Source organism: Pongo abelii, chromosome 1 (genome assembly GCF_028885655.2).
Source record: "Pongo abelii isolate AG06213 chromosome 1, NHGRI_mPonAbe1-v2.0_pri, whole genome shotgun sequence".
In the NCBI taxonomy this organism is placed as follows: Eukaryota; Metazoa; Chordata; class Mammalia; order Primates; family Hominidae; genus Pongo; species Pongo abelii.
In genome coordinates this window covers 215,696,808-215,818,703 of record NC_071985.2, presented here as the reverse complement: position 1 = coordinate 215,818,703, position 121,896 = coordinate 215,696,808, and the positions used below count along the sequence as shown (strand labels likewise).

At 48.8% G+C, this 121,896-nt stretch overlaps 1 protein-coding gene across 2 annotated transcripts; it reads left to right on the top strand.

Moving 5' to 3' along the window:
* Nucleotides 1-2,077: 2,077 nt before the first annotated feature.
* On the top strand, nucleotides 2,078-76,013 carry ACTL8 (actin like 8). 2 transcript variants are annotated; one of them, XM_009234426.4, is made up of 3 exons: nucleotides 2,078-2,271; nucleotides 71,918-72,289; nucleotides 74,717-76,013. In XM_009234426.4, exons 2-3 carry the CDS (start codon nucleotides 71,942-71,944, stop codon nucleotides 75,467-75,469), a joined length of 1,101 nt encoding a protein of 366 aa, XP_009232701.1. In that variant the 5' UTR covers nucleotides 2,078-2,271; nucleotides 71,918-71,941; the 3' UTR covers nucleotides 75,470-76,013. The 2 variants fall into 2 exon arrangements, with proteins under 2 accessions (XP_009232701.1, XP_054396838.1); XM_054540863.2 differs by lacking the exon at nucleotides 2,078-2,271 and adding an exon at nucleotides 7,341-7,715 and having other exon boundaries at nucleotides 74,717-76,011.
* Nucleotides 76,014-121,896: the final 45,883 nt, after the last annotated feature.

The following is a 121,896-nucleotide window of genomic DNA, read 5'->3' as shown; positions in this document are numbered from 1 at the left end:
GGAAGCCAAGAACCCTCATGGGCTAAGCTCTGTTTTGGGGCTTGCCTGCCCTGCATCAATCAGTTGTCCTGCCCAAGACTCATGGTTAGTAAGTGGAAGAGCTGAGATTTGAACCTAGGATGGTCTGACTTCCAAGACAAAGTGATAAAGAGTGTGGGCCCTAGGACAAACTATACTTCAGTTTCTTCATCTGTAAAATGGGGATGATAGGAGTAACTACCACATAGATTATTCTCCTATGAGAGTTCTGAAAAGAGTGTCAGGCACAGAGCACTCAAGACATGCCGGGTTCTCTGGTAGAACCAGAGATTTTTGCCTCTCTAAAGCTAACATTAGTGTAATAAAAGCTGCAACTGGACTAAGAGGAGAGGACTACAGGAGCCCAGAAAAGCAGGCCAATAGCTTAGTAATTTGGGGGAACCATCAGAAATTTGATGTGAGGAGAGCAAAAAGAATGTGTGATTCATGTGTGCACTTATTTATTCAACAATATTTGTTTACCCACTGCATTAGTCTGTTCTCATGCTGCTAATAAAGACATACTCAAAGCTGGGTAATTTATAAAGGAAAGAAGTTTAATGGACTCACAGTTCCACATGGCTGGGGAGGCCTCACAATCAAGGTGGAAGGCAAAGGAGGGGCAAAGTCACGTCTTACATGGCGGCAGGCAAAAAGCTTGTGCAGGGGAACTCCCATTTATAAAACCATCAGATCTCGTGAGACTTATTCACTATCATGAGAACAGTACAGGGCAAACAGCCCCCATGATTCAGTGATCTCCACCTGGCCCCACCCTTGACACGTGGGGATTATTAAAATACAAGCTGAGATTTGGGTGGGGACACAAAGCCAAACCATATCACCCACTGTGTACAGGTAGTACACAGTGATTGGATTTGAAACCAAGTTTGGGGGCTAAGTTTTAAAAATTGAGGTATAATTTATCTACAATGCAACACACAGATCTTAGTGTTCAGTATGATGAATTTTTACAAATGTATACAGCACCCCAATTGCAATAGAGAGTATTTCCATTGCCCTAGAAAATTCCACTGTTCCCCCTTCCAGCAGAATACACCCATCTCCACCTGTTTTTTTTTTTTTAAATTTTTGTCACTGTAGGTTGCTTTGCCTGTTCTTGAACTTCATATTGTGAACAAATGTGAAGCTGAAAGAGCCAGACCTTCAAGATGGATCCTGAGTGGCTAAGTGGGCTAGGATCCGCTGTTCTTGCCTGTAAACCCGTCACTTTGGTAGGCCAAGGTGGGTGGATCACTTGAGCCCTTGTGTTTAAGACCAGACTGGGCAACATACCAAGACCCTGTTCTCTACAAAATAAATAAATACTAACCCCCCCCAAATAAGAATGGCTAAGTGGGCCTAAATTTAAAATAGAGTGAAGCAGCCACTTGCTGACTATGGTTCACACAAGTACCCTGACTTCCCCGGAAAACCTGCACCTTTTTATCTTTGGTACTTTCTCAGCTCACCTGAACCAACCAATCAGGGCTCAAGCGTATAAACCAATCAGGGCTTGGCTGTATCAACCAATGAGAGCTCAGCTATATTGACCAATCAGAACTAAGCAAGTTTCAATCCTTTATTTGCACAACTTGATCTGATTGGGAACCTGGGCAGGAACTTTTGCTGCAAAACCTGATCCTTCCCTCATTCTTGGGAACTCCCCTTCATTTTCCAGTGGAGGGTGCATCTCCAAGTTTGCAAACTGTTTTCTGTACTAAAGTCTCTTTCCTCCAAATTTCTTTTCAGAGAACTTTTGTGCATAATATAAATGGAAACTTACAGATTGTGCTGCTTTGTGTCTGGTTTGTTTTACTCAGCATAATATGTATATGATTAATGCATGTTGTTTTATGTATCGGTAGTTATTTTCTTTTTCACTGCTGATATTTCATTGTTGCTGGTTGTCAAATTATTGCCTCTCTGCTCCACATTCACCCTTCTTGCCTGCTTGGTAAAAATGGATCTGGGCCCTTTAAATTTTCTCCCTGGCCAGCAGGCATGCTGGGCTTTGCCAGTAGAGGGCGCTGGGGAGCCCCAGCGGCGGGGAGGTTCCGCTTCCTGCTTGCCACGTGCTCACAGAGTAGGCTGCGGCACCACGTGCAGCCGCTCTCGTGCAGGCGCTTGCAGTGTGCAGCTGAGTTCGGCAGCTCGCACAGCACCCCTTTCAAGTTGTTTTGCAGTGGATGCCTCTTGTGAGACACTGCTTCTGAGAGCAGCTTTTGTGGCATCTTACAGGGCAGATTTCTGGTATGTTCTAAAAGTTGAATTTCTAACTTTGGCTGGTTGTGGCCCCTGACTGTTATTTTTTTTTTCCTTCCTGTGGCACAGCCATACCCTCTTAAGCAAGGCCTGGCTGTCAGCCCCCAAGGGTGTGTGTGTGGGGCACTTCTTTGTGGGGGTGGGGAGTGACAAGCTCTACCTCAGCCCAAGGGCTTTTCCTTAGGGACTTGATTTCAGCTTTCGGAGGAGACTCTTCCATAGCGGCTGTACCTCAGCCACATGTGTGGGGCTGGGGGCCCTTCCTTGGGGGCCCAAGCTTAGCCCCTTGTGGGGGCACCGCCTGGAGGGGGGCTATCTCAGCCTGGTGGGGGGTTATCTCAGCCTGGTGGAGGGTCCCTTCCCTGGGGTGAGGAGCTCTTTCTTGAGGTCTCTATCTCAGCCTGATGTGGGGGTCTCTTTTTGGGGCTCTATTTCAGTCCTGGGGTGGGGGGCTGTTTCTTGGGGGCTCCACCTCAGCCCTGGGAGGGCTCTTTTTTTGAGGACGTTTTCTCTGTCACAGGTGGCAGGAGGGTGTCTCTTCGGGACTCTACCACAGCCCTCAGGGGCTTTTTCTTTGTGGACTTTATTTCAGCCCTAGGAGGGGACTCTTCCTTGGGGGATCAATCACAGCCCTGGGTAGGGGGGCCCTTCCTTGGTAGCTCTGGGAGCTCTTCTTTGGGGCTGTATCTTATCCCTTGAATAGGGGCTCTTCCCAGGAGCTGTGCCTCAGCCCTGGGGGCCTCTTCTTGGGAACTTTTTTTTAAACCTCTGGTGGGGGACTTATCTTTGGGGATCCTATGAAAGCCCCCAGAGGCTCTTTCTTGGGGACTCTACCTTGGCCTTGAGGGGTTCTTCCTTGAGGGCTTTATCCAGTTCTGGTGTGGGGGATTCTTAGCGGGGGGTTGTTTATCACAGCTCTGGATGGGGTCTGGTCCTCGGAGGCTCCATCTCAGCTCTGTGGGTTGTGGTCGCTCCTTGCATCTGCTGTTTCTGTATTAATTATCATTCTCTTTACTCCTTATCAGTCAATTTCTTGTTAATTCGGTTCTCTATTATAAGTTAATAATTCTTCATATGAAACTTTCCCTGTAAAAATCACTGTATGGTTTCCTTTCCTTGACTGGACCCAAACTGATACAGAATTGGTGTCAGGAATAGGTATCAGGAGATGGAACCACAGAGGTACCATTTTGGGAGTGGTTTTCTGGTGATTTTGGGTTTGAGTGTAGTGTCAAGTTCCTTGCCAATGGGAAATGTGGTGCTAGTTACCCGAGACATGTGGTGACATTAAAATTAATCAGTCTATCATTTGTGGTTAAGACAAAATGCCACCTGAGGCACGTCTATTGGGAGCCAGAGTGGTGCTGCACTTGACTGTGTGGCCATAATGAGGACTTTGAGAACTGTGGGGTGGGATGGATCCTTTTGAGGGCTCCTGTCTTCAAGGAACCAGATACTATGCTCTATTTAAAACATATATAGGCAGGCCGGGCACAGGCATGGTGGCTCAGGCCTTTAATCCCAACACTTTGGGAGGCTGAGGCAGGCGGATTGCTTGAGCCCAGGGGTTTGAGGCTGTAGTAAGCTACGATTGCACTGCTGCACTCTAGCCAGGTGACAGAGCAAGACCCTAGCTCTAAAAAATAATAATATAATAAGAATTTGAAAAATGTGTAGATAATGACATAGAAAATGACAAGCCCAGGTCCACTAACTCTTCCTTCGAGCCACAGTCTGAGAATCAGACAGCTTCCATGGCCGCCCTTAAGGAAGTTCTTATTTCTTGCAGCCACAAGGCTGAGACTGCTGAAAATCAAACAAAAAATTTAATTGTGCTGGTTGCTGAATTATGACAACAGTTGGAATCACATCTGGACAAATTAGGGCATGAATCATGAAAGAATGGGGTGCTGAAACATGGAGTGGGGACAGTTGTTGGACTCCGATGAAACTGACAATTTAAACTGCAAGTCACTCTGAGCCCACCCCCTCTACCCCCCCTACAACTTATCAAGTGGAAATACCTTGCCCTCCGCAGTGCCGGAGGAGACTGCTCTTCCTCTGTTAAGAAACCCTGTGATAATCTCGGCTGGAGCAGATGCTGTTCTCAAGACTCATCACAGCCACCTGCTGTTGTCACTAGCCCCAGCTGTGGTCAGATCTCAGCATGTTCCACGGTGACGGGTATACACGGACCTAGGAGGAAACAGAAAAAGAACGACAATACTGGTGACGTGTATGGGAGTGGATTCTAAGGGTTTTAGATCCAGGAAGGCAGAATGTAACACTAGACTGGGCTGGATGCATTGATAGGGGCACACTCATTAGAGGTTCTGAATTTGGCTGTTAGCTTCTACAGCTGGAGGTGGCTCTAACAGCTTGGTTGGTTGACTGAAACTTGGACTTGACAGTAACCTGCAGTTAATGAGGGTTGTGATGTCATGATGTGGAAGAGGGAATCCAAAGGCTTGGGGAGACTGCAATGTTGGACTGCATGTATCATGTCTAATCTGCACTCCCCTGCTGCCACCACCTATGTTCCACAAGAAAGACCCAAAGACAGAGACATAGAGAGATCCATTAATGAGGGAGCCCCTTTGTCCTTGAAATGCATGGTGGTTGCTCTCTTTTGTAGGCCACTGTGAATATAGAGGCTGCCTCCATTGAGATGGGCTCCCTGATTTCAGTGGGGATAAGGGGGTCCTGGAGTAGCAGATACCTAGGGGCAGCACTTCACTGTCAAGGACAAGGTGGGCACACATTGGAAAGGGTAGCAGGAATGTATGGGCAGGCAGAATGCCTTTGCCCCTAGGGATTTCTAGTGGTGGTGAATTGATCAGAGTGTCTCTGGGAATGAAATAAGTGGGCAGCCTACTAGAGTATTATTTCATGTATTTTTATATGTGATAGAAAGTTCTAGGCCCGGTAGCCAAAACCTGGCAATTGATAGTCATGGCTTCTCATCCAGTTTCCAGACCGTAAGTCAATTCACAGACCCAGAATCCCTGGGTGGCTGGGTCCCCTTGAGAAAGGAGCCTGCATCATTGCCATAAATACTTATTGTAAATCTTCCTCCTAACCTTCCTCCAAAGGGACCTGTGACCATTTACCAAAATAATGGGGAAATGGACATACCCAGACAGTTCTGGAGTTACTTGGCACTCACTCTGAACTGATGCTGGTTCCTGGGGATGTAAAATGCCACTCTGGCTCATAAGTCAAAGTGGGGCTTATGATGGTCAGGGATAGAGTCTTAGCCATAGTCTGACTCACAGTAGATTTGCTTGGTCCATGACCACCCCGAAGTTATTTTCTGAGCTCCTGAATAAACAATTAGAGTAAGCACACTTGGTTATTATCCATTTTCTTCTCTCTTCTTCCCATTTTTGTTTTATATGCAAGTTTTTGGAAGTCGACTTTATAGTCTTTAGGTGACAGAATGTTCCATGGAACTGTGATCAGTATTTAAGTCGTAATACATATAGTCCACGATGACTCCTGAGCCTATTAGTCTCCTTGTTTTGGGGAGTGAGTGAGAACTTACAAGAATGATAGCTGCATCTTCTTAGATAGAAATACGCAGTTGCGTTGTTGTACAGGACTTCAGTGGTGTGCAGGAGGATTCATATGGAAGCTAAGTAGTCAAAGAGATGGGCTTTTCTGGTTATCAATTATTGCTTTTCTGTGTCCAATCACCCTTCTTGCCTGCCTGGTGAAAATGGATCTGGGCCCTTTAAATTTTCTGCCTGTCCAGGCAGCAACCTGGGCTTTGCCAGTAGAGGGCGCTGGGGAGCCTCTGCAGCAGGGACCTTCTGCTTCCTGGTTGCCACGTGCTCCCAGGGCCTGCTCCTGCAGCACGTGCAGCCGCTCAGTGCTGGCTGCTGCCGTGCTTAGCAGAGGCCAGCAGCACCTTATTTTAGGCAGTTTTGTAGTGGGTGCCTCTGGTGAGACACCTCCTGTAAGCAGCTTTTGTGGCACCCTGCAGGGCAGATTTCTGGTAAGTTTTACAGGTTGGCTTTCTTGCAAGTTCTGCTGGTGTGCACCAGACCAACTTCCCCCCGCCCTCCCCCATGTAGTGAGGCACAGCCATACCCTCTTCAGCAAGGCCTGGATATCAGCCCTCATGGGTGTTTGTGGGAGGATGCTTGTTTCTGGGTGGAGGCTCCTCCTTGGGCACTCTCTCAGCTCAGGTTGAAGAGCTGTTCTTTAGGGGCTCTGCCATAGCACTGGAGTAGAAGCCTTTTCCTTGAGGGCTGGATGTCAGCCCTAGAGAAGGTGTGTTTGCTTGATACTCTAACTCAGCACTGGGTGGGGTGGGGGACTCTTGCTTCTGAGGGTCTCTTTCAGCCCTGGGGGGCAGCAGCTGCTCCTTTTGTCTCCTAAACCTATATTCTTCAGAGTTCCCTTTCCTTCTTTCTAGCCAGTTTCTTGTTAATTCCACCTCCCATTATGGTTAATAATCCTTTATATGAAACTTACCTATTAAATGACTGCGCAGCTTCCCCCTCCTAATAGGATGCAGAGTGATGCCCATTGTGCCTACTGGCCACAGTATGCAATTTGGGGCTATTATGAATAATCTGTGACATGTATTCTTGAGTGGATGGGCTTTTGTGTGTGATACGTTTTCATATCTCTTGGATAAATACCTCGAAGGAGGTTCCTTTGGGAAGGCCAGGCCACAGGGCTTTCAATTTGTCTGGAGGGTGCTGAGGAGCTGCTGGAAGTTTTGTGGGTCTGTTTTAAGTAACACTGATGGATTCGATGTGGATCTTAGAAGGAGTGAATGGGAGGGGAGATGCCAGTCTTCAATTCCCCAGATGAGGGTGGCAGCTCAAACTGGTGACTTGGTGTGGGACTTTGCTCCATCGTCTTTTTCGTAATCTGTGAAATGGGTTTTTCACAGGTGTGCATAGGATCGTTGGCAGGACTGAGTGGGATGATGCATGAGGGGCACTTGGCATGGGGCTGGCATGGAGCAGATGCACAGTGGTGGCAGCCAACACGACTGCCATTTTTAGGTGTTTCAGGCAGGATGTCCTAGCTTCCCCCTGGTGCTAGCCATTATGTGTTCACAGTCCAAGAGCCCAGGGGGGTGGCAAAGGGTCTTGGTGCCCTGCTCAGAGACATCGCTGGACCCAGAAGGTGGGGCACAGCTGCCCGTTGCTGTGCAGTGCTGGGCACTTTCTGATGCGTTCTTGTGGCATCCCTCAGAGGAGTGGGTGGACAAGGTGGCCTTGGGTTCTGGGCACTTTGCCAAGCCCCCTGACAATCACCCCAGCTGGCATCTTGCCTGTCCAAGCCCCGAGCTGCTGTGCCCCAGCAAGTCAAGTGGCCATGATTAGTCAAATAAAATTTCCATCTGTTGAAGAATTTACGAGAGTTATTACTGGCTATAAAACTGATCTGAGGAGAAAGATGGATCCGAGGGGGTAAGTGCCTCTAATTATGTGCGGCAGTGATTTTAAATAAGGTAGCACAAGTCCTTATTGGAAGGAGCCAGGTCCCTATCCCTGTCTGGGCCCAGAATGTGGCCAGGCTGGTGGGGGTGGGTGCTTCACTGCAGAGGGAGGAAAGAGGAGCTACTGTATGTATGCGTACTCGGGGACAGGGGTCATTGTGGCTTAAATCTTTAATTTTTTTTTTTTTTTTTTTTTTGGTAGAGACAAGGTCTTGCTATGTACGTTGCCCAGGCTGGTCTCAAACTCCTGGGCTCAAGCAGCCCTGCCTGCCTCCCACAGTGCTGGGATTACAGGTGTGAGCCATTGTGCTTGGCCATTGTGGCATTTAGAAAGATCTTAGATGCAAAAGGGCCTAGCACAGTGCCTGGCATGCAGCAGTGACTTAATAAATGCATGTTTCTGCTTTACCTGCTTCCCTTCCTTCTACCTCCGGGGACTGAGCTGGGCCGCTTACTGGATGCAGGCAGTGGTCTCCCTGGGCCAGGCTCTTGTTGGCATAGACTCTGTGTGATCCGCCCAGGTAACCTTGCTGGGCCTCCATATCTTCGACTTTAAAGTGGGACAATTAATTACCAAAGGAACACGGAGAAGGCAGGCTTTTGGGTATGTGGGCCCAACCTTGTTCTGGTTTTTTTGGGACTGAGTCTCCTGTTTCACCTAGGCTGGAGTGCAGTGGTGCCATCTTAGCTCACTGTAACCTCTGCCTCTTGGGTTCAAGTGATTCTCCTGCCTCAGCCTCCCGAGTAGCTGGGGTTACAGGCACCCACCAGCATGTCCAGCTAATTTTTGTATTTTTAGTAGAGACGGGGTTTTGCCATGTTGGCCAGGCTTGTCTTGAACTCCTGACCTCAGGTGGTCCGCCCTCCTCGGCCTCCCAAAGTGCTGGGATTACAGGCGTGAGCTGCCACGCCCGGCCCTGTTTTTAACACATGACTTAGCTCTAATGCGTCCAGCATCTAGGGAGGGAGATCACATCGTGGGTTTCTTCTCATCTCAGGTGGGAAGGTCGTGGGAAGGTCTCGGGGGTCCATGCGCTCACCTGAGGTCACCTGGATCCCAGATGCTCCTGCTTTCTTGGAGGAATGTGGCTTTAAAAGGCCAACCCCTAACGTTCACCTTACTCAAGATACTGAGAACAAGACCCCTTGGGAGCAAATGTGGCCTCCTGGTGGCTGGGGAGAGGCGTGAGATGGTTGGTGCTGGAAATTCTGCCTGGAGTCCGGCATAACTGAGTTCCCGGGACCCGGGGTGGAGATGAATAACCCCATCCCAGAAAGTCCAAGCCTTCAAATGTAGGGCTCCGGGGCCTGAGACTCTGAGGTCCTGCAGCAAATTCGTGGCAGGTCCACTGACTGCTAGACCACGGGTCTTGTCGCTGGTCCACGCAGAAAGGAAGGATGGCTACTTTCTTTTCCTCCGCTGACCATCGCCTCATCAAGCACAGACCAGGCCCCACCCCCTGGGCCATTTAAAACTAGAGGCCCAGGTGCTGTGGCCACGCTTTCAGACTGTAGAGTCAGCTGTTAAAAGGCTCACACCTGGGCCGGGAGCCATCAGAACTCAGTCTTCCTGAGGCTCTGGCTCACCTCCGGGCAGGTAGGTCTCACCGTGGGTCCCTTTCTCTCGGCCAGGCAGCTTGAGTGTGACTGTTTGGCAGTGGTTGTGCACTGTGTCTGGAGCCCCTGGTCCCCGATATCGAACCTCAGGGGGTTGGGCTGCAGGCGGGAGCCTAGGGGCCGGCGTTTGTGGTGGGGCTGCAGGAAAAACCGAGCTTCTCTGGTCAGGTTGTGGCCTGTGTGGGTGGCCTTCTCCTTGGTGCCCCGCCCCCCCAGGCCTTGTTCCCCAGTGACTCCTGAGCTGTGGGCCCCAGGTGGCAGTGGAGGGGCTCCCAGCTCTGGCACTTTCTGCGTGGCCTCCCGGGGACTCAGTTTTCCTCTGCGTCAGTGGGGGTGGTAGGGCTGCCTGGGGGGGCCCAGGCAATAATGGAATGAGTGTGTGTGAGAGAGGGGGACCCCAGGCCTCTGATTCCTCATTCGCCTTTTGGGGCCAGGCTAGGAAAAGTGGTGGGGAAGCGTTTGCCTCACCATGACAAGTTGATGTCTCTTGTACTGAGACCTTTGGGCCATAGTGGCCTAGGTCTCTGGGAATTTTCATTTCATCCTGCAAAGAAAGAGCCTGGCCTGTGGGTCCCCAGACACTGTGGGCTCTGGGACAGCTATGGAATTTCTGTCTTTGGATGGCTTCTGTCTTGCTGAGGGATTCATTCTGTCTGGGTTTCATGTTGTTTAAAACCAGGTGGGCTGGGGTGTGGGAGTGTGTGGGGGCTGTGTTGATGCACCCCTGTGTTGGCCCCGAGCTGGCCCACCGCTCCTGTGACCTCGCTTTCAGACTGTAGAGTCAAGTGACGGGGTAGCGTGGAGGTGCTTTGGGGTGTGGCCTTTAGAAAGGCTCCCCGGAGGTGCTGGCATTCCTGGTTCCCTCTTAGTCATAATGTGTGAGCTCCATGGCTTTCCCATCTCAAACTCAGGGTGGAGTGGGTCCCTCAACCCCCTTCCCTACTTCTGCGGGGCCCTCGGCCCCTCCCTGTGTTCCCTGCCTCCAGCTTGGAAGGAGGTTTTGACGAATTGGAGGGTTGCAGATCCCCCTGCTGGCTCGAGAGCCTTTGTAAGCAGCTCATTACGTTTTCCCCATCCTATTCCTCATTAGCCGCAGGCCCTCTCCACGAGAGGGTTCCCAGGATTTCTGAGTTTTTGCTGGCACCTGGGGCAGGGGAAGGCTTATGGCAAAATGTTCCTTAGTCTTTTCTCCCCCATTCCCTCCCCCTGCAAAAAAGGATGAGCAGTTGGGAGCCTTGGGGCTGACAGGTTTTGTGAGTGTGCAGTGGGGGCTTCCGCCCTCGGGAAACGGGTTGGCCCTCTGGAAACAGGGGTTGTGATGGAGCTCCATGCTTTACCGGCTGATGACTCAGCAGGTCTGAGCCTCAGCTTCCCGTTTACTAAATGGGCTAACTGGGACAATGATTGATCTAGTGCCTTCTATCATGATAATCATTATTTTTGATAATATGTCCCAGACAAGAATAGCAAAGGTTGGAAAGCAGCTCTGTGTTGAGCTGAGCGGGGCTCGGGAAGCCCCGGTGGGGGCAGGGGGAGGGGGGCCTGTGGGGGTGCTGGTGCTTTCATGGAGGTGGAAGCCTCTGGCTGGTCCCTTCCCTTGGTGGGCAGCTATGGTCCAGTTCCCGGCTGACAGTGGGGCTGGCCTTAGGTGTGATGCAAGGGGTGGGTAGAGGCCAAGGAAGCTGCTCTGTATCCTACAGTGCACAGGCCGGCCCCTGCTGAAGACAGTCATCCTGCCTCAAATGTCAGCAGTGCTCAGGTTGAGACACCCTCAAGCTCCATGCCTGGCACATAGTTGGCTCTCCATAAAGCTTGGATGAATACCAGTGGGCAAGCCAGGGGGGACTGGTCATAAAGTCAGCCTGAAAACTGGGGGTTCACTTCCTTCCAGCCCAGTGTTTCTTCCTATTTCTCTGTTAGGTATGGTCAGGAATGCTACGAGGTTCTGACAGGCAGCTTCCAGTCCTGGGTACCCTTGGAGGTGGGGTTGGTGATGCTGTGACTTCAGCAGCCTAAGCTCCTTGGCCCACCCCCCCCACAGCATCTCTCATCCTGATGCCTATCGGGTTCAGCCTCGTCCTCCTTGTCTCGCCCCCACGCTGTTGATGATCTGCCAGCCCCACTTGGCATGCCTGATGTGGCCTGAGAGCCTGGGTTTTAATAGCTGAATATTTCTTTAAAAGAAATTCCACTTGTCTTGAGGCCCGCATTCCTCCAGCTTTGCCCGCCTGGCTTCCCAGGGAAGTTCATGCAGAAACTGCTGTGTTAACAGGCTGCAGTGTCTCCCTTTCCATCTCTCCATTTAGCCTCCCTTGGAGATGGCCTGGTCACTGGCTCTCTGTGCCCTTGCCCAGTGGCCCAAGATGGCACATGACTTGGGGCCCCGGATCTGGGTAGGGGGGCTGTATAGACACCAGATGTTGGAATCCACCCAGGTAAAGCCACCATGACGCACAAGTCCCAGGTGCCAACTGTGCAGCGGTTGGGAGCTCCAGCCAGAGCGGAGTTGGAAGGGATGCTGCTGGAATCCAGCTTGTGGGGAGATGGTACCAACTGGAGGTGCTGGATGCTTCCTTCTCTAAGATGAGCAGGCAGCGATCACCGGGTCTGGGGCTGTGTGGAGCAGGTTGGGGCTGGCCTTCTTCCTCTGGGTCCCTGAGTGTGGTGGGCCCGAAGGAAGAGAAACATGTCAACTTGGCTGTCCAGGCCAAGTGTACTAAAGAGTAACCTCCACGCGGGTAGGGATTTTTATCTGCCTTAGTTCACTGTGGTGTCCTGGTGCCTAGGAGAGTGCCTGGCACGGAGGCTGCACTGTCCCCCACTCCTTGCCTCCAAACCACCTCTGCTTGAGCTCTACTTACAGACAGGACCCTGTGCTTTTTACACATTAACTCATCAGACACTCGCAATAACCATATGGAGTTGGTGTGATAACATACCCATTTGACAGGTGAGGAAACTGAGGCCCAGGGAAGTGAGGTAACGTGCCCAAGCCCCTCTCCATGGCAGGCTATGTAGTATCTCTTAGATCTCAGCTCAGGGTTCCCCTCTTAAGAGGTCTGACCAGAGCCCTGGCTCCGTTCCACACACAGTGTCATTGTTGCTCCCTCGTAGCACATGTCACCCAGCTCTCTATAAATGTCTGATTCACTCACTTATTCACGAACTGTCTCCATTCCCCAGAATGTGAAGTCTCTCAGGACAATATCTGGCCCCTTGCGGGGCAGAGCTGACTGGTCTGACCTGACATCTGTGCTCTTACCCACCAGGCTTTCCTGCCTGCCTGGTTTGATGAGCCGTGGGTTCATTACATCTGGCATGGGCATCGTTTCCCGGGTCCTAGGATGCGAGGCAGAGGTTCCCTCGAGACCTCTCTCAACTCCCAGGGAGTTAAATCTCACCCCAGGTTTTAGAGCAGCCAACTTCCTGTGGCCTGCCCTCCTGCAGAGTAATTACTGTAATTTTCCCAGTGTCACCCTCAGCCTTTGGATGATATTGTGACCGAAATGTGAGAAGCAGTAACACCCCGTGACACTCCCAGCCCTTGTAATTGAGGCTTTGAAAGCACTGCTGACGTCTCCAAAGGCATCTGGGTGCTCTGCGGCTGTGATGGAGGTGGCACCGCTGAACCCTGGCTTTTTGACTTTGGCTGCTTTGCAAATGTAGTGACTAATAGATGTGATGTATTGATTCACTCTCCTGTCTTCCCAAAATTGCGTTCACATCCCCGATCCAATCTGGAGCCTTGTAGCAGCCTCATGAGGCGGGGACTGGTACTTTGGCCCTGACTTAGTCGGCAGAGAAGTTGTGCATTCCTTGAAATTGTACAGCGTATGAGTGGCAGAGCCTGGCTCAAACCTGGATCTTCTGCTCCCATGTCACACACACTCTGTCTGGGACCTCTTCTGTGCAAATATCCCATTCAAGAGGGCCTCCTGATTATTCTACCACTATCTAAAGTTGGTTGCAGAGTAGCAATAGCAAAAGCAAAAGTCATGACCTTGGGCGCTGACAGCCTGTCAGGCACCGTCCTAATTGACTTGCCGGGTGTTAATGCATTTATTCCTCCCTGAAGCCCACTGTGGAGGGGGCTGTGATTATCCCCACTTTGCAGATGAGGAAACTGATGCCCAGAGAGGGTATACTTAGCCCAGGACTGGGAGCCATAATGTGATGGAGCTGGGATTGGAACCCACGCAGTCTTCAGAGACCAAGCTTTAACCATCCTGCCGTATGAATCATCCAGAAAGCCATGATTCCTGGAACGCACTGCATTTTTTTCTCAGGGGTGTTCATTTGTTCATTCATTCCTAAGCTATGGTTGAATGAATGAGTGAATCTGTTATGTACTGACCATTGTTCTAGGTGCTGAGGATTCAGTCCTGGGCAAAACAGACAAAGTTCTGCCCCTGTGCAGTTCCATTCTAGTTGGGGGAGACACGATAAGCAGATGATGAATGTGGTTTCAGGTTGGGAGAACTATGGAGAACAATGAATGGAAAGGGAACAGAGAGTGATGAAGAAGGTGACTTTGGCCACAGTGGTCAGGGACGGGGGAGGCAGACACCTGAGGGGGAAGCAAGACGGGTGAGCATCATGAGGAAGGGGTTCCAGGCAGAGAGCAGCGTCTGCAAAGGCCCTGCGGTGGGACTGTCGAGGCCTGCTCTGGAAACAGTGAGGAGGGCATCAGGAGGGGAGGTCAGAACGGTAAGAGTGAGGAGATGCTGGGGTTGCATCGGATGATAGGATCCGACTTCGCTGCTGGGGACAGAGCCGGGGGATGAGGCGGAGGCAGGGGGTCCAGTGTGGGGGCTGTCCCTGTGGTACTGGGGAGAGACGATGCTGGCAGCTTAGCCTCAGGGTGCTTCTAAAGAGTCTCTTCTTAGATATCGCTCTCTTCCCTTTCCTCCCAGACTGACGTCTGCACATCCTCCTCTCCCGGCTAAGACCTTCCCTGCTCTCCTGGAGGTTGAGTTTGGCCTTGTCTAAGCGCGTGGCTGGGTGCATGGTTCCCGGGCACTGCTCTTTTGTGGTTACCTTGTTCAGTGGTTTCTTGGTGCGCAGTAAGCCCTTTGCTTTTTGGGTATTGACTGTAGATCAGCGCTCACCACGTTTATCCTCCATAGGTGCTTTGTTATAATTTTTGGCATCTGCAGAAATAACCTGCTTTATGTATTGCCTGCTCAGTTATGTCTCATTGTTGCCTTTATTTACTTATTTCAAACGAGACAACGCCCCTGCTTGGCTCCTCGGCTCCATCGGATGCCGTGACTGCTGACACAGGAGGAATGATGCTGCGTTACTCAAGCAAGTGGCAGTGTGGCTTTTCTCGAAAGTGTGAGGCCTCGGCCTCCCTGGGTATGCAGAACAGGTGCTCGTGAATCCTTCTGGTGGGACTGGGTGTCTGTGGGTTCAGTCCTGGGGGGCAGGGGTGAGCATATATGTGATGTGGGGTTTTAGAGAATCAGTCAGGGCTCCATGTGTGTAAGCAATAGAAATTGCCTCTGGCCAACTTCAGCAGAAAAGGAATCATCAGAAGGAAACTCTTGTATCTGAAGTTGGGCCAAAAGACTGGCTGGGAAAAGGTGGGAACCCAGCTAGCTCTGGTCGGGAATGGGGTGGCGGGCAGGTGGGGGTGGGTGGGTGGTGTTTCTAGCAAGATCTGCTCAAGGCTCTCTGGGGACCCCACCAGGATGGGTGGCCCCAACCAGCTTGAGAATTTTGCAAGACTGGAAATCCATGTACCCAGAGAGAGGGGACCTAGTTGGTGGGGATTTGACCCTGTGGCCCGGCCTGGCCTGGCAGTGTGCGGGGCTCATGTTCAGCAGTCTTGCCAAGACCACAGTTTGGGGAGAGGATCACTCCTGGAAAGGAATTTTGGGGTGCTGGTATCAGAAGAAGAGAGGCTGGGCACTTGGCTGCTACAAGTACCTCCTGTACCCTAAAAGAGCCACACATGTGAGCTCTGTTTTGGTCTTTTAAGATGCTAAGGACGGAGGATATCATCAAACGGAATGTTAAAGTACAGGACCGAGTTCCTCTGAGCCAGTGAAGGGGCTGGGCTCAGAGTGCAGAGAGGTTCCCAGGTCTGGGGAGGTTTTGGACACACTGATCCGGCTGGGCCTCTAGGGCTGGGCTGCCTGGAATAGGAGGGGCGTTTGGGGAATGGAGCTCTGAGTCAGGCTCACTGCAGGGGCAAAGGCCTGGAGGCTGGGTTTGGTGGAGGTGAGGCGCAAAGTTGCTGATTCACTACTAGGGAGTGGGGAGTGAGGCTGGAGCTGCAGGCTGAAGATGTCTTTGGACACCAGGCTGAGGAGTGTAGTCTTGGGAGGGTAACTGTGTTAGGAAGCAGAGCAGGAGGAGTAGCCCACTGCTTCGTGACATCCCTTCTATGTGCCTGACACTATACTAAGTGCTTTGTTGTAGCCTGTTTAACCTACCGATGCTGCTATTTCCCTTATTATACAGATGGAGACGGGGGTTCAGAGAGGTTAAGTGACTTGGACAAAGTCACATAGTGAGTCAGTCGCAAAGACTGCTTCTTGCTACATGGCCCAGGCCTGGCCAATATTCTCTGCTGGTCTGTGTTGCAGAATCGCCAGCTGTGAAGTCAGGCAGCCTGCTGATCTGTCCTGTTGAGCGCCTTGATTCTTTTCCTTCAGCCTTCCCTTCCCCAGTATCCCTAGAGCACATTGGGCATGGCTGTGGGCTGGCAGGGGTGGCAGAGTGTAGGGAGAGGGTCTGGGGAGACTTTCTCCTTGTCTCTGCAGAGCTGTTTCTCTTCTCTCCATTTCCTCTGTAAAGAGCTAGTACAAAGCTAGCAAAATCAGAGCCAGCAGAAAAATCTAATTTTCACCTTAGACACGTTTGTAGCTGGCAGATAGTAACCCACCTTTTAGACTTCCTTCTAGACAGGGCTGAGCTGAGTCTTGCCCTGGACATTGGGAGACCTGCTCTGTCACGAATTCCCTACCTCTTGTTAGGCAGGACGGTTCTCCTCTGTAAGCCTCAGTTTGTCCACCAGTAAAAAGGGGGTGGTGGTGATCGTGGCAGGGCGTTACAAGCCCACATGCCTGCAGGGGCCCTCCTGGAGAGACAGAGGCATGAAATAAACCAGGCACAGGGCAGAAGAGGGCATGGGAATACAGGGGCCTGGTGGGCACGTGCTCAGCTCATAGAGTCAACCCCAGCTCAGGGCCAACCAGCTGTTGCTGTGTAGGGCTTCTTGGGCCACATCTTTGGATTATTTTCAAGAAAATCCAGAAATCTGAGCTATGCTCCAAAATAATTGAAATTTTAAATGTTAGCAACTTATTTGAAATTTTTGAAAGATAGTATAGGCCAATAATAGTAGCTCCATGGGCTGAAACTGGCCTGTGGGGTCACCAGCTTGCAGTGTCTGGATTATTTGGGTCTCCTCCAGCCAGATGAGCTATGGCTACATTTAATAGGCATATAAATAAAAATCAAATATTTGCCTTCTAGATATGTTGATTTGTATTTATTGATGAGGTCTGTGGTTTATAATTGGCATCTGAACTCAGAGTTAATAATGGGGTAGAAGCCTCTTTGAGAAACTTTAATCAGAGATTTAGAATCGGTGTGCTTATTACCTCTCTCTCTCCGGATTACTTCCTCCTCCTAACGTCTATCTTTAATCCTTCCTGCTGCAGACTTAGCCTAGCCTAGTTTCTATGGCAACAGAGTATGCTACCTTTTCTCTCCTCATAGATTCAGAGAGAAGGAAGCAGGGAGGGTGGCCTTGAGATTTTCATAACTCAGACAGCAGTTCCAGGGACCTCTACTTTCTACACCTGCAAAATCAGGGGCAGGACAGGTTTATTTGAAGCCAGTGGGCAGCCCAAGAGCAAGATTTATTGTCTCTCATAAATTTTTAGAGACCTCTGGCTAAGAGCTACCAACTTTATCACATTAGCTGCTACCTTAGTCCCCAGTCTGGAGGGTGTTCGTGGATTAGTTTCTTTAGTATCCAGAGAGCAGTGAGTTTATAGGCCCTTTTAAGGGTGGGCTTGGGAAAGACCTATAGGAACCAAAGGCTTAAAAGAGGATCTAGGGGTCATACTGGCCAGTGTGCTGGTCATTTCTACCATGCATAGTGCAGAGCTTGGGAAAGACCTCAGACAGTAGTGGCAGAAGAGGATCTAGAAGTCATAGTGGCCAATAAGCTGGTCATTCTCGCCATGCACAGTGAAACCAAGATGGACTGTATAGTCAGGAAAGGGAAGTGGCTCCACTGGGGTTGTGGTGGTGATAGCAGTTGTCAGTCCCGGGCTCTGACCAGGAAGAATAGGGGAGTGGGTAGGATACAGACATTGGAGTCAAATGCCTGGGTTTGGATCCTGGCTTCACTGCTGTGAGGCTGGGGGTGCGAGCAATTTACTTAACATCTCTGAGCTTCTAAGAACTCATCTGTAATGGGAAGATGACAGCAGTTACCTCCTCACAGGTTATCGTGAGGATTGAGATGATACTTGTAAAGCATATAGAATAGGGGTGGCAAACTTTTTCTGTAAAGGACCAGATTGTAAACATTTTGAGCTTTGTGGGCCATATGGTCTCTGTCGGACGCTGCAACTCAGCTGTTGTAACTTGAAAGCAGCCATAGATAGATAATATGTAAATGATGGGCGTGGCTGTGTTCCAATAAAACTTTATTTATAGACACTGAAATTTGAATTTCAGATACTTTTCATGTGTCACAAAATAGTCTTCTTTTTCTGATTTTTTTTTTCAACATGTAAAAATACAAAAACCATTCTTGGCTCTCGGGCCATATAAAAACAGGCAGTGAGCTGGATTTGGCCCGTGGGCCATAGTTTGCTGACTCCTAGTATAGAATAATGCCTATTATGTGTTTATTAAATGTCAGTCACTGATATTACCTTGATCTTTATCATTATTCTTTTTATCTCAGGAGGGCGGGTTGAAGACAGTCAGATATTTGGCCCAGAAAGAGGTGACTTGGTTTGGGGGAAGGAGCATATAAACCGTTAAGGGAAGTTGGGATTTGTCCTGCACTGTCCCAGAGGTGTGGCCTCCAGGCCTGATTGGCAGAATTGACAGGGAGGTAGATTTTTGGCTTCGAGGCCCCTAGCAGCTAGAGGTGCTGAAGTTGCTATAGACTGCCTTGGGCGTAGTTGAGTGCCTGTCACTGGGGGTGTCAAGCAGAGGACAGATACTCCTGACATGCTGCAGTGGAGGGGGGCATGCTCACTGGCTGGACAAATGGACACTGAGGTGCTGGGGTCCCCACTGTTTCTTGCAGCACCATCAAGGCTAATGGAAGAGGGGGTGTTTTCCTATTCTTCCACGATCCTTTTCTTAATTCCTGAAGTATCTTGTCCTCTTCCTGCCTTCACCAATAATCCAGTGACGTGCACAGGCCACATTCTCTCCATTTGACAGGTGGGAGAGCCAAGGCCTGGGGATAGAGGATGAGTTGGATACTTGGCCAGACCTGCTGGCTTGGGCAGGGAGGTATGGCGTGGTGGAAACATGTGGGCTGTGGTCCGGGCCCTGGTTCAAATCCCTTCCCTGCTGCTTGCTACGTGTGTGTCTCTGGGTAGAAAAGTCACTTAACCTCGCTGCAGCCTCAGTTTTTGCATCTGTAAAGTGGAGGTATATTATCTCCTTGGCCAAACAGCTGTGGGGATGAAATGAGTTATTGCACACAGAATGCCTAGCCTGGTATCAGGCACACAGTAGGTGTCTAAGTAGTGCTCATTCACGTCCATTCTGGTCCTAGCCTTTGATCCCAGGGGCTGCTGACACGTCCTGGGAGGGTCAGGGAAGAGCTTGTCCTTTGGGATGTGGCCTGTCCACTAGTAGTTTGCTGTGGCATAGTCTTCCTCTGACCCTGTGGTGCCAGCATCACTGCGGGAGGGTTGGCTGTTGTAGAGCAGTAACCCCAGCCCAACCCAAACATCTCTGGGCCTAGTGGGGAGGGGAGGCAGAGTCTAGGCTGCACATAGGCCCAGTCCGTGGGTGGGGACCTTCTCTTCTGAGATACAGAGACGTGCACACCAGCCAGGGAAGTCTGTGGCCCTGATGGTGGCTTTTGGATGGGTCCAGCAAGCTAGAAGTGGACTCTCTTCCTGCAAATGCGGGCTCTGCCCTCTGATACCTCTGAGTACTATTGGGGAGAAGAACTGGGAGAGTGGGTGGGGTTCAGCAGACACAGTCCTGGGTTACACCCCTACTCCTCTGTTCTGCACTTCTATGCTGGGCCCTCTGCCCCAGTGACTTACACGGGGGATTCCATTCATCTTCGTGACCACCCCATGATGAGCATGCAATTTTTACCCCCACTTACGGGCGACCAAACTGAGGCTGAGAGCCCGTCACCTGTCCAGGACTGCAAAGGAGAAAGCAGGGGAGTTGAGATTTGAACCTGAGTCTGAAAACAAAAGACTCCATCCATCCCCTATCCCCAACCCAGTCCCCATCTCTAGTCACCTTTTGGCTGGCATCGGAGTCCACAACGGGTAGGGTAAGCCCTGATGATGCGGGTAGCCATCATTTTTGGGGCGATTATGGGGCACCAGTTACTGTTCTCAATAAGCCCTCTTACACTGGATAATTTTGTAATTCTCACAGCCTCTCTAAGAGCTATTCCCATTTTACAGATGAGAAAACCAAGGCACAGAGAGGTTGCATAACATGCTTGAGGTCATAAGGCTTAGCCATAAAGCTGGGATTTGAGCCCAGGAATTCTAACTCAGAAGCCTGTTCTCTTAACCACTCAGCTCTCTTCCTTTGAACTTGGCTATTAAGTGCTTAGCATAGCTCTGGGTACAGAATAGGCGAGCCGTGAACATCAAAATCCAAGACCAGAGGGCTGGTGCACGCATACTAGGATGTTGGTGAGTCTCGACCTGCTCTGGACTCACGTTCTTTTCTGTGTGTTGGGGACGGTGGTCCCCCACCCCACTACCCTTGCCTCGCAGTGTGGCTTGTGCACGTGAAGAATAGCCTGTTCTGCCATAACGCGGCACACGCATTCCTTAAAACCACTGCGCTATGCAGAATTGCACAATAAAAGCCACAGGGTTTATGGGAAAAATACTAAAACACTTTCTCAGTGACACAAAAAAGATGGGAATCTAATAAAGTGGTAGCAGAGTCTTATCCATGTTTCATGGTTAAGAAATACATAAATATAACCATAAATACCATCTATTATCTTGAAAAAGATCTGAAGTTTGCTTGTGGAAGTGTGTACTCACTCTAATTGCTGGCTGCCCGCTTGACTCCCACACCTGCCACCCTGTGTGCAAGGCGAAGAGAACAGGAGAGACAGAGAGAGAAAAGAAAGCAGGAGAACAGGGAGGTGGTGGGAGACAGGATGCAGAGCTGACCTTCGCTGTGGACCTTGTGCAGTGCATGCGCTTCGTGTATCCCCGTGAGGCTCAGCTCTTCTGGGTGTAGTTTTCCGTGTTCACCTAGTGTTTTTAGGGGAAAAGTCCTGCATCAACACATGAGAAGTTTGCATAATGCTCAGGTTATTCCCTAATATATCGATTGCATTGGAACAAATACGCATTTTCAAAATTAATATGTTATAGCAGCATGAACTGCACTTTGGATCAGGAGTTATGAGCGGTGGGAGGGTCTTTTCTAGATAGGGACTTCCTTGTAAGGCTGACCTCACCCCAGAAGGTGGGCTGTTACTCGGCACTTCAGGGCCTGTGAAGGTACCTGGGCTTTCAGTGAGGTTGATCCTCTCCTAAAGTTGGTTTCTCCCCCAGACCCCAGCAACTTGTCTTTTGGGATCTCAAGGCACCATACTGGATCCTCTCATAAATTCTGATCCCACCCATTATTTGGGGGAAAGCCGGCACCAGGGATGTTGGGGCAGCTCCACAACTCTGAGCACACAAACTCAGCAAAGATGTAGTTTATGCAGGATCATGCTGGACCGGAGAGAGGGAGCCCAACAGTGGTGGGAGGAGGTTGGGGGGCTCCCTTTTGAACGAGAGGGGAGCAATGACGTTTAGCAGGAATTGGCCATGCATCCCTAGCTCCCAGCTCCCTGGAGCCTCTGCCATTTGACCAGTAAGTCCCACGTGCTCTGGAGCTGCAGGGACCCAGAGGGATCTTTCTGAGGCCAGACCCAGGCAGTTTTAAGAATCGCTTTCTTTTGCATCAAAGCCCACCATGGGGCCTCTGTGTGGGTAATGAGGTCTTGTGAGTACCTCTTCCTTAGAGCAAAGAGGAAAGGAAAAAAAAAAAAGGATTGCCTGGAATTTATTAGTCTAATTACGTTTTCCTAATGTGGTTGACCCTCGCTCACAGCAGCGAGCTTATCAAAGCAGCAATCATACTAGCATTATTGGAGTTTTAATAAGAGTCAATTGGTTATTGTCCTCGCTGCGTCGGACACTGTCGACGTAATCCTCCAAAGCCCCTCGGGAAGACAGGGAGTTTGCTTTCTTTGCTGGAATATTATTTACATTAATAACAAGGATTAGAGGCTTGTTCTATGTGTTTAGGAGAAGCGGAGCTTTTCTTTGTTCGAGTAGCTCCTGGCTGCCGGCTGTGTGCCTACTGGTGGCCCCTCTGAAGTCTAGAGAGCACCAGGCTGAGAGTCTGGACCCTGGGGCCATAGCTGCAGCTCCTGGCTCACCGATAGCTGTGCCTTGCTCTGTGAGCTTAGCCAAGCTATCTCACCTCTCTGGTCCCTCCTATGTGAAACGAGAAGACACAAGTAATAACAATTAGCGAGAATGAAGGGGAAGCCTTTCCTAGCACACAGCAAGCACTGACAAATGCAGGCCATTCTAAAATAGCCAAATACAGCAGTAGATGCTGGCTTAGCTATACCCTTATGCGTATATTTGTGGTGCCATAGAGTGGAGCAGCTTTGTATCAGGATTGAGCATTTCCAGAGTGCCTGGTTGTCCTAGTTACTTGACACACGCTGGGGAGCAATTTAGCCTGATGAAGAAGAGGCAGGGCTGCAAGGCTCACGTTTCTGCTCTCCCTTTAGCTGTGTAACTTTGGGCGACATTCGTGACCTCTCTGTGCCCAAGCAAGGATAATCAAAGGGTCTCTCTCACAGGCCTAATGAGAGGATTAGGACAGGCAATTCACGCAGAGTCCATAGAACGGCACTTGGCCCATGCCAAACAGGTGCTGGTTATTGTGAAATTAACAGGATTTCTGAGCTTCCGTCTTCTACTTTGCGAGAGGAGAGAGAAGAGGCTGTCTGTGCAGGGCCACAGAGGGTGCACTAGAGTGACATTTATGCAATGCCTGGCACAAGAGGGTAGCCAGAGGCGGTGGGGTGGGCATACAGGTGGGTAGACTGAGGCCAGGTGGTGCAAGGGTTGGCCTGAGTTCACCTCAGCAAATTTGATGCCCACCCGTGGGCATCGCTGTCATGGCCTAGAGGTAGCGCCACCTTCCCTCTCACGCATGAGGACTGCAGAGTCGGAACTAAAGCCTGGGGTCCTCTGAGGCCAAAATCTGGGCTCGTTTAGTTCCAGCAGGGGCTTGGGGGGTGCTTTCTGTGACCGAGGACTCGGCAGCCTGATGAATAATCGCTTCCTGCCTTTCCCTCATTTTGCTAATGAGGAAAGCTCTTCCACCAGCTGAACAGCTAGGTGCCCTTGCCCACGCTGGGGGGTGGGGGCGGGTTGTAGGCTGCTGAGTCCCAGGGCCAGACCCAGCACCAGGCACATAGTAGGTGCTCCGTAAATATCAGCCCCACGTGGAGCTTACAGTATGTCAGAGTGGAATGGGGACAGGATACTGGGGGACTGGGGGTAGGGGGTGTTTAGGGAGCCTTGAAAATTCAACTCCCCAGGGGCCAGGGAAGGCCCACTGAGAAGGTGCCATCCGAGTAGAGAAATCCAAGGTTATGAAGGAGCAGGGTGTGCCACTGTCAAGGGGAAGGGTGTTCAGGCAGCAGGAAGAGCAGGTGCAAAGGTCCTGGGGTAGGCACATGCCTGGAGTGTTTGAAGAGCAGAAGGGAGCCAGGGAGGCTGGAGTGCGGTGCGCAAGGGGGCTTGTGGACAAGGCCACAGCCAACTCTGGGACCACAGCAGCTTGTCGGGCCAGGCTCTGAGCTGCAGTAGAAGTGTTGACAGAGGCACCTGACCCCTGGAGCGGCTGGAAGAGGGCTGAGGGCCGCCTCTTTTGAAGGTTTGACTCCAGCATCTTTGTCTACATCTCCCAGGAGATGATGCTCCTCTCTCAGCTGGGTGGATGCATCTGCCCTGCCAGGCTCCCCTTTCATCTCTCCAGTCCTCTTCATTTACCTGATTCCTAGACAGGAGGCATGGGCCCTGGAGTCTGGGTGAGGAGAGAGAGGCCTGGAGGTTCCTGGGAGGTGCTCCTTGCTCCTTCCCAAAAGTTCTAGGATGACACCCTTGCTGGCTCAGCCTTCTGCAGCTGCCCTGTCTGTACTCTGAGAGGACTCATTACATCAGAGCAAAATTTAGCCTGATGCTCTGGCTAATACAGGTGGGTAGACTGAGGCCAGATGGTGCAGGGGTTGGCCTGAGTTCACCCAGCAAATTAGAGACTGAGGGCTGATGTCAGGCAGTACGTTTGGAGCCCAGGGGTCCAGCTGGGCAGGGTCCCGGGAATAGTCTGCAGAGGCCACCCCCTCCCTCCCCACTCAGCTGATTGACACCTGGGGCCTGAGTCCTCACTACCTGGAACTGGAGAAGGAGGAGGGTTGGCTCTTAGGATGGGAATGGCCAGGAAGCTCATTAACCAAGCACTGGGCTGGGGAGGTGGAAGATTCTGGAGGGAAGTGAAGAGGGAGGTACCAGAGGCCAGGAGGTCCAGCCAGGGCTGTACTGTCAGCATTAGAAGCTCAGGCAGACCCAGAGGTGACATCGCAAGGAAACTATCACAGGCCTGGACCAGATATACCACCAAAAGGCTATCGTTTCCTGCCAAGGTCACCTGTGTCCCATGATAGCTAAATCTAACAGCCATGTCAGTCCTCATCCTGATCTCAGCAGAATTAAAGATACTCTTTCTTGAAACGCTCTTGAGCTTTTGGCTTGACTCCACTCCAGGCACCTGCTTAACTTTCAGAATGTCCCTTTTGGGGCTCCTTGAGGCCTCTCCTCTCCTCCCCCATCCTCCTTCCCTCCTAACACTCATGCGCCCTAGGTGCTCTCAGTCTACTAGAGTTGACAGACCAAGGCTAATGAACCTAGCATGAGGCGGGGGGTTCTTGGAGCTAGGACAGAAGATTCCTGGGACAATATAGGGAAGCATCTCTTCTACCTGAAGAGTCAGGGAGGGCTTCCTGGAGGAGGCCTCAGACCAGATCTGTCACTGTTCGTGCTATCAAGATGCTGAGGTTCAGGGAAGTGAAGTCTCTCACCCAGGTCACATAGCCTGTAAATGATGGGGACAGGATTTGTCCCCCTTAGCCTTCCCTCCCCAACCAAAACTTGTGACCTGCCTCTGAGGGCCACAGGGAGCCATGGGAAGCTTTAGAGCGGTGGTCAGAAAGCAGCTCAGGATGAAGGCAGCACGAAGGTCCTAGGCAGGATAGGACTCGCCCAAGGAGCCTTCACCCTGCCCCTTCCACCAGGCTTTGGTGACAGCTGCCCTCTGAGAGGACCTAGAAGACAGTCAGATCATGGGTTCAAACCAGATCCTGTGTACAGCCACTCCAGGGTCGACGAGTTTGGTTGCTCAGTGCCTGGAGCCAGTGGTGAGGACTGCTGGGTTGGTCCTGAACTTGCCTTCCTCCTGTTTTGGCTCTCCCACTGTGCCCCTCATGTACAGCTAGTTACAGGAGTTGCGGGGTGAGGCCCACTCGCTTCGGCTCCCCTGCAGCCTCCCAGGAGCTTGGACGGCTGCTTCCTTGCAGACCCCCTCTCTGTGGAGCTGAGTCTGCTTCCGTTCCACTCTGCCGTCGTCCCTTCATCCTGCCATATGTTCCTAATGGCCTCATTTTTCCTCCCAGGCAGAGTCAGTGGCCATCTGCAAACTTGGCAGTGTCACATACGTTCCTGTACCCAGCTTGCTCAGAAGGGTTTTAAATAAGGCTGATTCTAGCACAGGTCCCTAGGGTTACCCCGTTTTATGCGTTCCTTCCAGAGGACCTTATTTGATCCTATTGTTTGTTTCGTCTTTCCTTTTTCTTTGGACAGGGTCTTGCTCTAGCTCCCAGGCAGGAGTGCAGTGGTACGATCATGGCTTACTGCAGCCTCGACCTCCTGGGCTCAAGCAATCCTGCCACCTCAGCCTCCTGAGTAGCTGGGACTATAGGCATCCACCACCGTTCCTGGCTAACGATTTTTTTAGAGATGGGGGTCTTGCCATGTTGCCCAGGCTGGTCTTGAATCCTGGGCCTGGGCCCAAGTGATCCTCTTGCCTTAGCCTCCCAAAGTGCTGAGATTACAGGTGTGAGCCACAGAACCTGGCTACTTCCTCTTTCTAAGCCAATAACCTACCTGTGGCAGAACAAGCGCCTCTCTTTAAAAAAATGCCAATCATGTGCCTGTTGTCCTGGGTCAGAACTTTCAGAAAGTCCAAGGTCCCACGTCCTGATTCTCCAGGAACGTTTTAGCCTCCCCGGAGCGTCACCTGGTTGTTTACATCGTAGAAATGCTACTTCTTCTACCAGCAACTTCTCCTGGCCAGCAGTTCTTGTGTGGCACAGCACCCCCTGAAATCCTTCATCCCTCAGCCCCAGGCTCGTGCTGTTCCCACTTCTAAGTGTGTCCCCATTCTCACGCGCATTCCACCAGATAAACACGTGCCTGGTGGTGGAAGGTGTCTGAGATCCTTGGCCAGTGATAGCAGGTGTGAGACGTGGTGCTCCTCTCCTGCGCCAACTCTGATAGATTGGCCGTTGCTTACCGGAGTGTGGTGTGGAACCATTCCAGGCTGTGCTCGGGCTCGTGGGAAAGAATCCATCTGCTGATTGATTCGTGATGTCTGCCACCACTGTGATGGAAAAGACTGGTGCTATGTGTGCTAGAAAGTGCCATCTGAGGCCTGCTGCCTTTTGTTTTGAAACAGTCTCACTCTGTCACCCAGGCTGGAGTGCAGTGGTGCAATCTCAGCTCACTGCAACCTCCGCCTCCTGAGTTCAAGCGATTCTTCTGCCTCAGCCTCCTGAGTAGCTGGAACTACAGGTGTGTGCCGCCATGCCCGGCTAATTTTTGTGTTTTTAGTAGAAGTGAGGTTTCACCACGGTGGCCAGGCTTGTCTTGAACGCCTGATTTCTGGTGATCCGCTCGCTTCAGCCTCCCAAAGTGCTGGAATTACAGGCGTGAGCCACCATTCCTGGCCCCGCTGCCTTTTTCTCTTGGGTTCCTTGTCATGTCGTGTGCTGTGGAAGGTGACATTGCTGGATGGTGGCGCATGTTGGCTGCTTTGAGGGCTGAATGGGAGACAAGCTCTGCTGGTCTTAACCAGTTTGGGGAACAGTTGGGAATTGCTCTGTGCTTAGCAGCAAAAAGCTGTGGGTTGTCCCCTGCATTGGGGTAGGCTCGGGCAGCTTTGGTAAACAGAAAGGCTTTATCCAGGCATGGAGCCTTGGGATTCCTCCAGCCTTGGTGCAGGGCCTGCTCTTTTCCTGGTGGCATCTCACTGGCCCCGAGGGGCTGTAAGGCTGAAGCATTTCCTAAGCCATACCCCACGGTGTCTTTCAGGATCCTGGGTGGGAGGGTACGAAGGGGCCCAAGCTTAGCTGCTCCCACGGAGACCCTGAATCATCATTTCATTCCCTTCTGTCTCAAGACTGTAGAACTGATGTCTAGTCAGCTGAAAGCATGTTGTCGGGTGTGGCTCCTGATTCAGAGAAGGGCCACTTTTGGTGAAGCAGAAATCCCAAGGACCCTGGGATCCCAAGAAGCAGTAGTAAAAGAAAGAAGAGTATTCTCGGGGATGAATCTGCATTCTAGTCACACAGCTGTACCTTGGATTTGCTGAGTGGCTTTAGGGAAGTTAATTTCCTACTCTGGGCCTATCTTTCTTCTCTGTACAAGGAAGAGGACTGACTAGAGATCCAAGGGCCCTTTCTGCCCTAACTGATGAGATGGGCTATCTTGGGCACAATGTATCTGATTAGCTTTTGGTGGGGCTTGTTTGAGAATCTGAGCCCAGGGATGGTGAGTCCTGGAGGCTGCTCTCCCAGACATGGATTTGGTGCTCGTGTGATGGGTGATGAGTTGAAGAAGAGAGTTGAGTGGCCAGTGTGGGAATGATAGAGGGGCTGATGACACAGGCCTGACCTGGGTCATGAGAAGCCAGGCCCTGCCTGCCTCTCCCCAGGACTGTTTTTGCCTGGAGGTGAGATAGGCACCATTCTAGAAATGTCCCCTTCCCTGGCCTCCCCACTTACCTTGTACTCTTTCTCTGCCTCTCCAGCCCTGTTCCTCCTATACATACCCGAGATTCCAGATGTGCTAAACGACTCACAGGCTCACAGCTCGGTGTTTGATTTCTCCCCTGGACCCCTCTTCCCCCTGGACCCCTCTTCCCCCCCTGGACCCCTCTTCCCCCCCTGGACCCCTCTTCCCCCCCCGGACCCCTCTTCCCCCCCGGACCCCTCTTCCCCCCCCGGACCCCTCTTCCCCCCCCGGACCCCTCTTCCCCCCCCGGACCCCTCTTCCCCCCCCCGGACCCCTCTTCCCCCCCCCGGACCCCTCTTCCCCCCCCGGACCCCTCTTCCCCCCCCGGACCCCTCTTCCCCCCCCGGACCCCTCTTCCCCCCCCGGACCCCTCTTCCCCCCCCGGACCCCTCTTCCCCCCCCGGACCCCTCTTCCCCCCCCGGACCCCTCTTCCCCCCCCGGACCCCTCTTCCCCCCCCGGACCCCTCTTCCCCCCCCGGACCCCTCTTCCCCCCCCGGACCCCTCTTCCCCCCCCGGACCCCTCTTCCCCCCCCGGACCCCTCTTCCCCCCCCGGACCCCTCTTCCCCCCCGGACCCCTCTCCCTCCCACAGCCCCTTCTCACCTCCTTCAACATTCAGCTGGGGCGAGCCGCCACAGAAGCCTTCTCTGACCTCTGCCTTGTACCTTGCACCTGGCTTGAGTCAGAGGCCATCCAAGACTGCCTCCTTCCCCATTAAATTCCTTTGCCACCCTGTCTAGGTTTGATTGCTGCTTCCCCACATTATAGCTGTGTGAATTTGGGAAAATCCTTTTATCTTTCTGCCTAGATCCCTCATCATCAGATTCTCAAAAGGAGACAGTACTTGTGTTAGTCAGGATAGGCCAGGCTGTGTTGCACTAATAAATATGTCCTGAAATCTTGGTGGCTTAAAATATCCAAGTCTGGTTCCTCCCCCTGCAAAGCGCTAAGATGAGCTGGGTGGCTCTCTGGAGTGGCTCTCTTCCATGCAGTGACTCAGAGATCCAGGGTTGCTTTGATCTATGGCTCCATCCTGTCAACATGGGGCCTCCGCGTTTACCGCTAAGGGGGACAGAGCACAAGCACACAGACGGCCCGCTGCTTTTTAACAGTCTTAGCGTGGAGGTGATCACTTCTGCTCATACTTTATAGGCTAAAATGTCTCATGGCCTTACCTGGAGTGGGTCTTCCATGTTCCTGGGGAGGGAGACCTGGCTAGGGGTAAGCACTAGGGAATCTACTACAGTCCATGAATCCATAAAGCTTAAGAACCTTTTGGCTGGGTGCAGTGGCTCATACATGTAATCCCAGAGCTTTGGGAGGCTGAGGCGGGAGGATTGCTTGGGTCTAGGTGTTTGAGCCCAGCCTGGACAACATAGGGAGACCCTTTCTCTACAAAAAATAACAAAATTAGCTGGTTGTAATGGTGTGCACCTGCAGTCCCAGCCTCTTGGGAGGCTGAGGTGGGAGGATTGCTTGAGCCCAGGAGGTCGAAGCTGCAGTGAGCTGTGATTGTGCCACTGCACTCCAGCCTGGGTGACAGAGTTGAGACCCTGTCTTGAAAAAAAACCCAAAAAACAAAAAACCCTCTGGTTTAGTGACTGGCTTGTAGCAAAGAAGTGGCATTAGCCTGGGAAGACCTTAGGATGCTCTTGTCTAAAGAACAGGTGGGAGAACTGAAGCTCAGAGGGGGCTGGGGCCTTGCCTGAGATGGCACGTGGAGTCTGCGGAGGGGCTGTAGATCCTAGTTCTCCCACAGTCCAGGCCATATTCTTCCTTCCTTGTTCTGCTCACTGTAGCCTGGCCTCCTGCTGTGGGATGCAGGCAGGGATGGGGGCGTCATCTCTGGGGCTCTTGTGAAATTATTTTAAGACCATGGAAAACAAATTAGAATTTCAAACCATCCAGCCCTCTTGAAAGCAGACTGGGGGTGTGTTCAAAGTAATTTAATTTTTGCTTTGTTTTATTAATAGGATGTGGGAGGTGAGGGGAGGGTGTGAGCCGATGGTGACTGAGGATGCTGGCTTCAGTGCCTTGGTTGACAGTGCCAGTCCTGAATCGGGAACATTGGAGGAAGAGTAGGGGTGGGAGTGTGTTTTGGGGTGGGGGTGGGGAGGATAAACCCAATTTGGGACACACTGAGGCTGAAGGGCCTTGAGATAGTTCCGGGGAGTGTCCAGGGAGCCCTGGCCTGGACATACAGATTTGGCAACTGCTGGTCTGTATCCAGGAGGTTCTAAACTGGAGTCTGTGGTCTCTCTGGGACTGGGGGGCTGTGTTAATTTCCTTTGGTTGCCATAAAAAATGACCACAATCTGAATGACTTAAGAGAAATGTATTCTTTCGTAGTTCTGGAGGTCAGAAGTCTGAGATCGGTCAGCAGACTGAGATCAAGGTATCAGCAGATCCCCAGTAACCTCTGAAGGCTCTGGCAGAGGATCCTTCCTTCCTCTTCCAGCTTCTGGGGAATCCTGTTCCTGGCATGTGGCTGCATCACTGCCATCTCCGGCTCTGTCCTTACATGGCCTTCCTCTCTGTGTGTCTGTGTTTTTTCCCCTTCTTAGAAGGATATCAGGAACATTTTCTTTTGTTTGAGACAGAGTCTCACCCTGTCACCCAGGCTGGAGTACACTGGTGCGATCTCAGCTTGCTGCAACCTCTGCCTTCCAGGTTCAAGCGATTCTCCTTCCTCAGCCTCCCGAGTAGCTGGGATTATAGTGCCTGCCACCATGCCCGCTAATTTTTGTATTTTTAGTAGAGACGGGGTTTCGCCATGTTGGCCAGGCTGGTCTCGAACTCCTGACCTCAGGTGATCCGCCTGCCTCGACATCCCAAAGTGCTGGGATTACAGGTGTGAACCACTGCACCCAACCAGGATACCAGGAACTTCTAAGTCATTGGGCTTAGGGCCCAGCCTAAATCCAGGAGGATTTCATCTTGAGATCCCTAACTAGTTACACCTACAAAGATCCTTGTTTCCAGATAAGGTTACATTCTGAGGTCCTGGGGTAGACATGAATTTTGGGGGACATGATTCAACCCACTACAAGGGCCATTTATGGGTGGGCTTCGGGAGGGCTGCACACCACCTAGATCCATACGTAAAATCCCATGCATACATTTCCCCTGGAAAGACACACAGCTCTCTTTGATTTGTTAGAGCCCCCACAGATGTGGGGACCCATGCTCCTCCAGGACCCATCTCTGGCAGATAGGGCTATTGGGACAGAGGACAGGCCACAAACACAGAAAGAAGGGGAATGTGGAGAATGGGCCATCCATGAAGGAGCCAGATGGAGCCAAGAAGATATGGCAGAAAGATGTTTTGGAGGGTTTGGGAGACTGGCCATACCTCCTAGGTGTTACAGGCATCTTTAAGAACCTGATTTTTTTGGCTGTATTCCCACAAGAATGTGCATAATGAACACACACACCTTTGGTATACAGCTCTGGTACACGAGCCCCCCGCACCCCAAAGCCCATCCCTGGGCCTCTGGGGACCCTGATTCAGACTCCAGTGAGGACACCTTGCTAGAGGAGAAGAGTTTGAGGACAGGGGGAGGGAACAGCACTAAATGCTGCAGACGGCTTGAGGCAGATTGACAATTAGGAAGACAAGGGCCATTGCTTTCGCTTCTGGCATTGAGGATTACAAGAGAGAATACGGGCAAAAGTGCTCTGTGGTTTTGAAAGTTAAATGACTTATCTTGGCTTTTTTTTTTGTGTGTGTGTTAAATGCTGTAAAGCAATATCTGTCCATGGTAGGAAAAAATGAGGAAATATGCAGATAAGCCAAAGAAGGAAAATCCCTTTAATCGTATTATGCATAGATCGCCGCGGTGGCCGCCTGGGTATATGACCTTCTGAACCTTCTTCTCTGTATTTTATTTGACATGAATGGGACCATAACATACGTAACAGTGTAACTCGCATTTTCACGTGAAGAAGTGCTCATGAAATGTCTTTACCAGCCACATAGAGTTCTGTTGTCTGGTTGTACTGCACCTTAACCAGTCTTCTGCTTCTGAACAAATTGTTTTGCATCATTTCCTTCTTGGTAAACAATTCTGTAGTGAACATCCTTGGAGTTTCTTTTGTGCATCTGCTTCTATAGGGGAAAGTACGCCATAGACTCTAAACCATAAAGCACTTTACTGATGTACACATCTCAAACGCCTTTTATTTGATGCTGAATCTGTGTGAAGCTAGTCCTCAGCTATCCCATCCCACATCTGGGAACTGGCTTTAGGCAAGTTAATTCCCCACTCAATCAATGGCATGTTGCAGAATGGAACCTTTCCAGTCAACATGGCTCACCATGTGTTTGCCAGCACACACCCAGTATGCCAGGCCAGCTGCTGATTGGGCACATGGGGCCAGACACTGAAGTGGGCCCCATAGGCCCACCAAGAACAGGTGTTGCTTCCAGTCTGTGGATGAGGGAACAGAGATTTAAAGGTCATGCAACTAGTAAGTAGCCCAACAATCATTCAGACTGGCTCTTCTGGGTACCTGATATGGTTTGGCTGTGTCCCCACCCAAATCTCATCTTGAATTCCCACATGTTGTGGGAGGGACCCAGTGGGAGGTAATTGAATCATGGGGCAAATCTTTCCCATGCTGTTCCCTTGATAGTGAATAATTCTCACAAGATCTGATGGCTTTAGAAAGAGGAGGTTTTTTGTTTTTTGTTTTTTTTAACTCCAGGGCCTGTGACCCTAACTGGTCCCATGTATCAGATAATGCCTGGAGGCTGTCTGTGAAGGTGGTGGTCCGTATTTAAAGCATTCATCACTTGTGCTCGCTTTGGCAGCACCACATATACGAAAACATTGATTACTTAATACTTGTGTTCTGTGCTGAACTAGAATAGAGGAAAAGGAGTTCCATTCCTGCTGCCGTTTGGCTCTCTAGCTTCTGCAACTCTGGTCTCCTTGTGTGTCCCCGAGGTGCGTTTATTTCTCGTGATGTTAAAGGGATCTAGAACTGCATGGTCGTCAGGCTGGAGATGTCACCTTTCAGGCCTCTTCTGCCGACAAGCTGCTCCTATGTTCACTTTCATTCTAAGGAAAGGCTCCGTTTTCTGGGGAAAGCTTCTCTTAAGCTCCACTGGCCTACAATTCTGAAATGAGAAATAGCTCTTGCCTTGGGTTGGTGTAAAGGGGATATCTCAGGCCATTGGCTGAAAGCCTTTGAGTTGTTAGTAGCTTGGAGCTTAAGAGTCTCTAGGGTGGGTCTGGCATCATCACCCTCTAGATCTAAATGGATATCCACCTTCCATTCTGCCTCTCAAATTGCAGACTGGTCAAGCTGCTTAACCATTTCGAGCCTTAGTTGTCTAGTCTGTGATATGGGAGTTGTATTAGTCCATTTTCATACTGCTATAAAGAACTACCTGAGACTGGGTAATTTATGAAGAAAAGGGGTTTAATTGACTCACAGTTCTGGAGGCTGTACAGGTAGCATGGTTGGAGGCCCCAGGAAACTTACAATCATGGCAGAAGGTGAAGGGGAAGCAAGCACCTTCTTCACATGGTGGAGTGGAGGAGAGAGAAAGAGTGAAGGGGGAATTGCTACATGCTTTTAAACAACGAGATCTCATGAGAACTCACTATCTTGAGAACAGCAAGGGGGAAGTCCGCCCCCATGATCTGGTCACCTCCCACCAGGTCCCTCCTCCAACATTGGGGATTACAATTCAACAGGAGATTTGGGTGGGACACAGAGCCAAACCATATCAGGAATTGAACTTCCACCTTCCATGCCTCATAGGAACATTAGAAAGCGAGTTCCATTGTCCTCTGTGGGTGAAGAACAAGTACCATATGTTTGGAAGAATGATTTGTCATAACCCACTTTCCCAGAAGTTGTTACTGTTCTGAAATTGAACTTTTGTTCTTTTTGTCCTCATATTTTTTGAGAGCAGTATAGAATGTTAGGAAAGAGATTCAGCATCTTCCTATGCTGGGTACCATGAGGTGTTCTTCTCAATACAATGCTATACCCCATTTATTCCTCATGGGATAAGCACCACGCTTCTTCCCGTTTTACAGGTAGAGCAGACTGAGGCTCAAGAGACAGCATGGTGTGTTCAAAGCATAGGTTGTGGAGTCAGATGAGACACAACATGGGCTTAGGTACTGTATTAGTCCGTTTTCACACTGCTGATAAAGACATACCCGAGACTTGGCAAGTTACAAAAGAAAGAAGTTGAATTGGACTTACAGACTTAACAGTTCCATGTGGCTGGGGAAGCCTCACAATCATGGCAGAAGGCAAGGAGGAGCAAGTCCCATTTTACATGGATGGCAGCAGGCAAAGAGAGAATGAGCTTGTGCAGTAGAACTCCTCTTTCTAAAGCCGTCAGATCTCATGAGAATTATTCACTATCACGGGAACAGCATGGGAAAGATTTGCCCCTGTGATTCAATTACCTGCCACTGGGTCCCTCCCACAACATGTGGGAATTCAAGATGAGATTTGGGTGGGGACACAGCCAAACCATATCAGGTACCCAGAAGAGCCGGTCTGTATGATTGTTGGGCTACTTACTAGTTGCATGACCTTTAAATCTCTGTTCCCTCATCCATAGACTGGAAGCAACACCTGTTCTTGGTGGGCCTATGGGGCCCACTTCAGTGTCTGGCCCCATGTCCCCAATCAGCAGCTGGCCTGGCATACTGGGTGTGTGCTGGCAAACATGGTGAGCCATGTTGACTGGAAAGGTTCCATTCTGCAACGTGCCTCTGATTCTTGATAGGAACATTTGGACTATCCCCTTTTGTCCTGGGAGATGAGAGGACGCACCTAATAGGTTGTTGCGACAATGGAATGAGCAAATGCAGGTAAATTTCCTAGAGCAGTTGACAGCACAGATGTCCACCGCCTTGCTGGTCCTTCAGGGTCTTAGATTTCAACCCTCTCATCCCACTGTGACAGGGATGCTTGTAGGGTCCTTTGCCCTAACTCACTATGGCTCCAGATAGTTGTTAGCCAGTTTATATCTGCTATTCTTCATCCCAATCCTCACTTCTTACAGTTATTACTACCTTTTTTTCACTCTACTCTTTTATTTCTTAGTTTGTTGGGTGTGTTAGTTTTTTTCCTTGTTGCATAACAAATGACTATAGATTTAGAGGCTGAAAACAGCAGTAATTTGTTATCTCACCATTTCCTTGGGTCGGGAGCCCAGGCAAAGCTTAGCTGGGTCTCCTGCTTGGATCTCACAAGGCCACAGTCAAGGGGGTGACTGGGCTGTGTTCTCATCTAGAGGCTGGACTTGGGGGAGAAGTGCTTCCACACTTATCCAGATTGCTGGCAGGATTCACTCCCTGTGGCTGTATGACTGAGGGCTCCAGCTTATTTCTGGCTCTTGGCTGGGCCTGTCCTTGGGTGCTGCAGGTCACCCTGAGCCCCTAAGAGGCTCCCGCAGGCCTCTGCCACGTGGTCCTCTCCATAGGCAGAGCCCAGCATGGTACTTTGCTTCTTCAAGGCGGACAGGGTGTCTCTCTCCAGCCTGTTCAGACAGAGTCTAACAGGAACAGGAAATAGAATGAAACGCCATCACAGGAGAGACGATTTATCACTTTTGCCTTACCCTATTGATTAGAAGGAAGCTGCGGATCTCACTCACCCTCAAGGGGACGGAATTATACAAGTATGTGGATCACTGGGTTCGCCTTCAGGCATGTCTGCCTCGGTGAGTTTAGTAAGCTGACAGCTTATTGAAATACAAAATAAGAGTTATTAGTTTAAAGCAGATACAGTGCATTTTGACCATCAGATGTCTGTTTGCCTTGTGGTTCTAGGCTGTGTTCTGGAGAGTGAAGGGTGCCAGATAAATAAGTTATTTAGCCTGTTACTTAGCATCTGTTTGTTTTTTGTGTCTAAATGGCCTGAAGTGAGAGGAAGAGTGGAGAACAGGGGAGGAAAGTGAGCAGGACCTCAAAAGGGATAGAGGAGAGAGGGGACATATACATGGACCTTCTTTACATACATATGCAAATGCCTTTTGATAGACAATTTTATTTTTAATTATTAATTTTTTTAGAGATACGGTCTCACTCTGTTGCCCAGGCTGGAGTGCAGTGGCATGATCATAGCTCAGCACAGCCTCGAGCTCCTCAAGCAATCCTCCTCCCTCAGCCTCCCAAGTAACTGGGACTACAAGTGTGCACCACCATGCTGGCCTATTTTTTTAAATGTTTTTTTGTAGAGACGGGATCTTGCTTTGTTGTGCAGGCTGGTCTTGAACTCCTTGCCTCAGGCAATCCTCCCGCCTTGGCTTCCGAAAACCCTGGGATGACAGGTGTGAGCCATCACACCTGGCCCTGACAGTTTTAGATAAGTGCATAAATGTTACATTTATAAAGTTCAGTATATTTTTTCCCTTGTTTTGCTTATCTGCTAACCCTCCTTCAGTGACATCCCTCCTCACTCCCACCCTGGAACCCATGCTAATGATCTCATATGGATCTTTTTCATATTTTTCCATGCTCTTATAGTCAGTTACAAACATATATGAATGCTTTCCTGGATCTTTTCTCATTCAGCCATGTCCTGTGGAAATCCCCCCACCTCAATAGCTGTAGTTCTAGTGCATTCTTTTTTTTTTTTTTTTTTTTGAGACAGTCTCATTCTATCACTGGGGCTGGAGTGCAGTAGAGTTAACTTGGTTCGCTGAAGCCTCTTCCTACCAGGCTCAAGCAATTCTCATGCTCAGCCTCCCAAGTAGCTGAGATGACAGGTGTGTGCCACCACACCCAGCTAAATTTTTTTCTGTATTTTTAGTAGAGACAGGGTTTCACCATGTTGGCCAGGCTGGTCTCCAACTCCCGGCCTCAAGTGATCCTCCTGCCTTGGCCTCCCAAAGTGCTGGGATTACAGGTGTGAGCCACCACGCCAGGCCTCTAGTGCATTCTTTTAACAGCTACATAATATTCCAGTGCGTGGGTGTGCTGTAATTCAACTGACCATTCTCCTATTGATGGGTATTTGTTTCATTTATCATTTTTTTTTTGCAATAATAAATAGCACCAAGATAAACCTCCTTACATGCACATACATCCTACAGAACTAGTTTTATTTCTCTGGGGTATAATCCCAGGCATTGGATTGCTGGGTCAAAAGGTTTGTGTGCTGTTAATTTTAATAGCTGTTGCCAACTGGATTTCCCCAGAGGCTGTAATACTTCACATTTACCCCGGTAATTTGAGAGAGGTCGTTTTCCTGTATCTTGCCAGCAAGAGATGTTATTGGCCTTGTTAGTTTTGCGGGGGCTGAGAAGTATAAAGTGATATCTCATTGTTGCTTTCCATTTTCATTACCCTGACAAGCAGGGGGGCTGAGCAGCCTTTCATCTGTTTGGCCCTTTGGCCGTGCTCTTGTGTGTTGCATCTGTGGATCCTTTGCCCATTTCCCTGTTGGGTCCTCTGCCCCTTCTTGTCCACTGTCAGCCCTGTGTATAGCATAGATATTAACTCTCTTTTTGCCTTCTGTGTAGCAGTTATTTTGCCAGAGATGTTGTATGTTCATTTTGTTTATGATATCCTTTGCTATGCAGAAGTTCTTATTGTTAGTTAAAAAAATCTGTGTCTTCTTCTGCAGTCTCTGGGTCCCCAGGGTTGGTTAAGAAGCCTCCTTTCCACCTCCTGTTCCTGCCACATGCCTACCTTTCTTTCACATCCACAGCTCTGGACTGGGGCCGGGAGTCAAGGTGGGCTGCTGCCTCAGCTCAGAGCTTCCCAGTCAGGATACAAGTGTGCCCAGCTCTGATGCCCTCAGCCCTCAGAGCAGCCAGGCAGGGTCTGGGGTGGCCAAAGCCCCCAGGAAGATCACTGCCTGCCATGGACGGCCTCATCCCTTTACCCCGTACAAATATTTCCTGTTTTCCAAGTTTGCATGCTTCAAGGATGACGGCTGAGTCAGCCAGGTGCAGAGGAGGAGGGTGGTGTGAGAGAATTCCTGGAGGAAGAAACAGCAAGGGGAGTGGGGTGGGGGGTCTTGTCCTACCTGAGGAGTCCCACCCTGGGCCATAGGAAGAGGTGGGAACAGGGGAGCAGTGAGCATGTGGGGGAGGTGTACCACCAGGCTGCAGAAGGCCCAGTGCAAACCAGAAAGGGACCCAGAGTGGGTGCCCACCATAGCAGGGACGTTGGGGAGAGGAGAGTTGGACTTGGACACTTTGCCTCCTTTTTAGTACATCTGAGGTGGGAGGGGCAGGGCCCCTGTGTGCCAGCTGACCTCCTGGCGTGGCTCAGGTCATCTCTCCTGGCTGCTCTTGATCAATGGTCATCAAAGAGGTATACATGAATTTGCAGGAGAGTTTGAGAAGACCTGCAGAGTGCAGGAGACAGAATTAGAACTGCATTTCTATTTATGTTCTCATTTCTTCCTCTAAAGGTGTATTTTCGTGTGTGTTTAATGATGTACATAATATTAGGAAGGCAGTGCATGTTCTTAATTATAAACAAATATGTATCAGGACATATACATAATCAGAGTTTGGAGACAACTGCTCTTAGTGGCATGATGTATGGCAGCCCTTGGTCCTCTTACCTTCAGCGACCCCCAAGAGCGAGGGGATCCCCTACATAGAAGGGAGGGATGCTCGTGTGGGCAGGGGAGAACTGGGAAAGTGATTGCTGGGAAGGGAATAACTTCTCCCACGCTCCCAGGAGGGCCATCTCCTTCTCACATATCAACCCTTAGAGCAGCCCATCTCAGTGCCCCTTGCATGTTATTCTAGCCCCCTTTTTTCTTTCCAAGGTATCTTCTAATTTGTAGTGATTTTGCCTATTTACCTTTTTTTCTATTTCCCCACTAGACTGTAAGCTCTGTGAGAGCAGAGATGGGATGTTTCGGTCTTGGTGGTGTCCCCAGCACTTAGCACAGTGCCAGGCAACAAAATTGGCCCTCAATACAGAGTTGGTGTAATAAGTGGATGTTCCAAGCACATGTTAGTGTTTTCCATACCTTATTTATTTCCATGTCCTTGAAGGTAGACATCATCATCTCCATTTTGTAGGTAAGAAACTTGGGTTCAGAGGGGTTGAGTAATTTACTCTAGGTCACACAGCTGTTTGTGCCTAGAGGTGGGAGAAAGAGAGCTAACATTTTCCAAGTACCTGCTAAATGCCTGGCTCTGACCATACCGTTGTTATAGGACCTTTGGGGTGTCATTTTTCTGGCTGGAAACCTCTGTGGCTGGTGGCACCTTTGCCTGAGTTTTGCTTAGGCCTGCTGGGCTCATTTCACGCACTCAGCCTGGAAGACTGCACTTGGCTCATGCCACTGGCCTGGGTCCCACGCCTGCCAAGGGAGAGTCAAGTGTGGAATGGCAAGGGGTGTGTGAGCAAGCATGGCGTGTGGCCACTGCACACAGTCAGACATGCCAGCTGCTGCAGTGGGGCAGGCAGCTCCGGGTGCCGGCACAGGTGCTGGCTCTCTGTGGGGCTGCAGCTGGACCAGGTGTACCACAAGCAGCTTCCACAGCTGGCACCGGGGAACACAAAGGCACCCGGAAGCTTGGAAATGCCAGGAACCACAGGGCTGCAGTGAGGGAGTCACAGCCCTGGTGTGGGGAGCTCCCAGGTCTGGACTCCCTGAAGGGCCACAGCTCTTCTCTCCTTCTCTTCACCTGCAATGTGGCGAGCAAGGGGCATGTTTCAGCCCTGTTTGTGCTACAGCTCTTCTAGCCTCATTCAGCGGGTCCCAAGTTCTTGTCCCATGCTCTGGAAGAATGAGATAGGCAGACAAACGGAAGGTGAGCAAGACGAAGAGGAGCTTTATTGAGCAAATATAGCTCAGTGGAGGCCCTGGGGTGGGTAGCTCCTCTCTGCAGCTGGTTGTCTCGATGTCTGCAACTCTCAGCATAGAGGAGCCCTGGAAGGGGTAGCTCCTCTCTGCAGCCTGTCATCCCGATGTCTGCTCAGCTCTGGCTGATCCCAGGGCTTTTATGGGCCTCAGAAAGTACATGCCAGTTGGTCCATGGGCACCCATGGGCAGGCCCAGAAAAGGCACCACAAGTTCCCACTCTGTGAGACTGGCATCTGGCCCCCAGCCTTCAGGTCCTCTCTGGCCTGAAGGTGGGGCCTCACCAGGGACCTGCCCCTTCTACCCAGGAAACTGTCTGCCTCCTGCTGCTGTTCATGGTGCCCCAGGCTGTAGGTGCCAAGGGGCACCTGTAGGTCAGTGCCAAGTTGCCCTTAGCCCTCTCTTGGCTTCCCTCCTGTGCTCACCAGCACCCAAAATTGAGAGAGGGCTGAGGCAGCAGGAGGCTGGTGTGTCAGCACTGCCCTGAGCATGTGCACATCTGGCTGGGCTGTGACAGTGCCTGGGCTTGGCCTTGACTTTGCTCTGAGATTGGAGCAGATGACAACAGCAGGGAGAAGCCAGGCAGTGGGAGCAAGCTTTTCTGAGCCTATGAGGGTTGTGGGGAGGGGGCCTTCCTGGGCCTCTAAGAATGCAGAGATGACTGGGTGGCTGCAGCTATGCCTGGTGGGGGGTGGGGCAGGGCTCCTGCCTACTCCATGGAGCAGGAGGCCTGGGTCTGCTGCCGTGCTTTGGGCAGCTGCAGCGGCACCATGGAGCTCCTGCCCCACCTCAGAAGGAGCAGGCCGCCTCCTTGTCCCCAGCTCCTGCCAGCTCCAAGGAATGTACAGCCCTGGCCACGCCTCCCTGCTGCAGCAGGCGTGATGGAGCAGCTGCTCCAGATGGCTCGCTGCTGCCATCACCTTGATACCACCTCATCAGCTACGAAGAGGAAACCCTGTTCACAGAATAGTAAATTGAGACTCAGAGATGAGAAGCAACTTTACCAGGGCCACACAATTAGTGAGTTGGAAGAGCCGGGATTTGAACCCAGGTCTGTGTGAATCCTAGGCACATTCTCTTGCCACCACCCCAGCAGCAATTTCCTTTATTTTGAGTCAGCTCAAGTGCCTGGTGGTGGCTCTGAGGTCTGCATGGGGCACATTGGGGTGCAGAATGAATGTGGGTTCCCCTGGCACACGCCTCCCTGAGGGGCCGTCAGCGTGGTGAGGAGGCTGGCAAGATCAAGCTGCCCTGCGAGTGGGCACCGGGCCATGGGCACCAGGCCCCGGAGCCAGCCTGATTTGCCTGTGGAACGAGGAGGGTGATGTTTTATGCATGGTGCCTAATTTTGCCCCGGCAGTCTCTGGCTATATTTAACACCATTAATCATTATTGTTGGCTCCCAGGGGGATGGATCCCTGATTAGTGCAGAAACACATCTTATGAGGAAGAGAGAGAGAAAAAATAAGAGCTTTACCCCCAACTTGATTTCTTCCAACTGAAGCCGGGACTCCCATTCCTGCCACCATCTCTCTGCCATCTGCAGAGTTTGTGACTTGTGGCATCCTTGGCTTGGGATCCTGCTCCTCAGCAACCCCATCAGCAACCCCTATCATTGGGGCTGGAGCCAGGGCCTCTTGCCCCAATGGGCCCCTCTCAGTTCAAAGAAGAGGAGCCCTTCTTCTTTGCATCAAAGCACTGTGTGGCTCAGCCAGGTCAGGACAGCTGCCCCAGGTGGAGCTCAAGAAAGGTGGACCAGGTGCTTATTAGGCTCTTGCAGTAGGCAAGTCTCACTGCTCAGTACCTTACTTGCCTTATCCCAATTGTCCCGACTCTGACCTTCCTAGCGGATGTGTTTTTAACCCTTCTTGACAAATGGGGAAACTGAGGCTTGGAGTTAGCGTTAAATAGGCCCATGGCTGGTTTGATCAAATGTGTATAATCACTCCCTCTCCATTTATAAAGTACCATGTGAACATTGTGTAACCCTGTGGTTTTGCCTTCAAATATCTGGAAGGGTCTTCAGACCACATCCAATACAGGCAAGCACCCATCTTTCTGATAATCAAACATCACCATGCATATAGACCAGAGATTCGTGTACAGCATTCATGTTCTGCTGTCTTCGGGCCTCAGATAGGGAGCTTGAAGCCCCTTCTGCTCATCTTCATCCTCCTCCTAACTGCAGTTTGACCCCCACTCCCTTGGGGCCCTGCTCATCCTGCCATTACGTTTGTGTTGACATTGGGACAGAGGCTCCTTGTTTCCTTTTGGAGATCATGAGGCTCTTTCCTGAGCAGAGTGTCTGCCATCCTGCTCATCGTGATGGCTTTTCTTGACATGACTTTAGGGCTCACTAAGAACCTTCCCCAGCAGGGGTATATGTGGGAGATCAAAGAGAAGACAAGGACAGGAGACCCTGTTATCATCCAGGGAGATGGCAGACTGAAGATCCCAGAGAACTAGACAGAGGTCAGTGGAGAGTGGAGACAGGACGACACGGGCTCTCCCTCTGGGGTGTGGGAAGGGACAGGACCTGCATCAGGTTCACATCTGCATTTTTTGGGGACCAAAGGCTTCTTGCCCTGGGAGAGATAAAGCAGGGGCGGGACAGTTGGTCCCCTCCCATCCACCCTGCCCAAGCCTGTCCTGAGTGGCGTCTTCTGACTTTCTTGCACTGTCGAGGGGACGATAACCACACAAATGACAACAGAAGCTGGCCTGGGAATGGAACAGCATTTCCTAAGCAAGGGCTGGACTTCCCTCCCTTTTGTGCCAGATCTAGTGTCTCCAGGTTAGACTGCTCTTGGTCTGAAATGTTCAAATCCTGGGGCTCCCTGGAAGGGTCTGGAGTGGCCACCTGGGGCCCTCTCACTCTTGCATATGTGGAGCTGATGCACTGTGAGCATCTACTGTGCGCACAGCCTGTGCAAAGGGCTTTATCTGTGCAGCTAGTTAACTGAGGAGTCTTAATGCTTTATGGGTAAAAATGGGATATGGTTTTCATTTTTCCACTTGTTGCTTTTAATGGAATTCCTTCAAGTTCTCCTTTTTTTGAGCCTTAAGGTCCTCAGGCAGATTTCATTATTTTTTGGCCATTTCCAGTTAAATATAATCCGATTCATTTTAGAACCTGGGATCTCACATCTCATCTAAAGCACTCTAAACCCTTCCCCTACAGCTTTTCCAGGCTGTTCCAGGAGTGGGGAGAAGGAAGGACTCTCACTCTCTATTGGCCGGGCAGGTTGCAGAGGGTGAGTGGCCACCTACCCTGGTCTGGGTTAGCTCTGCCTACTCTGGTGGTCTTCTGCTGTGGTGGCACCTCCTGGCTCCTGTTCCCTGACAACCTCCACCTCCCGGCCTGTGTCACCTCTCATGGCCCATGCTGTGCTCTCTGCAAGGTTGGCATCCTTTGTGTGGAATATGTGTGGGGAGAATTGGTATTGGGGGTGATTCTGTTGGCTTGTGGTCAGTGCTGCCTGGCAGAGGATGGGAAGGGGGCAGGTCTGGCCCCAGTTGTGAGTAGCTTCTTGTCAGCTCTCTTTAGAATCTCGGGATACTTGGCCCTCCTTGTCCTTCATTTTGGCTTCAGCTGTCATTCCAGGGCACCAGGAAAAGTCCCTCTCACATTCTGTTACGTGGCAATCTCTCTTGCTGATGCCTCACAATCACTCTGTTTATGGGATTATTCCTGTTGACAGATGGGGAAATAGAAGCTCAGAGAGATGCAGTCGCTTGGCCAAGGCTGCTCAGCAGTGGAGAGTGGGTAATATCTGAACCTAGGTCTGGCTAACCTTAAAGCCCGTGGTTAAGAGCCTGGTGGAGTGGAATCACAGTACTGCCATTTCCTAGCTGTGTGACCTTGGACATAGTTACTTAACTTCCTTTTCCTCATCTATAAAATGAGGAGGATGACTAGCAACAATACCCTGGGTTTCTGGGAGGATTCAATACATTATATACCATAAGACTCATGATTGCATTTTCTACCAGGACTGTTGGTGGCACTGTCCCTCAGTTACACCATCCCCTCTAGGCTCCACAGGAGAAATGGCTTTCAGGCCATGATGTCTGGAAAACAGATGTTAAGCAAGCAATAGTTACCATAAATTGATTGTTTTCTCCTCTTTGCTTTGGCTACTAGGAAGCTCAGTGAAATTGCTCAAAGTATATAGGCCTCCCTGGTCTCATCTTATTTTTTACTACTTTTCTCTTTGCATAGTTTTTATTTGTGTCTTATTTCCTACTGTATGAAGTTGTATTAACATTTAAAATTTCTATATCAAGCTGTTGTTGTCATAAGCCAATGTTGCCATCAGAGAAGAAGTTGAGGACAATGTAGAGATCCCACAGAGAGTTGCTCTCCCAGATGGTGTCCAGTTCTTATTCCTTAAAGAAAAGCACCTTTAAACAGAATTGCCCTTGTGGGAGTGGGAGAGGGGGCTGGTTAGTGAGACTGGACTTTCCTTCTAACCCTTTGGATGCTGAGGTGTGTGGTAGGGGAATCTGCTGATGACATCTGCAGAAGGAGGAATGCTTAGCAGCTCACTGTATCAGTTTAAGATTGATGCAGAAAATCCCCAAATAAGAGGCGTAAACAATCCAATAGTTGATTTCACTTTCATGTTCAAATAGTTTAGAAGAGGTTCCATTCCTGGGGTGGCACGGGGCCCCAGAGTCCAGGTACGTTAATAGCATTCTCGCTCGCACTGCTGTGTAATAGCTTCCATTCTCAAAGTCACTCATGTTCCATGTCCAGAGTCACTGTCGTTTGCCCTCACACCCTGCATTTCAGAAGGGAGGGCAAAGCAAAGAAGAGCACTTCCTAGAAGTTGCAGAGACAGCCCCTCCCCACCCTACTTTGTCCTCATTGACTGGTTTCAGGACCAGCCTAGCTTCTGGGGAGGCCTGGGAAAGAAGTCCTCATTCTGTGCAAACTTGGGCTTCTTTGAGCCTATTTCCTCCACTATAAACAGTCTGACTGCCTTGCAGGGTTCTTGTGAGGATTAAATAAGAATGTAGTAAAATATAACAGGTGTTCTGCAAATGTAAATTTGCTTCTATTTTTAGTTTTCCCTTCCTTCCATTACTTGGGACTAAGAGAGAAGCTTTAGCTACACGAAGAAAGATTTAGGAGCAATAAAAAAAGAAAACTCTTTGAGAGGAAACGTTGCAGCACACACCAGGAAGCTGGGATAACAGATTCCCTTTGGCTCCAATCAGGGAGGCAGTAAAACTGAAATTAAACAGAAGGGTGGGGGTCCCACGTCAATCACTAGAGGTTAGGTGTGGAAATGGGATACAGACCCTCAGAAGGACCTCCCGTGCCGTTTGATTCCAAAATCTTGTTGTGATCACCTTCCCCGAGTTCAAGGTGCTGCGTGCAATACATGTGCAAGGTGGGTTGGGCTTGAATGTGCAGCTGTTTTCATCCTCAAGATGAGCTCAGGCAATTCCAAGAGTGTCTGCACACCAAGCACACTGGCATGGGGTACAGCATTGCTCAGCATCTCATTCCCCTGATGCCCCTTTCTGCCAGGGCTGAACCCTCAGGAAGTCCTCTGGGGCCTTTAAAAGCTGAGCTAGGGAGGGAGGGAGCCCAGCTGGTGGCTCGTTCTGCTCAGTGGGGGCTGCTGGGAAATGCTGCTCTTCCCTGGGTGTCTCACCAGGGTGGAGATGTTGAAGTCAGCAATGGGGCAGCAGCAGGTCCTGGGGACCCCAGCTGCTCTGGCTACTGAGCATGCTCAGACGGACTCTGCTGGGGATGGTTTGGTTCCCCGGAGGAGGAGGAGGAAGAGGTGGTTTTGGGTGGGGTGGGCTTTAACTTGATGGAGGGAGGAGGATGGCTCTGGGCATGTGTGCACGTGTGTGTGTGTGTGTGTGTGTGTGTGTGTGTGGAGGTAGGCACTCCCGCTGTTTTAAACGTTCTCTAGTGCTGCTGGAGTGATGGGCAGCTGGAGGTGAGTTAGCTCATACATGCAGGTGCCTTCAGTATCTCATTTAATCCTCACCATCCCAAGAGGTCGGCATCACATCCCCACTTACCAGAAGGGGAAACTGAGGCTCACATGGGAGAACAACTTGTCCAAGGTCAGTGGCAGCCAGCGGTATATTTGGAGAGATACAAATCCAGCTTTGTTAAGCACTCAGCTTTGCCCTCCACCCTCTTTGGGGTAAATGGGCATAATCCCTACAGGGGATGCTGGAACTCTCCAAACCCCCGGCTGTCACAGCTACCCTGTGGCTCACACCGGATTCAAACCCCAGGTCCACCCGGCTTCAAAAGCCAGCCGTGTGCTTCTTGATCTAGTCTTCCGACCTCTTCAAGCTTCTTCAGCAGCTGAGAGGATGCTCTAGACTTAGATTGCAACGAGTAGGGAGGTTTAGGTGGCTACTTGTTGGAGTGTTAACTTCTAAGCTGGGAATTTCTAGAATGATAGAGTTTGCACAGCACCAGCACTGCCGTGGCAAGTGGGCCAGCCCTGAGGGCCTCGGAAGGCAGCAGAAGTCTGCTCTCTGCTCTGGCCCGTTCTAGGGACACGCTGCTCAAGTATGGCTCGTGCAGGGCCTTCCCTAGGGGTGGTATCCACACTCCTAGCATGGTGCTTCCTGGGTTTCAGGCCAGTAGCTGAGATCTGGGACACCTGCTACTAAGAAGCTCTTGGTTAAGCAGAAAGAGCTCAGACTTCCAAACCTACCAGGGTTGGGACCCAAATCTCTTCTGCCTCTCTGTGGTCCCTGCTGCCTGAGAGCTTCAGTTTCTGCACCTCTCCAGGCAGGACAGCAGCTGCCACCTGCTAGGGCTACTGTGGCAGTTCGAGGTGATGCTGATGTTGTGCCCAAGCCCTGCCATGAGGGCACTTGATGCATGGTAGCTATTAGTCATAATTTAGGACCTCTCTGTCCCTCCTATGAGACCACATATGCTTTGGAGCTAAGGACCCCACCTCTTTGAAGTGCCTGGAGCTTACTTCATGCCATATCGGCACTTCCCAGGCTGTGTTCTGCAGACAAGAGTGTTCCCGAAAGGAGTGTTCTGTAACCACCGTGCATCGGAGGCATTGCGCTCAGTAGCCTTCTCGGGGTCTTTAATACAGCAGAAAGCATGGTGACTCTGCAGGCAGACAGGGCCAGGTATCCAGCATTTCTCAAGCTTGACCAATAATCAGACCTTCCTGTCCTTCTGCCTTCAGAACGCAGTGTAGTGTGCAGTCGAGAGAATATTCTGGAAGCCCGCAGGCCTGTGTGGCTCTGGCAGCTTTCTATACTTTCTGCCTGTTTCCTCCCTGAACCTCATTTCTTCCTCTGAGGAGTGGGGAGATGAATCCCCAGCCTTCCAGGTGGCTGATAGTTAACTTGTAGGATGGAAGTAAAGCGGTTTGCATAGGGCCTGGCCGTCAGTGGGCGTCCAGCAAATGGGAGCCCATGTTCCTGGCAGGGGCTGGGTACAGGGCAGGGGAGCAGGAAATCTGACTTGGCTACAGGCGGTCAGGAGGTGGGAGCAGGATCATTGAGAAACTGAAATGCTGTCGAATCCGAGTGGGGCAGAGGACGGAACTGAGTCTCCCTCCATAAAGGTGTTTTCTCCTGGAGTAAATTCACAGTCTGTGTTACCTTCACCACATCTTCACTCTGGGGGCACCTGGGTTCTCTCCTAGGATCTCAAGGAATTAGCTAATTAGGCTGGTCTGCCTAGAAGGCAGAGATCATATGGGTCTGCAAAGCCGTGAAATGTGCAGTGGAACTAAGCGCAGTCATCAGTCCCGGCTCTGCCTTCTCTTTTCCTGAAATATGCAGTGGAAGTGCTGCAGGGTGTGGCACATGTCGTCAATTCATGCCACAAATATCTACCCCAAGATATTCACCTGAGGTGCCCTAAGGAGCTCGTGGTCTAGGGGGGCGCTAGACCAGCAAATGAAGAATTAGAATAGGTGACTGGGGAGGGGCCAGGAGGGCAGAGGACCCACTGCTGCTGGGAGGGAGGACCCAGACGGGAGGAAGAGTAGGTGATGGCAGAGGTGCTGGCTTGCAAAGGAAGCCACTACAGCTCGCCTGGCAGATGCTGGGCTTGGAGAATGACATTTTGGGAGAGGGAGTTGGTGGAGGGGGCCATTCAAAAGAACCAAAGAGTTTTCTTGAGAGCTCTGTTTTAAGATTTTAGTCTGAGTCACATCCTAATTTCTACCAGGATGATTGAGATGCATGAGATTGACTTGCATTTGTTCCAAACATGCTTTTCAAAAGCAAAACTGCTTTTTAAAAAAATCTATTTTTGTTCCCCCAGGTAAAACAAGTTCATGTCATGCTACCATTTGTCTGGCCAAGGACCCTCTCTGGTTTTCACTTTTTAAAAGTCTTTCCTTCTCCATTCCAGCTCCTGGACCCTCCCGGTGGGAAGCCACGTGTGTGTTGTCCTCAGATATGTGTGCATCCGTGTAAAATAAGCAGGCGTTTGCCTTAACCGACATCACTAGTCTCATGCTATTTAAGTCCTCGTTTTACATCTTTACCATATCCACCCCACACGCCGTTTGAAAGCTCTGTCTGTGCTGCTGTGAAGTCCACTCACAAGCGAGCTCCCCATGGGTGCACTCCTGGCTCAGCCTCTCCCTGAGCGATGTCCACTTTGGTCCCCTCTCTGGTTTTCCACTTCACTAATGATGCTGTAGAGAAAGTCCTTGTAGAGTCCCATCACAAGCTTAGAGGAGGACGTGGTTTCTTTGGGGGGTGTGCCAAGGTTTGGGAAATGCCAAGTCAGCAGGACATGCACATCAAATTCACCGTGTTCCCAGATGCCTTTCCAGCCAGTCCCACTGGGCTCACTCGCACCAGCGGGGTTGGGAGCTTCCTTTTCCCCACATCTGCGCCAGCACCTGTTGGCGATCATCTAGTTTTGCTAATCTGATATGTGTAAAACATCACATCCCTTTACTGTGTGTGTTGCTGATCAATGTATGGTTGAACATCATCTCCTTATATGCTTGCTGTTTGGATTGCTGGTGTCTGAATGGATGCGTTTATACACTTTGTCCATTTCCTCATCTTTTTGTCTTTTTTTTTTCTTGTTGGTTTCTAAGTTCGTTCCGTGTCATTTTTAGATGTTGCTAGTATCATCTCCCATTTTGATATGTTTCTCTTAAAGGTGTCTGTGTTTTCTCTAAAGAGAAATCTGTTTCTTTGTTGCTTCCTCTCTCTTTTTCTCTGGCCTTAGAAATTGTGTGTGTGCCTTCTGTCTTGTTTTTAGAAGTCCTTCCCTTTACCAAGGCCAAAAAAATTCTCCCACAGTCTCTTCCCTTAGCTTTATAGTTTTACTTTTTAAATTTAGGTCTTTAATCCATCTGGGTTCTGTCCTGTGTTCTTTGTCTGATAAGCACACAACCTCGTTTTTCTCTGTACTGTAAATCAGCTCCGCCCCCGCCCCCACCACCCACATCCATCTTTTCTCCTCCGGTTAAAGGAACCACCTTTATGGTGCTGAATTCAGCTCTTCACACACAGGAGGTTCTATTTCTGAGCTCTCTCTGCTGTTCCATTGGTCTGTCTGTTTTTATACGACTGCCTTAGCCGTTTCTATTGCTGTACCTCCGGGACATCTCTTAATGCCTCGGAGGCCAGAAGTTTTGCTCTTCTTTTTCATGATTAAGCAATTGGCAGACCCTTTTCTTCTTCTAGACGATTTTAGAACTTATTGACCATATTCTCTAAAAACTCTTCTGTAATTATTATTGAAATTACATGAAAATGTCTACACTGCTTTGGGGAGTTAACATCTGACCGATGTTAACATGACAGTTGCCTTTTTGGGTCATTTTAATAATGTAAAACTTTTCTCCATACAAGTCTTGAGCATCTGAGTCAATTCTAAAATAGTTTATATGTTTTCATTGATAATATGAGTGGGGTGTCATTTTCTGTTGTGTTTTCTTCTAGTTGGTTATTGCTAGGGCAAAAGAATGCTATTAATTTTTAAGTTGGTCACTTTGAATGTGTTCAGATTCTGTTGGATTTTTTTCTATAAATGATATCATCTTAAATGTGAACAAGGGTGGTCTCTCTGTCTCTTCTTCTAGTTATTTTACGTTATGTTTCTCCTTTGCCCTACTGCCCTTGCCAGGACTTTGTTTGATGTTGAGTTGTTGCAGTAGCGGCAAACTTCCTTGCCTTGGTGTCAATCTTGCTTTTTTTTTTTTTTTTTTTTTTGAGATAGAGTCTTGCACTGTTGCCAGGGCTAGAGTGCAGTGGCACAATCTCAGCTCACCACACCCTTTGTCCCCTGGGTTCAGTCAGTTCTCCTGCTTCAGCCTCCCGAGTAGCTAGGACTAAAGGTACGCACCACCATGCCCGGCTAATTTTTGTATTTTTAGTAGAGACTGGGTTTCAATATGTTGGCCAGGCTGGTCTCAAACTCGTGATCCACCCGCCTCAACCTCCCAAAGTGCTGGGATTACAGGCATGAGCCACTGCGCCCGGCCACCTTGGTGTCAATCTTAAGATAAATAAGGTGAAAATTCCCAGCTAAGGGTGGCATTTGTTGTGGGTTTTACTATGTTGTGTTCATCGAGTCAGGGAAATTCTCTTCAATTCCTTGAGTTTTTAAAAGTAAATACATGTTAAATTTGGTCAAATGCTTTGCCAATCTATTAAAATAATTCTTGCACTTCTGTGCTAAACTCTGTTCTGCCTAAAAGTACTTATAAAGCTTTGTGTGCCAGACTGTGTTGTAGGTGCTTTGTAAATATTTACTTTCTTAATCCTTATGACAGCTCTATAGAGCTAGACACTATTTATTATCTCCTCCTTGCAGATGAGACAAGACACAGAGAGGTTAATTAATTTACTCAAAGTCACACAGCTGGTCAGGCCCATCTCTAGCATTTGCAGTACTGGGGAAGAGTATAAATGGACACACAGATACCATTTCTAGAAATTTAAAGCTGTAAAACAAGATAACAAACTGTTAAATAAAACATCTATCCTCTTATCTGAGAAATATATGTTGATAAAGATAAAATCTACAAGATACCAAGATGGCCAGTTTAAAGATTGTTGCACATTTTGGCATTCCATTGTAAGTCTGAGATAGTTGGATGAGTAATAGTCATACATAACGCATAAATTATGTATTCCATAAAATTTTTCTTGCCTTCAGTAAAATAAATTCTGATGTAATCAAGATTTTCATGTAGTTTGTGTTCTATTATAGTAGTGATATAAAAGATTAAAAATAAAACATAATTATGCTCAAAGCATACAAAATTAAACTTTTACCACCTAGAAGTGAAAGTAAATGTAAAAAAAAAATTCCTGAAGCTTTCAAAAAGTTTTTCATCTAAAATTGAGAATTATCTGTAAACATTAAGAAGCAAAATACAAATCAGTATGAATTTTAAAATTAAATGTATTTAAAACAGAAATTTATTCATGCTTTGAAAATACAATGTTAGCATTCGGTGTCCATCTAGTTGCCAGCATAAATCATTGGTCTCATGCTTTTACCCTTATAATATCTACAGATGGGTATATGAAGGGTCATATGAATTGTTCAGGGTTTCGAAATGTTCCCAAGCTGCAGCGTAGAGCTGTTGCGAACGCTGTTCTAATTTAGCTAATTCGTATACCTCTACTACCCCAATGTGGAGCATGAAGAGAGACAAGAAAATGGATGCCCTGCGTTTCTAGGAAATGATTCTTCATTTCATGGGAATCTATTGCAGGAGTGCTAACGGGAAGATTTGATAAGTTGGTTAATTTGTCTTTTCTCTTACTGAAGTGCTTTGCAGCTCAAATCCTCCCTGCACCTCAGAGCTGTGCCCTCCTTCGTCGGCAGCACTACATACAACCAGCTTCCATGGTGTGTGGATTCAGGTTGCTATTTGTTTCTATGAAGTTGAGCCGGGGCTGCTGGGGAGTGTTTCTCTGGGCCCTGAATGGTATTAGTCATGAGGGTGGATGTGGAGTCAGGAGTTGCATTTTGCCAGCGCGGAACAGCAGACCCCAGATGACTGTGCGTGCTTGCGTGTGTGTGTGTGTGTGTGTGTGTTGGAGGGCAGTGGTGCACATATTTATCAGATGATGGGCTTAGGGCAGGATCCCCTCTTACCTGGGCTGAAAGGATTTACCTACTGCGGGTAAGGAATGGAGCTGAGGTGTGACCTCAGGCTGCCTGATTCGAGTCATATCTCCGATCATAACATCATGTAACTTTCTCTACCATATTGTCTTTAATTAGCTCTTAGACTTAGCTAGCTGATACTTTATTTTGCAGAAAAGGTATCTTCAAACAGTTAGTGATGGCTGGGCATGGTGGCTCATACCTGTAATCCCAGCACTTTGGGAGGCCAAGGCAGGCAGATCACTTGAGGTCAGGAGTGTGAGACCAGCCTGGTCAACATGGCGAAACCCTATCTCTACTAAAAATACAGAAAAATTAGCAGGGTGTGATGGTGGGCACCTGTAATCCCAGCTACTCGGGAGGCTGAGGCAGGAGAATTGCTTGAATCTGGAAGGCAGAGGTTGCAGTGAGCCAAGATCGTGCCATTGCACTCCAGCCTGGGTGATAGAGTGAGATTGTTTCAAAAATAAAAATAAAAATAAAATAACAAACAGTGATATCCACTGTTATGGTTTGGCTGTGTGCCTATCCAAATCTCATCTTGAATTGTAGTTCCCATAATCCCCATATGTTGTAGGAGGGACTTGGTGGGAGGTAATTGAATCACGGTGGTGATTACCCCCATGCTATTCTCGTAATAGTGAGTGAGTTCTTACAAGATCTGATGGTTTTATAAGGGGCTTTCCCTGCTTTTGCTCGGCACTTCTCTTTGCTGCTGCCATGTGAAGAAGGAGGTGTTTGCTTCCCCTTCCACCATGATTGTAAGTTCCTGAGGCCTCCCCAGCCATACGGAAATGTGAGTCAATTAAACCTCTTTCCTTTATAAATTACCCAGTCTTGGGTATGTTGCCCAGGCTAGAGTACACTAGTGGTGCAGTCTCGGCTCACTGCAACCTCCACCTCCTGGGTTCAAGTGATTCTCCTGCCTGTTTCCCGAGTAGCTGAGATTACAGATGCCTGCCACCTTGCCTGGCTAATTTTTGTATTTTTAGTAGAGACGGGGTTTTGCCATGTTGGCCAGGCCTGTCTCGAACTCCTGACCTCAGGTGATCCATGTGCCTCGGCCTCTGAAAGTGCTAGGATTATAGGCATGAGCCGCCGTGCCTGGCCCTTGGGTATGTCCTTATTTAGCAGCATGAGAACGGACTAATACACCTGCCAAGGGTGTAAGTGGGGAGTGAGAGTGTGTGCTGCTTAGGTCATTCCTGACTTAAATCATCAAATTCAGCAGAAGGTCCCTATGACTGTAAAGGCAGACAGAGTGAGTGAGGGAGAGTGGTAGGGAGTCTAAGCACAGAGCAGGACTTTTGAGCCAGCAAGACTCAGTTCATATGTCAGCTTTGCCAATTTCCATCACTATGCCTCCGGACAGTTTATTTTTCTAATTCTCAGTTTTTGTATCTGTAAGCTGGAAAACTGGATGTACACTTACTTCCTAGGGTCCTCATATGGCCTAAGTGACATCACATACAAACCCTAAGAATTCTGTCAGGAATCTAACCTACCCAAACTGGCTCAAAGAAAACAAGGAAATTGATTGATTCAACGAATTTAAAGCCCCAAAGGTAGTTCATGCTTCAGGAGCAGTTTGATCCAGAAGTTCATGGTGATGTGCCCTGGCCGTATTTCTCTGTGACATTCTTGGCCCTGTCCTTCTCCACAGGCCTGCCTCTTCCTCAGGCTGTAGTGGGAAACACTAAAGGCTGTGGTGGTCTCAGAGCTGACACCCACCAGCTGAACACGAGCAAATGGGTCTTCGGGGGCCTTGTGTGATGAGGAATGAGAAAGCCTCTTTCCCAGAAGCCCTTAGTTAGTGTCTCCTCCTCTGATTGGCTTGAGTTAGGTCACATGGTCCTCCCTGAACCTTCACTTTGTCAAAAGGTTGGGCTGTACCCCTGAGCTGAGAGTGGGGTGAATACATCCCATCTAGGCCACAGGCTGAAATGGAGAAAGGGCAGGTCCAAAGCAAGACCTGGGTGCTGTTGACTGGGGAGGCAACGAGGACACAGGGACCCAGCAAATGGCTGCCTCTGACCATTGCAGCCACCTCCCAGCTGGTCGTCCTCCTTCCATCTTTGTCCCCATCTTTTTTTTTTTTTTTTCTTTTGAAATGAAGTTTTGCTTTTGTTGCCCAGGCTGGAGTGCAATGGTGCGATCTTGGCTCACTGCAACCTCTGCAACCTCTGCCTCCTGGGTTCAAGTAATTCTTCTGCCTCAGCCTCCTGAGTAGCTGGGATATAGGTACACATCACCAAGCCCAGATAATTTTTGTATTTTTAGTAGAAACAGGGTTTCACCATGTTGGCCAGGCTGGTCTCAAACCCCTGACTTCAGATGATCACCCACCTTGGGCTCCCAAAGTGCTGGGATTACAGGTGTGAGCCACTGCGCTCAGCAGTCCCCATCTTCTTTCCTCAACCCAGCAGCCAGTGTCATTCTCCTAACACTTGGGACAGACGGGACCCACCTCCTCTCTGCTCAGAAACCTTCAGTGGCTCTCCATCTCCCTAGGGACCAAAGCCATATTCTTTACAATTTCCTAACAAGGCCTTAGATGCCCTGTGCACCTCATGCCTTCAGGACCTCACTTCCTCTCCCTCCAGCTCCTTCCAGCCACACGGGGACGCTCCCACTTCAGGGCTTTTGCATTTGCCCAGACCTCTGCCTGGAATTCTCTTCCCCAGATGTCTGTGTGCTTCCTGCCCTCACTACTTTGGGGTCTTGGCCAATTGGGACCTCCTCAGTTGAAAACAGGAACTCTTTCATCTTCTGTCATCTTCTACCCCTCACAAGTCTTGGCTTTATTTTTCTTTATAGCCAGTGCTTTATAAAGTAGATATATTTTCTTTTTTCTTTTTCTTTTTTTTTTTTTTTGAGATTGAGTCTCCCTCTGTTGCCCAGGCTGGAGTGCAGTGGCGCGGTCTTGGGTCACTGCAACCTCTGCCGGGTTCAAGCAGTTCTTCTGCCTCAGCCTCCCAAGTAGCTGGGCTACAGGTGCACGCCACCACGCCCAGCTAATTTTTGTATTTTTAGTAGAGACAGGGTTTCACCATATTGGCCAGGCTGGTCTCGAACTCCTGACCTTGTGATCCACCGCCTCAGCCTCCCAAAGTGCTGGGATTACAGGCGTGAGCCACTGCGTCCGGCCAAAATAGATGTATTTTCTAACAGACATACAGACATGCATACACACCCTCCACTCCAATGTCAGCTTCTTTAGGGCAGCCACTGTTGTCTTGTTCATGGGTGTATCTGCAGAGCCCTGTGCAGTGTCTGGTACATAGAAGGTGCTCAGTAAGTATTTGTTGAGAGCTGTAACTCTAACCCCACTGCCTCTTCCTAACAGCCCACTGAGGGTTTCCTCTCTATCACCTACCTGTCCACTCTTGTCCTAGGGACAGGCTGGGAAGCCGTAGGGACAAGATGTCACCTCCCCTGATGATTTGTGATATGTGTCCTGGACGTTGGTGTATCTACTCCGGTCCTTGGGAGTGGCTGATTAAAGGCATCATCTTCCTGCTTCCTCCTTTTCCTCCTCTTTCTAGGCTGCCAGGATCTTATTAGCCCTGTTTACACGGCCGGGATGTCGAGCGATTAATTTTTAATGACTTGGTTTATTGCATGTTTGAATGGTTTATTGAGTAATTCTCACATTTAAGTGATTAATTCTCCAGAGTTCAGAACAACTGGTTAGTTTTACATTAATGGGGGTTTCTGAATGCCAAGAGACAATCAATCAATCCTTCCTGCCAGAGAGAGTAATGTTAAGATACCTCAAGGTACAATGAGGTTAAGAAAAGGCATAATTAAAACCCTGTCCTCCCCTCATACAAATTTGATGTCTTTCTCTGTTTCTCCTTCTCTTTCTTCTGGTACTCTCCCCTGTTTCTCAGTATAGCCCTCCCTGAACCCGGTTGCTCTTTAAGAGGCGCAAATCTCCCTCTGTCCCTGGAGGCTCTAACTTCCCTGGTAATGAGGCCCAGTCCAGTTGCTGCTGGGAGTGGGACTTGCTTAGCGCTTGGTTCCCAGGGAGGGCACTTTGGAGAAGAGGAGGCCTGTAGCAGATGTTCCTGATTTGCAGGGAAGCTGGGCCACATCCTCAGGATACAATGTCCAGTCACACCTTATAGCCAGACAAAGCCCAGGTGGGCCTCAGGAGGATGTCCGCACAGGGAGCAACGGAGGGATTTGGGATGGGGTTTTGCCTTTGGATTCTTCCGCAGAGCCCTGCGGCCTGCTGCGCTTTGGGCAGGAGAGAAGTAGGAGCTGCTTTGCATCTGCATGAATCTCCTGTTATTACTGTAGCAAATTACAAAATGCAGTGGCCCAACACAGCACAGATTCATTATCCTACAGTTCTGGAGGTCAGAAGCACGGGATGCATCCCACTGGGCTACAGTCAAGGTGTTGTCAGGGCTGCCTCCTTTTGGGGGTTCTAGGGAAATACCCATGTCTTTGCCGTTTCCAGCTTGTGGAGGCCACCTGCATTGCTTGGCTCATGGCCCCTCCTTCCATCTTCAGAGCTGGCAGCGTTGCTGCATCTGCACATCTTTCTCTGACTCTGGCCATACTCTTCCACATTTAAAGGACCTTTGTGATTACTGTGGGCTCACGTGGATAATCCAGGATAATCTTTGCCTTCTCAAAGTCAGATGACCAGTAATCTTAATTCCATCTGCAGCTTTCATTCCCCTTGGTCTTGTAATCTGACATAGTCACAGTTTCCATGGATTAGGGCATCAGGATCTTTGTGCTTTGGAGACCGCAGCATCGACAGGATGAGAAACAGGATGGCTGACAGGTTGGAGGCACAGACCCTGGAGCCTGATACCCTGGGTTCAGTCCTTGCTCAGCTCCTCAATAGCTGTGGGGACATGGGTAAGTTTCCCAACTGTGCCTCAGTTTCCTTATGTATGAAACTGAGGCAGATGATAGTACTGATCTCCTAGAGTTGTGCTGGGGAAACAGGGAGTGAAGTAGCTGGCCTGGTGTTTGGATCATAGCAAGTATGCCGTGTTACGTATGTTTATTGTGGCACTATTCACAATAGCAAAGACTTGGAAGCAACCCAAATGGTCATCACTGATAGACTGGATTAAGAAAATGTGGCACATATACACCATGGAATACTGTGCAGCCATAAAAAAGAATGAGTTCATGTCCTTTGCAGGGACATGGATGAAGCTGGAAACCGTCATTCTCAGCAAACTATCATAAGATCAGAAAACCAAACACCGCATGTTCTCACTCATAAGTGGGAGTTGAAGAATGAGAACACATGGACACAGGGAGGAGAACATCACACACCGGGGCCTGTCAGGGGTGGAGAGCTAGGGGAGGGATAACATTAGGAGAATTACCTAATGTAGGTGATGGGTTGATGGGTGCAGCAAACCACCATGGCACGTGTATACCTGTGTAACAAAATTGCACGTTCTGCACATGTACCCCAGAATCTAAAGTATAATAATAAAAGTATGCCGTGTTAGCAGCAGTAGCAGTGCTGATACCCATAAAATGAGATGGAAACTGGAATGATGTTGCCTACTTCAAGAGGTTGTCTAGGATTCACTGAGAATGTGGATAAAAGTGCTAAGTGGAAAGTTCCTTGCAAGATGTTTACAATCACAAAGCAATTCATAAGGGTCCCCGGTGGAGTCTTGATGAACAAACTCTGGAGAGCTTGTGTGTGCAAACATTGCACAGACTTGAGGGACACAAGACCCCAGGTACACATTAACAGGAGGCAGATGGCAATAAGAGCTCAACAGACCAATGTGAGTGAACACACTAAGGCCTGTACCCTTTTTCCTTCAAATGTTATTGTTAGTCCTTTCATCTGCGAAAGATAGTTACTGTCATCTGAAGACTACGGTTTAGAGAGTTGCTTAACCTCAGGCCACATAATCAATCATGGCAGTGGTTAAGAGCTTGGGCTGTGAACCCACAGGTACGGATTTGAATCTTGACTACAGTCAAAGGTGGGTGGCGTGGGGACAACTCTGTCACTTCTCTAGTCCTCATTTCTTCATCTATAAACTGGCAATGATACTATGCCCTCATTGTTGGGTTTTTGTGCAGAGTAAATAAGAGAGATACTGTGTGAGAAGTACCATACCCAGTGTCTGGTTCTTAGTAAGCGTGCTTAGCAAGGGTTCTGCATTCGTGGTGGTCCATGGAGGAATGAATTCCTGTTTGCAAGTTGTCTGGTGTTAGAAGCTTTATGGAGTGAAGGTTTGGTGTGGATCTTGAAGGACTGAGAGGCGTGATGGAAGTGAATTTTAGGCAGAGAAGATGTAGAAAGGACAGAATTCTCCAGCAGCAAACATTCCAGCTTGGCTTTAGCTTCAGGTACATGGAGAAGATGGGGAAAGTTGGCGAGAGCCTGGTGGGCTTTGTGTGTCAAGCTAAGTTTAGGCTTCATTTTGTTGGCAGTGGGAGCTGTTGAAGAGTTTGGAGTAGGAAAGTAACCAGAAGCCTATAGAAGAAACCCATGTTTTAGGGACACGGGAGTGCAGCCCATATGGAGCTATCATGCCGCCAGCAAACCAATGTATTTTTAAAAATTTATTCATTCAACACAAACCGATTTAACAAAAATATGCCAGTTACGTGGTAGAGATGGGGAAGTAAAATACAAATATGAACTTGTCTTCCTGGAGCCTACGTTCTGGTGGTGCTTGGGAGAGGTAGACAACAGCCAGAAAACACACAGCATAATTATGTATGGTAATAAGTGCTATGACAATAATAAAACTAGTCAATGCAATATTGACTTGGAGTTGAGTGGTCAGGCAAGGCTCCAGATCTCACTCAAGCTAAACAAGAGTGATGAGAGCTGGTTTCTGGAAGGGCTAGCCAGGGGTTCCAGACAGAGGGTAAGGCAAACATAGGGGCTGAGGAAGGAAGAAGCAGGCTGTGGTCCAGGGACAGAGAGAAAGGAAAGGCCGTGGCCTGTTAGGAACTAGGCAACAGGAGGTAAGCAGCAGGCAGGTGAGCCAGTGAAGCTTCATCTGTATTTATAGCCGCTCCCCATTGCTCACATTACTGCCTGAGCTCCACCTCCTGTCAGATCAATGTTGGCATTAGATTCTCATAGGAACGTGAACCCTATTGTGAACTGCGCATGTGAGGGATCTAGGTTGCGCGCTCCTTATGAGAATCTAATACCTGATGATCTGTCGCTGTCTCCCATCACTCCCAGATGGGACCATCTAGTTGCAGGAAAACAAGCTCAGGGCTCCCACTGATTTTACCTGATGGTGATTTGTATAATTATTTCATTATATATTGCAATATAGTAATAGAAATAAAGTGCACAAGAAATGTAATGTGCTTGAATCATCCCGTAAACCAACCCCTACTCCAGGTCTGTGGAAAAATTATCTTCCACAAAACCAGTCCCTGGTGCCAAAAAGGTTGGGGACCGCTGATACAGTGTCTAGATTTAACTGTAGTTTGTTCTGATTTTATTCAACTTTTTCTTCCACCGGATTATTCCCATCAGCATAAAACCTTAATACATTATTTCTTCTCTTGAACAAAACAACCAAAACCTCCTGGGGCCCCAATTCTCTGCACAATCTACTGTTGTCTTTCTTTGCTTCCTTTCAGAGCAGAGCTCTTCAAAGTTGTCTCGCTGTCTCCCATATCTCTCCCCACATCCTTTCTTTTCCTAAAAGCTTTTCATTTAGAGAAGGTCCAAGAATAGTTCAATACGCTCTCCAATATCCATCGTATATATTCCCTAGTTACTATCTTTTGACCCCATTTGCTTTGACACCTTTTCTATCGACACATGCTGGGTTTTTCTTGATCTATTTGAAAGTAAATCTCATGATATTTTACCTGTAAATACTTTTTCATAGATCTGCTTAAAAATAAGAATATTCTCTTTGAAAACCACAACATAGTGATCAAACACAGGAAATTTAACATTGAAAATATAACCCATATTCAAATTTTACCATCTGTCCCCAAAATGTTCTTTCGAAAATTTCACCTTAAAATTTCATGCGGCGAGACTCGCTTTTTTTGATGTATAGTTCTCAGTTCTGATAAATGCATGCAGGCACGTAACCACTCTGGCAATCAAGATATGAGACAGTTCTACCACCTCCAAAAATTCCTCCGGGCCTGTGTAGTTAACTCTTCTCACCGCCCCAGAAACGACTGATCTGTTTTGTTACTATAGTTTTGCCTTTTCCAGAATATCATATAATTGGGAATATACAGTATGTAAGTCGGGTTTCTTTCATGTAGCATAATGATTTTGACAATCATGGATGTTGTTGTGTGTATCAATAGTTTGTTCCTTTTTATTGCTAAGTAGTATTCCATTGTATGGATATACCACAGTTTGTTCATTTACCAGCTGAAGAACATTTGGGTTGCTTCTAGTTTTTAGTGATTATGAATTAAGCCTCTGTAAACATTGGTGTAAGGGTTTTTGTGTGAACGTAAGTTCTTATTTCTCTGGAGTACATAGGAATAGGATTACTGGTTTGTTTGGTAAGTATATGTTTAACTTTAAAAGAAACTCCTAAACTGTTTTCCAGAGTGTACACTTTTATATTCCCACTAGCAGTGTATGAGAGTTCCAATTTCTCCACATCCTTGTTAGTTCTTGGTATTGTCCTTAAAATTTTATGGTTTTAATTTGTTATTCTCTAGTGACTAATGACATTTAGCATCTTTCAGTGTGCTTATTTACCATCTGTGTAGCTTATTTGACGAAGTGTGAAAATCTTTGGCCCATCTTTGGAAGTGAGTTGTTTGCTTTCTTATTATTGATTATTAGCAGGTCTTTATATATTCTGGATACAAGTCCTTTAGCAGATGTGTGATGTGTGACTTGCAAATAGTTTCTCCCAGTCTTTGGCTTTTCATTTTCATTCTCTTGATATAGTGTCTTTCAAAGAGCAGAATTTTAAAATTTTGGTGAAGTCCAGGATATTAACTTTTTCTTTTATGAGTGGTACTTTTGATGTTGTACCTAAGAAACTTAGATGTTCTTAGATCTAAGGTCACAAAGATGTTCTCATGTTTTTTGCAGAAGTTTTATAATTTTCTGTCTGTATTTTACGTGATCCATTTTGAGTTAATTATGTTTTTTGTAAACAAGTGAGGAATGAGTTGAGGTTATTATTTTTACGTGGAGAGGTCCAGTTTTTCCAGCACCATTTGTTGAAAAGACTATCTTTTCATCACTGAATTGTCCTTGTACCTTTGTCAAAATCAATTGATTAGATTTGTATGAGGACACTCTGTTCTTTTCTACTGATCCATGTGACTGTGCTTTTACCAGTATCACATTGTCTTGATGACTGGGTTTTCTGTCTTTTTTTTTTTTTTTTTTTTGAGACAGGGTCTGGCTGTGTGGCCCAGGTTGGAGTGCAGTGATCTGATCTCAGCTCACTGCAGCCTCTGCCTTCTGGCTTGGCCTCCCAAGTAGCTGGGACTACAGGCGCATGCCACTGAACCTGGCTAATTTTTTTCTTTTTTTTTGTATTTTTAGGAGAGATTGGGTTTCATCATGTTGCCCAGGCTGGTTTCGAACTCCTGAGCTCAAGTGATCTGCCTGCCTCGGCCTCCCAAAGTGCTGGAATTATAGGTGTGAGCTACTACACCCAGCTCTATCTTGATTATTATAAACTTATAGTGGGCCTTGAAATCAGATAGTGTGAGCCTTCCAACTTTGTTCTTTTAAAAATTGTTTTGACTATTCTGATTCCTTTGCCTTACTATATATACTTTAGAATCAACTTGTTGATGTCTAACAGTAATCCTGCTGGGATTCTGAGATTTTGATTAGGATTGAATCTATAAAGCAGCTTAGGTAGAAATGACATTTTAATGATATTGAATTGTCTAATCTGTGAACGTAGCATATCTATTTTTTTTCCTTTTTTTTTTTGAGACGGAGTCTCACTCTGTCGCCTAGGGTGGAGTGCAATGGCGCAATCTCAGCTCACTGCAACCTCCGCCTCTGGGGCTCAAGCAATTCTCCTGCCTCAGCCTCCCAAGAAGCTGGGACTACAGGCGTACGCTGCCACACCCTGTCAATTTTTTTTTTTTTTTTTTTTTTTTTTTGTATTTGAGTAGAGGTGGGGTTTCACCGTGTTGCCTGGGCTGGTCATGAGCTCCTGAGCTCAGGCAACCCGCCCGCCTCAGCCTCCCAAATGGCTGGGATTACAGGCCTGAGCCACCACACCCGGCCATCTCTCTATTTAGGTTTTCTTTGATTTATTTCATCAGTATTTTGTAGTTTTAAGCATATTTACTGTTTTGTTACATTTATACCAAAGTATCTTTCTCATGATTTTTGATGCTATTGTAAATGATACTTTTTTAAAGAAACACTTTTCAGCTATTTATTGATAGTATATAAAATATAATTGGTTTTTAAAACATTTAACTTGTATCTTGTGACTTAGTCAAACTCACTTATTAGTTCTAGGATCTTTTTTGTAGATTCTTTGGCATTTTCTATTTAGGCAATTATGTCTTCTGCAAATAGGGATAGTTTATTTCTTTCCAGTTCATGTGTCTTTTATTTCTTTAGTCTTGCCATATTGCACCGGTTTAGGACTTCCAGTTCAGTGTTGAATATGCGTGGTGAGAACTGACATCTTTACCTTGTTCCCAGTCTTAGGGAGAAAGCATCCCGTTTCTCACTATTACCTGTGTGAGTTGTAGGTGTTTGGATATTCTCTTTATCAGGATGAGGAAAGTCTTCTCTGTTGCTAGTTGTTAAAAATTTTTATGATAAATGCATGTTGAATTCTATCCATTGATTTTTTTTTTTTTTTTTTTTTTTTTTGCATCTGTTGAGATGGTCATGTGGTTTTTCTTTTTCAGTCTGTTACTCGTTTGAATCATACTGATTTAAAAATGTTGAACCAGCGTTGCATTCCTGGGAGAAGCCCCATTTAGTCATTGTGTGTTATTCTTTTTATATATTACTGGGCTTGCCGAAATCTTATTAAAGAATAATATATCTTCATGAAAGATTTTGGTTTGAGTTTTGTTTTATTTTGTAATATCTTTGCTTTTGGTTCAAGGTAATACTGGCCCCACAAACTGAGCTGGGGTGTGTTGCCTCCTCTTTTGCCTTCTGGGAGAGATTGTGTACCGTTAGTATTATTTCTTCCTTAAATATTGGGTAAATTCTCCAGTGAAACCATTTAGACCTAGAGTATTCTTTGTTGAAGGTTTATAACTAAAAAGTCTATTTCTAATAGTTATATGGCTATTTAAATATATATATTTCTTCTTGATTGAGCTTTGGTACTTTGTCTTTAAAGGATTTATCTATTTTACCTAAACTGTCAAAGTGTCAGGCAGAAAGTTGTTCCTAATATTCTCTTGTTATCCTTTTCGTGTCTATAGAGTCTGAAGTGGTGCCACCTCATTCCTGATTGCAGTCTTTTGTGTCTTTTCTCTTTTTACTTAGTCTTTGATCTTTTCAAAGAACTAGCTTTTAGCTTTTGGCTTTATTGACTTTTCACTATTTGTTTTCCATTTTCAATTTCAATTACAGTCATTCACCACATGACATTTTGATCAACCACAGATGGCGTATATGATGGTGGTCCCATAAGATTAGAATATTGTAGTTCTCCTCTACCTTTTCTATGTTAAGATACACCAGTACTTACTGGCTGGATATGTTGGCTCATGCCTGTATTCCTGGCCCTTTTGAGAAGCCAAGGCAGGAAGAACCCTTGAGGACAGGCATTCAAAACCAGCCAGGACAACATAGCAAAACTCCATATCTACCAACAAAACAAAACGATACATACAATTGTGTTACAGTTGCCTACAGTATTCAGTACAATAACATACCATACCTGTTTGTAGCATAGCAAGACTCCATATCTTCCAACAAAACAAAACAATACATACCATTATGTTACAGTTGCCTACAGTATTTAGTACAATAACATGCAGTACCAGTTTGTAGCATAGCAAGACTCCATATATACCAACAAAACAAGACAATACATATCATTATGTTACAATCGCCTACAGTATTCAGTACAATAACATGCCATACCCATTTGTAGCATAGCAAGACTCCATATCTTCCAACAAAACAAAACAATACATACCATTATGTTACAGTTGCCTACAGTATTTAGTACAATAACATGCAGTACCAGTTTGTACCATAGCAAGACTCCATATCTACCAACAATACATACCATTATGTTACAATCACCTACAGTATTCAGTACAATAACATGCTGTACCCGTCTGTAGCATAGCAAGACTCCATATCTACCAACAAAACAAGACAATACATACCATTATGTTACAATCACCTACAGTATTCAGTACAGTAACATGCCGTACCAGTTCGTAGCTTAGGAGCAAATGGCTATATCATACAACCTAGGTAAGTAGTAGGCTATACCGTATCTTTACTTTCAATGGCCATACGTATTTTGAGAGGAGAAAAATAGACTTTATAATTTTTTAAGTATTTACTGTTTGTTTCTCTTTCTTCATTCCTGAGTGCTAGATTCAGCATTATTTTCCTTCAGCCTGAAGAGCTTTAATTAGCATTTCTTTTTAAGGCAGTTCTGCTAGTAATTTTCTTAGTTTTCCTTCATCTTAAGAATGTCTTATTTTCATTTCTGAAAGATTTTTTGCTGGGTATAGAAATCTGAATTGATATCTCTTTTCTTTCAGTCCTTTAAAGATGCCTGACTGTCTTCTGGACTTCATTTTTTTTTCCCCTGGTGGGAGGTCTGTAGTCATTCAAAGTGATATTCACTTAATATTTAGTGTTTTATTTTTCTCTGGATTCTTTGAAGATTTAAAAAAATATTTGGTATTCAGCAGTTGGGTTATAATGTGGTTTTCTGGATGGTTTGCATGGTTTTCTTTGAATTTATTTTCTATGGGGTGTGCTGAGCTTCCTGGCTTTGTAGATTTGTCTTTGACCAAATTTGGGAAATTTTTAGCCATTATGTCTTCAAAACTTTTTCTGAGCCAATCTTTTTCCTCTCACTTTGAAACTTCAATGACATTGAATGTTAGATCTCTTTACATTGCCCCACAGGTCTCTGAAGCTTTGCTCAGTAAATTTTTTTCTCTCTGTTTTTTAGATTGAATAATTTCTATTGATATTTGAAAATCCCCTTACTCATTCCTCTGTCCTCTCCGTTCTGTGGAGCGAACTTTTCTTTGTTTTTATTTTATTTTTTATTGTAAATTGAGAATTTACAATTGTATAAATGTATGGGGTGCAACATGTTATAATTTATGAATACAAGGTGGAATAAGTAAATCAAGCTGGTTAACACATCCATTACCTCTAATCCTTAACATTATTTGTGATGAGAGCTTTCAAAATTTACTGTCAGCGAATTTGAAATGAACAATACTCTGTTATGAACTATATTCACTATGCTATGCAATAGAACTCAAAATATTAATAGCTTTTTTTTGTTTTTTTTTTTTGTTTTTTTTTTTTTTTTTAGACAAGGTTTCACTTCCATAGTCTCTAGGCTGAAGTGCAGTGGTGCAATCTCAGCTCTCTGCAAACTCTGCCTCCTGGGCTCAAGCAATCTTCCCACCTCAGCCTCCTGAGTAGCTGGGACCACAGGCACACACCACCACGTCTGGCTAATTTTTTGTACTTTTGGGAGAGATGGGGTTTTACCATGTTGCCCAGGCTGGTCTCAAACTCCTGAGCTCAAGCGATCCACCCGTCTTGGCCTCCCAAAGTGCTAGTATTACAGGCATGAGCCTCTGTGCCCAGCCTGAAATATTAATAGCTTTTCAGGCTAAAAATATTTGAACATTATGCTGTGAGACTCTGTTCTTTTAACATCCTATGGAGAACGTTTATTTGGTTGTGTTTTAGCCTTCAGTCACCCTTGTTACACACAGCCTGCAACTCCGTCTTGGCCTTTGTGGGTGGTGATTCTGCTGTGAGTTCAGTACAAAGGCCTGTGCTCTACTGCCATGGGCGTGTCCGAGCCATGCACAGGTGAGCTGGGACCTGTGCCCGTACATATGTAGAATCTGGGGAATCCTTTCTCTGACTGGCTCCCATTTCCTCAGTATTCTTCCCCAACTCTTTGAGTTGCATAGGTTCCTTTTCTTGGTCTTATGTCCAGAGAGACAGGATTTCGCTCAGCCTTGGCTGTGCTGGAAACTTGTCTCAGGTCAAAGTTTGAGAGAAAACAGGAAAATAAAACAAATAGGAACCTCACCCTCTGCACGTTGCTTCTCCAAGTTTTGATTCTCTTCAATCTGCCTGTTATTTTTTTCACTCATTGTCCTCAGGTAGTTGGATTTTTTTGTTTTCTTTTGTTTTTTGTTTGTTTTTTCATTTTGTCCAGAATTTTTAGTCCTACTCAGTAGGAAAGAGGGCTGAAGGAGGCTTACTGCATCCTGGTGAGCATCAGAAGCCTGTGGTAATGTACCTTAATGCCATTTTTTTTTTTTTTTCTGATCTGGGATCAGAAAATGTGCATGGTGTTGGCTGCCATGTCCTTCAATTTTGAACACTTGTTTAATATTTCATTGTTGTGTATGCTGTGATATTTTTGCAGACCCTAGGCCAGTTTGGTGGAATTGCTCTCAATCTCTCACCCTTTCTTGAATCAACCTTTTTAAGCTTTTTCTCACCTCTTCAATGGACGTGCTTTAGCCAAGGCTGCTGGTAACTTCCACGTTGCTAAATCCAATGGATAGTCCTTTGTTTTCCTCCTAATTTCTCACCCCATTTGATTCTTCCCTTCTTGAAATACTTTCTCTGCTTGGCCCCAGGACACTGTTCCCTCTGGGTTTCTCACCCCCCTCCCTGGCCATTCTCACTTAGTCCTCTTTATTGGTGCCTTCCCAAGGCCTGGCCACTAGACCTTAGCGGCCTTCAGGCACAAATCTTTGTCTACACTACATCTTTTCTTGGTCACTTCCATCCCAACCACTTTTCGTTTTTCTTTTTTTTTTTTTTTTTTGAGATGGAGTCTCACTCTGTCACCCAGGCTGGAGTGCAGTGGCATGATCTCGGCTCACTGCACCCTCCATCTCCTGGGTTCAAGCAATTCTCCTGCCTCAGCCTCCTAAGGAGCTGGGATTACAGGTGCGTGCCACCACTCCTAGCTAATTTTTGTATTTTTCAGTAGAAACGGGGTTTCGCCATGTTGGCCAGGCTGGTCTCAAACTTCTGACCTCAGGTGATCCACCTGCCTTGGCCTTCCAAAGTGCTGGGATTACAGGTGTGAGCCACCGTGCCTGACCTCAACCATGTTCAATTCCATCCATTCAGGAACTCCCAGTTACACTGCTAACTCAGAGATCTTTACATGCATTTAATAGGCACCTCAAACTTAACATGTCCCAAATAAATTTCCTAATCTCCTCCCAAATGCCAAACTGTTCCCCCATGGTCTTTTCCATCATAGTAAATGGATACTTTATTCTTTTAGCTTTTCAGGCTAAAAATTGTGGTGTCTTCCTTCATTCTTCTCCTGGTCTAATATTTCAATCTATCAGCCTTACTTAGGTATATCCAAAATCTGATCCCCTTGCACCCTCTTCCTGGCCACCACTTGAGCGCAGGCTACCCACACCTTTCACCTCCTGTAATCTTTCTTCTGCTCTCTGCAGTCTGTCCTTTCTATTGGCCGAAATGATCCTTTCACAAGTGATGTCAGATCATGCCATTCCTCTGGCCAAGCCCCTAGTGGCCTCCCACATCTGCAAGCATGATACAGAGGCCTGCAAGGCCCTTCTCAGATCTCCAGTATCCTCCCTCCACTCACCATGTCCCTGCTACACAGGCCTGCTGGCTGATCCTAGAACTCATCTGACCTTGTCTTCCTCAGGGCCTTTGCACTTGCTGTTCCTTTGGGGTGGAATGATTTTCCAGGTGTTCACGTGCCTTATTCCTTCACTTCATTCAGTTTTCTGCTCAGATGTCACCCTAGAAAGAGGCCTTTGATGACTGCTCTGCTTAAAATGACATTGTGCCTCTGTGCCTCTTGAGTTCCCTGTCCTTACCAGGTTTTCTTTTTCTCTGCTGTACTGATCTTCCCTGACATGCTGTGTTTGATTTGGTGCTTATGGACGTTCTTTCTTAGTAGAATGTAAACTCCAGAAGGGGAGAAATCATGCCAGCCTAGAACAGGTTTTATACCTTGGTAGATGCTTACGGGGATTTGCAGAATTGGTGGCTCAGTAAAAATGCTTCTGAATACACAGATTTTATCTCTGTCCTCAAAGCTGGCTCCTTGGAGCCATCCAAACTTTCTTTTACAGTCATGTGCCAGGGGAAGGATGGCCCCTGCCTCCCACCCTCCTCCTCCCAGGTCGGGTCACTTGGGCCACCAACTTGGAGTCCTCTCCCATCCCCTACCCTTGCCATGCGCACCTTGTTTCACAGCCACAGTGGAGATCAGTCTGCCGGTGTCTCCCATGACACCACATGGCCAGGGCCGAGAAGCATTTATCAGTCACCTGCTCTCATGGTGTGGAGGGCGTTGTCGGCAGCAGAGCCCACTTCCCGGAATGTCACGCAGGCGGCCAGTTCTCTGTCACTCTGGATGATTGAGTGTGAGGAATCTATCACTCAGCCTGCCAGGAGGTGAGGCAGGAGGCCGGGTCACCACAGCTCCATCTCCGCGCTCCTCGTTGGCTCTCCCCAGGTCTGTGTCAGAGCTGATTAAAGGCAGAGAAGCCTGTTCTCTGCCCCGCAGCCAGTGACAGCAGGGAGCCGCTGGCCAGGGCCAGGCCACGGCTGTCATGCTCAATAGTGATGGGTAGATGCAACTGCTGTCCAGAAACGGAAGCTGAGCAGATAGCTGGGGGAGCGACAGCCCCAGAATGCTGCCTTTGGGCTGAGCTGCCTTTCTGGAGGCCCCTCTTACAGGAAACACCCACATACAGTCTAGGCACCCAGTCTGCTGTCTGTCTGACAATTTGTATTCTGCAAGATGAGTTCATACACCTTTCATTGAATATTCCCACACCCGCTGGATTTTTCCCTTAAAATTTTTTTTTTACTAGGGCCAGGTGTGGTGGCTTACACCTGTAATCCCAGCACTTTGGAAGGCCTAGGTGGGCAGATTGCTTGAGCCTGGGAGTTTGAGACCAGCCTAGGCTATTGCCTAGGGAAATTAGCTGGGTGTGCATGGCTTGCACTTGTAGTCCCAGCTACCCAGGAGGCTGAAGTGGGAGGATTGCTTGAGCCCAGGAGATTGAGGCTGAAGTGAGACGCGATCATGCCACTGCCCTCCAGCCTGCGCAAGAACGAGATCCTGTCTCAAAAAAAAACTTTGTTTTTACTAAAAGTTTACTCTAAAAATAATATAGTTGTGGGAATTTAACAAATGCATACAGAAGTGTGCCCAGCTCCACAAACAAGATACAGCATAGTTCCGTCATGGCCCCAAATTCTGCCATGTCCCCTCTGGTCATCCCCTCTCACCGCCTGGCTGCCAGCGGCCACTGATCTGATTTTGGTCCTTATAGTTTTACCTTTTCCAGAATGTCATGGGAATGGAGTCATACGGTTTGTTGTCTTTGGGGTCTGGCTTCTTTCGGCCTCAGGCATTTGAGATTTATGCACATATTCATGTTATGGGGCGTATCCATTGTTCATTCTGTTTTATTGCCAGGTAGTATTCCATTGAATGGGGAGATGTGTGTATTCATTCCCTAGCTGAAGGACTTTGGGTTGGTTTCTAGTTTTTGGCAGTTAGGAATAAGGCTATCCGGCTACTGTACATATGTGCATAAAGGTTTTTGTGTGAATGTACGTTTTCATTTCCCTTGAGTTAAATACCTAAGAGTGGAAATGCAGGTCATACGGTAGGTGTATGTTGAACTTTTTTTTTTTTTTTTTTTTTTTTGAGATGGAGTTTTGCTCTTGTCACCCAGGCTGGAGTGCAATGGTATAATCTTGGCTCACCGCAACCTCCACCCCCTGGGTTCAAGCGAATCTCCTGCCTCAGCCTCCCCAGTAGCTGGGATTACAGGCATGCGTCACCACGCCCAGCTAATTTTTTTTGTTTGTTTTTGTATTTTTAGTAGAGACAGGGTTGTTCCATGTTGGTCAGTCTGGTCTTGAACTCCTGACCTCAGGTGATCTGCCCGTCTTGGCCTCCCAAAGTATGTTGAACTTTTTAAGAAACTGCCACACCATTTTCCAAAGTGCTGGTGTCATTTGCCATTCCCACCAGCTGTGCATGGGATTTCCAATTTCTCCACTTTCTTGTCAGCACTTGGTAAGGCTGGTCCTTAATTTCAGTCATTCTATTAGGTAGCTGTATAGAAATATCTTGTGATTTTAACTGGCATTTTCCTAATGAGTAATGATGCTGAATACCTTTTCATGTGTTTATTTGCCATCCATCTATCTTCTTTGGTGAAGTGATTCTTCAAAGCCTTTGCCCATTAAAAAAAAAATTGGCTTGTTTCTCCTATTACTGGGTTTTGAGAGTTCTGTATTAAATATATGATTTGTAAGTATTTTCTCCCAGTCTATGGCTTGTCTTTCATTCTCTTTATAGTAAATAGCGTCTTTGGAAGGACAAAAGTTCCTAAATGTGATGAAGTCCAGTTTATCAATTTGTTCTTTTGTGGGTCAGGCTTCTAATGTTCTAAGGAAACTTTGCCTTCATGGTTTCTCGTAGGTGTTCTTTTAGAAGTGTTAGTTTCAGGTTTTACATTTATTTCTATGATCCATTTTAAGTTAATTTTTTGTAAGGTGTGAGGTATGGGCTAAGCTGCTTTTTTTGGTGTATGGACATCCAGTTGTTCTTTGCTATTTGTTGTAAAGACTATCCTTTCTCCATTTAATTATTTTTGGACCTTGTCAAAGAGCAAATGACACTTTTTTTGTGTGTGGGCCTATTTCTGGATTTTCTGTTCCATAGATCTATGTTTGTGACTATTCCTTTTTTTTTTTTGAGATGGAGTCTCACTCTGTCGCCTAGTCTGGAGTGCGGTGGCACAATCTTGGCTCACTGCAACATCCGCCTCCCAGTTTCAAGCGATTCTTGTGCCTCAGCCTCCCGAGTAGCTGGGATTACAGGCGCACCACCACGCTGGCTAATTTTTGTACTTTTAGTAGAGATAGGGTTTCATCATGTTGGCCAGGCTGGTCTTGAACTCCTGACCTCAGATGATCTGCCCGCCTCGGCCTTCCAAAGTGCTGAGATTACATGTGTGAACCACCGTGCCTGGCCTTGACTATTCTTTTACCAGTACCCCCAACATTGTCTTGGCTACTGTAGCTTTTTAGTAAGTCTGAACATTAGGTAGTGACCATACCTACCTTTTCAGCAGGGGGGCTGCTGTTCTCCCCACTTTACAGATGAAGAAACTAACCACAATCATGGAATCTTCCTGATAGTCTCCCTTATCATCAGGTGTTAGATGTTTAGCTCATGTTTAACACCTAATGCCTGATGCCTCACGTGCTTGATGCTCAGGACATCGCCTTTGCAGTCTGGTTTGGGTTTGACTCTTAGCTCTGTTTTTGTTAGTTGTATACCCCTAGGAAAGTAATCTTACCCCTCTGTGCCTCAGTTTCTTCATCTGTAAAGTGGACGTCACCTGCCTTATACATCGTGGCAAATATTAAATGAGTCCATGTATTAGGTGAAACCATGTGAAATTGCTGATCTCTGACCATTTTCGCAGACACAAATGGCAGTTTTACCTAGTCCAGCCTAACATGCAAAGTGTTCCTTGTAGTACTGGAGAAAGGGTAGGTTCTCCAGAAATGGTCCCTGTAGCTGCTGCCATGCTCACTAATACAATGCCTGCTTCTGCTGCTCTTGCTATGACATTGTTATTACTGAAGGTGGTGGCTCTGAGGCTGATGTTTCATGTTCCTTGTGCCCTCTATAATCAGGCAGCCAGTGTCTACAAGGACTTCCCAAGTGGCAAGCTTCTTGCTGAGTCTGCAAAGAGTAATCCAACCCTTTGCAGAGTTGGATTGTGGGGCAGAAGTGCTCACCTAGCAGGATACAGATGTGTGCAAAGTGCAGTGGGAGAAGCTGAGTGGGCAGGAGGGGTGGGGGCCACTTCCTGGATGTGGCCCATTAAGGGAGCCTGGTAGGATGGTTGGGAATTTGGGATGGGGAGAGTGTTCCAGGCACAGGTAATGGATTGTGTAAAGGCTTGGAAGGGGGCAGTGGACAAGCTTCAGGGGGAGCCTGAGGTTTGACTGTTGGGTAGAGGGGGAAGCTGCTTATGGTGGCCTAGGCTGCCTGCACAACTAACCCCATCCTTTGCGTCCACAGGTCCCACCCACCTCTGCCTCCGCCATGGCTGCAAGAACCGTTATCATTGACCATGGGTCTGGCTTTTTGAAGGCTGGCACGGCCGGCTGGAATGAGCCTCAGATGGTCTTCCCAAACATCGTGAACTACCTACCATGCAAGGAGAACCCTGGCCCCAGCTACGCCCGGAGGCGTGTGAGCCTGGGCATCGACATTTGCCATCCTGACACCTTTAGCTACCCCATCGAGCGGGGCCGCATCCTCAACTGGGAGGGTGTGCAGTACCTCTGGTCATTTGTGTTGGAGAACCACAGACGGGAGCACGAGGTCCCCCCTGTGATCATCACGGAGACACCCTTGAGGGAGCCTGCGGACCGAAAGAAGATGCTGGAGGTGAGGCCTGCCAGGGCCTGCTCCCACTCGGGAGCGGGAAACAGACTGACACTATGTCTGGACTGATTGGGCACCAGGAATTCTGCTTTTTAAGATAAATTGCCAACTGGGTGTGGTGGCTTATGCCTATAATCCCAGCACTTTGGGAGTCCCAGGCAGGCAGATTGCTTGAGCCCAGGAGTTCAGGACCAGCCTGGGCAATATAGTGAGACCCCTGTCTCTACAAAAAATACAAAAATTAGCCAGGTATGGTCCCAGCTACCTGGGAGGCTGAGGTGGGAGGATCAGTTGAGCCCAGGAGGTCAAGAATAGAGTGAGCTGAGATCATGCCACTGCACTCTAGCCTGGGCGACAGGGCAAGGCCCTGTCTCAAAAAAAAAAAAAAAAAAAAAAAAAAAAAAAAAAAAAACCCAACAGAAACCAACAAATTGCCCCACAGACATTTCCCAAGAGCCTAGTGAGTGCCTGGTGTGCCACTAAGCAGGGGAGCTCATGGAGGCCCCACCTGCAGATGGACATGCAGCAACCAACGTGCTTGGTGGAAAGGGGGTTACCAGGGAGACGTGGGATATTTGCTTATGGATTCCATAATTGCTGATATAGGCCATGTTCTGGCCTTCAGAGAGCTTCCATGAAGGGGTTAACAAATAATTCCAGATAGTAATGAGTTCTAGAACCATAATGAAATGGGATCATGGTGGACTGTTGGGGGTGGGGAACCTGTTTGAAGAGAGTGCTCAGGAAGGGCCTCTCTGACGGAGGTGATTTCAGCAGCAAGAGTGGCAAGAGGCAAGTAGGATGGTGAGGTTGGAGGAGGCTGGGCCTTGTAGGCCTGGTAGGCTGTGGGGAGTGCTTGGATTTAAATCAAGGATTGGCAACCCAGTGAGCCAAATCTGGCCCACCACCTATTTTGTAAATAAAGTTTTATGGGAACATAGCCACACACATTCATTTATATGTTATGTAAGACAGAAAGAGAGAGGAAAGAAAAAAGAAAATATGCTCATTGCCTGGTAGGTAAAGCCCTATTATTATTTTTAAATAAAAACTTTACAAACATGAAGACAAAACAGGAATTCTGACATTTAGGGTTTGGCAGAGTGTGCTTTCATATGACAGCATCTGAGTTAAGTTGTTGCAGCAGAGACTGTTTGAGACCATACATCAAGTTAAAGGCTAAAATATTTACTATTGTAGGTTTGCCAGATAAAATACGTGATGCCTAGTTAGTTAGACTTGAGTTTCAGATAAATTACAAATAATGTCTTAGTATTTAAGTATGTTTCATATTACATGGGGCATACTTACAGTACAACATTATTTATTATTGATCTGACATTCACATATAACTGGGCATCCTGTAGTTTTATTTGCTGAATTTGGCAACCCTTACTGTCTATCCCTTTACAGGGATTCCTATTCTAAGTGAATAGGAATCACTTCTAAGTGAATAGGAAGTTCCTGGGGAGTTTTAAATGGAGAGTTTTAAATGGGGGAGTTGTATCTGATTTTCTATTTGAAAAAGAGGACCTTGGCTGCTATTTTGAGAAATGGCTGGTGGGGGGACAATTTTCTGAGAGTAGTAATGGAGGGAGCCCCCTCCCACTGAGGGGAGACGATGGGCTTGTGGGGGCTTGACGAGGTGAATAAGTGGCTGGGGCCACAGAAGTGTTGACTGTTAGGATCTTTCTGCTGCTATGGGATTAGAACCTTGGGGAGGCTGCCAGAGCTGAGGAATGGGGGGCAGGGGGGCTTTGTAAAGATTCAGGGGGTGAGGGGCAGGGGGAGAAAACCAGCCCAGGGACTCTGGCAAATCCTAAATACCAGAATTCCAGGTTTGTCTTGACGTTTGTAAGGTTTTTATTTAAAAAAAAAAAGAAAAAATAAGGCTTTTCCTGCCAGGCAGTGAGCATCTTTTCCCTTTTTTTCTTTTTTCTTTTCTTCCTTCCTTTCCTTTTTCCTTCGTTCTGGCATCTTTTTTCTTGTCTGTCTTATCTTTCTTGTCTGTCTTTTCTAGTCTTTCTCCACTGTTTGGAGGCAGTGGTGAATATGCAACACTTGTTTCTTTTCTAATCTCTTCTTCCTTCTAAAGAGGTGGTTCAGGCTGCACATGTGACCCGTGGCCATGTTGCTCCTGCAGCCAGTGTCCCAGAACCATTTCTTGCAGACACAGAGCTCTTCTCACCTCTTCTCTGAAGTGGTCTTCTGAACGGCCACGACCAGACAAGCTCCTGAGGGCAAACCCAGCTCCCCTTCTAATCCTCCAGAGCTGCTGCATTATCCTCACTGCATGAGCTCCAGGGTCCCTGGGCGCAGCATCCTGGGGCAGCCCGAGAGTACCCCGAGGACGTGGCTCTGTGCTGACTTTAGCTTTGACTGCTGAGCAGGCTGGGGGAAATGCACTGAGTGAATTCTCCCTCGTTGCAGATCCTGTTTGAGTTGCTGCATGTCCCATCGGTCCTCCTGGCCGACCAGCTGCAGATGTCCCTGTATGCCTCTGGCCTCCTAACCGGAGTGGTGGTTGATTCTGGCTATGGCCTGACCCGCGTGCAGCCTTTCCACCAGGGCCGCCCCTTGCCCGCCAGCGGCAAGACGCTGGAGTTCGCCGGCCAGGATCTCTCCGCCTATCTCCTCAAGAGTCTCTTTAAGGAAGATTGCGATAGACGCTGCCTGTTTCAGCTGGAGACAGTCGCCGTGACTCAGATGAACAAGTGCTACGTGCCGCAGAATCTGGGGGAGGCCCTGGACTTTCGTGAGAGGCAGCAGAGTGGCTTGGATGAGAGCAACACCTATCAGCTCCCAGACGGCTCCCGCGTGGAGCTGACCCCCATGCAGCGGGTGGCTCCTGAGATGTTCTTTAGCCCGCAGGTGTTCGAGCAGCCAGGGCCCAGCATCCCACGGGCCATCGTGGAATCCGTGGAGTCCTGCGAGATCTCCCTGCGCCCCCTGCTGGTCTCCCACGTGATGGCCTGCGGGGGCAACACCCTCTATCCCGGGTTCACAAAGCGCCTGTTCAGGGAGCTGATGGGGGATCATGTCTCCTCCACCAAAGCCACGGTCTGGGCGGGTTCCAATAGAAACTTTAGTGTCTGGCTAGGAGCGTCCGTGGTGGCTCACCTTTCTACCTACCAGTCTGAGTGGATGTCCCGAGAGGAGTATGGTGAGCATATGAGGATGTGACCCTACTGGCTAACTCCTGAGAATGGGCTCCTGTTAGATGGGCACGGGTGGATTAATTTTAGCAAAATGTTCTGGGTGGGGGTACAATGAGGTGGGGTGGGGTGAGCTGGCTTTGGAATTCTGGGGGCATGAGGGTATTTTTTAGGTTCTAAGGTTTTATCTTGTTGCAAGAGTGGGACCTACCCAAGGGGGAAGACAAGATGTCATCCTTGGAAACCCTGCAGGGGACAGTTTTTCCAGGGTGGCCCATCATTGGGGTATGAGTGGCTGACTGCCATCTCCATGCCTGAGAGCCACTGGTTTTTCATTGGCATTTCCCCTGGTTTGTCTCATTCTTCTTGGTTGAGTAGGTTTTAACTGGGGTAACACTCCTGCTAGGAGTCCCAATTATTTTTGACTAGGGGATGGGGGACAGTTGACATTTCTGGTCCTACAGACCCTTTCTGGCCAGGGAGGCATTGTTGCAGGTGAGCTTGGGCTGCCCTTGCCACCTGTGGTTGGATCTTGTTTTATATCTGCAAATAAATAGCTTGTTTGGAAGCAATGCTGGCTCCTGTGATGGATGGGGGTAGGGTGCGCAGCCCCTTGGGGAGACTTAGGGAGTGTAAGTGTGAGAGAGCCAGGTGGGGGCCAGGGTGGGCTCTGAGGTGTCTGGGGCCTGTGAACAGTGGCTGCCACTGAGCAGAATAGGCAAGGGTCTGGACCCCGTGTTCTTTCACTGCCACATTCTATCCATCCATCCCAGGTGTCCCAATATTCTGTTTAAAGTTTTCCCTTCTTATTCGTATTTGTTTGGTATATATCTGATGAATATTCAAGTACCTAGCATGTTTTAGGAGCTGTGCTGGACCCTGGAGACTTGAGAAAGATGTACAAGGTTTCTGGTTTCAACCTTACAGCCTCCTGTGGGATCTACTGTAGACAGTATATAAGTAAACGTATTTCTGATGATGAAGAATGAAATGAATCAAATGTGACACGGTCATGTGATCTGGAGGTGGAGGGATGGCCACTTTCAATGGGGTGGACTGAGATGAGGTTGCTGGGGACCATCAGTAACTGTCTTCTCCTTCCATGGCACACTGTGAGGCAATGCTCCCAAGTCTCCAGCAGTTATATAGGGCCAGGTGGCTGAGTTCTGGCTCAGTTGGCATGCACCTGACCTTAAAAATACTTCTTCACAGCCTGTGGGATGGGTCAATGGGGAGGACATGTAAGCCTTAGGGGATGGCAAGAGCTGCAGATGGAAGGAGCCTGAGTGCCTAGGTGGAGAAGAAACCCCTGCCCAACCCCACCAACACTGGCCTGTGGCATGAGGATCTATGTTCAGCCACTGGGAGTGTGGGGATGTTTGTTAACAGCAACTGTTTTGCTTACTCTGACTAATACAGAGAAAGGAGCCACAATATACTATTTATTTAATAAAATGTGTTTTCTGTTAAGTGCCAGAACTGGGGTTTGAACCCAGCCTGGACTCTCAACCACAGTGTTATCCAGCTGTTTCTGAAAGGGATTCTTGGCTCCTTAATGTTAAGAGCTGGAATAGAGTAACAAATGTAGTTTGGAAGACTGAAGCTCAAGGAACCCAGATGTCTCAGGGCAAGTAGAGGAATTTGGAGGGTAGGGTCCAGCTCACCTTGTCTTTGAACACATGAGCCATATTCTCATGTGTTTGCTCCCACACTTGAAGCATCAGCAGTCCCCAGGGAAAAGAGTGGGGGCCTGGAATAACAATTCTTAGGTGGACCAACTCAGAACCAGCCTGGTGCAAGCCCCAGACTTGGTGTCAGATTAAGTTTCAGGCTGGCTCTATCACGAGCTTAGCTGCCTTGGGCAAGTTATTTAACCTCTTTGAGTCTATCAAGTATAAAATAGGAAGTAATAACCACCTTCTCTGAGATTTGGAGTTGAAGATGAACTAAGATAGGGGATGAGAACTCACTTTGAAGCTATGATGTGCTACTGAGGTAAGAGAAATGACTTTCAAGCTTTTAAGTTGATGTCACTCGCCTATTAAACATGAGTGTTAAAAACAACGGCAGCTACCATCGCTTGCCAAGCATTGTGGTGAGAGCTTTACAAATGGAATCACATTTAATCCTCACGTACACACTGTGAAATGAGTGACGTTTGTCCCCGCTTACAAGTAAGAAAACCAAAGATTAGCGATGTTAAGCACTTGTTCAAGTTCACACTCAAGTTCAAGCTAATCATGATTTGTCGGAGTTAGGAATGGATTCAGCATTCCTAGAACACTAGGCTAAAAGTGGCTGAAACAGATTTATTTGTCTCAGGCAACAAGTAGACACTCCAGGGGAACAGTGTCAAATCTACATCACTAAGGTCTCTCTTTATCTTTCCATTTCTCCACCTTCAGCGTGTAGGCTTGTTGGATTGTGGTCACAAAACAGCTGTGGCAGCTCCAGGCATCACCCCCCATATTTCCTGCAGGAAAAGGAAGCATGAAGGGAGTGTCTCATCTGGGTCTGTCACTTGCTATTAGAAAGTTGTCACCTAGCGGATTTCTGTTTGGCTCATTACTTGGAGGTAGCTGAAAGAGGTGACACACAGGTGTTGAGTGAGCTGATGCAGTGTCCGTTCCTTGGCAGAGGAGGGCTTTGAATCTAGGTCTGTCCATACTAAAGCCTGTGTTATCACTGACAGTGGCAGGCTGCCTTCTCAGCTTTCTGGGCCTTCTTGGTTCCCTTGGCCTGAGATGCGGATGTGTGATTTTTTTCCAGGCTTGTGTGAAAACTGCTTTTGGATAGCAGTCGTGGCATGGGCACCTTGGGCAGAAATCTTTGCATTTGAAACCCCTATATTTGTACACACCTGAGCCTTAAAAGGCAGAAGTAGGGGAAACTTAGAAATGAGGACAAGGAAAAGGAGGGCCTGGAGAGGAGATGGGCAAGGGGCATTTTCTTTCCTTATTTAGCTCTGGGCAACTGTCATCAGAACCCTTTTCCTCATTTCATTCTGAATGTAACATTTAACCTTTCTGTTCAAGCATCAAATCTGGCTGCCTAGTGTATAATTATGAACTTTTCTTTACTTTCTCTCCCCCTCCCCCACTCTCAAAGCTTTTAAAACTCCCTTGTTGGGTACTATCTCTCTCCTCTGACTCTCCAATTAAATTAAAAATAGCAACTCCATGGGCTGTGCAGGGCCATCAACCTAATGCGGAACTGCTGGCACGCCTGGCCTGGCGGGGTGGCACGTGGTGCCCAGAAGATGCCTGCTGGGCTCCAGCAAGACCTGGCGGCTGCTCAGAGCTCGAGGAGGCTCATCCTCTGCGAGGGGTGTGGGGCTGCCTGCCAGGGGCAGCCAGGTGCAGAGGGGAGGGAGGCAGGGTCTTGGCAGCTGGGTCAGGGGCTGGGTGGGACTGGCAGAGGGGACAAAGGGAAAGAGCCCCCAGGCGACCCATCCCCAGTTCTGAGGATACAGTCCTGCCAATTTCTGCTGCCAAGGCTGGGGCTTAGTATCCTTGCATCTGGGTATGGGTAGGGTTTGGGTGCCTGAGTTCCCCAAGATAACGCTGGCAGAAGCTTTAGGTTCTGCTGATGCTGAGAACCAAGTCAACATTGACACTGAACCACGCTCCTGGCTCTAGAGGAGAAGTGTATGGCCGCTCCCACCTCCAGGGCCCTTTCTTAGACAGATGGTGAAATGGACAAGGGCATGAGCTCTGAAGCCAGACTCCATGGACTGCAGTCCCCGCTCTGCTGCTTTCTGGCTCTGCTAACCTCTCTATGCCTCACTTTGCCTCTCTGTAAAGTGGGCCTAATAAAGATGCCTACCTCAGCGTGGCTTAGATGATTGCCATAGAGTTTTAATGAGTTAACATACATAAAACACTAAGCGAACGCCAGGCACATGAAGGTTAGCTTTTTCGTACACACCAGCCTCTATTGGCCAAATCTCTAGGCACACACCTGGCTTATTTTATATTTACTTGCTCATAGGCAGATAGATGCTAGTGATACAACATGGTTAAAACATAAATTGCTGGCTTAGTTTCCCTGGGGAAAGGCATTGCAGGGTAATTTCTTTTCTTGTCTGAATGTTGTGGTCTGAATGTTTGTGTCCCTACAAAATTCATGTTGAAACCTCATCCCCATAGTGGTGGTGGTAAAAAGGTGGGGCCTTTTCGGAAGTAAGTGACTGTCATGAGGGTTCTGTCCTCATGAATGGGACTAATTCCCCATAGAAGAGGGCCTTGGCTGCCTGGCCCTCCAGTCTTCCACAATGTGAGAGCACAGCATTCCTCCCTTCTGGAGGATGCAGCGATAAGGCACGGTCTTGGAATCAGAGAGTGGACCCTCACCAGACACCAGATCTGTGGCTGCCTTGATCTTGACCTCCAGACCTGTGAGCCAAACATTTCTAATCTTTGTAAATAATGCAGTCTGTGGTATTTTACTATGGCAGCAGGAACAGACTAAGAAATGGAGTGATGGGGTAGAATCACATTCTGGACACGGAGGTATCACAGGTGTCGGGGGTACATGGCGCCAGGGAGAGGTAGACAGCCGGAGGTGTCTTCTGTAGGAAATGATGCCTGAGGTGGCTCTTGCCAGAGGAACAGGACTTTGCAGATGCTGTTCCTTTTGTTTGGAATGCTTTTCCCCACTGCCACCCCCATGGTTGCCTTTGACACCTTGGTATGGGGGGTTAAATAGATGGAACATTTGGAATGGCTGGGGAATGAGGGGGAGTAGGGAAGGATGAAGGTGGTTGTTGACAGGCTCAGCTCTTGAAGGACATCAGGGGTCACACCAAGGACAGACATGTAAGCAGAATTATGACATCACCGGAGAACGCAGGGCTCTGGGTATAGCTTGGAGAATACAGGGGCTCAGAGAAGGATCAGACAAGAGTGATAACATACACCATAAAATAGGTATTTCACTAGACTCTAGGCTACCAATTCTGTATCGCCTGGGACCTTGTTCCCCTCTGATGTTTTGGGTTGGGAATTTGGCTTCAGTGATACTTGGGGTCATGGTGAGTTTGAGGGGCTAACAGATCTTCCCTATCCTCCAGCAATGGTTGCCATTAGTTATCAATTTTGGAGCTATTTTAGTGCCTGGGTTATGGCAGGAAAGGCAGCCCGGAGTGAAAGACTTCGGAAGAGTAATCTCAAGGTGGAAGAATGAGATGAATTCACATTGAGGGCAAGACCAGCTCTTTGTCAGTTGCGTACATCTGTGCTTGTTCCATTAGCTCTTCCCTTCAGCACTACAAGTCTTGGACAGCTCCCCTGGGCTTGTCACATCCTCTCCCCTCTCATTCATGATCTCCGGTTCCAAGAAGCCAGTCCCTACTGAGAAAGCAGGAACCCTGGTGGAGAGGACAAACTCTGTTGTCAAAGTCAGGCAGATGCAGGCCGGAATCTCTGTTCCTCACTTATAAGCTGTGTTGCTTTGATAAGCTGTGTTGCTTTGGGCAAAGCACTGCCCGTCTCTGGTTCCATGGCCTCATCTGTAAAGTGGTGATAATAATACCTAACTCATAAGGCTGATATGGGAATTAAAGCCATTTATCCATTTAATGAAATTCAGTAAGCACTTTCTCTGTGCCCTAGGCCCTTTGCTAGGCTCTGTTAAATTGAAGCATGTTTGTAAAGTGGCTTAGCAGAGCCTGGCACGTGGTAGGTGCTCAATAAAGGTAATTTTTCTCCCTGAATCACTGCAATGAAAATCCAGGACTAAGGACGCCAGGAGACTCCACGATGATGCACGGGCCCCAGCACACATTCATGCTACTAGGAAAGGTTCCTTTTCATCCTGTCCTTTTGATTAACTTTTCCACTAAGGTGTTAGGATCTTGATATACAACCATCTTAGGAATCTTTAGAGTTTTAAGAGGCCCTAAAATCAGAGTATGAGAGGTGGGTCTACTCTTCTTCTGTAATTAATGTAGAGTTAATGACACTCGCCCAAATTCAGGCCATTCTCCTGATTACCTAGATCTGTGGTTGTCCCCTCTACAATTACCTCCCTCCAGGGAGAGGATGTTGCTTTCACCTAGGAAGGACAATGATGAACTGAAGACGCAGATTCATCTTGGCAAGCCTTGCTGAACACCGGATGGGGCTGCTGGGGACATGGAGGACAGACCTGACTCCCACTCCTTAGGGTCTGATGGGAGTGGACGTACCCCCAGGGAGGTTGGGGGCAGGCCAGAGCCATCTCCTCTGTAACCCTGTGCTTGTGGGGTCATGATCTTCGCCCAGCTCTTCCAGCCAGCAAATCAGTCTCCTGGAGGGACTGAGGGCCTTGCCATGTTGCTCCCACTGGAGACATTCAGCAGGGGAAGGGGTTGGCTGTAATCCAGGTTTAATTTCTCCAGGGCCTCCATTATAAATTCCATAACTCTACCAGTCAAAACATGACTAATTCCTGGGACTGCAACCCCCACCTGGGAGTAGAAAGCTCTGTGCTGTTTTTGCTGCCTTTTATCACCACTAATAAAGGCTTGGCAGTCGGAATTTAGCGGCTGTGGGTGGTTTTCTTACGCATGTGGGCTTTCCCTTCCCCCTACAGGGTCACTATAGAGTGAATGCTTGCTTGCCTGCTGGGCTGGTTTTCCATCAGCTTTGTAATATTCCCAGCCTGAAATGCCTTGGTTTTGGGGGCAGTTTGCAGAGTAGGGGCCACGGCATTCAGGGTTAATTGGGCCTTTGATGATTTTGACAAGGGTAGGAAGCTGCGTGATTTATGGAGCAAAGAATGGGTTGGTTGAAAGTAAATAGAGCAAAATTGCAGGTGTGATGTTTAACCTGCTGAAGAGAACATGATTTGGGATGCATTCCCTCGCCTAGCTGGCGTGATAGTCTTTGGGAGAGTGGGCCGTGTAGACAGTGAAACTGTGCAAATTGTTGTTTCACCCCCACCCCCTGTCCCCTACCCCTCACTAGCTGCAAAACCCTGAGCAGGTTACTTAGCTTTTCTGAGCCTCAGTTTCCACATCTGAAAAATGGTACAGACTGGCCATCAGCCCCAACTGTGCAGCAGAGTTGTGTGTGGCTGTGTACTTAGCACAGGGCCTGGCCCATCAGGAGGCCATGGAGGTGGCGGAAACAATCTTCCTGTGGTCGTGTTATTTTATCAAACACCATAGTCATTACATAGTCATTAGGGATGGTCCCTGAGGGCCTGGCTAAGGTATGAGTTTGTTGTCTCTGCAATAAGCAGAGACCGACTTGGCTTTCATCTCTCTAAAAGCAGCACCTAGTTCCAACCAACTGGCTCTCTACCTGGAGTTAATGTGGTCTCGCTCCAGGTAGGAAATGGGGGAGCCTTTGACTTGGGGAGTCAGTGGAACCATCTGTGCATGGGGAGGGAAAGGGGGTACGTGTCGAGGGCTGGCCCTGTCTCGGAAGAGAAGGGTGGGGATGGTGAAGCCGGGGCCAAGGCGATGAGGAGGTGGAAACAAGGTGGATCTGCCTGGTGAGCCCTTGAGAGGGTCCGTTCAGCCAAGAGCCGCTCAGTCTGGAAGGATAAAGGCTGGAGGAGAGGCCCGAATTTCCACCCTGGCTCTGTCACTGTCTAGCTGTGTGACCTTTGGCTGATTACCTAGCGTCTCTGAGCTCCAAACCCCTCATCTCTAAAATGAGGATAATCATAGTATCTACCCTATGGCTTATAAAGCATTATCTGAGCTTACCTTAAGCAGAAAGCTTAGCACGGAGCCTGGCACTTAGTGAATGTGCAGTGTTGGCTGCTGCTATTATTATCGTGATTGCGATCATGTTTACTCATCTTTTCAGCTGCTTTCATAGGGGGTCCTTGGCATGAACAGACACAGTTAGTCTGGGGTTATCAGTTGTGGCTGGAGGCTGTGAGTTGGTGACTCTGCTGCAGGGAGCAGCATCTTGCCAGATGTAGATGGACGCCCTCATCCTGACACCCCTGAGAGCTGCATGGCACGTCTCAGAGCAGGCTCAGACCAGGCCTCTCCTCTAAGCGCTGGGTAAGAGTTTTAATGTGAAAAGTTGCCTCTCCTCCAGCTTCTGGAGGACTGGAGTCAAAAAAGAGAAGGTCAGTGTCAGCCAAGGACTCCTTTAGGCTAAACTGTTGACCTGGTGGCCATGACCTTGAAAGTCAGATTCACCTTGGATAAGCCGGAGTCACAATAAATACTTTCCCTGTTGTCTCTGACTTCAGACTCTCTCCATAAACTGCCACTCTTTACCTGCTCCACAGGCCACCGTCTCTCACCTGGGTTCCTGCAAGCAGCTCTTACCAGCCTTTCCTGCCTTCAGCTTTGTCTCCACCCCCATTCCGCAGGGAACCTGTGAAAGGCCGTGTCAGGCCATTCAGCCCCTTTGCTTAAAAGCCTTCCCATCTCATGCACAGTAGAAAGCCCAAGTCCCCACTGCATCCTGTAAGGGCCTGCTCAGTCTGGCTCCTGGTCCACTCTGATCGCCTCTCCTCTCCCTCCCTCAGTCTTCAGGCCCCCCAGGAGCTAGACTAGCCTCCCCACTGCTCCCTGGTCCTGCCAAGTGTGCTCTGCCCAGACCTTTCCCCTTGCTGTTCCTTCTGCCTGCAGCACCTTCCCCAGACAGCTGCTGGTGCATTCTCTTGCTTCTTCAAGTCTTTGGTCAAATGCCACTTTACTAGAGAGGACATCCCTGACTGCCCCCATTCCCATTAAAAATTAAAAGGCCCCACAGCTCCTCTCTTCCCTCTTCCTGATTTATTTGATTTTTTTTTCTAATTTGTCTCTCCATTAGAATGAAGCTCCATGAAGGCAGGACTTTGTTTCATTCACTGCTGTTATCCCCAGTGCCTAGAACAGTGACAGCACATAGTAGTTGCTCAATACATGTTTATCGAATGAATTAGTGATGGAATCTTCCTTCCCTAAGGGTGTGTCTATAATCTACACACAGAGTGGGCAGTCAACTCTTCCTTCTCTTCTGAGAACCAAACAAAGGCGTGTGGCTCCAGCATCCAGCAGGAGTTATTGAGGTGATCCGCTTGTAAAACTTTCTGGCATTGAGCTAAAGATTGGTATAGCCTTGTGAGTACATTGATGGAGATGCCTTTCTAGGAGGTTTGAAAGCCTCTCATCTGCAGGGATGTATATTTAGTTAGCTGTCTGGTAGAACTTTCTGTCGTGGGAAGGTGGGTCTGATTAGGATGCAGTCAAAGTTGGTCGCTTAGTAGCAGAATCAAGGTCCAAGTCAGGTCATGTTATTTAACAGTCCTCGCTTCCATTTATCAGGCACCTACTATGGCGTAGGTACTGGAGCTGCACAGATGAATGGCTCCTACCCTTGAGGGGCTCTTGGTCTAGACCCTTGATCCCACCACCTGATCTTCCCATCCATCCATCATTTAAGGCTCTGTCACCTGTTCTCCCTCATGCTGGAATGTTCCGGGCACACTCCCCACCTCCTTCCCTGACCATCTTGCTACCTTGGCACTTTTTGCTGGCTTGCCTCTCTCCCTTTCTCTTCAATCTGGCTTAAAACACCGTCATCTGGCTAAGGAATCTGGCTCATCATCTAAGCCAGGGAATATTAGCCCTATTTTACAGATGAGCAGACCAAGGCCTTAGCTTGACTCAAAGACACCATGGCTTAAGACACCATCATCTGGTTCAAGACACCATGGTGTCTTGGTGCTTCCATTAAGAGCACAGGTGACCTGGGAGGGTGGGTAAGGGATAGGGCTGGAACTGGGGGCCTTGAATGCCTGGTTGAGGAGCAAGGCTTTATCTGGAAGCTGGTGGAGCTTCCAGAGTTCTGTGCCCTAGGCTGTGATATGCAACAGGCTGTGATGTACTCAGCTCAGCCTGTGTCCTGGCTCTTGCATATAATGAATTGGAGTATCATTTATATTTCTTGGATATTTGGGGGAGGCTGAGCCTTATCTCTCTCAACTCAACCGCAGCTACTGGAGTCCAGGGAACTTCATCTCAGAGTCCTTGGGCAACAGTAAATTGGAGTGGAGAGACCTCGGCCTCTGTTTTTAGATGGGAGATCCAGTTGAAAATCTTGGTTCCCTGTGAGCCTCAGTTTTCTCATTTATAAATTAAGATGAGAAAACATTCCTTGTCATTATCGGGAGGATGTGATGAGTCCTAGCATGTGAGATGCCCATCGCAGGGCCCGGCCTGTTGTAACCATTCATCGAGAAGCTTGCAGAGCTGTGGTTGAAGGTGTTCTCTCTGGAGCCAGAAGGCCTGGGTGCCAACCCGGACTGTCACTCTCCAGCACCGTGACTTGGCTTTTCTGTGAGATGTAGTTAATATCTGCCTGATGGGGTTGTGGGGAGGGAGGATTCAGGGAGATCCTGCAGGAAGCCCACAACACATGTGCCTTCTTAGAATAAAGCCTTTGTCTTGTCACCATTCTAGGAAAATGGTGGAATGTTGTAGAAGGAACTAGGAGAGGCAGGGTCTCTTCCAGCTCCTTAATTTACATATGGGGAAACTGAGGCCCAGAGAGGCAGAGCAGAGACACACAGGTCCCTGACTTTTAGGCCTGCCCTCTCTCCTCAGTCTCACTGTTACTGATTGCTGTCTGTCCCCCCTCCCGCCCCCAAGGATGGGGACAGTGGGGGTTTGGTGACAGTGTCCTGCCTGCTGCAAATGTGGCACCTCCAAGGGAGCATCTGTGGGGGAACTGTAGCTGACATGCCATTTGAATCCCCATTTGGGAGATGCAGACACTGGTTCCATGAAGGCTGCTGCTTTTCCCCCTAAATGAGAAAAAATGTCTTAGATATGCCTTGTGCTGCAACCACCCCTAATCTGCAAACCCTGTAATTCTCCAAAAGAGGGAAGGGAAAGGAAAAAAAAAATGCCTTTACAGTCTGGCCGATTCATAGGCCAAGATTTAGAGACGGGAGATGTAGTGAGGTCTCGCATTACTGAGCCTTCATTACTTTTACAAAATATGTTCTGGTGGGTTCACCCGCAGCTATAAAGCACCGTCGTAAATAATTAAGCTCCACTTGTCAAGGGGGCTGGGAAAGGGTGGTGAAACGTGGTATGTGTGAGGATCACTGGGCTGGGAGACAGGTGTCCTGGGACTCTGGCCTGTCTCTGATCTCTGTGCTCTTAGGGGAGCGGGGCGGGGTGGTCAATTTCACCTCTGCTGGCTCTGGCTTCCCCCTGTGTAGAATGAGGAGGTTGGAGCAGGTGGTCTCCTGAGTCCCGGCTAGCACTGATGGTCAACAATGCTCAGCTGCAGTGAATGTGCATTTTGGGGAAAACAACTCCGGGTTTCCCAATCTTCCTTCTAGTCATCCTTCCATTTACCCAAGTTCCAAGTGCTTTGTCAGATGCTGGGAAAAAAGAGGTGGTTACGACACAGGCAGCCTCAGCTCTTTAGAATCTCTCAATTCAGTGTATAAAACCATCCAGGAAATGGATCACAACATCAGAGCAGCCCAGAGTCCCGTGGATGTGCAGGAGAGGGGCAGCAGCTACCCAGTCTGGGAGGGCTTCCTGGAGGAGTTGCCATTGAGCCAAGTCTGGAGAATGGGTAGAAATTACTCGAGGAAGGACATTCAAGGCAGAACAGCCTGTGCAAAGGTGCAGAGGAGGGCCCAGCAGTTAGAAGACTGGCTGGTGCTTCCATCAAGAGCAAAGGTGACCTGGGAGGGTGGATGAGTGATAGGGCTGGAGCCGGGGGCCTTGGATGCCTGGTTGAGGAGCATGGCTTTATCTGGAAGCTGGTGGAGCTTCCATAGTTCTGTGCCTTATCCTGTGATAGGCAACCTTACCGAAGCCAGGGTGGAGTTTAAGTAGGTTTGCCCCTGCCCAACCCCACTCTGCCCCTGTTTCTTCCTTGGATTAGGTAGAATTTGTGGAGTGCATTAGTCTGCTCTGGCTTCCATAACAAACACCACAGGTTGGGTGGCTCATACAGCAGAAATGTGTTTTTGCACAGTTCTAGAGGCTAGAAGTCCAACGTCACGGCGTCAGCAGGTTGCTTTCCTCTGAGGAGTCTGTCCTTGGCTTTTGGTTGGCTGTCTTCTTGCTGTATCCTCCATGCACACACATCCCTGGGATCTCTTTGTGTGTTTAAACTTCCTTTTCATATAAGAATACCAGTTAGATTGGATTACGGTCCACTCTAATGGCCTCATTCTAACTTAATCACCTCTCGAAAGGCCTTATCTCTACATACAGTCACATTCTGAGGTCCTGGGGCTTAGGGCTTCTAGAATTTTGAGGGGACACAAATCAGTCCATAACATGGGGGTTCACACGTGGAGGAAGGGGGCTGTCCCTTGAGCTCCTGGGGAGATTTCTATGATGGGAAGATTCATAGAATGTTCTGGCCAGATGGGGCAGCCATTCCTGCCTCTCCTAGTCCCGCCTCCCAACTTAGCAGATGGAAAAAGCAAAGCTCAGAGAGGAGTTTCAGCTTGTCTAAGGACACAGCAAATGGGTGGCCCAGCAGGATCAGGACTCAGCGCACTGGACCCCCCACACTCCGCCTTGCAAGGAGTGGAGCCTGTGCGAACATTGTCCTTTCATGCCTTGGTCCCCTTTACTGAACAAGAATTCTGGCAACCCGTCTTACCAGCTGGTTGTCCAGGGTAAAGTCACTTTGCCTCTCTGAGGACCTTGGTCTGCTCATCTGTGAAATGGGGCTAGTATTCCCTGGCTTAGCTCCTGGAATTACTATGTGGACTATGTGTTCTTGTTATGAATATATTAATGCACTCTGGTGGAAGGGAGGCCCAGAGATGGCCAGATGGCCAAAAGTCACATACCCTGGTGCCATGGACTGAATGTTTGTCCTCTGCAAAATTCATATGTTGAGACCTAATCCCCAGTGGGAAGATATTAGGAGGTGGGGCCTTCGGGAGGCTATAAGGTCATGAAGGCAGAACCCTCACGAATGAGATCAGGGCCCCATAAAGGGCTGAAGAGACCAGAGTTCTCCCCAGCTACCAAGCAAGGACATGGTGAGAAGGTGCCATCTGTGAACCAGAAAGAGCACCCTCATCAGATGCTAAATCTGCAGGCTCCTTGATCTTAGACTTCCCAACATCCAGACTGTGAGAAATACATTTCTGTTATTTACAAGCTCCCCAGTTCATGCTATTTCATTACAACAGCCTAAACAGACTAAGACAGCCTGGTCTAAGGGTCCTGGCTTTGGAAACCCCACTCCTGCCTCTGTCTCCCTGGGCTGGCCAGGAAGGTGAAAGAGGAGGGGTGTGTGTGTCTGTTTATTTCCACTGCCTCTTTCACATTACAGGACAAGCCTGACCCGTTTCAGCCCATTAACAGCCAGCAGGCTTGGCTTGGTGGTAGCTGGTTGGTGGTTGTAGCAGCAGATACAGCAGGTACCAGCTGGGCACAGCTCTTAAAAGGGCAGTCTCAGCTCCCCACTGGGGTTGTCCAGGTCCCCTGTTGGAGTTCCTGGCTGCAGTTTTGGGAATGGGTGGCTTGAGGACAGGCCCAGGTCAGGCTGGGGTCCTGCCATGGGGGTGGGGTGCAGGGCTGCCCCAGGGAAGGGCAAGCTGGTTCCGGACAGTTGACTTCAAGGCCCTTGCCTGGTGCTCTCCCCACACCTTCAGATTCTTTTGCTTTTTATTCCCTTTTTGTCATCCCCTCACCATTTCTCAGCCTCCTTTCTCTCCTGCAGAAGTTATACTAGAGAGGATTGAAGGAATCAGGCATGTTTTCTTTCTTTTTTTTTTTTTTTGAGACGGAGTCTCACTCTGTCGCCCAGGCTGGAGTGCAGTGGCGCAATCTCGGCTCACTGCAAGCTCCGCCTCCCGGGTTCATGCCATTCTTCTGCCTTAGCCTCCTGAGTAGCTCGGACTACAGGCGCCCACAACCACACCCGGCTAATTTTTTTTTATTTTTTTATTTTTAGTAGAGACAGGGTTTCACCGTGTTAGCCAGGGTGGTCTCGATCTCCTGACCTCATGATCCGCCCGCCTCGGCCTCCCTATCCCACCTCCACCAACCACTTCCTAGCAGTGTGACTCCATGAACGCTGAGTAACTTCTCCAAGTGGGTTTCTTGTCTGTAACGTGCAGACAGCGGTGCCCACCCTGAGGGCTGATTGTGATCATTGTGGGAGAGGATAACTTAGGTACAGAGGCTGAATGCCCCCCACCTCTCCATTTATTCTGGCCTGATTACTGATCCAGGCTCACTGTCACATTGGGCAGATGGGACTTGTAGGGTGAAGGGAACACAGTGGTGCTTTCTCCTCTGTGTTCTGAGCCACCTAGCTCTGTGGGGCAATGTCATCCTTTGCTACTGGATGAAACTGAGAGCAAGTCCCACCGCTTTCCTGGTCACTTAGGCAGTGAAAGTTTCCCTGATTACTTCTGTAATGTCCAGTCTCATGGAATAGTGAAAACGTGCAAATTCATTCATTTAAACTCAAGGCCTTTTCAGTCCCTGGGCCCAGGTCAGCTGGGGGCAAGAAGCAGGGGTGTGGTAGGGTCTCAATATCCCACCTTGCTTTTCCTGTCTCCTCCCGATGGCTGGCAGTGTTTCTTGAGGGTCCTGCTCTCTGGGGTCAGAGGTAGGAGAGGTGGGAAGAGAGAAGGAGGGGAAATAGGCAGAAGTGGACCAGAGTGGCACTTGTGAGCCGGGGCGAGTGCACTCTGGGCTTGGCCCGTGTTTAAATCCAATGCTTTCTTGTGCGGGACTTTGGTGGGTTTCTTGGAGCCCTGCCCCTTTCCGGGGCCCCCTCACCTGCAGATCCTCTGGCTGGCCATGTGTCCTGGCTCTCCAGCTGCCTGGTGCTGAGGTGTCTTTGCTCCCTGGGGATCCTCCTGATCACTCCTGTGCCCTTCTCTTGTCCCTGAGAGATGCTTTGCCCTGACGAACACCAGGTTTTAGGTGCCTCCTCCCCTCCCCCACGTCAACTTAACTTTTCCTGGGTGAGGCACATATGGTTGTGTCCCCACTCAAGCACCCAAGGGAGGCATATGTAGCTGTCCAAGTAGCCTTGCTAAAGACCATCTGCTTGGGCTCGGGGTCAGGATGAGCATCCACCCTTCTCTCTTTGGAGGGACACTCTCAGAACCCTCATCACTCTCCCCATAACTCTCCTCCTCATCTCCAGTCCCCTCTTGGCCTCTCCAACCTCTCTCTTTTTTTTTTTTTTTTTTTTTTTGAGACAGTGTCTCGCTCGGTTGCCCAGGCTGGAGTGCAGTGGCACGATCTTGGCTCACTGCAACCTCCACCTCCCAGGTTCAAGCGATTCTCCTATCTCAACCTCCTGAGTAGCTGGGACTACAGGCGCCTGCCACCACGCCCAGCTAACTTTTGTATTTTTAGTAGAGATGGGGTTTCACCATGTTGGCCAGGCCGGTCTCGAACTCCTGGACTCAAGTGATCTGCCTGTCTCAGCCTCCCAAAGTGTTGGGATTATAGGCGTGAGCCACTGTGCCTGTCCTCCAACCTCTTTTAACTAGAGGAAGGATCAGCAGGGCCAGTTCTTGGCCACCTCCTTTGCAATCCTGCTTGGGTGGTCTCACACCTCACCTTGGAATGAGGATGAGGTTGGCATCTGTTGTTTTAGGGCCTCATCCAAAACAGGGGCCAAAATGGTTCCATTTCAACACCTAGTTACCCTCAAGCATGCTCAAGCATTTCCACCTCAGTACCTTTGCACGTGCTGCTGCTGCTGCTGCTGCTTCTGCCTGAGTGCCTTGTCCCCAGATCCCTGTATGGCTGGGGCCTCATTCTGTGACTTCAGATATTTCATCTTGTCATGCACTTCCCCCTTCCCAGCTAGTCATGCTGTCAAATCATCCTTCTCTCTTTTCTTCTGCAGAGCATTTATAGAGACCTGGAATGATTTGTTTGTTTGCTTGTTTATTGTATGTCCCCACTCCCCCCACCCCCACTACTTCCTCTGTTGCTTCTAGTCCGTCAGCTCCGCAAGGGCCTCTAGCCCATCAGCTCCGCAACACTTTGTTTTGTTCACCACCGTAGCCCCGGGGTTGATGGAAGTTCCTGGTGCAAAGATGACACTTAGAATGCCTTGGGTGATCTTCTCAATCCCCCAATCAGTCCACACAAGGAGTCCACAGCCTGGCATGTGGGATTTGATCAAGCTATTAGGACATCTCAAGGGGCCAAGGTAATAGGGACAGTAGTTATCTGCCCATCCATTTGCTGCAGGTGGCAAATGTGTGTCTCTGGTCACAATGGCATGAGCCACATTGTCCAGCTTTCCCTGGGTCCTCTCCTACACTGATGGATCAGGAGCTGGATCTCAGATATGCAGACGCCAAGTGGAAGTCAAGGGCCAGGGGAGGTGGGTGTGAATATTGAAACAGGAAGAAGCAGGGAGATGTCTTGGTGGGTGGTGCCCATGGGAAGCTGAATGCCTCCTTGCCCAGAGGGGGGCCATGTTAGGTCCCCGAGATTGCCCAGAAGTGAGAGGAGGCTCGGCTGTGAGCAGGGTCTGCTGCAAGTGGGAAGGAGCAGAGCTTCCCCCTGGGGAGAAGCAGGCTTCATGAAGCAGGCTGGCCTGTGGGAGGGGCTAATCAGACCAGAGAGTGGGGGCTGGCAGGGACGGGGTACAGGCAGACCCATGGGGCAGGAGGAAGGTCAGGCAGAGAGAGTCTAGCCAGGGAAGAAGGGGCCTGAGAGTCCGTTTCTCTGGGGCCAGGGTTCTGGTCCCAGCTTTCTTTGGCTGACTTGGCTTCAATCCATGCTGAGGACAGTGGCCCAGTGGCCTGGGCTACACTTAATACCCAACCTGAAGCTCACAGACACTTTCCTTCATCTTAATCATAATGAGGTTAGGAGTTTAAATGGGATCATTTACCTGCTGGGAAAGGGGAAAGCTCTGTAAATATTCACTGAGCACCTGCCAAGTTCTAGGTGCTGTTCTGGCCACCAGTTTGCAGGGAGGGGCAGCAGATGTGGGAATAGGTGCCTCCTTGGGGTGGGCTGCAGGTATTCACCGTGCACAGCTCTGCCTGAGCTCAGGATCTGCCACACTTGGGACAGACCAGATATGCCTGGGAGTCAGTGCTCCAGAGTGGAATTGGTGGGGGGAGAGGTGGGGGTGCTGGTGGACAGAAACCCAGCTTCCTTACTTGTTCCTCATCCTTGATCTCTTGAGGGACAGTTCTGAGCTGTGCTCACAAGGTCTCTTGAGTGCCCGCAGCAGTAACTGCCCATGAGCTCCCCTTTACTGGCCACCTTCCTCCTCCTTTCACTTCCCACCTTGCCGTGCTTCCTGCAGTCACCTCGTTAATAACGGACTTGTACTCCAATCCTTGTCTGCTTTGGAGGGAATCCAAATAAGAAAGGTGGCCCGGAGATGGGTGTGTTGTTTCTTTCATGGAGAAACACAAGTTCAGAGAGGTTAAGCAGCTTCCCCCAAATCACTCAGCCAGGAAGCCAGGAGCCTGGCTCAGAACCTGGGTCTGTTGGGTCCATGGGGACAAGAGAGGTCACGTGGGGAGGGGGGAAAGAGGAGCTGGATTTCTGGAGTTGTTGCCTTCCTGGGGTCTTGTTTATAGGGCAGCAAAAGTTAAGAGTCTGTGCTCCCCAGGGACGGTCAATCTTGGGGTCACATCCAGCTTGGCTTCCAGAAGATTCTGTAAGGGACAAAATTGAGAAGAGACTGCTGACTCAAGTCTGGGGCTTGGGGACCCCACAGGGCAGGGGCTGAGGGGTTAACATCATTCATAGTGAGGGGGGGAAGAGTTCAAGAGATGGGGTTGGTCCAGCTGTGTCCAAGGGCAGTGGGTGGGGTCAGAGTGGGAGGGCTGCTTAGCAGGGGCCCTGCGGGTGGGGGTGTGAAATTAACAACAAAATCAGAGGGGAAGAGACTGTCATCCAACCCCAAGCCCCAGCCCTGCCCAGCACAGATGGTGCAATTAGAGGCTTGGGCAGATTCGCTGTAGAAGATGATGCCACTGGAGGAAGGGAACCAGTTCTGCGGGGGGTCTTCCCTATTTTAAAAGCAGCCGGCAGTGTATAATTCCAGTGAGTAAATTGTATATTTAAGTGCTTAGGGTGGGAGTGCAGCCGCAGTACTTGCTTCTGTGTGGAAATCAGGACGATGCTGGGCCCTCGGATCTGGAGCTTCTGCTGGGAGGAGGAGGGAGGAAGAGCACAGAACCATGTGCTGGGGCCCCCATTCCTCCCTCCAGAGGCTTGGAAAGGCAGGACAGGCAGATGGCACCCCCTCTCCCCGCCATATTGTCTTTTGAGGCAAGACAGGGTCTGACCTTTACCCTCCTTCGAGATGGTGGCGCCTGACACCAGAAGAGCAGGCTGGGGTGGTGGATTCAAGGGCTTGTGCTCTAACCCCTCCCTGAGTCCCCTCAGGGGCCAGGTCTCCCTCACTGCCTTGAGTCTGCAGGGAACAGTGGGATCTTTAGGCATTTGTGGAACCCCAAGAGGGCAGGGGCCCCATCTGGTTTGTTCGTGAGGTATACAGCAGGTGGTTAATAAATGAGTTGACCAAATCCAATAGGCGAAGGGGCATAGTGAGGACTCCTTGATTCAGGTTGCCGCTTGAATGCCTCTGCCTTTTTGGGGCATGCTATCCCCAGCTCTTTGTATGTGGAGTGGAGAGAATGGTGCTTACCTTGGGGCTTTGAGGAGGCTTCCTGGAGGTGGTGCTTGTAGACTGCTGGGACAGGCCCTTGGCACCTTTCCCCCTCCCCATGTGACCTCTCCTGTCCCCATGGACCCAACAGACCCAGGTTCTGAGCCAGGCTCCTGGCTTCCTGGCTGAGTGATTTGGGGGAAGCTGCTTAACCTCTCTGAACTTGTGTTTCTCCATGAAAGAAACAACACACCCATCTCCGGGCCACCTTTCTACCAGATGGTAGGGCCTCTGTCCCCTTGGTTCTCTCAGTCCTGCTTCCTCCATGTGGCCTCTGAGTCAGGGTGGGGGCGGGCCACATTTTGGGCCTTGGGGACCATAGGGAGTAGTGATTAGTCCCTCTAGGAGCTGGTTCTGGTCTTTGTACCCTATCTATACCCCCCTAACTCCCACCCCAAGTTTACACTCCACCTGCAGGCGGCAGAGGTCGGAGCCCATGTGCAGAGGGAGGAGCTGTAGCCTCACCTTCTCCAACCTGCTGCCTGCTGTAAAAAGGGCAAGTTCAGGGGTGGGGATGAGCTCTGTAGACCCACCCACTCTTATCCCCTTGCAAGGGTGCAAACATGTCATTCTCTTTCAGAGCCTGGGAGGGACAGATAGGGAAGAGGATAATTCCAGGGAAGCTTGTTGGCTGGCTGCTGTCACTGTGTGTGTGCCTCTGTGTGTCTGTGTCGGGGTGTGTATCTGTGTGTGTGTGTGTGTGTGTGTGTGTCTGTCTGTCTGTCTGTCTGTCTTATAGTGTCCTTGTCCAGGTGGCGTCTGTCTCTGGGTCTCTCTCTGGGTTTCTAAGGACACTGTCCTTCTCGAACTGTGTGCCCCCCAGGTGCCGACCTGTGTGCCTGGTTGTGTGTGTGTATGTGTGTGTGCACACACTGCAGGGCAGTTGGCTGCCTCAGAAACAAGCCCTTGGCTGGGTCCCTGTCTGCCTTCTTCCCTCCGAGCTCCAGCCGGGCCAGCCCCCTAGAAGCACAACTTTGGTTGGCCTCCCTGAGATCAGGTATACCTGAGCTGGGTAGATCCAGGTCACCCACTGTCCCCTCACCAAATCCCTGCCCTCTCCTGTGAAGGCTGGGTCAGGAGCGATGGGGTGGGGTGGTGTTTCTGGGAGGTTGGGGGGCACCAGGAGGCCTGGGCACCAGCTTATCAGGAGGCTCTTCTACCCACTGTGGTCTCCAGTGCCAAGAGGTCTCCCTGAAGGGTCTTGGGAAATAGAGTAATTTCTACACAGCCAGGGCCCTGGTGCAGGTACTAAATGCCCATGAATAAATGATGAGCCGCTTCTCTGTGGCTGAGGCAGCAGCCTTGGTGGGGTGGGTAGGCTTGGGGTGGGGGGCTGCACTGACTGCCTCCTCATGGAATGTTCCAGGATCACAGATTTCCCTCTGCCGGGGAACTGTGGGCTCTCAGAGGAAATGTTGGATGGCATGGACTGAAGGTATAGGAACACTTATGGCAACAGGAGGTTGGTGTTCAAGTTTTGGCTCTGCCCCTAGGATCCTGATAAAGTTCCTTATTGGTGGGTCTGGGCCTCGGTTTTTCAAGCTGAACACTGGGAGTGGGAAGGTTTGGACAAGATGCTTTCTGAGGGCTTTTCAGCTCAGGTGAAGATGGTCTATAAGGAGGAGAAGGAGGGAGGGAGAAGAAGAGAAGGGGGAAGGAGGCGGTGGGGAGACAGGGAGAGAGAAAGAAATTTTAAAGAGTTGGCTGAAGTCTGGAGAGCAGGCTGGCAAGCTGGAAATTCAGGTAAGAGCTGATGTCACAGACTTGAGTCCGAAGCCCACAGGGCAGGCCAGGAGGCTGGAAACTCAGGCAGAATTTCTGTGTTGCAGTCTTGAGGCGGAATTGCTGCTGCTTCTGTAAACCTCGAACTCCTAACCTCAGGTGATCCACCTGCCTTGGGCTTCCAAAGTGCTGGGATTACAGGTGTGAGCCACCGTGCCCGGCCCCATGTTCCACTATATTTAATGGCCAGCTTTCAGCCTTCTGTAGCCGCCACCCTCCCTCTACCCCAGGAACCTTCCATGTGCTGTGTCCTCAACCTGCAGCACTCTTCTTTCTCTTCTTCAGAAAAATTCCTTCCAATCTCAGCTTCAGCATCATCTGACCCACCCAGCCTCCCTGACAGGGTCTGATTTCTCCATATGAGGTTCTCAAAACCCACAGACCCTATGGCAATTGCCGTGGGTGCACTTTTGTGTTAATGTATGTGACTATGAGATTTATGTCTGGTTTCCTGCCAGCCTGTGGACTCTGAGAGCAGGAGCCTCCCCTGCTTTTGTTCTCCACTCTCTCCCCAGTGCCTGGGAAGTGGTTGCACGTGCTCTCCATGTTTGAGGAGTGAGTGAGTGAATAAACTAGCCGTGTTCCATGAATTTCTCATTTCCTCAAGGATGTGGAATGCACTTGACACCTCTCCCACTGGGCTCTGCCCCCAACTCAGTACTCACTAAGTTCAGGGATATTTGGAAAGCCGGCCCTGCCTTTGACGAGTTTGTTCCCTCCTCAACTCCAGCACTTGCTGGACTTGCTGGACTACCCGGGCAGAGGTGCCTTCCCTCTCTGGTTCGCTGCGTTCCTCACTTCTCCACCTTATAACTTTCCTCAATTTAGGGAGTGGAGTTGATCCTCATCTTTGCCTTAGAAATGAGGCCACTGCGGCTCCGAGGAGGGAGGTGACGTCCGAGTCATCCTCAGGTCTGTCCCTCCAGGTCCTCTGCCTCCTGCACACTTCTGCCCACTTCTCACCACCTCTCCCGCAGCACCGCATCTCCCTGCAGCAGCATCGACTCCAGCCTCGTCACTGCTCTGCTTGCCTTGCCTGCTACCTCCCAGTCTTTCCTCCACCAGGGGGATATTTTAAAAATATAAATTAGGTTAGGACATTCCCCTGCTCCAAACCCTCCAGGGGCTCCCATTACAGTTAGAATAAAACTCAGTGCCCTGTATCAGGACTTGGCAACCTCTTCTGTAAAGGACCGGATAGTAAATACTTTCAACTTAGTGGGCCATATGGTCTCTGTTGCAATTATTTGGTTCTGCTGTTGTAGCACAAAAGCAGCCACAGACAATTTGTAAGGGAGTGGGCATGGCCGTGTTCCAATAAAACTTGGTTTACAAGAACAAGCGGTGGGCCAGACTTGGACTGCAGCCTGTGGTTTGCTGCCCGCTAATCTACAGGTTCCTGTGTGAGCCATCCCTGCTCCCCTTCCCCATACCTCACCACCCTGCTCCCTCCTCCTTGCTGCCTCTGTCTGGGCTACTCAGGCCTTCTTTATGTCTCCCAAACATGCCAGGTGCGGCCTTATCTCAGGACATTGCATGTGCTGTTCCCTCTGCGTCGAATACGGTCCCCCTGGATCTTCGTAAAACTGACTCTGTCATTCTGCACATCTCAGGGCAGACGTTATCTTCTTGAAAAGCCTTTTCTGACCAGTCTGTCTAAAAAGCACCTTCCGAAGTCTTGCTTTGCTGGATCCTGTTTTGTTTTCTTCAGAGCGCTATCATTCTTTGAATTTATTTACTCATTTGTTTGTTTGTGAATCTATATCCATCTGTCCATTCATCTCTCTATCCATCCTTCCATCCATCTGTTCATCCATGCACTCGTCCATCTGTCCATGCATCCATCTGTCCAACCACTCATCCATCTGTCCAACCACTCATCCATCTGTCCATCCATCCATCCATCTGTACATCTACTCATCCATCTATTCATCCATCTATCTATCCATCTGTCCCTCTGTCTCAGTCTGTTTGGGCTGCTCTAAGAAAGTACCCTAGACTAGGTGGCTTATAAACAACAAAAATTTATTTTTTACAGTTCTGGAAGCTGGGAAGTTCAAGATCCAAGTGTTGGCTGGTTCGGTGTCTGGTGAGGGCCCACTTTCTAATTCATAGATGGCACCTTCTGTCTGTCCTCCTCATGTGGCAAAGGATGAGGGAGCTCCTGGGTCTCTTTTATAAGGGCACTAATCCCATTCATGAGGGCTCCACCCTCATGACCTAATGACCTCCCAAAGGCCCCACCTCCACACACTATCAAGCTGGGGATTAGGTTTCAACATAAGAATTCTGGGAGGTACACAAATATTCAGTCCATGGCACCGTCCATCTACCTATCCGTCCATCCATCCATCCATCCATCCATCCATGGTCTAACTCTCCCTTCTAGAATTTAGGCTCCATAAGGACATTACTTTGTCTGTCTTGATCACTAACATAGTCCCTGCATCAAGAGTCATGGTAGGCACCGGATATGATAAATAGTCAATAATGTGTGTGAACTGACTGCCTAGTTAACCTGCTTGTCCAAGGTACCAGCCTGGCTTAGGCGAGTACCCGGGGCACCTCTCCGGGGACTTCTCCCACCTCTGATGCAGCAGCACCCTGTCTCTTCTGCCCACTCTAGAGCTCTTTGCCAGCTTCTGCCCCCTCCCACCCCCCACCCCCCTGCTTCCTTCTCCAAAGCAAAATAAATTTAAAGAATCAAATGGGCTGGGCATGGTGGCTCACGCCTTTAATCCCAGCACTTTGGAAGGCTGAGGCAGGTGGATCACGAGGTCAGGAGATCGAGACCATCCTGGCTAACACGGTGAAACCCCATCTCTACTAAAAATACAAAACATTAGCTGGGCGCGGTGGCGGGTGCCTGTAGTCTCAGCCACTCGGGAGGCTGAGGCAGGAGAATAGTGTGAATCCAGGAGGCGGAGCTTGCACTGAGCCAAGATCGCGCCACTGCACTCCAGCCTGGGTGACAGAGCGAGACTCCGTCTCAAAAAAAAAAAAAAAAAAAAAAAAGAATCAAATGAAATCACAATCTTTGGGAGCCTCCCTGTGAGCGCGTCGAAGGTTCAGCTGAGGAAGCTCTGCTCTGCTGACCGAAGTGACGTGGAGGCACTTGAAAATGAAGTGTCTCCCCTACAAGTCTTCAATTATCCTATTATAGGACAGTAACTGGGCACTAGGATTTTTTATAATTATTAATAGAGTATTAAACAATGAATTATCATGAACAATTAAAATTAATTACATTTCTTGGAATTAATGAAATTATCCTCTTGATAGGACAAGTGGCTAAGCAGACATAAAAATTAAGAACCGCTACTCCAAAAGTCTACAGGAGTGGGGTGTGGTGAGGCTGGGTGCCTTTCCCTCTCCAGCCATGGGGAGGGGCTCCATGCACAGGCTGGGGCCTTGGGAATCTCGCAGTTCTCCGGAAAGGAGGATGAACTGGAAGGCTGGACCCAGACTGCCTGCTCAGAATTCTGCCTGGAGCCTCATCCATCCAGGCCCAGCTCTTGGCTTATCTCCTCCTCTCTACCCTCCTTTCCTCTCTTTATTTCTTCCTGTCTCTTAATCTTTTATCCTTCTTTCTTTGGTGTAGGCTAGGTGTGCCCTAGCCACTGGAAGTGCAGGGATAAATCAGTCAAAATTCTGTCCTTTTGCAGAGTTCAAGGTCAAGGAGAGAGACCTAGCACCGTCTTGATGCATAAGAGTCAGAGGGCTGAGGTTCAGCTTTGGACTCTACTTCTTACCAAGTGTGTGACCTTCAGAAAACTGCTTACTTCCTCGGAGCCTCAGTTCCCCCATCTGTAATGTGGTACCTCCCTCATGGGGCTGTTGAGGGAAAAACGAGTTATTATGTGTTAATATGATTTGGCTGTGTCCCTACCCAAATCTCATCTTGAATCGTAGCTCCCATAATTCCCACGTGTTGCAGGAGGGACTCTGTGGGAGATAATTGAATCATGGGGGTGGTTTCTCCCGTACTGTTCTTGTGGTAGTAAATAAGTCTCATGAGATCTGATGGTTTTATAAGGGGAGACCCCCTTTGCTTGGTTCTCTCATTATCTCTTGCCTGCCGCCATGTAAGACTTGCCTTTCACCTTCTGCCATAATTGTGAGGCCTCCCCTGCCACGTGGAACTGTGGGTCCATTAAACCTCTTTTTCTTTATAAATTACCCTGTCTCAGGTATGTCTTCAGCAGTGTGATAATGGACTAATACATGTGTCAAGCATTTATTAATAGTGTAGTGCCTGCAACATAGTAAGTGCTCAATAAATGTTCGTTTATGTCATTATCATTGTGGCCATTTATTAATAATTGCTGTGACAGCCATAAGCAAGGGGAAGATACCTAACCTGGCCTATTAGGGTCAGAGAAGCTTTTCTGGAGAAGAAATTCTTAGCTGAGTCTTTAAACATGGGTAGACCTTGGCTAGGTTAAGATGCAAAGGAAGAGCATCTCAGGCAGAGGGAACAGCATGTGCCAAGGCCCGGAGGCACTGCCCATGATGTGAACTGCAGTAGTTCTGCGTTCCAGGAGTGTCACCTGAACATTGTGGAACGGGGAAAGATACAGCTTGGGGAGGTGTGGGAGCAGCCTCCTAGTGGTGTCCTGCCCTGTGTCATCCCCTCCCATGCTGTACTGGGGCTGATCTGTGTTGAGACCTGGTAGAGGGAATGGAATGTCACTCTCAAGGCTCATTCCTCAAAGGCACTCTGGCGTCCTCCTTGCTGTCTTGCTTTGGGATCAATTGCTCTGGGGGAAGCCAGCTGTCATGTCAAGCAACCCTATGGCGAGGCCCTTGTGGCAAGAGACAGATGCCTTCTGACAACCACCAGCAGGGAATGAGGTCTCAGCCAGTGGCTGTGAGAATCAGCCATCTAAGGAGTGGGTCCTCCAGCCCCAGTCAATCATGTGTGGACGGCCGTAGCCCAGGTGACGCACTGACTACAACCGCATGAGGGCCCGGGCCAGCACCACCCAGCCAGCTGCTTTGATGTCTTAACCCACAGAACCTGGGGGAGACACTGTTTCTTGTTGTTTTAAGCCACTACATTTTGGGGCAATTTGTCACACAGCAGTTGATAACTAACACAAGTAGTTAGCAGAGCTACTAACCTGTGAAGGGTCTCATGGGAGCCCTGTAAGTGCGAGCCGAAGGTCAGATTTGTGGGTTAGGAAGATCACTCTTTACAGCTTAGAGGATGTGTTGGGGAATGAAAAAATAGCTGTTAGTTATTGCTCATCTATTATGTTCCGGGCACAGCTGCAATACAGCACACGTGTTAGCTTATTTAATCCTCACAACAACCCTATCAGGTACATACTATTATTATGCTAATTTTGAAGATAAGAAAATTAGAAAGGTTGGAAAACTCACTCCATATCACACACCTAATAGGTCACAATGATGCTGGATTTTGCATGCATGCAGTTTCTTAACCTCTCTGGAGGCCAGGGGCCCAGAGATGAGAAGGGCAGGAAAGGATACAGGACAGAATGAGACACGAGGGGTGCTTGAGAATTGGACTTGGCACCTGCTTGGATGGACAGTGAGAGACAAGGAAGCCACCTGCATGCAGGTTCCTGTCTCCGCCTGTGTTCCTGTCTTGGGCCCAGGGTGGATGACCCAGGGTGGGCCCAGAACCTGAGATGGGGAAACCATAGCAGGGGCAGGTTTGAGGCAGAGCAAGGAGGTGTTTTGGGATGTGTTGAGATTGAGATGCTGAAGGGCATGTAGGTAGCTCAAGGAGATGCTAGGGTTGGGGAGCCCTCATGCCCCACAGCCCCGTTAGCTCTTATCAGACCACATGTGCCTGTTTCCCCGACACTTCGTGTCATTCCCATGCCTTGTGTCTGTGCTACCTCCAGTCACCCAATGCCAAGCATGCAGCTTGGCCCACGGCAGTGCCCTGGGGATGTACACGGAGGGGTCCACTGAGCTCCGGGTCTTGGGTCTGGTGCTGCAGGCTGCTCTGAGGTGGGTGCAATGGGAAATGCAGCGCGCGGCGGGGAGCTTGGAGATGTAGAGCATATCCTGATGGTGTGCCCAGGAGTGTGGCTGGGACCAGCGTCTTCACTCCATATGCTGTTCTTCCCAAACTGACAGCTGCCTGCTCCTTCCTCAGCCCAGGGACACCAGGCCTGGCCCCTGGAGCAGCTCAGTGTGTTTCATGGAGTGGCTGCCCATGGCCTGAGCTCACGGAGCAGGGCCTGGTTCCTGGCTGAGGCTGAGATGCACAGTCACCCTGGGCCCAGGGACCAGGTCAGAGGGTGTTGGGAGAATACCTTCCCCAAGAGATCTTGAGGCTCTTTCCATCACCCCCACCCTCCAGGGTCAGAGCGCTGCTTTTGCATCTGTGTCCTGTGTGAGTCCAGAGCTGCTCTGTTGCTCCTGCCCATGCTGGGTTTGATACTGTGGTTCCATGGAGCAACTTGCCAGGACTGACAGCCAGGCTCAGATGGGCAGGTTCCCTTCCCATTCACAGGAGCTGGCAAAGACCCAGGCCTAGCACCTGCTGAAAGGCCCCTCAAGTGGCTGGCACCAAATCTTTGAGCGGAGCTCAAGGGAGCCCCATTGGCAGCCCAGGGCCTGGAGAAACTTCAAAACACAACAAGAGGCCTAGAAAACTCTTCCGAGCAGAGATTCCAAATAAGAGAGTGGGGAAGGGAGGGAGAGTAGATTTTGCTCCCTAGGGGACAGTTGGCAGTGCCTGGAACCATTTTTGGTTGTTACAGTTAGGGGTGGGGGTGCTACTGAAATCTGGTGGGTAGAGGCCAGGGATGCTACTGAACACCCTGCAGTACACAAGATGGCCCCACTTTTTTTTTTTTCTATTTCTATTTTTATTTTTTTTGAGGAAGAGTCTTGCTCTGTCACCCAGGCTGGAGTGCAGTGGCACGATCAGGGCTCACTGTAGCCCCACCTCCCAGGCTCAAGCGATCCTCCCGCCTTGGCCTCCCCCACCCCAAGCAGCTGGGACTATAGGCGTGTGCCACCACGCCTAATTGTTTTTTGAATTTTAGTAAAGACAAGATCTCGCTAGGTTTCTCAGGCTGGTCTCAAACTCCTGAGTTCAAGTGATCCTTCTCCTTGGCCTCCCAAAGTGCTGGGATTACAAGCATGAGCCACTGCGCCTGCCAACAGCCCCACTTTCAATAATGCAGAGGTTGAGAAGCCCTACTTTGGGGGCCCAAAGCTGCAGGGGTGGGTAGCACTGCTCTGCAAGTTCAGGGGATGTCACGAGGCTCTATGTGGATGTGTGTTCCCCCAGCCCTGCTCCTGGGACAGGACCCGGGATCTCAAATCTGCTCTCATCTGAGGCAACAGCTCAGACTTCAGAGAAGACAGACAGCCCCAGTGCTATAGGGGCAGGCCGCCTGCAGCCATCCCTTCTCCTACCCCATCCCCCTTTGGCCTGGGGCAGAACTTTTCAAACTATGTTTCCAGAGTCTCCCTATGAGCCAAGAGCGGGAGCTGAGTGGGTGGGGTCGGGGGTCCTCTGCTCTCTAGCTACTCTTTTTATTATTTTTAAATTTAAGGGCTATCTAGAGAGTGAGTATGAATTTTCAAGCCACGTACTCTGGTGTGCAAAGAACTGTAACTTTATTTTTCTATCATGGAACTGAATTTCCGTCCCAAGTTCCCTTTCTGCCTGAGGGCAGAAAATGTAATCTCAGACAATTCCAGGTAAACTCAGTCATTTCAGGTTTAAGCTCAGTTGATCTGGGACTTCCTTCCGTTCCTGCTGCTCGGGATGCCATCTAAGTTCCAGGGCTGTGGTGGCATCTGCAGGCGGTGCCCGGTGCCTCGTCCTCAGCTTCTGTCCACGAGAGCTTCTGCTGGGTGGGCAGTGGCCAGCCTGGCCCCTCAGTGGGGTCACTCCTTCCTGGAGCCATCTACCTTCCTAGCTGGTCTCTAGGAATTAGGTTTGTGCCTCATTTCTGTCTCTTGAGGAGTAAGACAGGGAAGAGGGTGCTCTCCTCCTCTTCCTCCTCTTTCCTCTTCTTTCTTTTCCCCAATCCCTTTCCTCTTCCCCCTCTTCATCCTCCCCTCCCTACGCCTCCTTCCCCTCCCTGGCAGAATGTAGCAAATCTCTCTGCTTTTCAATGCAGAAGCCCAGAATTTAACCCCCATTCCCGAGGGGCAGCAGCCTGCTCAAGTTGTGTTTGCAAAGTGCTTCGGGATTCATTAGCTGGTTTCAGACGTCTCAGGTGAGCTTTTTGGGGGCAGAGCCCTGAGCTTTTGCGTAAGAAGCCATGTTTACCCAAGAGTTCTGCCTCTCTACTCATCCACCATCTAGAGGCTCTGCTGGAGAGGCTGCCCAGGCCTGGAATTGTGCTGAGCTGCATGAGGAAGCCAGGTACCCTGGACACACAGAGGAGGAGGGGAGGAGACACCTGCCCTTCTCCAGGAGGGGAGACTGGGACTCAGAGAGGGATGGACATTTGTCAAGGTCATTTGGCAGCAAAGTGACAAGGCTGGCTTAGCATTCTCAGTGGCTAGGGAAGGCAGGGAGGGTGGGGTGGCATTTGTGGAGGGGAATGAAAGCGGAATCTTCCCAATGTCTGTCCAAGCGAATGCCCCAAAAGAGATGGGCCTCTGGCTGCAGCAGTGTAGCCTCCCCTTCTCCCCTCTGCCCTCCTATGTACTGGGTGCCACAATCTCTTAATCCGCACAGTACATCTACGAGAGAGACATTGCTATTCCCATTTTACAGGTGGAAAGACTGAAGCACATGCAGTGACATGCCCAAATCCCATTGTAAATCAGTGACAGAGATGGAAGTTTTAAAAATTGCCGTTTCTTTATTTTATTTTTTTGAGACAGAGTCTCACCCTGTTGCCCAGGCTGGAGTGCAGTGGCGTGATCTCGGCTCATTGCAACCTCTGCCTCCTGGGTTCAATCAGTTCTCCTGCCTCAGCCTCCCGAGTAGCTGGGACTACAGGCACTTGCTACCATGCCTGGCTAATTTTTGTATTTTTAGTAGAGACAAGGTTTCACTACGTTGGCCAGGCTGGTCTTGAACTCCTGACCTCAGGTGATCCATCTGCCTCAGCCTCCCAAAGTGCTGAGATTACAGGTGTGAACCACCATGCCCCACCAACCATTTCTTTATTTTTAAAGCATATGCTCATTAAAGCGATTTAAATAATTCTGAAGTATATAAAATATTAATAACCTTTATTACCTTTCTTCCATTTCCTGTTCTGCCAGTGCCTCTTCCCAGATGTAAACAATCTCCATCCACACCTATAAATATATACAAACATATACACATGTATTTGGGGGCACTGGGAAAAATGTGGGGTGCTGCTGTCTTCTCTGCAACTTTGTTTTCATAATATGTTTTTTCCTCAACAATATATTTTTTGCTTCACAATATATTCTGGATACCTCACGTCAATAACACAGATGTTGGTGATTATTTTTAATAGTGTTTTAGTAGCCAGTAGCATGCATTAGCATAGTTATTCAGCCAGCTTCCCTTTCGATGCACATCTCGGCTGTTTCAAGGTTTCCGTTCTCACAGTAGTGCCACGTGGAGTGGGTGTCCACTGATAATGGTGCTTTGATGTCTGAGGATCGATTCTAGAAGTGGGACTGGGATCAAGGGTTATAAACATTTTATGTTTTCATAGATTCCAGAGGCGGGATTTGAATCCCAATATGTCTGACTCCAAAGCTCAGGAAAGACCCAGGGTAGGCTGGGCGCAGTGGCTCACACCTGTAATCCCAGAGCGTTGGGAGGCCAAGGCTGGCAGATCACCTGAGGTCAGGAGTTCGAGACCAGTCTGGCCAACATGGTGAAACCTCATCTCTGCTAAAAATATAAACATTAGCTGGGCAAGGTGGCAGACGCCTGTAATCCCAGCTACTCAGGAGGCTAAGGCAGGAGAATCGCTTGAACCTTGGAAGTGGAGGTTGCAGTGAGTCAAGATCGCACTATTGCACTCCAGCCTGGGAGATAAGAGTGAGATTCCATCTCAAAAAAAACAAAAAAACACACACACAAAAAAACCCAGGGTAAAAGATGAGGGCATGACTCCTGGACACCATCCTGGCATCCAGACCTCCTGCCCCAGCTGGTCTGGAGCCTCTGACCTAGGCGGCAGGAATTCAGGCATCCCAGCCTGGCATGAGCTGCTAGGCTGTGGGCTGCAGCCATAAGCAACCCCCATTCAGAAACAGCCTCCACATGCACAGCCTCATCTATCCTTAGAGGCAGCCTGTGAAGTGGGAAGGGAGGCGGTTGCCATTCCATTTCCAGAAACTCCCAGGTTGCAGAGCGACAGGAGAAGGGGCGGGTCTGGCAGGGATAGATTTCCAGGCTGAGAGTAGATTCAGGCCGAGAGTAGAGAGAAGACTTACCCAAGGCCATGCGGCTGGTAAGTTGGACCCGGGAGTGGAACTGGCAAGCCAGGGTTTTCAATCAGTATTTGTGGGGCGGGGTGGACTCTGTGTGCTCTCTTGTGGACCTCCCGACCCTCTGCCATGGCCTGGTCCAGCTGTGGGCTCTGCACCGCCATGGAGGGAGCAGGAGGCCATGCTGCCCCTCCCTCCCCACCCACATAAGCATGCACACTCCATTCTGCTCTAGCTGTTGCAGAATCTGGGGCAGGCCACATGAGGCACCTGTTAGTGAGATGGTGGATGTGCTGTTTGCTTCCAGGAGAAGGTGCCACAAAAGGGGATCCAGGGAAGGGACAGCACCAGGGCCGTATGCTGGGAGAGGGGGTCGTGCTATGGTGCCCAGCAGCCTTTTTTGTAGTCACTGACAGATGGGGAGTGCAGAGGAGGGCAGGGGCAGAGGGAAGGTGAGATCTCCCAGTCTGATGGAGGAGGCCCAATTTCTGCCTTCAAGGAACTGCTGGTCTGATAGGGGAGGCACCACTTCTGCTTCCAGCCTGATGGAAGAAGCACAGCTCCTACCTCAAGGAGCTCCCAGTCTAGTGAGGTGACAGTCCTGGCCCTTGGGGTCATCTCAGTCTCATGAAGTCAATAGAAAAATATTAGAAAGCCTTGGTGTAGTTTTGAATCACTGAAAACTCTTTAAAAACATAGAAAGTGACATCTGCATCAAGGACTGATGTTGTGTGACAGGGAGTGTGGCCTTATGGGAGGTACACTGGTTTTGGAGTCACGTCGGCTTGGGTTGGAATCCCTGCCCCACTGCGGACAAACTGTGTGACCTTGGCTCTGTTACTCTGCCTAGTGAGACTATTTTCTCACTAAATACAGGGTTAATGTTTAAATGAATGAATACTCCTAAAGCCCCAAGTACAGTGTTTGGCTGTGAGCACCCAAAGCATGATAGCTACTCTGACTGATCTTATTTGGGTAGGTTTAAATCACAGAGGGCTTCCTGCAGGAAGAGAGCATTGAGGCTAGACTTTGAGGTTTTTTTTTTTTTTTTTTTTTTGAGATGGTGTCTAGCTCTGTCGCCCAGGCTGGAGTGCAGTGGTGCAATCTCTGTTCACTGCAAGCTCCGCCTCCCGGGTTCACGCCATTCTCCTGCCTCAGCCTCCCAAGTAGCTGGGACTACAGGCACCTGCCACCACGCCCGGCTAATTTTTTGTATTTTTAGTAGAGACAGGGTTTCACTGGGTTAGCCAGGATGTTCTCGATCTCCTGACCTCGTGATCCACCCGCCTCGGCCTCCCAAAGTGCTGGGATTACAGGCGTGAGCCACCACACCCAGCCACCCTTCAGAGTTCTCCTGGAGGAGCTCAGCTACTGAATTCTTCTCAGCCGTTTTGGGCCTCCTCACTTCTCCTTGCACCTTTCCTGGGCAGCTGAGCCAAGCTACTCAGGAGTGATGGTGCATTCAAAGCAAGAGGACGTGTTTAAAGACTGTAATGGAAAGGTGTAATGAAGATAATTAAAGGAGATAGAAGACACCCACTGGAAGATCTTATAATGGAAAAGCCATCAGGTTTGAGTAACCCCGTGCTCCCCAGTCATGAATACTCTCTGCAATGGTTACATCAGTTGCTCCCGGTCACCTGCCATGGCAACGTTCAATGCAGACAAATTGGATGCTGGAGCCAGGCCAGACAGGCAGAAGTGAGAGTGTTAGCAAGCACCATGAACAGGTGAAGAGGCAACAAACAGGGACTGCAGAGGTTGGGAAAGGCTAGGAAGCTCCGAGAGTCTTGGAATGTGGCCTGGGAACCAAGCCAAGGTGCTGGGAGCTATTCCTCTTTGGATGCTCCCAAAGTCAGGTGGGCTTAAGGGCTGGACACTGCCTGATCCCCTCCCTGACCTGGCTTCTCTGGCCTTGACCTCCAGCCCACCTGACCCTAGTGACATGCCATTCCCTCTACTTAAACTCCCAGCCTTTGCCATATGTGGCTTGGGTCCCACGGCAGAGCTGATGGGAGTTGTTGATACTAGAACAGGTAGAACCAAATGGAGACCGGTGGGAAGTTGGAGAATCACAGACCCAAGGTCTGGCATGGCAAGAGAGAAGTCTGGAGGGCGACAAGGACTGGCAAGGGGGAAGGTTTCCCAAGCTGATTGTTCCTCTTATTGTTATTTATTGAACAACTGCTATGTTTTGTACACTGTGCTAATTATGTGTGTTATCACGTTGAATCTTCCCAACCACCCTATGAGTGGGTGTAATCATTATCCCCACTTTACAGATAAGGCAACCAAGGTCCAGAGAGGCTAAGTCACTTTCCCAAGTCACACAGCTACTCTGATGAAGCCAGGCTCAGATGCAAGTCTGTCTTATCCCAAAGGCAGTCTTCCAAGCAGGCTGATCCTAGGGGAAAGACCATGGGTGGGCCTCCCAGGAAAATGATAGGGGTGGGGGAGTCAGAGCTGAGACATGGGAGGTTGGAGTCCTCTCCATGGGCAGGGCTTGTCTGGACCCTCACTCCTTCTGCAGACTCAGAGGTAGGCCTGTAGGATGGAGTCTCCTCTGGCTGAAGGGCGCACGCAGCCCTTTGACCCCAAGGAAGTGCCCTTCCTGGTCGGGCTCATTATTTTATCCACCGTCTGTGGTCCTGTGCCTTGGAATGCTCCAGATATGACCAGCTCTGCTAGCTCACCATGGGACACCAGGGGACACTTGATGACAATCTCAATCACCATCCAGTGGTAGCCCCCTCCAGGTCAGTTTCCCCAAGGGTTTTCACTCTTGGACTTGCCTTCCGGGACTCACTCTTGGGCCTGAGTCTGGTTCCGCTGTTCAGCATGTACAGCTCTTGCTACTGGCTTTAGATTTTCTCTCCCTCCCACCCCTACCTACTCCTGGGTCCTCAGAATGCTCATCTGGTCCAGTATGGCTTCAGAGTCTGCCTGGGCCACTGGCTCTTTACCCATCCAGAGGTGTCTGGTCCCTGGCCTGAAGGGGCTGTCTATCCTATTTTTTGAACTCTACGTTGACAAGAATAGTGATGGGAAGGGTTAAGGCAAGTGTGGTGCCTGGGAGGAGGGGGGCAGGGAGAGAGAGAGAGAGAGAGAGAGAGAGAGATGGGGGAGGGGGAGAGGAAGGGAGAGGGAGGGGGGAGAGAGAGAGATGGGGGAGGAGGAGAGGAGAGGGAGAGGGAGAGAGAGAAAGATGGGGGAGGGAGAGAGGAGAGGGAGAGGGAGAGAGAGAGATGGGGGAGGGGGGGAGAGAGAGAGGGAGAGGGAGAGGGAGAGGGGAAGGGGGGGAGAGAGACAGAGAGATGGGGAGGGGGAGGGGAGAGGGAGAGGAGAGGGAGAGGGAGAGAGAGAGATGGGGGAGGGAGAGAGGGAGAGGAGGTGGAGAGGGAGGGAGAGAGAGAGATGGGGGAGGGGGAGGGGGAGGGGGAGGGGGAGGGGGAGAGGGAGACGGAGAGGAAGAGGGAGAGAGAGAAAGAGAAACAACCCAGCAGGCTGTTCCCTTCAAATCCCCACTCCCCAGGACAGGGCTGCTCGCAGATAAATGGGCAAAACAGCACAAAGGTGCATACTGACATAGAGTTATTTCAAAGTGATTATCTGGGATAACAGTAATTATATCCAAGAACAGAGAAGGTCAAACTGGCTGGTCCCACTGCTCAACTCCAACAAGACTCTTGCCAAGAGAATGCTGCTGTGTGGAAGGAGTGGCAGAGGGAGGGGCAGGGAGGTGGGAAGAGGGAGGAGGAGGTGGAGGAAGGCCTGGGACAAAGCCTAGTCCTTGATCAGGGACTCAGAGGAGGCGTTGAGCCCCTGGAGAAAGCTTAGCTCTTAGTTCCTTGGGTTCCCCAGGAAGCCTGGCTTTGGTTGGTTCTCGGATGCGGTGTGAGGGTGACTCTCTTTTCCCAGCAGCCTTAGGATGTACCTCAGTGGTGGATGTGGGCTGGGATAAGCCCTACCCTCTTTTCTTCCCTTCATTTCTTCTCTGCTTCTGTCTCTTCCTTCTCTCAGGCCCACACATGTGTCCATCCATCCAATCACGTTACCATCTATCTACCCAGACACCCTTCTATCCTTACCCACCTACCCACTCATCCACCTACCCACCCACCCTCCCATCTATATCCACCTGTCATTGTCCGCCTTCCCACATTTTCAGTCTACCACTATCCATATGTCTACCCGTTCATCCTTCCAGATGATCATGTTAACACCCATCCATGCATCCATGTGCCACCGCTCACATTTTCATTTTTCTCCTTATCCATCCATCACCTTTCCACCCTTTCATTCATCTCACCCCATCCACCCTTCACTTTCCACTTTTCCACCTATTCATCTACCTACCAATTCTCCCTTCACCCTTTCCTGTACCCTCCCCTCCCTGCCACCATTCATTGTCTACCTGTCTACCCATACACCCATCTCCCTTTTCATCCTTCTACCTTTTCTCTTCCATTCATTCATCTATCCGGACTTCATGTTCACTCATCTACCTATCCACCTATCCAACCTTCCATTCATCCATCCATCCATCTATCCATCCATCCACCTACCTGCCTATTCACCTATCCACTCACCCACCCACCCACCCACCAATTCACCTGTCCATTCACCCACCCATCCACCTCTTCATCAAGCCACCCATCTACTTCTCTACCCATTCACCCATCCACCTCTCCACCCATCCACCTCTCCAGCTCTCCACCCATCCACCTCTCCACCCATCCATCCATCCATCCACCCACCTATCCATCTATCCACTCATCCACCTATCCACCCATCCACCTATCCACCCATCCACCTACCCACCCATCCACCTCTTCACCCATCTACCTATCCATCTATCCACTCATTCACCTATCCACCTATCTACCCACCCACCTATTCACCCATCCATCTATTCCCCCATCCATTCATCCACACACCCACCCATCCTTTTTACCACCCCTGGTTTGTCCATATATCCCTCCATCCACACTAGTTCTTTCACCTCCTGTGTGAACCTTAGGCCTACTCAGTGCTCTTCATAAGCCCCGTCATTTCCTATTTCCATTAGTTTGTTGATGCTCTCTACCATGTCTCTCATGTTCTCCTCCTGAACTCTGATTGTTGAAATCATACTCACTCTTCAAGGTTTTATTTAGAAACTCTATTTCAAGAAAGCAGAGAACACTAGAAAATAGGTGACTCTGCAGCCAGAGATGAGTGTTATCATTCTGGCTCAGCTATTCATTGGCTGCATGACCTTGGGAAGGTTGCTCAACCTCTCCAAGTCTCAATTTCCTTTTATGGAAAAGGGGCTAATGATACCTACTTTGTGAAATAATTGAAGGGTTAAATAAGATTGTCTATAAAGTGCCCAGCCACATACATGGCACCCAGGGGATACTCAACAAATACTAAACTCCATTGAAGTGGAGATGCGAAATTGATTAAAGACCCTCCTGTATATGTGAGATGGCTCTCAAGGTATATATGAGATAGCTGGCTGGGGGCAGACGTGCTTCCTGAGGCTGACTTCTGCTTTTGTTCTCTGCTTTGCATGGTCTCCACTCCAACCACTGATACAGTCTTCAGAGTATTAAAAGCAGAGACAAAGGGTGGGCAATATAGACAGCAGGACATGGTTAAATCAACTTCATCTCAGCAGGGAGCCTGGGATGATACTGTGGGCATCACGCCAACTGCTCATTAGAGACGAGAGACCTGCCCTGACATGCACAGCAATGACTCCAATGGGCTGGGCTTTGATATTTCCAAAGGAAGCTAGATGTCTGTGGGAGAGCGCTTTGACTGAATCCTGTGGTCAGAGAGGCCCCCTGCAGAGATGAACAGGTCAGCTAGCCCCGAAAGGGAATATGCGCTGAATTTGCCATCCCCCATAGGGAAGCATCAGAAAGTGCAAGGCTGGTGCTGGCTTCTGAAGCGAGATGTCATTTTTTGAGTGAAGATGGTTTTCTCTCAGTTATGGACTGGCCTAGTGGAGAGTTTGAAAATCATACTCTTTGATTATGTGACCGTAACGTTGTTGGCACATGTTTAATAACAGTCTCTCTGGGACATTAATAAAAACAGGATCTGGTTTGTAGCATTTGTCAGTTTCTGTGATGTAAGTACTCCCACAATGGCTGAGCTCAAGCCACCCAATGTGACATCATTGAACATGGAGTTGGGAAGGGAACCTCAGTAGGACATCCTAGAGTATCTTGATCCTGCAGATACAGAAGACAGAAATAAGCTCAAAAACATAGGTAGTACTAAATATACTAAAATAATTATAAAGTGATGAATTTTGAGTTTTAATCATCTTTGTTTTTAATGTGATTTAATTAATGGCAAATTATGTAATTTCTTAAAAAATTACACACATTATTACAGTCAAGAACAGGCGAAGTAAAATAACATGTTAAAGATGTATACATATATGGCAAAACTGTACAAAAGGCAAGGGATTAATACAAAATTCAGAAAACTGCTAGTGGGTACATGGATATTTGTTATTATTAAATTATTGTTATCATGATCATTAATTGTATTATCAGTTATACCAAACACTATATGTATAGTACAGTTCATAATTTAAATAAATTATATAATGTTGAAACTAATAATATAACTAGAATTGATCTAGTTCACACTCTCATTTAATAGGGAAAAATATATTGTACGAAGAACAAGTGGCATTCAAATTAATATCAGATGCTACAAAATTATTAATTAACACTAATTAAATATTTTTCCTCTAGTGAGAGATTCAGGTACAGATTTTCAATTTCCTCTCTTACTTTAAACCCAATCCCAACAAAACTTAGTCCCCTATGTCTTAGCATCAAAAGTAAAAGAAGGCCAGGCGCCGGTGGCTCATGCCTATAATGCCAGCCCTTTGGGAAGCTGAGGCAGGTGGATCACTTGAGGTCAGGAGTTCAAGACCAGCCTCGCTAAATGGTGAAACCCCGTCTCTACTAAAAATACTAAAATTGGCCAGGCATGGTGGCATGTGCCTGTAGTCCCAGCTACTGGGGAGGCTGAGGCAGGAGAATCGCTTGAACCTGGGAGGCGGAGGTTGCAATGAGCTGAGATTGTGCCACTGCACTTCAGCCTGGGTGATCGAGCAAGACTGTGTCTCAAAAAACAAAATAAATAAATCAAATCAAATAAAATGTAAAATAATTGCTTTGAGGAAGTCTTACAACACGGACAAGTTTCAGCTGGACAGATGTAGACAAAATGTATTTAGTTTATGTAATCTGATTTTTTAATAATGGCTGTGTTTAACAACGGGCTCACAGAATTCCTGAACCCTTGACAATGGATTCTCACAAGCCCTTGTGAGCCTGCACCAGCACACCACTTTTCCTCATTTAAATAAGTTTGTTTTCCCCCCTGGCACTCTCAACTCTGGGGGTTGAGGAGAGCATCATGCCAAATTATTAGCTGGAGAGATGGAGGAAAACACTTTGGCTTTGAACTTTTGCTGAGGTAGTCTCCAGGGTGGGTAATCCGCAGATCTGAGCTGGTGCCATACTCCCTGAAGAACAGATGGGAAAATGTGATTTTCTGCACCATTCGCTTGAGAGACAGGTGGTGGAAACTGACCTAGGTTCAAGTTCGAGTTTTACCATTTAGTAGTGATGTGACCTGGCCTCATCCTCCTGAGCCTTTTGAGTCAATTGAATAATTTATTAACTCAACAGAAATGTATTGAGTACCCATTTTATGCAGGTACTAGAGATAGAGACATAAACCACCAGACAAAAAAATCCCTCTTTGCTTATAGCCTGTGTTCTTACTGGATGAAGTATTCAACTGTCTGCCATACAGCAAGAGCTTTTCAATGGTGACTTATTTGTTATTTAGGTATTATTTCCTCCTCCTTCAGAGGTTGGATGAGGTGACAGTGGATGGGATTCTGGTCTTTTTCAAGACAAAGACTTATTGCTACCAAAAGCACAATATTCTCTTTCAAAAGAGTTTGACATTTGTAACTTTTTAAAATAGAAATTGACTCCCTGCGCTGGTATGGTTTGTCTTCCCTGGATTTCACATCATCTGTGTGTTGACAATCCACCATCCACCCATCCACCCCCATCCATGCATCCATCCATGCATCCATCCATCCATCCATCCATCCATCCGTCCATCTGGGAGGAATGTGTCTCCAGTTCCAATGTTTCCTTCACAGGTGACTCAATTAGTATAATTCTTGGCCTCTCTGCATTCTGTCCCAGGGGTGTGGAGTGGTTGATCTGATTGGTGATTTTGGCTCACGCAGCCTGGCCCTTTTCCTCTTTCCCCTGCTGAAAGCTTGCTGTCCACAGGGGGCAGGCATTGCTCTCTGATCTTCTATGACCTCTGCTATCCAACATGGTAGCCACTCACCACTTGTGACTATTAGCATTTGCAATGTGGCTAGTCCGAATTGACATGTGCTGTTAATTTTGGGAGGCCTAGGCAGGAGAATCTCGTGAGCCTAGGAGGTCTAGGCTGCCGTGAGCCATGATTGCACCACTGCACTCCTACCTGGGCAACAGAGCTAGACCCTGTCTCAAAAAAAAAGTGCTGTTAGCATAAGATACACTCTGGAATTTGAAAACTAGTATTCAAAAAGAATGTAAAATAGCTCATCAATAATTTTTATATCATGTGTTTAAATGATAATGTTTTAGAGATTCTGGGTTAAAGATAATATATTATTAAAATCAATTTCACCTGTTTCTTTTTTAAAAATGTGGCTACATGAAAATTTAAAATAATATATATGTGGCTTGCATTATATTTCTATTGGACAGTGCTGATGTAGACATGAACTTTGTTCCTGTGAGGGGGCTGGGAGGCAGGTGGCCTGCCTCACTCGGGCTGTCTGTGATGAGCTGGGCTGCTCGGCTTGATTCCGGAGTTCACTGCATAGGCCCACTTGCTTTTCACACTATTCTATGTTCTGTTTTCTAAATTAGCCTTTATCTATACCAGAGTTGACGTGTTGGCCTCCATCTGTGAATCCTTTGTCTTATTTCCCAATTTGTTCAGAGCTTAAGTGGAGAAGAGGCAAGGTCTTTCTGGGAGTCTTTAAGGACCCCCTGCCTGTGCTGAGCACAAAACAGTCAAACAATTCAGCTTGATATCTGGTCTCAAAACTCAGCTGAAACTTACAATGGTTGTCAGGCTGGAAAAATTCATATGTACACATAGACCCCCAATTTTGCTTATGATTTTAGAGAGACACCTGGGTTTCTGGAAGAACATCCCTGGGCCTTGTAAGGGTCCTAGAATCCCTGGTTTAAAAAAAAAAAAACAAAAAAAAACCTCCTTGTTTAGGCCAGGCATGGTGGCTCATGCCTGTAATTCCAGCACTTTGAGAGGCCAAGGCAGGAGGATCGCTTGAGCCTAGGAGTTTGGGACCAGCCTGGGTAACATGGTGAAACCCTGTCTCTACCAAAAAAAAAAAAAAAAATTAGCCAGCGTGATGGTGTGCACCTATAGTCCCAGCTACTTGGGAGGCTGAGGTGGGAGGATCGCTTGAGCCCCGGAGGTTGGGGCTGCAGTGAGCCATGCTTGCACTACTGCACTCCAGCCTGGGCAACAGAGATCCTGCCTCAAATGAACAAAAATGAAAACAAAACTCCTTGTGTAAAGCAGGGTTGTTATCGTCAGCGCCATGGACATTTAGAGGTGGATCATTCTTCGTTGTGGGACCGCCCTGGGCTCTGTAGGATGCTTAGGGGCATCCTGGCCTCCACCGTCTACAGGCCAGTAGCAAGGCCGCCCACTCTCCCCGTTACAACAAACAAAAATGTCTCCAGACTTTGCCAAGTACTCCCTGGGGGATAAAAATTGCCCCCTTGACGACCACTGAGGGGGAGGGAGCTGCATCTGGCTAGATTCAGGCAACACCATGGGATTGGCCTACTTCTAAACAGACTGTAGGCTCTGTGAATACTGAGGCCATATCTTACTCATCCTTGAATCCCCACCTGCCCCAGTGCCTGGCCTGGTCCCCCTTTGTCCTGCCTGGTGCTGGACCCAGGATAGTTTTGTTGAACAGAGACTGAGTATAGGAATTGAGCACCCCTCCCCCATCATTTTCCCCTTCCCACTGGCATGTAAAACTCACTCTTGTACGTAGTCCTAGATTTTCTATTAGGCCCTGGGGGACATGGCAGCTTTAATTATTTTAAATTCAGACTCTGCTGAGACATCTTCTTCACTTCCCAACAAGAAATCACTGCTTCTGAGCAATCAAGAAAAAAATGTCCCTGAAAAGCCTCAAGCCGGATGTTCCTGGAGGTCCCTACTGGCCTCTGCTTCCTGCCCCTGTGGCTGGCAGCTGTGGATCTGACCGATGCACTTGAGCTGCACACAAGCATCCTGCCCCATACCCACAGACCCCTTCTCTTGGCCTATGAGTGGCTTTGCTGCCTCAGCACAAACCCAGGATCAGGGACCTTCATGGCCTCCAGAGAGCCTGCTCCAGAGTGACTGGATTCTAGCACCCTCGGTGACTCAGGAGTTGGGCAAGAGCTGGCTTCCTGGAGAATGAATCAATATGAAATCAGACAACAAAAAGGGCAAGAGCTTAAATGTCAGCCAGAGCCTACTGAAATCCCAGATTTCAGTTCTTATAGGCTGTGTGATTGCCTGCCAGTGGCTTTCCCTCTCTGAACCTCATTTCTCATTTGGAAAGTGGGTACGTGGGTTGATTATCTCTAAGGACCGTCCTGCACTGATGCTTGAGGATAATTTTTACTCCACATGGCAGACATTGGCTCTTGGTTCACTTTGTCCCAGCAAATTTACTTTCCATCATACAGGGATTGGGGACAAATTATTCCAGGTCAGTCCTAGTGTCTATTTTGAGGTTTTTACTCCAGCCTTCTTCTGCCTCCTGTGTCCTCTCTGTTTTAATTTCTAGGCTCAGCAAACACCTGAGTGATGATAGCTGTTTTGCAATTATTTCATTCTCACTTTGCCTCTCTATGCCTCGGTTTTCCCATCTGCACAATGGACATAATAATTAGTTTCTATCTAACAGGGTAGCAGTAATCATGATTATCTCCTTTTTGTAGATCAGGACTTGGAAGCATAGAGAGGCAACATGCCTTGCCCAAGGTGACCTCACAGCCCATGGCAGAGCTGGGATTAAAATCTAGGGAGGGTGAGACCTGGGACTTTACCCATTTTGAGACAGGTCTTTCAAATCAGAGAGCCTCTGTGAGTTTGCATTGAGGGTTTGCATGTGTGCGGCACTGCATATGGGCCCACAGGTAGGAACATGCATGTACTTATCTGTAAGCGTGATGCTCGAGGGTCCACTGGTACATGCCTGCATTCACTCAACAAATGTTGACAGAGCACTGAGGGTGTGGCAGGCACCATGTGGGAACAAAAGCGCTGCCCTTGCAGTGCTTACTACCTAGCAGTAGGAGATGGATTCTGATCCTAATAACATGTACATCATAGTGTGTGTGAGAGGTGAGAGGTGTCATCACAGGCAAAATCTGGAAACAATCGAAACATCCATCAACAAAAAAATGGGTAAGCAAAATGTGGTATATCCATTCAACGGAATGTTACTCAGCGGTAAGAAGGAATAAACTTTTTTTTTTTTTTTGAGATGGAGTTTCCCTCTTGTTGTCCAGGCTGGAGTGCAGTGGCGTGATCTTGGCTCACTGCAACCTCTGCCTTCCAGGTTCAAGCAATTTTCCTGCCTCAGCCTCCTGAGTAGCTGGGACTACAGGCATGTGCCACCACGCCCGGCTAATTTTTGTATTTTTAGTAGAGACAGAGTTTCACCATGTTGTTCAGGCTGGTCTCAAACTCCTAGGAATAAACTCTTGATCCATGCAATGGCATGGATGATCCTCAAAAACGTTTTGCTAAGTGAAAGAATTCAGAAACAGCAGCAGGAGGAGACAGATTATCATCATAAGAATCCATGCATTGCAGAGTATGTGTGAAGGTGAGAGGTATCATATTGCCGGGAGGACAGAGCAGGGTACGGGTGATCAAAGGAAAAGGGAAAAGCAATTTTAAATAGGGCAATAATAGTAGGCCTAATATAGTTTAGATATTTGCTCCCTCCAAATCTCATGTTGATATGTGATCCTCAGTGTTGGAAGTGGGGCCTGGTGGGAGGTGTTTGAGTCATGGGGGTGGATCCCTCATGAATGGCTTGGTGTTATCCTCATGATAATGAGTGAGTTCTCACTTTATTCGTTCATGCGAGGGCTGGTTGTTTAAAAGAGCCTGGCCCCTCCTCCCTTCTCTCTTGTTCTCTCTTGCTCCCTCTCTTGCCAAGTGACACACCTGCTTCCTCTCCACATTCTGCCAGGAGTAAAAGCTTCCTGAGGCTTCACCAGAAGCTGAGCACATGCTAATGCCGTGCTTGTACAGCCCGCAGGACTGTGAGCCAAATAACCCTCTTTTCTTTCTATGTTATCCAGAGTTAGGTATTCCTTATAACAACATGAAGTGGACTAACACAAGGCCTAACCAAGAAGGTATTAGGTTGGTGCAAAAGTAATTGTGGTTTTTGCAATTAATAATGCAATTAACAATGGCAAAAACTACAATTACTTTTGCGCCAATCTAATAACATTTAAGCAAAGACTTGAAGGAGGTGAGGGAGTTGACGATACGGCTGTTTGAGTGAAGAGTGTTCCAGGCAAATGGAACAGCCAGTGCGAAGGTCCTGGGGCAGGCATGTGCCTGGCATGTTGAAAGAACAGCGAGGAGAGCAGTGGGGCTGGTGTAGGAAGAGCAGAGTTTTAGGGACCTTCTCAGAGAAGGTCAGGGCAGTAATGGAGTGAGACTGTGTAGGGCTCTGTGGCTCAGAGCGAGGACCTGTGCCTTGACTGACAGCTCGGAGTAGAGTGAGCACCTTGTCTCTACAAAAAGGTCGCTTATCCAAGGGGCCTAGCTCCAATGGAGGGAGCTCTAGGACTCCTTGACAGCAGGGCAGTCTCTGTGGAGTCCTGGGGTGTGGGGGCCCTGTGGCCTTGCCTCCTGGAGGTCCCGGAAGCATCCAGAACCCAGCACTCAAGCCCAAGGCTCTGCTTGCCGGGGCCCAGGGCCCAGCTTGGGCTCCCTGGACACACCAGCTCCTCAAGTCGGAGTTTCTCCTCCCCTCCCCAACAGCCTGGAGCTTTTCATCGTATGCTTTGTCGCCTTGGGCAATTATTTATTATTTCCTTCTCCAAAGTGTTTCTGAGACATGGCTCTTATGAAAGATGCTACACTGAATAAAGTGGGACGGCATCATAATTCACCCCGGCTCCAGCTGAAATATTTGAACGACAACACATTACTGTCCAATTTCGCTGCTCTCTGCTTCGAGGGAGAGGCAGGAACCCCCACTCGGGGTGTTCTGAGCTCTTTGCAGAATTGAATGAAATGGGTTTGGCAGCTGTGGTGCTGAACGGGAGCCGCAGGGAGCCGCGGGTGGGGGACGGTCACTCGGTGTGGCTGAGAGGACCCTCTGCTTTGCTCCCCCTGCCTGCCCTATCAGCCCGGGAGGTCCTGCAGGGCAGAGATCCCGACTTTTCCTCCTTTCTGGGGATCTCCCGTAGGGCCTGGTTCGAGATGCTTAGAGAAGTGTGGTGGAGAGACCACAGCTCTGGGGTCAGGCTGGTTGAAGCCCCAGCGCTATCTCTTGCTAAGCTGTATTATTTGGACTAAACCCCAGGGCCTCAGTCTCTGTACCTCTGTAATGTGGATACAGATATCTACTTCAAATTTAGGCTATGAGTGTCGCCATGAGACAGTGCATATTAGTTGTCTATGGCTGTGTAACACATGACCCCAAGATTAGCATCTTAAAACAGCAAACATATATTCTTTCACACAGTTTCTGAGGGTGGGGTACTGGGAGCAGCTCAGCTGGGTGATTCTGGCTCAGAGTCTCTTGAAGGTTTTTTCAATCAAGACGTCAGCAGGCCTTGTAGTCATCAAAGGCTTGCCTGGGCCCAGAGGACCTGCTTCCAACATGGCACACTCACATGGCTGTTCCAGGCAGCCTCATTTCCTCCTGGCTTTATGGAGACTTCACTTCTTCGTGACTTGGACCTTTCCACAAGGTTACAAGTGACACAGTGATGGGCAACAAATGGTCAAGAAAGTGCAAGTGCTATGCAGATGGCAGCTGTGATGTCTTCCCCCCTGCCAGTGGTTTTAATAAATTTACAGAGTTGTTCAGCCATCACCACAACCAGTTTTAGTACATTCCCATTATCCCTAAGTGTTTCCTTCTGCTCACTTACAGTAAATACCTGTTCCCACTCTCAGTCCTAGACAGCCACTCTCCTGCTGTTTTTTTTTTTTTAATTTTTAATTTTTATTTTGAGACAGAGTCTTGCTCTGTTGCCCAGGCTGGAGTACAGTGGCATGATCATGGCTCACTGCAGCCTCTACCTCCTGGACTCAAGGGATCTTCCAGCCTCTGTCTCCCAAGTAACTGGGACTACAGGCATGCACCACCATACCCAGCTAATTTTTAAATTTTCTTTTGTAGAGAAGGGGTCTCCCTGTGTGCCTAGGCTGGTCTCACACTCCTGGGTTCAAGTGATCCTCCTGCCTTGGCCTCCCAAGATGCTGGGCTCACAGGCATGAGCCACTGTGTCTGGCCTGTTCTGCTTTCTGTCTATACAGGTTTGCCTTTTCTAGTCACTTCGTTGAAATGGAATCATAGAATAGGCAATGTTTTCTTTCTGGATTCTTTCACTTAGCAAAATGTTTTTGAGCTTCATCTGTGTCATTGCAGGGATCAAGAGCTCATTTCTTCTTTTTCCAAGTAGCATCCCGTTGAATGGATATACCACATTTTGTTTACCCATTGGTTTGTTGATGAGCATTTAGAGTATTTCCAGTTTTTGCCTGTGATGAATAACATAGTTATGACCATTCATATGCAAATCTTTCTGTAGACATGTTTTCATCTCTCTTGGGTTGATTTCTAGGAGTGGACTTGCTGGGTCTTGATAAATTATTGTTTATCTTTTATAAGAAACTGCCAAATTGTTTTCTGTTTTAAATTCCCACCAGCAATGCATAAGGGTTCCGCTTCCTCTATATCCTCAACACTTGGTATTATCTGTCTTTTTGATTAAAGTCGTTCCAGCAGATGTGTAGTGGTATCTCATTGTGGTTTTTATTTGCATTTCCCTGATGATTAATTATGTTGAACATTTTCTCATGTGCTTGTTCGCTGTTTGTATATCATCTTTAATGAAATATGTATTGAAATCTTTTGCCTATTGGATTTTTTTGTCTTATTACTAACTTATCAAAGTTCTTTTTTTTTTTTTGAGACAGAGTTTTTTCTCTTGTTGCCCAGGCTGAAGTGCAATGGCATGATCTCGCCTCACTGCAACCTCCGCCTCCCGGGTTAAGTGATTCTTGTGCCTCAGCCTCCCGAGTAGCTGGGATTACAGGCATGCACCACCACGCTGGGCTAATTTTTGTATTTTTAGTAGAGACAGGATTTCACCATGTTGGTCAGGCTGTTCTTGAACTCCTGACCTCAGGTGATCCATCTGCCTCAGCCTCCCAAAATGCTGGGATTACAGGCATGAGGCACAGCACCCGGCCAAAGTTCTTTATATAGTCTGGATACAAGCCCACAATCAGATACATGATTTGCAAATATTTTCTCCCAGTCTGTGGCTTTTCTTTTTATTCTCTTAATGAT

Excerpts from the sequence above, each read along its gene's own strand:
- ACTL8 (XM_009234426.4), top strand. The coding sequence starts at position 71,942 with ATGGCTGCAAGAACCGTTATCATTGACCATGGGTCTGGCTTTTTGAAG. Across the intron at positions 72,290-74,716 it reads ACCGAAAGAAGATGCTGGAG|ATCCTGTTTGAGTTGCTGCA; the intron begins GTGAGGCCTGCC and ends CCCTCGTTGCAG.